The 144,179-nt window shown below is 36.0% G+C and overlaps 1 protein-coding gene across 2 annotated transcripts; it reads left to right on the forward strand.

The window, feature by feature from the left end:
* The first annotated feature begins 10,848 nt into the window (after nucleotides 1-10,848).
* Nucleotides 10,849-103,691, forward strand: CDH9 (cadherin 9). 2 transcript variants are annotated; one of them, XM_088525030.1, is made up of 12 exons: nucleotides 10,849-10,866; nucleotides 37,671-37,983; nucleotides 58,354-58,648; nucleotides 80,246-80,365; nucleotides 81,944-82,111; nucleotides 85,921-86,108; nucleotides 87,912-88,162; nucleotides 89,542-89,678; nucleotides 91,050-91,171; nucleotides 99,685-99,802; nucleotides 99,898-100,149; nucleotides 102,705-103,691. In XM_088525030.1, exons 2-12 carry the CDS (start codon nucleotides 37,759-37,761, stop codon nucleotides 103,190-103,192), a joined length of 2,364 nt encoding a protein of 787 aa, XP_088381156.1. In that variant the 5' UTR covers nucleotides 10,849-10,866; nucleotides 37,671-37,758; the 3' UTR covers nucleotides 103,193-103,691. The 2 variants fall into 2 exon arrangements, with proteins under 2 accessions (XP_088381156.1, XP_010217537.2); XM_010219235.2 differs by having other exon boundaries at nucleotides 10,850-10,866; nucleotides 87,909-88,162.
* The last annotated feature ends 40,488 nt before the right edge of the window (nucleotides 103,692-144,179 follow it).

Consider the following 144,179-nt stretch of genomic DNA (forward strand, 5'->3'; position numbering starts at 1 on the left):
AAAATGTTGCTTACTTCTTCACTATTCTAACACGTCATTTTGGTTAATATTTCTTATTCTTCTACTTTATGCCAGAATTTTTAGAAAGGTGCTTTTTAATTTTAATTTGCCCTACTGCTAGAGCTGATGTAACTATAACTTCAAGTTCAGTTCTTTATTTGTTCCAAAGCATTTCTATGTCTTTTACAAGTGATGTGCATGACAATTAAGATCAGAAATAATACCACTTAGTTTGTTCTGCTCATCTGTTCAGAGAATGATTTCTTTGGACATGGCTTGTTTTAATTCCAGTATCTGGCTTCAAGAGTTTCAGTCTTGAGAGTTGGGAACAGTTCTGAGTATTCTTGTAACTTAATCATAAATAATAAAATCAAAGAGAAGGGTAGGAAGGGTGAGAAATGGGAAGCTGGTAGGGTTTGGAGATATTTCTGTGGATTCTGTGATTTGCAACTGGCCACAATGTGCAGGCAGATGAAGCTATCTTATTACATAGCTTTAGCTTCCTGGATAATGTATGTCAAAGTAAGTCATTCAGCGATCATATGCAATGGTTAGAGCTGAGAAAGTCTCGGCGTCTCTTGACAAGATGGAAGATATCACAACATTGTAAAGATATGCTGCCTTCCCACAGATGGTGGGCAAATGATCTCTGGCCGTTTGAGAAAAAATAATACTTATGTAGGTGCAGGTGGTCCACTGGATCCTATTGGAAAAAAAAAAAAAGACAAAAATCTGCACCAATAGATGCTGCTCAACTGACAGGCAGCACAGTGCTGAAGTGCTGACTGAGGTAGAAGAGAACAGAAGGTGCTCATCCATCTCTCTGGCCAGGGGAATGCAGCCATGATTAAACTTCTAACAAGCTTCAGTAAAGAGGTCTCAAATCAACACGATGCCCTACAGGCCATACAGTGCTAGAGTTGGAAGGTAGAGAGTACAATCCTTTCCTACCTTCTCCAACCTACTACATAGTTGTGAGCAATCATTTCAGTCTAGTTTCATATATATTATTCCTTTGTATCCCTTTCACTCACGTTAATAGATCTCTGGTTATTATTTCAACCATATATGTGCTAATGCAAAACACCTTCTTACAGGATGCTTTTAAAGAATTTAGCATAACATGACCTTGAGTTCTACAGAAGCCCTCTTCTCATTATAAAAAATAGAAATAAATTATACTAATAAAGACAGACTGTCACAACATAGTGTTGAAGACTCATTCAAACACAAGAGCTTGGATAAGGCTGGCAAACTCCAAACCACTGTGTTCTCCTTCTGCTGAAGCAACCCTATTATTTTGCTGTTTGGAGGAATGCAACAGCAAAGTGCTTCACTCCTCCATCTGGACCACATCCTGAGAGGATACCTATTCACTCCAGCACAGTATTTTGAAGCTCTGGCTGTTCAGTGCCTCTTAGAATCATGCATTTTTTGGAAGTGTGTATTGCTTTTCACTAAAATATGAATAATTGGGGGATTTTGAATAAGTTTTAATTTTGAATACCTTTTGGATGTTGTGCTAGTCAACGAAGTAACCAGATCATCAGACCTCAAATTTGGATGTATTTACCTAGTATATTTTCCTCTCATCTGTCTCTTCAGTCCCTTCATACTCATCCTCTCCTCCTGCTTACGAGAGCAATGTTATTAGAGCTCACTGCAACAGAAATTCTGTTCAGTAGTTTAGGTTTTTTTTCAGATCAAAACTAAAAGCAGACATAATAACGATAATAAAAATATTCAGTGGATTAAATATTCTGAATAAAAGAGCAACTCTCCAGAAAATCAAAATGCCCTGATTTTTGCAGATGTATTGAGGCAAGAGCTTTCCCCAAACACTCAATTGTTTATTAAAGAAGCCTCCAAAAGGCACTGGAAAGAGTTTAGACAGAAAATACCAGCTCTCACTCACTGGTCATATATGCCCAGTCCAAGCTATGGAAACTAGTTTCACCCAGCAGCCAAGCTGAGGACTATCAGGCCTTGCACTCTCCAACACTGTAGATGACTCTGAATCAATTTGTGCAATCCTGCAGTTCTCCAGTTTGCCGTACAAACTACCTGAAAACCAAAAAAAGATTTTGTTATCTTCCTAATAATCCTTTGGTACAATCCTGACCAATTAAAATGCTTCCACAAAACCTACTGGTATTGCCAAACTATTTTCTTTTCTATTCCAAAATGTTTTTAATTACAAAACTCTTAATCATCCCTATACTTTCTGTGAAGACACAGCTACTGGAATCTATCTATGGATGTGTTAAACCTATTTGATTTGACCAGGTGAATCTGGTCCATAGCATTTCAAATTATTTCAGTATGCTAACTTTTTGATGATCTATATATATACCTTTGTGTAAGTTAGCAGCATGGAAAAGTCAAGCTCTGAGAAAACATTGAGAAGTCATTATATTTTTGAACAACAACAAAAAATTCTAATTTTTTTTTGCTTTCTTTTTCAGTTCCACTTCCGTTTTTTCTTTTCCAATCATGGTGGCTATAAATGTACATTACCAACAAGTAGGGGAAGAAAAGAATCTAGAATAATTGGCATCATGAATCATAGGCATTTCGTTACTCCAGGAGCTGGATCTTTGAGAAAAGAACTCATCTTGCCTATCATCAGCTCTTGAAAGTTAAGGAAACGGTTGAGCTTGTCAGCAGGGTTCCCTCTGTAGTCAGCTAAGAGAGACAAAGAAATTCCAGATGGGGTTGCTTAGCAACTCCAATTTTCCTCAAATATCTTAGACATCTATCTTAAAATGGGATGAGTCTTCCTCTGGAGACCTTTTCCTACTTGCACTGATTACAGATGGAATAGCTTAAAGTGGCTGCCTAACTTCTGAATCACTAAAATAAGGGAAATGAATTCCATCTTGAGATCCAATTACATTGCAATTACAGATTTTGGGGAGGATCCAAGGACAGCATTGGAAAGGAACTTAAGTAATACCACACAGGAGGTAAAGAAGTTCCTCTAACCTGACCTAAATGGAAATGGTGTTGTCAAACTGGAGGAGCACAGCAATTTCATGTGCTGCAAAGATTATGCATTTATGCATTGCTGTAACATCTATAAGCAGAAAGCAACATAGGAGTGGCCCAGAGATGTTCTACATAGCCTAAAATCCTTGTTCACGCTTCTTTTTTTGTGTGTGTGTATGTTTATTCCAACAGAAAAATAATGCAAAAGAATTCATTCAGTATTGCAATCATTTTTTACCTTTGTCATCTCAAGGGACAAAGCAAAGTCTAGTGGAGCTAGGAAAAGCACTAGGAAGGGAATTTAATGCTGGATAAGGAAACTCAAATCAGTAGCACAATGGAGCAGTTAGTATTTTCCATGTTGGCATTTCCATGTCTCTAGGTCGAACCAGCAGCGAGGTTGTCAGTATTCCCAGTAAGAACCCACACTAGCACACGTATACAACATATAGTCACATAAGCTAACAACACATAGGCTGACCACACAGATCAACATGGACAGAGACACTCAGCACTCATGCAGAGACAGCACCAGGAGCTTTGTCCTGTTCCCCTCTCTGGCTGATCAGGAGGAATGTCCTAGCATAAATACATATATGCATTAGTGGGACATACGTATTTCTATATAGCATAGATTCCTCCAGCAGCTGAGATTGGACACTCAGTCCACCCAGCAGCTAGCCTGCTTCCTCATGTACTGGCACCAAGGCACATGAGCCTCTGAGCCTTCATAACACAGCATGGCCAGGCAAACACCTTGTCTAGCAACCTGCTTACATGGGTTGAGCCCGTTCTATCCTCGTATCTCTCTGGTGTCCCACACCTGTTCCTCCCCAAATCACTTAGATCCTTCCATTTCTTGAAGGAATGTTGGTTCCTCTCCCTAAACACCTTATAATGAGTCTTGTGTCACTGTCCGGTGCTTACAGAGATAAGTCCTTGATAGGTTGATCACATAACTTAGGTTCTCTGCCAGGCTCTTGCTATGTGCCTTTGTGTATACGGACATGAGTTTTGTGCCACAAACCCTAGCACAAAGGTGATTATTTGTTTTATTCTTAACAAGTTCCTTGTTCAATGCTGAGGAAGAACGACAACCTTTCCACAATTTTTTAGTGACTCTTCATGACTGTTGGATGTCACATACCGTAAGGAAAGGTTGTAAGGATCAAGCTTAGGAGACAAGCTTAGCAGATCAACCTAATAAATATTTGAACATACATACAGATTTCATGTAGACTTTATATAAAGAACCAAAGCTGGAAATATCATGTGAAAAGCTAAAGACTTCCATGTGCTTTCTAGCTGTAGCTTAGTAAGTCAGAAATATCACAATACGTTATATCTTTTTCGAATAAATAAATAAATAAATAAATAAATAAATAAATAAATAAATAAATAGACCTTAGAGAAAATTAGTAATTTTCCTGAAATTCTAAAATTCCAGTGAAATTCATGTATAGTACAATTTCTATTTTCTCTATATTAGCATTTTTTTCTGGGCCAAGTTTACAAATTAATTTTGAACACTTAAATATAACTCTACTGTTAAATTCCTCATGCAAATATCATAGTCTGCATCTACACTTGCGTAGGGTTCACTCCCTCTGCAGCAAGCTGACTGCATTCACACTGCTTAACACTTAGCTTGTGTCTCCAACGAGCCCCATGCGCTGCCCCTGTTGCTTTGAAGCAGTTTGTGTGTTTGAGAGTGTGCGGGCACAAGCCAGGGAGTGGGTGGGTGAATGGTGGGATGCCACTGTGTCTGAACAGAAGCGAGGCTGTGGCCACGAAAGTGGTGTTTTTTTATAAAATCTCACTGAGATCACACTATGCCTACCCATGGGAGTGGGACGGCTTTGAGAGGGATTTAAATGTTTTGTTTATATACTTTCTTATTTGTTCTGGAGGGCACTAAAATGCCATGGTAAATATGGTCTTCTCTTCTGTAACTGGTGTATGTAGAGGTCCATCCTGTGCTCAAGTAAGTCTGTTCAGGAAGGTTGAATATTTTTATTAATATTTAAGTCCCAATTTTTAATGTAAGGATCATGTTGTTTTGAGTAGAGAATGGATTCAGGATACCCAAATCTAACTATTATATTAACTTTGTTTCATGTACCACATAATGTTTAACTCAATTATTCTATCCCTGCAGTGGAAGCAAATTATCTCAGGACCATTGTATGGAGTACATTAGAACAAGGAATATTGCAATTATTGGATAATTACTTTACAGAGTTCAAAGAATGGCCCGTTCAATTTGATTTTTCAAGTCAAAAAAGAGTTTATCCCCAAATTACAAAATATTCTGCAGATTTCAGTGAAAGAACAGGAGAGGAGAGGAGAGGAGAGGAGAGGAGAGGAGAGGAGAGGAGAGGAGAGGAGAGGAGAGGAGAGGAGAGGAGAGGAGAGGAGAGGAGAGGAGAGGAGAGGAGAGGAGAGGAGAGGAGAGGAGAGGAGAGGAGAGGAGAGGAGAGGAGAGGAGAGGAGAGAAGAGAAGAGAAGAGAAGAGAAGAGAAGAGAAGAGAAGAGAAGAGAAGAGAAGAGAAGAGAAGAGAAGAGAAGAGAAGAGAAGAGAAGAGAAGAGAAGAGAAGAGAAGAGAAGAGAAGAAGAAGAAAAAAGCTTTTTTGGATCAGGTCAATGAAATTACTGAATGTGAATCTCTTCAAAAAGGAAGAGATTGCAGGAAGGGTATGCTCACAAGTTTCCTTTGGAAAGAAATCATAGAAGAAATAAATGGAAGCAAACAATACTTGGCAGTAGTTTTGGTAATCCAATCTTTGCCAAGGAAAATTCATGTTAAATATCTTCTTAAACAACTCTACTTATATACATAGAAATCAGTTATGTAAGTTATATATAACAGAGAAATGAAATGCTCAGTAAGTCAGTTCATCAAACAGTCATGATTTGAAACTGTGCCACACTCTCATGCACATGATTTTATCTTCATTTGCTTGTCACATCTTAATATCTGCCACTTAACATTTTAGATTTTGCTCAAATATAGTACACTTTATGCATGTGCAGTAAAGTTTGTTTCAAAAATCTTTTTGATAAGTGATCACACTAAAAACTGGACCATTTTAATTTTAGTATATATAATCACATTGATGATTATGGATTTTCAAAATTTTCTCCTGCTCTGAACTGATTAAACACTTAGAAAATGTAAAAGCCCATGCCTGGGTTTGCTGCAAAATTTTTTAAAAACTCAGTTCCATCTTAGCAAAACTTGACCTACTGTAATCTTATTTTAAAATCTTACAGCAGTGTATTTGGAGGCGGAGGAAAGCGAGATAGAAATGATTAAATCCATCGGTTAATGGATGACATAAAATTATAACTTAAAAATAATTTGAGATATTTTGTAAATTATTTTCTATATATTTAACATGTTAATTTATTTTATTTTTTAATCCTGACTTGCTGAGCTAAACAACCTTTCTCATAGGAACGAACAGAGAATAAGATGTGTGTGTGTGTGTATGTTCATATGCATATGCATGCATGTGCCTGAGTGTATGTAAATAGCTCGACTCATTTTGTGCCAACTGTCTAAAAAATTTGCCACTGGGTTTTTGCCAAGCTGGGAAAATTTTGAATTTGGGAATTTAATTTGCTTAAAAGTACAGTGAAAAGAATATAGAGAGTAATCTGTAGAATTGTTGCATATATTCTTAACCAAAGATTTTACTACTATCCTTCTCAAAGCACAAGCATGATTATATCTGGGGAGATGTTGGCCTAATCCTTTGGGCTCTGTGACACAATGTATGTATTTTAATTTTTGTTTTGCTTTAACAGCTCGAACAGCTCAAAGTTCAACATTGGGTAATTGTTCTTACCATAGTTTGGCTTTGTTACATGCACTTACCCTTCCTATAATATATCTTCCCTCTTTTCTTGCTTTTTCTGAAAGCAGAACCCGGGCACAGAATTTTAATTCTTAGACGCAGTCACTCTTCCTTGAATAATCGTATTGAAGGAAGAGGTTTAAAAGGGAGAAGGAGCAGAAGATCTCTTTCTGTCTTTTGCTCTATTGTATATATATATATATACACATACATATATATATATCAAAAGAGTCCAGTCAAATTCAAGTGCTTGTCAGGTCTGATTTAACAAAGTTCTGTCCATTTTTCAAAGTCACGCACTTCATCATATCCTTTAACAAATGCATCATTTAGTCTTTCACTGAAAGAGTGAAGAAACCTTGAGAAAAACTAGGAAATAATCTAATAGTTTTCTTTTGAACTTATTAACTACCTGAAAATAAAGATGTGTTTGGCTGCAATTTTTCAACTTGTGGTAATTGATCAAATTTCTTTGTGTCTCCGAATTTTGAAGTCTCCAGTGAAAATGAACAGACCTCAAGCTGCACAACTGCTAGCTTTGTTCTTGTAAATCTCAGGAAGCTTTTCTTATTTATGTGCTTCCTGATTTTTCCATTCTGTTAAATCCTGTTCTTTTTTGGCATCACAGAGTGTCTCCTATCTGAGAAAGATTAAATACTTATTTGGCATTTCTAGTAATGGGCAAAAACTGTAAAGGTAGCATTGTGAAGGAAACTTTTTACTGCCAAGCCCCTGACCAATTTCTCGTTACAGACCCTAGGAGATCTGTAGGAACACAGATTCGTGAGGATTCAGCTCTCCCTCAGTTTATCCAGGGAAATATGGAGATATATTAGAGGAGTTATCAAAGTCTCACTGGCAGATTTCTAGACATCATCTGCTGATTATATATATATATGTGGAAGCATCTAGGGATAAAAATAGATGATTACTTTCCTCTTCCGAAGTTTTATCTGTGCTTCATTTTATCTAAACAATTTAAAGGTATACATGTCAGGAATAGAGAAAATGGTGGGAAACAGTGATTGAACTCAGAATGAGTTAACATGGCAACCAGCCCAAATTCATGCACTGCTGAGTGATCTTAGCCTCTGTGAAATAAGGAACTGCTCAGAATTTCAACAAAGATTAGGTTTATAATCAGTACTTCCCAAGGACTCTAACAGGCTGCTTTTTAGGTGCTTTCCATTAGGAAAGAAAAGAAAAGATGATGAAGAGGATTAGAAAGGAAGAGGCTTGAGTCCAGAAAGATTTCAGAAAACATAAAACTAAAATAGAGCCTGTCTTTCAGTCAAAACAATCCTACCTTATGCTTTTGATGCACTTTCTGCTTTTTCTTATCTCTTTTCTTATCTCTTTCCATTGCCTGCTCTTTTATAGAAGGAGCTGTTTTTTCCCTCCCCTTTTGTAAGCTCTGATTTCACCCATCCTTTCCTTTTTTACCATCACATCTTCACTTTTTTTCTTCCTTTTTTTTTTTTTTTTTTCTCTTTTGGCCTCCTATTGATGTATCCTCCTGATAGTGTTTTACCCTGATCATGCAATAATGCTTGCATTAGAAGTGTCTCTAGTTTGTGAATGTTAGCATTCAAAATAGCATATTATTTCTTGCCCCTCGTCCCCCATGGTAGTTATCGGGCTTTATTTACAACAGCATGAAAAATATGAGAGCAAGAGAGCAGGCATTATGCTGTCTAATGCAAATAATGTTGTTTGTTTTACTACCAACTTACAGATGACATCAACAGAAAAGCAGCCTTTCCCATTCATCTGAGTGTTCAGTATCTGGTACTGAACTGATCTATGCTTGTCTTTACAGCTGAGGTCACATCCTCAAATGCACCCGAGAACCTCTTTTTGAAGTTCAATGAATGATTGTGTAAAGATGCCTTGCACATCTCTCCAATTTGGGGAATTCCTCTCTATCTGAAAGATCTCTGAATATTGATTAGAGCAGCCACAGTGTTCCAAAAGAACAGCCAAAAAAGCTAATACAGTGAAAAAGTAGAGCCACTTCTCATGCTTTAATATTAGGAAAGAATTTTACAGGATCTCCAAGATTCAAAGTTTCTCTGAGACCATAGAGCATCAGAAATATGTATCTTTCTACCCGTAGATTTTCTTTTTACAATGCCATGTTATTATGGAAAGAAATATTCTACTAAATACTTTTTTTTTCCAGTACCTCTACTGCCAAAGTGGACTGAGTGTGAAATGAAAATGCTGATTAAAACTTCACTTTACACATTTTAGCTGTGATAAAGATATTGATTTTTTTTTTTTGGATCTGAATTTTGCTTTTGACTTTCAAAGTATTAGCGCAAATTCTACATGCAATCACACATATGCAAGTATTGGTTCAATGCACATGCAGAGGTGTGGTGATCTTCAGAGAAGGCTTGCACCATTCAAAGCCCAATTTATCTCCCACTAAAATCGATGGAAAGACTCTTCTGTAGGCATTGCATCAATCCGTTAATCATTTCGAGTGTGATGTAGAAGTGAAATGGAACAGTGTTCTGAGAATAGGGACCTGCTAATTTCATAAATGGCAGTATTAAAGTCATAATAAAAGTATAAAAAAGTTTTTAAATTGTTTATTAACCACTAATTTGCATAATTGAAGTTTCTTAATTATCTATTGATCTAAACATTGTTTGTCATTGTTATAGTAAAATTTCTCCAAAACAATAAATGGATTCTTCCTCTCACTCCAATGCTAAACCCACAGCCCAGATGATATTTCATTAATTAGAAATTGGCATAACTATCAATTTTCTGAAAAGAAAATGCTAGTACCAAGTTATTTATATTGCAAGTCAAGCACACTACTCCTTTCAATGTTTCATATTGTACTGTTGCTGCCCACAACAGACATCTGATGGAGGGTGACTTCGAGGTGAGCTGGGAGAGAAAGTCAAGTATGAATTCCCATGGGGCCCATAAGATATATTTAACCTAATCAGTGGCTGAAATAGCAATGCCCAGAGATCCACAAAAAAGCACAAATATCAGAATCTAGAGGTTGGACTATGACACTTTGGTCACTTTAATAGCCAACATCTGATGGTTCAGTTGAAGATGATACTCTTTCAAACAAACCACAATATTCTGCAATATTGCACATCTGAGGACAAAGCAGGGTGTACTGATTTCTTCCTGATCACCTGTACCCAAATAGGCTCTACTAGGAAGCTGTACTTTCATTATTGTTGCCTGGAAAAAAAAAAAAAAACACATATATTTCTGTGGGTGACCTGCACACAGCTTCTCCTAAGCTGTAACAGCTGAAACTTCCTTTGCAGCTTGGTATTATGTCCACTTCGAGTTACATTGACAAGCCTATCATTATCAATACATGTAAGTGAGGCTATTGTTGTAAATGTGTTTTGTATAAGGGGAAATCATCCACTATTTGCCTTCTTTCAACTTAAAACCATTTGTCAGTGTAGCAGTATGGAATAATTTCTCAGACTTCAGTGAATATGTGCACACAAATGGCACTGAATTGCTAGCACAGATAATTAGGGTAGATCTTTATCTCCAGATAATTCACAGGTTATGGGCATGCCTTCACCCATATTATTACAACCCCAAACAGACCAGCTGGGCTGGCAGGATGGGTCTCTGCGTTTAAGTTTCAGTTAATAAGAGGGTCCTTAGCAGAGCCCTCCCCTCCATGCCCTCCCACCACATTCACTTGCAAATCGCTGCATGGCTGGTGAAGCCTGCGCCCCCCAGACCTCCCCACGCCGAGCGCTGCGCCGCTATCGCAGCAACATCTCTCTCCGCGAGGGATGCTTCTGATTAATCGGGGGCACTGAATGGAAACCAATCAGATAGAGAGTCTCTTTTGGCTTCAGCTCCCTGCCTGCCTGAGTTAAAAGTGTTGCTGGGAGGGAGGCAGTCCTAGTTCACTGCAAGTACGTGCAGCGGTGGAGATACTGTGACAGGCAGGGAGCGAACGCAGGTAGTACAGCAGCACCGGGCAGAGAGAGTCTCACGCTGGCAAACGGGGTGAGTAGATGAACTTTCTTTAGCATTGGAAATTATGTCTACAGAAAAGTAGGCTCCCTCTTTAAACAATGTCTAGGACATTAAAAATCACTGATAGATGCATTCTGGTGGAGGGAGTAGGAAATGGAGATGGAGATGGAGGTCAACTGAACAGTTTGGGGAAGATTTGTTTTCATTTTTAACTCAGTAGATAAAGAAATAAAAACAATTGTACTGTATTACTGAAACCTTAACTTCTGCCGCTGTATACATGACAACTGCTTGTGTGTATTAGGAAGCTATCAGTGTGTATGCTAACTGACAATGCAATTAGATACTATACTACTTTTATTCATCAAAATAACATCCCAATAGCATCAAAAATATCCCAATAGCATCAAAAATATAGCGTAACTTTTGTGCAGAGTGCTGTTCTCCTAAAGAGATACAAGCTGTCATCCTTTTCTGTCTTTCATCTCATTTTTTATTGAAAAGGTCTAGGCAAAACAAACACAGTTAAACCAGATGAAAAAGAAGAAGGTTTTAACTATTAATAAGAATGAAGTACTGATGCTTTGTTTTGTTTTTCTTTATTAGGGAGAGTGATATTTCTATCTTTTAGATTTGTTCTGGGGGTAAGAATGACAGCTCAGGGTTCAGGAACACGGAGAACGGAGGGAGATGCTCCACAGGATATTCACAGCACTAAGCAAAAGTCAGCAGGCTTAAAGTACAAGGCTGTTTTCCAGAAGTACTAAAAAAGAGCCTGTCTAACCTGCTATTTATAAACAGAGACTATCACAGGAAGCCAGGCAGAAAGCATGAAAGGCCAGCCTGACCACTTGATTTTGAAGGAGCCAGCAGAATGCTCTTGCCCAATGGATGGCATTTTGCATTTTTCACACATGCACAAAACACGCAATCACATCCATTCAATTTCACTGAGCTCATAAGCTTCAAACAGAAAATGGTGCATACAAACTGTACCGGAATCGAGATTCCATGCATTTGTATGGCAGCATACAGGCTGTAGCCATTGCCTTCTCACAGACAGGTTTAAGCAGTGAGTTGGAATAACAGAATGGTACTTTGGTTAGGGTAACTTCCTTTTGCAGTAGACAAGTTTACAAGCAAAGTATCAGTCTTGCTCTCATCAGTGTCCTTGGCAAAACTCATATATTTCTCAAATCACAGCAGGATTATTTCCCGTACTGCATACTATACTCCTAGTTTCTCATAATATGGACAAATATGGATAAAACAGCAAGAACAACATTTGCAAAAGCTTTCTTGATGGGATCAAATGCTTTGCTTAATAACATTGGTGCAAATGATAGTATTCGATAAAGGCAGATTTTAAAAATCACAGTTTTGAAGACATTTTCATGTTTAAAATGTTATTTTGCATTGCAAAAAGTGAAAATGGCTTAATTATTTAGATGTTTTGTGTTACATTTTTCCTATTATTATTAGGAACTCTGTAGAAGAAGAATGCTAATGTAAAAAAAGGACACACTGTTATCCATTTTAATTTGACAAAGAAAAAAGTCCTGTCATTTGATTGCACTAATAGTATGAATTCAATAGAAAATTAAATACGTTGACAGCTAATGCAAATCTCTACTAGCAAATATTTAAAAATTTTAGACCATCGTATTATATTATCAGTCATGAAAGAAGTTTCTCGTTTTGTTTCTTGGAGTTAGATAAATAAGATTATTTCTAAATAAGGACTTTTCTTTACCAATATTACATGCCAAAGTTCTACCTAAAATCAAGTCAAGTCTTTTTAGTCCGGATAAGTTGACTTCAACAAGCAAAGTTTTTTCCTAGTCGGGTACACCAGCTCGTCACAGGGACCGGCACTCTTCTCATCTGACTGCGTCTCCCCAAGGATGCTGCACTCAACACCAGTTGTGTGAGGTTGGTAGAGACACTCCCTGATAATGGGATCAACCAATGAGGAGAATTTTATTCCTCAAATTTTCGGGCAAAACCGAAAGTAATTACTGATAGCAGCTTGTTTAAATATTGCTACACTAAGTTATTATCTACAATTTTACGGTAAGAACCATATAACTTACTACTGATATTAGCTCGTACCCTGGCATCATGAAATGGTTTCTGAAGGCCCACAATGGCTTATGGGGAATCTACTGGCAGCAGCCTTTAGATGTAGAATATAAGAGGGTGCATGATTTTCTGAGGAGCCCTTTGTCCAGAAGACAAAACAAGCATGCTGCTGTCTCCTGATGACTCACCAAAACTTGCTGAGAACAGGGCATATGAAGAGACAACCTCTTGCTTCAGAATTTTCATTTGTTACAGGGTAACACAGGAAAAAAAATATTGTGGCTATTTGCAGAGATATACAGACACAGAACTGCCCTCCTTTTCCTACTTCTGCCCCTCCGTCTTTCTGGAGACAGAGAAAGACCATGCTGGAAATCAAAACTCAGTAATGATCACTGTTTTAAAATTTCCCCAATTCCTGCACAAGGCTTGTGCTTGTAAAAAATCTGTGCTATACAGACCTGGGTATAGGGCAGCATCAACTATATGATTTTACAAACACTTCTTTTGTAAACTCAGTGCTATTTAACTCTGTAGAATGCAACTGGAGCAACAGCCGAGAGAAAAATGCCTCTCCTACTCATATCAAAGCCTTCTGAATTTCTAAGGCTTGCAGCAGGTGTTACATGCAAATGTTATCTGCAGAAGCACAAATATTTGAACATGAATAGGGATGGCTGAGGGGAAGCTGACTGCATTCTGCATGTGAGTGAGTTGCTGAAAAGTCATTCTGTCTCACTAATTCCCAAATTTCCCTAAAAGAGGATAGGAAAGAAGGCAAAGGAGAGTGCTTCTCAACTATGAACAAAAAGAATTGTGCTAAAAGCTATCAAGTGTCATGTTAAAAACTTTCTCCTTTGGCCTTTTAATCAAATGGCAAATTGCTGAATAGCATAAGGCAAGGGATGGAGCTGACTTTTAGCTACTGACCAGGACAAAAACCCAATGGCATCAGGGCCTACTTGCCTAGCATAACCAGACAAGAGAAACATGTTTTGATCTGATCATACTCTGTGCTGTAAAGTGGAAAATTCTGGTGAAGTTAGGGTTTGGTTACCTGACAGAAAATGTTGCTAACTTCAGGGAAAAAAAGAAAAAGACTGAGTGTATTCCATAGCTGATAAGAAGGCTCAAAAATGGTTAAGTTCGAGAAGGAAATAATTTTTGAATGCATAGTATATAATATAGCCATAGAAAAGTTAGCAAGTTAAATATGTCATTTTCAATCTTATTTCAATAATCTCAGGAAGAGTGCTAAAAGAGATGTGCGGCACAGTCATCAACCTGTATGCAAAGATTATTGAATAGACAGTGAACAGAACAGTGAAATGCTCAAAGTTACACAGTAGCATAGTGTCAGAGACATGTGTAAACCTGGACCTCCACTTTACCAGTTTTGTAATTTCTCCACATGACTCCTCCAATGTTTGTAAAAATAAATAGCTTGAGTTCTTAGATACCATAAATATATGCAAATATTGCTCCACGAATATATTTCTGTAACCTCAAAATGGGAATGTTTTAAGTGATGGACAGTGCATTTACCATTTAAAAGTAAATTTCTATATTTAAATTTCACACCTTTTAGTAGTAAGTATAGTAGCAGCACGAAGACGACATTGCATTAGAGTCAAGTTTTGCCTGTCCCACACGTGTACACTTTTGATATGAGAATCTCCTGATACAAAAATGCAAATGTCAGAGAGGTTTATGTAAGTACAATTTTTCTAGAGACTAAATGTTATCCAGGTTTTTTTGACCTCACAAACCCTAGTCAAGGGAAATAACCACTAGCTTCATTGGAAATTCTGCCTGAAAGAACATTAGTGTTGGGCCATGCATGTCATTGCCCAGAGATCCTCATTCCAATTTTCCACGCTACATTGAAAGCATTTTCCCATTGCATATAAGTATGCTGAGAAAGAGTTCTTAAATTGTTGTCCAAAATAGAGAAAAAAAAAAACTTTTTTTTTCTTTTTTCTTTTTCTTTTTTCTTCTGATAAATGATACCCAAGAAATATCCAATGGAATCAAAGAAATTTGGGGTAAACTTCTATGTTCAGGGATGGAAACAGCAGGTCTTCTCCTCATTATTAAACAAACTACACAACAAAACTCACAAGGAGTTAATGTCAACTTGCATACATGTTACTGGTCCATTGAAGGTAATTAATAATTTATACCAGCCTATATAACAACAAATACATACATCATTAGGTTTGTCCATTGCTTTTGGAAACTGATGATCAATTACATTGATAATCAGTGGTGCAGAACTGACGTTTATATCCTTGCATATCTTAAAAAAGAACTTAATAAAATATCAGGGCATGTAAGGTAGTTCAATAAAGGAATGGTGGAAATTATGCTAATTTAAGATCTTCAGCTCAACGTCTGGAAATAAGGAAAAAGTTAATTTCATAACTTCTAATTTGAAAGAAAAAAAATAGGCATAATAAGAATTAAATATTTTAAACCCAGAAGGTACATATCGTTTGTCATATGTATAATCTTTACATCATTTGATCGCAAGGTATCAGTAAACTACTCATATCAGAATATGACAAATCAAAATAACCTGACTTCACAGATAGATTTTATTTCATTTTTCACACATTCATTTTTCACAGTCAAGTATAATCTGGGCAAATTATAAAATGAATGATAAAGCAAGTCGTAGGCCAAAATGGGTGTGCTGAAATTTAAATAAAATGGGTGTGCAGTGTTATTTTCTATATAGGTGGATTTGTTTACCTACTTATGTTGCTCTTTAACAAAATACTTTCATATGATTTGCATTATTATTATTATAATTCTTATTAATAAATTATTCTAACTGTAAAGTGGGAAACTATGTGGGAAACTATGGCAAACAAACAAGTCCTTCCTTCTGTTCCGATTTTTGACTTATAGGTGCCTAAGTAAGAAATCTCATGAAAATGTTTTGCCTTTATAGGAAAAAAATCTGAAAAACAAAGTTATTTCAAGAGGAAGTTCTTGTAACTGTTTAACTTATTTGTCAAGAGAGTTGTTTGTGCTTGTACCGGATGCTGGAGACCTTATTCAGAATGAATAACATTTTGTAATAAGACTAGTCCCACTGAAGCCAGTGAAATTACTTTTGTGCATTTTCCTATTCAGAATAAAAATGAGTGCTGAATCTGTGTTTTTATAATGATTCTCTCTGACAAAAATATATATTTTCCTCAGAGTAAAAATAAAAATATTACATTACAGAAAGTATTTTTCTCATTTCTTGCAAGATTTGCAATAATCCTCACATTTGCTTCCCTAATGTGAAAGAAAATTTCACCTCTAATGAGAATTTAGACATGATGAAAAATGGAATCACATTTAAAATTAATGTAGACTTCGCATTTTTTTGCTGTCATCTGCAGCCCATGGGTTTTCTGCAACTGAGCCACACCCATCCCCAAATGGTTTAAAATTTCTGTGATACATGCATACTTTACTAAGACACACTTTTGAACTACATTTGTAGGTGCTGTGTGGGTAAGACATGAAGTGGAACTCCTTGTGTTCTGAACAAAATAAATGGTTCTCTTCATTTTCCTTCATGACGACAGAACTTTTCTATAATAATGAAGATATTTCTATTTGATTATTATTATTATTCTTACAATGACTGAGAACCCACATACCACGTGAAGTAAAGGCATGGTAATGTTTTAATAGCATGGGTTACATTTCAACATAATTTGAGCTTCTGATGCTGCCTGCTCTTTTTTTGATAAACCTCCTGATAAATCCTTACTTATCTTGATGACAAACTATCCCTTCAGCAAATACCGCAACTGGCAAAACAGGAAGATATTAATCATGTATTTTAATGTACTTCTAGCTACTCTTTAAGACAATCAAAGAAAATAAGCTCTCAAAAAAGCTGCTACAGCTACAGTCAGAGCTACAAGTGACCAAGAATCTACTGGATAAAAACGTTTAAGTTTTTCTTCAGAACAAGGGAAAAAAAGGAACTATGGAAGGCAAAAAAGGGAGCAAGTTTGGAAATGGCTAGACTGCATCATGGATAGATGCATTTAGAGAAAAATGTAACAAAAAGTAAAATTAAAATGGCTCTTTCATATTGCCTGATGTAAATCTGAAGACACTGATGCTAATAGATAGGGGTTTAGAAGTGTATTCAATATTGTGCATTATGTTAGCACTGATGAAATGGAGAGATTTAGCACTTCTGCAAATAGTGTTGGCTCTGGTTATTATTTATTTTCAATTTACATTTATATTCATCCCATTCACATTTCCATGTTGGAGCAAATGTTCCTAAGAAATGCCTACAATAGCCATAAAGAATAAGTTTCACAAATATACAAAAGTTTGCTTTGTTGTTTATTTCTTCTGTTCCAAGGATGTTCAGATTTTGGCACATAAAATTATCTCCAAAGTAAAAGCTTACATTCTGAACATTTTTAAGTATTTTTAAGGATTAAGTTCACTCAAGATTTGCTTAGATCCTGTAGTGTGCTGCTATGCACAGATACAGGATCACTGTAACCACTGATTACTCATAAGATGAAGCTAATAATAGCAGGTAATATCATATCAATGATGATTCAAACAAAACATGCATCTGAAATAATTTCAAAGCTTGCGAAGAGGGCTAAAACTAGACTTCCCTAACCAGATCAGGTTTAAGGTTCAAAGTCTTAAGATATAATAATTCTCTCTACTTCTATTAGAAAAGAATGCCACTATTTTTGGCTGATAGGAAATCATATATTATGATATTTTTCTGAAAAGTTCAGGCAGCTTGAAACAGTGGCCAAGCCCCAATGATATTCCCAGAAACTTTACTTGGACCTATAAATGTGGGTCTCAAAGAACACAAATCTTGGCAGAAACATATATTCCTGTAATCAGACATAAATGTTAAAGAACATGCCTATGTCCACATGAAAAATTGTATTGACACAAAGAAATAACAGTTCTCTGGAGAAAGGACAAAGGAAGCTTCTTTTGGCTTTCCCTTCAAAGATTTGGGAGGGGATCCAAGAAGCTGAAGCAGGACAAAAGTCTGTGTAGTCCAGCCCAAGATTCTGGATTTCTCAGTTTGAGTTCTTTTTAAATACAGTGCTATAAGCTTCTACCCTATGGATAGAAAAATACAAAAGACTGTTAAAAGTTAGAGTTCGCTTTTATGCTCATCAATAGCACCAATAGCATTGACATGTTCAGGATGAAAGATGGTATCTGAAAATATGATTTTTTAAGGAACACAAACAGGGTGACATTGCTGTAGAACGGAAAATAAGAGTCATAAATTCTCTCCTTCCTTCACCTCAAGTTGATTAGCGCAAATTAAATTTCATGCTAGTCAGCCTGTGAGTTTACTAGACAATAAAAATATCCTGAAAGTTCATTGTCTTTGATGAAAGCATGTATATGTGTCCATATGTATACAGACACACGTATATGTATATATACACATATGTGTTTATGTGCATAGCATCAATGTCATGAAAACCATGCTACGCAAACTTATGGCATTGTAAGGACTCCTGTGGTATATGTTCTATCCAATAACATGCAAGTTAAGATGTTAAATTCCATTGTATCTGAAGAGAAATAGGACGACACAGATGTAGGCTCTTGCCGTTCCAGTTAGGCTGCACTTGTTGATTCTTAGGTTGATTCTTAGGCTGAATGAAATATGAAGGATTTAGGAATGCCACAGAGCATCCAATATTTCTTATCCTATTGATAAATAATTATTGATGTTAAGCTTTAAAGAAAAAGATCCTCATAGGATGTAGTCCGACTTCCATTTACAAGCAATTATTTTCTCAAATGCACAACTATAGATTATCCAGACACAAAATGAAGAACAACGAATTGTCCTGTAAATACAGTGATGTTTATGTTTGGAGGCAACACAGACCATATAGTATATCTGTGTACCTGAGAATCAATAAATCTTAATGCTTTGCTCGTCATATTCATTATTGCTAAGACTAGATGTTAAAACTTTCCGTTCATTTCACTCATAATTTAAGAAGAAGAAATTGTTGATGTTCATTTCTATTGTCTATTGTATACAGCTATCTTAAATTACATGTGAAAGAAATTCAAACATAATCAATGTAAAGTTACACTGAATTTAAACACAAGAACATACTTTTCATTTCATACTTTATATAAGTTCATGGGCATATGTAAGTGTCATTAAAAAGATGGTTTAACTTACTAGTCAGAGTTAATTGATGCATAACGTGCAACAATTAGCAGAATACCTCAAGATCAGTAAAATCTTAATTACAGATTAATATGACACTAAGTACAAAAGTTGCTATCTGCCAGAATGACAGCAGTTTCACAATATTTCCCACATTCATCTCTTATACCACCTGTGCGTCCCTAGGCCTGGGCCTGACTGCCTGCTGCAGGACATGGACTTGCTGTGACTTGAGCTGAGTTTTGTGGGGGTCATAGGGATTTGCCAATTTGAGGAGGGAAATGGGTTTTGGAAGGGGGAGAGGTGTCTGAATAGTGCCCCATTCCAAGAATAGTAAAGAAAGACAAAGAGGTCTCAGCTGCCTTGGCACCCATGATGGTGAGTTGATGTCTCCAAGTCCTTTTCCTTTGCTTTAGAGACCAAATTATGTTAGCAAGCAGAGGAAAACATCATTTCCCTCATTACAAATGCCTCTGACACCTTGTTCAAAAGGATCACCATTACACTTGTCTTAATATTGATAGTGACACAATGAATGTGTCAGAGGATCTTAACAATCACCAGACATTACGAGTGCAGGCCAGGGGTTGGTGCAGCCCAAGATCGAGTGTGATTTAAGTTCATGCAACCATGTCACTGGGTACAAGGCTTCCATAGTTTGTCACCCACATGAGCACTCGTATTAGGGCAGTCAGTGATCCAGGCACCTATAAATAACATACTCTTGAAACACCTCTAGGTGTGCTGACAGTGGTTGCCTGATGAAAAATAGTATTTCTTCATTTCAGCAATATGGAATGTACTACCAATTCTGTAAGTGAAAGATAATTAACTTATCATTTGTAATTAAAGACACCGAAACCAGTTCTTATAGAACATCACAACGCTACCTAGTTCACAAGAAATACACTTGTTTAAGGCAGTGGTTTTACCCTGTGAGTCTGCTGACCTCTAAGGAGACCATTTCAAAGAGTCCCATAAAATGAACTTTCTTTAATATCTGTCTATAACTAGTTTGTTTAAATTTGTCATCGAGAAATCCACTTTCCTGATGGAAAATGCTTACAGTGTCTGTAAACCACAGTAATTAAAATGGAAACAACTTAGAACAAAATTTGCTGACTGCCTTTTCTACTGACTTAAGGTTTACAGAAAAGGCATATGGGCTAAGCAGACTTGCTTTCATACACTGGAAATACTACAGGTAAACAAAGGGAGAGGTTGCAAACCTGAGTGGAGATTTTTTTATTCTGAGTAGCTTTACGCTTTCATAACACCAATAAATTTGAAGACCATGGAGGTAGAGATGAAGGAACCAATACAGTTTTATGCTTTAAAGCATAAAACTTTCTGGTTTTAGCTAATACAATCACTTATGAAGCTATTAACAGGTTAACTTGTGTGGCTGTAGATCTGTACTGCTCAAGTTCAAGCTTTGTTTTTGACTTAACTTGAGATAAGATTAAGCAAAGTATATTAGTTGAAGCACTGTTAAATTGCTGATACAACAAGCAGATATAAACAGAGACACAACATACTGCGCAGGAAAAAAAGATACTCTTCTAACTTAAATGAATTGAATTATCATTGAGTGAGAATAAAATACTGAAATTAAATCGTGAAGGAGAAATACTAGATTGAGAAAATTATACAAATAATATTACTGCATTGTATGTAATATCTTTGTAATGATACAGTTTCATCTCACTATGACTGAACTGAAAGGAGGTCAATGTTGCATTAGACCAAGTAAATTGGTATTCATATGGTGCCTCTTAAAAATTACCAATTACCAGTCAGTAATTACAACAAAGCACTTCAAAGTGTCCTGAGAAAGCAGTAAAGTATAAGCTTCAGGTAAACAGCAAAAATGCCCACAGTCCTAGTGCAAAGCTCAGCACTGTGTAGGTGCAGACATTCACATTGACAGTAGCAAACTTTAGATCCCATCTTTATTCATGGAAGAAGCCCTGTTCTACCCATTCAACATGGGGGGCAGATGACACAAGAGCTGTAAAGAGACCCAAAGGGCAGAATTCACCTTGCAGCTGAAAGGCAGATTTTCAAGAACGAATGAAGTGCCTGACTGATACCAGAACAAGTGGGCTGGCCTACCCCATCTGGAAAAAGGGAGGGATTAGTCATCTGTTTTGAAATCAGGATTATGTTAAGTGATAAGAATTTTATCTTTACAGCCCCTTGGTGATCTTCCTTTTTCTTACGGGTAATTAAGTACACTTAATCTAAGAAGATAATATATATAATATAAACATATAGCTGTTATGGGAAAAAGACTGACTTGGCTATTTTTCTAATGCATTTTCTCCTGGATGAAAGTCATCAGGATTTCACCAAGCAAAGTGGAAAAACTCCCTACTCCTTGGAAGGTGAAAGTCGAAAGAAACAATGCTGCAAAATGTCATCAAATACTGATTTCTGATGCATCAGAGAGTAAAGTTAGAGGAAAAAATAGACATGTTAAAGATGCTTCTTTAAGCACAGATGGGGAGAAAAATCAGGTAAATTGTGGTAGGTTCAACCTTCAAATGAGGCTGAAAATATAATCTTAGTATAGTTTAAAATGAGAACACTACAAATCCTTTATTAAATAAAATGGTTATATTTGAGTACCAATGAAACAAAATAACAGAAAGCTGTGCAATTCGTATATTGTTAATTGAATATATTACATATGTTCCTAGTACACAATGCTAGGAAATGCTTGGCTTAAAAAATGAAAATCCAATGTTGCGTTAGAAACCAACAGAATTACTTAAAGAGAATTTTGTTGAAAGACAGATCCAGTGAGTGGCTAATGTCAGAAAAGGTGTTGAAAAACAACTAAATAAAACAAAGACCTAACTGTAAGCCCCTGAAGACAGCAGAATCTTTTTTCTTGACCTATAAAGTTTGAAAAAATGTTCTAAATATTCCTGAAAAGATTCAACAAAAAACATGAACAGAAAAAATTATAAGTAGAGCAAATATGGTGTATAGAAAAAAAAAGGTAAAAAACCCCACAATGATAAACTCCTTGATTATTAAAAAAATCTTATGTAAATGATGGAAAGATAAAAGGATATTTGGAAATAAACAGTACATTATCACACTTGGGCTTTGAATGCTTGCCAAAGTAAAGATGCTACTGAAATAAACATATCAGAAAAATCTGGAATACACTTGACTTTCAGAAGACAAAGGCAAAATCATAACAGCAGGAAATTAACAGTAATTGTGATTTTCAACTAGAAGTAATGACATAAATTCTTATTAAGAACATTTTTAGTGTAGGTGCAAATATAGCCTCTCCTAAAAACAAACTGTAATTAAGAATGAATATTAATTCACTGTATAACAGGTCTTATATGATCAAAAAAAATGATGATTTGGAAATACTAGAAATGTTTTTGAATAAATTATTCAAAAGCATATAAAACTTTAAGTTATTAGAAAATAGTAGTTATTGTTCGATTAAATAAGAACGAAAGCCTCCTATCCCTTGTTCTGCTAAGATCTCCCATACCGCCTCCCTCTTTTCTCCTCCACCCCAAAAGTCTAATAACTTCAACCAAATTCTAAACTCAAATCACACTAAAAAGATCACACTCTTCAGATGATTTTGAAGCTGTGAATCATTCAATGTGAGAAATGACCAGAAGCTTTTGATAATGGATTAATAAAAGAAAGCCTGATGGCATATAAAGAACATAGGCGTAAAACGGGAACATACTTTCAAATGCCAATAGAAAGAACAGAAAGTAGAAATATGGCTGGAATAAGCACTTTCATTTTTAATTACATTTAATATGCTTACATGCAGAAGAGGAAAGTTTTACCTACAGCGTATTTTCCAGGCATTGAATATGCATATGCACTGCATAACACTCACAAGTTGGTGTTAACAAGTACATTTTCTTATTTATCCTTCAAGATAAAAAGGAAGAGCTAAAAGGTCAGGAAATAGGTTTAACCTCAAGCTCATCATTTCTTTTATGATGACTTAATGGTAAATGATAACACAATTTTTAATTCAATGAAATCAACTTCTGTGAAGAAATATGAGCTTTGATGACAACACACAACACAAGCATGGGAGCTGTTCAGTCTGGAAGTAAAGATAAGGTATTTCAGTTGGTATTAGATAAAAGGAACTTTCAAAAATTAAAGAATACATTAAAATGCTTTTATTAACTATTCTTATTAATCATTGAAGTATACCATGTCGCAATAGTAATGATAGTGCAAGCTGTTTACAAACTATGAAGCAATACATTGAAAGCTCATAAAACATTTGTACTAAAACTGAAGGTGGGAAATCTTAAAATTTTAAAATGTTTTGCTGAACACAAACAGCTGTGGACAATCATCTGATCTATTTTTCTCCTTGCTTCGTGTCCACATGTTACCACTGTACGGGAAGCCACAAGGTGTTTCCACAAGGCACAGAATCAACTGAATTGATGGTAAATTCATGGTAAAGAGAAAGCAAAAACTTCTGGAGAGGAAGAATTTCAGAGGGAAGAAGAAACTGAGTAGATGTTTTGTTCAAATAAGCTGTTTTTAAGGACTAAGAGGGGAAACTAGGTTTGGCTTTAGACATCACTCTGGTAAACACTGTTCATTGTTAAGGATGTTATTCCCAGACATGTGTTGATGTAAAACTCCACAAAATGTAGCAGACGCTCTTAAAACACATGAAGAAAGTACTAAAATTGCATATTTCTCTAGCGAGAAAAAGCTAGGAACAGAAAAGTTAAGTGGGTCTCAAAATACATGAAATAAATGGTAAATTCAGAGTAACAAATCATGTTATAGATTGCTGAGCATTTATAAAACTAGCTGAATTTCTGGACCTGCTGATTCTCAGCAGACCTGGAAAAAAAAAAAAAAACAGATCCATGTGTCTTAAACTCAGTAGCTCAAAATAAAGTGATAAAAAATAAAACAGACACTAAAACGGCAGCTGAACTTCACCTAGGAAAACATATGCTATCAACGGGATGCTCATATTTAATTTTAAATAAACATTTCTCCACTGAACACCACTTATGTGGTGTTTCTTGTAGCTTCTAATACTCAAGTGTTTATATCTTCTCTGTTGTCCTCTTCCCTCCCCTTCAATGTACATTTTTTTTCACTTTTCTTATCTGGTCAATATTCACTTCACTGAAAGAAACCTTATGTTTTAGATTACATACTTTATGTATGTACATACTTTATGTCCCATGATAGTTAAGAATAAGAAAGAAAAATAAAATAACAATTATTAAAATTATTTTCCATAACAGCCATAACAAATTTATATTTATTTATATTTGGATCTGCACATTTAAAGTTTTAACCTGACTCTGGTTTTCCCTTCTACCAACTCTGACATTTGTGCTGCTAGCAAACTGATTTACAGTCATAAGCAAACCAGCAAAAGACGTGGTTTGTAAAGGAACAGGCAAATTGAGACAATACTTAAGTTCAAAAAGATTATAAAGAGATTAAAGAGCTCCTTGTTGCAGCCCATCAATGCTCTCCTCTGTTGTGAAAAGCACCAGAAGTCCCACTTGACATCTCCACTCTAGAGATGCCTGGAGTGGAGGTGAGGAGGCCTGTGCTCCTTGGAATAAAGCCTTCCCAGAGCTGGGTGTCTCATCAGTTATTAAGAGTGATGGTTTATGTTTCCACCTCGCTTGCTAAAGAGACAAAGAATCAAAGTTTTTGATGTATATACTGGTATGTATATATAGGTCTATATTTATATGTTTTATATAGACCTATATATATATTTATATGTTTTATATAGACCTATATATATACTTCCTTTCCACAAGGTGGGAAATGAGTACAGACCGTTTGTTCAAAATTGCTGAACAAGAATCTAGTGGAATCAAAAACAAGAGAATTTACTCTGACTTATTTTGTGGCAAGTTTCTTTTGTGGAGAAAAACACTCTTGTTTAAGCATATTTCACTTTAGTACAACTGCTCCATACAGCTCCACATAAGATTATTAGCACGTGTTAGCTCTTCCTGAGATATAACATACGCATAAAGAACCAAAAGTCTTAGTGCAAACTTCATATTTAAGTACAATTAAGAAAAAAGAATAAATGCAGTTTCACTGACTCATAAAGTTGAAAGACATAGCATAATGTTATGGCTCCCTCTTTTGGATAGTACATATCTAGTATTTCATAGTAAGAGAATATAGCAAGTATATCCTCAACACCAAAAAACACGCAAGCCTCTGTTTTTCCCCCAAGATCCTGTATATCAGTAATAAATGAAGTCAATAAAACATTTTTATAAGTTTATTGCAAAATGTAGTTATATTACAGTTATGGAATCTGTACATTCTACAGAAACAGATATACATTTGCCAACTAGGGCTAGAACTGCAATATTTCTGAGGTATATTAAACATCAGTCGACAAAGTACCTATTAAAACTGGAATGTAAAATTCTGTTGTGGAGAGCTCTTTATTTTAGCAGTAATGTTAATAAAAATGGAAGGAGCGCAATGCACAGAGGACTAATGGGAAAGCACTTTAGCTAACTTATAGCCTTCTAGACAAGAGTCAAGAAAGGAACAAATTTTGCTCCTATGTTATTATTACTTCATCAGGGACTGCGAGTGAAAAAAATAAAGTAAAACAGCACTTTTAACACTAGCATAACTGTGACCTTATAGCTCACTCACTTATATGAATTGTTTTCAAGAAGTTTTGGAACAAACCCTTGAAGAATTAAAAGGCCTGAAGCTATTAAATCAGTCTTGTAAAATAATAATAACAAAAAATTATAGAATAGGAAAGTGAGGAATCAAACTGTTAAGACTAGTAAACAGTGTTAACTTAAAAGGGATATATTTATATTAACTTGGATTTTGCTTTTCCAAGCATGGGAGGCATATCACCGTAACAGAGGAATATCTAGACATAATTCCACATTGTAAAGTGAGTTCAATTTTTTCCATGTCTCCATGTATGCTGCTCTGACACAACCATAAATAGAATTTTTGGCAAAAAAGCATTCATGAAAAATTCAGCAGTATTATTCAATGAGCTCAACTGTGTCAGCTAGAAGGCAGACTTTATTTCACTCAGCTTCCTTTCTATTTCTTTCTTATTACCCCTATACAACATGGATATTTGGGGAGAAGTATGTAGCTGAACCGTTCCACAGATTTTGTTTAGCGCTTTCTAAAACTAAAAATACTTGATTTTCAACATTCATAAAAATGAATGCTATAGGGCTCTTGGCCTATAGAGTTAAACAATTATCTGGATTTATATCAGCTAGTCTCAAATGCTTAGCTCATGATGTCCATCATAATTACAGCATTGCAGCATCTTTTCTCTTCACAGAATTCAGAATTAAACAGATAAAAGACCTGTGACCAACAGGACAATTGCATTTGAGTTTACTGGACAATCGTTGTTCACTCTATCTATTAATAAGTGTTGCTGTAAAATGTTTATTATAAAATCCAGACTGTAGTAACCAGTTTTAGATGAAGGTGCAGATTTAGACAAAGAATTGTCTGCAGATAGATAGTTCATACAATGTCACTGCTGAGTTAGAAGAAAAGGACAATTTTGCATGCTTTACTGAAAGTGGTAATGAAAATATTTCATTAACTGCTACTGTGCACCTGCAGCCATACCACTATAAAGCGACATCAAATTTTGATGATGTATTAATGAGTTCAGTATCACAGAGGTGAAAAGAGAGGATATACACTTGTAGGAAGCCTTCACAACAAAATATTAATTCCTGTATAAAATAAGAGGAAGAAAACGACTGGCATGTACATCCCTGAGGATCACCTATGTGCTTATTTCCCGTTTTGCATGGTTGTGCATGTCTGTTCCCTATCTAGCCAGACCTCTTAGCAGGATGGGATACAAATACAGCCAGGGTTCCTCCTTTGCCTGCTCTCTAATCTCTGCAGAAGGTGGGCAGAGAGGGAGAGACTCAGAGAACATGTGAGCATTGGAGTGTATGTGGAAAGGAAGTCTGGGAGTTTGGCTGTGCCCTGCCAGCTGACACAAAGCATCCAGACTAGGATAGATAACATAACCCAACACTTGTCAAATGCTTCTCATAAAATATCCAATGTTTGGGGGCATAATTCTCTCTCTTTTTTTTTTTTCACTCTGACACAAGGCATATATCATTTGGTCCTATCTTTTGCTTCTTACTAAATTTCACTGAAAGAGCAGTGAAGGATCATGCCAGAACACTGTTTTAAAGACACTATGTGCATTTCAAATTAATCCAAATAAATCACATGCAAGTCTACATCTTCTGGGAATTCATGCAGAGATACACACGGTTTAATTCTCAACTCTAGCCCAGGTTCTGGCAAATGAAACACATTCCTTGTCAGTTAAAAGCTAGTTGATATTCTAAGGGAAATGAACTAATCATATCTGTCTGCTTGCTAGAAATAAAGGAAGCAAATAGTAAAACAGCTGGTATTACTAATAACAACTTCTGTGTGATCAGAGCACAATTAAATGATTAAATGTATATGTAGATGACATATTTCCCCAACTTTAGACTCGGTCCCATATGGGCTTGAGACACTGCTTTCTATTTCAGTTTTCTAAAGTTTCCTATCACTGTAACAACAATAAACCACATTAAAAAACTGCACTAATGGTGCAAACTAAAGAAAGACCGATTCAGAAAACGCTCACTACAGAAAATCTTGAATTCTGAAAAAAAAAAAAAAAAAAAAAACTATTTTGGAATTAAAAAAATCTTTAGAAACAATTTCCTAACAAAAATACCAACAAACTCAACAGAAAAAAATACATATTTAACTTAAACTTTTAGAGGATTCCTTTCCCAAAAGGGCTTTAAAATTCCAACCAGTCAAAATTTCAATATGAATTTGACCGTGGAAGCCGAACTTTGATCTATTGGTCAAGGATCTTGGTGGACTATCAGTCCAATTTCTCTGTCGCATTAAGAGTCAGGCAACACAGAGTCTGACTGTCCACATCTTACAGATTCTTAGCTCTGGGGTGAGAGCACATACGCTCAGGAAACAAATGGCAGAATGGAACATCACTAGTGTAACAGAATAGGCACCCAAGCTCCACTGCCATGCATCTGTGGGATGCCCTTTCTATCATTTAAGCAAAATCACAGAATCACAGAATCACAGAATCACAGAATGGTTGAGGTTGGAAGGGACCTCTAGAGATCACCTAGTCCAACCCCCCTGCTCCAGCAGGGACACCTAGAGCACGTGGCACAGGGTGGCGTCCAGGCGGGTTTGGAAGATCTCCAGAGAAGGAGACTCCACAGCCTCTCTGGGCAGCCTGTGCCAGGGCTCTGTCACCCTCAGAGGAAAGAAGGTATTCTTCACATGGAGGTGGAACTTCCTGTGTTTCCATTTGTACTCATTATCCCTTGTCCTGTTACTGGCCACCACCGAGGAGAGTTTGGCCCCATCCTCCCTACGTTCTCCCCTCAGGTACTTGTACATATTGATCAGATCTCCTCTCAGTCTTCTCTAGGCATAGCTAAGAAAACATTTTGATTTTAGCAAACTACTATGAATAAAAACTGAAAAAACCTGTTTTGGGGAAGTTCCCTGAAAAAAAAAAAAAGAAAAAAAACTTTACTATTTAATTAATCATTTTCTGCAACTTCTCATTTTAATTTGCTTGATATTTGAGAGTTGCAAGGTACCAAATGTAACGCCAACTTTTACTGAGAGTTTCTGTATTATGAGGGACAAATAGCAAGGACAAACTCTAGTGCTGACACTAAGGATATTATTACCAGCTCTTATAAAGAATACAGTTGGTGGACACATGAAATACTGGGAAAAACTGAGCACAATTTTTGGAAGGAGAAGTTCTGCCTCACAGATCTGCTGGAGTCCTCTGAAAGTGTTATTAAGCACAGCTGTGACCTGTTTAACATGGTCTAGCTGTGCTTCTAGAGGTTTTGACAAGGTTGCTCACTAAAAGCTTATAAGCAGCCATGAGTGGAAGGGAAGGTCTTGCATATATCAGCAATAGATTAAATGCCAGAAATCAGAAATATGAAGTGAATAATGAGTTTTCCCATTGAAATAAGATCTACTGTGGTGTTCCAAAGGGATCTGTGCTAGGACCAGGACCATAAAATGTACTCATAAATAAACAGAAAACAGATTTCAATATCAGGGTGATAAAGTTTGCAAGTGTCATTCAGCATAATAAAATAAATGGGCCTTTGTGAAGCCTTGCAGAATCATCTTATGGCTATGACTATACTACCATACTTCATCTGTCATAACTGCCTGTTCCAGGCTTGTAATGCATTTATCCATAATATTTAATTATCCCAAACAACATTTTAGTCTGTACCAGCCAGCATTCTCCCAGAAAATTACCGAAACTATTTAAGGGTGACTTCTTAATTCTAGGATGACTTCTCATCGGTAGATAAATGACAAAACAGTCCAGCTTTAGAAGGGTTGGGGAAGAGGAGAGAAGAAGAGAGTTCAGCTAAACGGATGCGAGCCATGCCATTCCAATCAGCCGCTATGTATCAGCCTCTACCTGATTTAACAACATGACTATAGTGCTTTACTAGTAGAGCACAAGTCACTGTATCTCATAAGATATAGTGACTGGATACCAAAATGACAGATAAAGTTATGTAAAGCAATACACATGATAAACACCAGACTAGCAAATAGCAAAGTTGGATTATTACCATTGAGCAAAAACATTTTAATGTAACAATAGATAATTCCATGAAACCATTAGCCCAGAGACCTTTAGCAATTAAACGAGCAAAGAATGCTATGAATCATTAGAAAACTAAATAGAAAATGCGAGTAAGCTGTTGCCTATAAATCCATGAAACTCCTGCAGTTTGCATATCGCACCAAATACTGATCTCCCATCTCACGAGGGATACTGTAAAACTAGAAGAGATTCAGGGAAGGCTAATGGTAGTACAGGTCTGTATATCCATGAAAAGCAAAAAGAGTAAAGAGGGGCTGACTATTCTTTGACTTCCAAAGATAAGACTAGGTGTCACAAGGTGACTAGGTGTCAGGTATAATGTTCAGGAAGAAATAAAAGGAGGTGATTCTTGTCAAAACAGGTTGCCAAGCTGTGAGTCTTATTTTTGTTTCTCATGTGTTGGCTCCTAGAAGTTTATGTGTTTTCGAGACAGAAGTGGAGAAAGTCAAGAAAAGAAAATCTACTGGGGGTGACTAATATATAATGTTTCTGGAGAGACACTAGGAAGACACACAGAGGAAAAATCATTATATGCTTTTCTATGCATATAAGCTTTCAAAGGTATCTGCTTGTAAGTATTGTCATGGGCAGAGCATTTGCTTGTTTTTCATTCTTCCTTCATTAATTCAGTCAAATGAAATAAAAAAAAAACAAGTGATTTATTTTATTTTATTTTATTTTATTTTATTTTATTATTTTTTTCAGGGTAGAGATTCAGACATAGAGAAGGAAAACATCATCTTCATACTTTATGTTTCTCAGGCTTATATTATTCCTGCAAGGCAAAGAATTGTCCCTGTAGGTAGGTAGTATAGCGTGTTTGTTATGGAAATACAGGCTGAAACCTCAGCTCAGCTCCTTCATAAGAAAAAAGTAACAACAGGTTGAAATTACCCGTGCTGAATCTGCTAACTAACCTTTAATTGCTCAGCAGCTGAGTTTTTCCGTTTCAGGAAAGTAAATACATATATTCACTTGCAAGCAGTAATTATATCTGGATTTTACTATCTTTCTTGAGAGGGAGATAATTTATAATGACTCAGGAGTACTTAAGCAAAAAAATATATGTATTAGCTAGAAGGACTGTCTTTATTTCATACTGAGTTGCTCTTAAGCCATTATACAAAGTGCAGATTGAGAAAGCACAGGACTGAGGTGTGTAACTGGACTGGGCCACTGCAGAATTAAACACCAAGAAAAAGACTTTGGACAAAAGCATACAGTCTCAGTTATCAGTACAATTCATAGGCAAGCATATTGGCATTAGCAACATTGCCATAAGTGCATTTCATCTGCTTCCTGCAGAGAGATTAAGTAGGACTGATGGCTCTGGAAAACAGTGTTCTGCACCTCCAGATACTGCTTTGTTTTGCATTTGGCAGATAGAAGGTTATGATGCTTATAAAACACAGAAACGCCTTAAATAATGTAGGGTATTAATATCAAAGTGTGGACACCCAGTTTATGAATGACAGGACTTGTCGTGTCAAATAAATGAGACAATTCTAAAGGGGAAGCCAAGAGGAGAAATCTTGTTTTGATGACAGTATTTTCTCTCTTGGTTCTGAAGACTACTCTGTAAAAAACATAAATGTGTTGCATTTATAAATAAGGTACCATAAAAACATATAGTGCAGCTTTATTACATGATAGGAGTGAAATGTGCTCCCCACAGATAAAAATCAATACTAAAGATCACAGAAAGGTATTCAAAAGGCCTTGCATTAAGGGTGTACAAGTGCTGTATTTCTCACCTCCCCTCATGTTGATGAAAAGCAGGTCTTGTAAAAGGGATCATTAATGGGGAAGAAGTTTTTTTTCTTTTTTTCTTTTTTATGTGAAAAGCATAAAAACAAGTTTCTCTTCTGTAATCCAGTGAGCTGTTGCCTCAAGAAGAGATATTTTAAAAGTCTCTTTTTAGCCTAATTGAATGTCATTGCTGACAAGTAAGCGTCCTTATACTGGATGGGCCAGAATTGTTTCAAGTTTCGTTCTCTAACTGATGGAGAGACCCGTCCCAACATGGGTTGGAATGGGTTCCAACCTATGGGAAATAGGCTAGAAACTGTTTCATGTGCACTGCAGAAGAGATCTGCTCCAGGGAAGGGTAGATGGTATTTTCACCGTCAGAGACAGGTGATTTGAATCATAGCCGTGTCTCCACACTAGTTTTTGCCAGTGGGGATTGTCTAGACACAAATCAACACATTCACTTGCCAGATCCACCTACCCGTGGGACTGGCATTACCTGCTATGGGTGCTATAGGGAGGGTAGCTAAAGCCACAGCTGAATTTGGACCAGCATCTCCAGCGAATGTGTCCAAGAGGCTGGCAGAGCTCTAGAATAAGTGCTAACTCCCACTATTCACGATAAGATAAATGATTCACATAATGCTCTTACAGACCATAGCTTATTTGCCAAAGGAAGGACCTTAGTTTAACAGACATTCAGTGTAAATTGCTATTAGTCCATGTTCCCTAAAACACTGCTTTTATTCCTGTGATACACACAGCTAAGGAAAACTCCACTGGTGTTCCAGGAACAAAGAATAATGTTCATCTGTTTCCCAGCAAAGTTTTCAGCTGAATTTATCACTGCTGTACCTCCTGCACAACAAAGCAGCAATGGGCAAAAAGCAGCTCTGGACACCTGATCCCAAAGGTTTGCAATGGAAGCTTCAGAGTAGGGAACATTTTTGTCCTTAATCTGCCCACGGCTCCTGCTTCTGAATGGAATCTGAGCGCTTCTACAGATCTTCATCAGAGAGGAGTTGTTCATTAGTTGACAATCTGTCCCTTAATTGTTCATGGTCTCTCATAAGCTGCTTCAACTTTCCTAAGCTGCTTTATTTATTTTGTAGAAATAAATGAAAATGCCCTGCTTGATTCTGCCAGGTTCAATACTGGATGTCATAGTCAACATCCACATTGGCTGTTTTCTTTCGCCTTTTCATATTTTCATTGTTACCTTCAATCCTGCCTCTACCCTTGAAGAAGAGAGGGAGAGTATGATTAGAGAGGTGGAAATGAAAGGAGCTTGCATTCTGGATTTAGCTATCAGCGAAACGTGCACAGCTTATATTCGTGATTGCAGTGTGACTCTACTCGGGGAATATCTGAGTGCCGCAGTCAGAAGTGTGTAGACACATACCAGGACTATCTTTAATTAGGTAGGGGAACAATAAAGGCGCAGGGCAGTGGCACAGGTCTCAGTTAAACCATGGTGTTATTGATGGCCATGTGCACCTTATAGCGCAGCCTGCATGGTACAGTTTGATTGCACTTAGCATTCAGGCTAGGTAGATTAAAGCTACATTCAGATTTTTTTTTTGTGGAAGAAAACACAGAACAAGTAGAGCGGTCCCCTCACATGCATACAGACTACACAAGGTTTACACTTACTATGCCCTGCCTAAACACAGATTTTATTTTTACAAAGTGTTTGAATTATTTTAAACATCAATAACAGCTTTTTTATGTAAAGATTGGTGAGAGTACTGTAGCTGCACTTAACTTGGTACTATTTTTAGACATAAATGAACACTGCAGACTGTTTCTTTTAGAACAGAATTTTACTTCACTATTAACAAATGAAACTACTACACGGTACATTATCAAGTTGCTGAAGGTTAGCCTTCCTTCATGTCATGCTTGTGAGTGCCTGTGCTACGCTAATTAAAAGCATTGCCATGGCAATTGCTATAGAAACATTTAAATTGGCATCATTGCTAACAAATCCCTAGTATTGATCCCAGCAGGTCTCATTCCACACCACACCTGAAGAATCTAAATAGAATATTTTACATTTGAAAAGACTTTAAAAGATGCATTCTTTTTTTCAATTGCTAATATGCTAAGGAGAATCCTGTCTTTCATGCAGAGATAATTCATTTACCTGGAGCTTTTGTAGGACTGTGATATCGGAGTCCTTACTGCACAGAGAGGCTGCAGTGATTCTAGGCTGCCTCCACGGATCTCTCAAACCTGAAGAAGTAAAAACATTTATTTCCGCCACTCAGATCCTCTCATTTCCAGTATGAGGAAAGAATATAGGTTCTTTACAACCCAGGATGTTAAAATGTTTAAGGTACCAATAGCTCTTCTTAAAGGAAATTTTTAATGCAACTAGGAAGAAAGCCATTTTCCACTGTTTAACAAGAACAATAAATTGATCACTGTCGTGAATAAATGGTTGAAAATAGAAGAGAAGTAAAAAAGGTTTCATATGTAATTTTAAGCAGTTGCTATTCTTCTTCATTCAGAATGAAAATCATTAAAATCCTCATCTCCAGTTTCACACCCAGTATCTTTACTCCTGTTAGAAGAAATCAAATTAGATATTTTCCATAATGTTCAGAAGGGCCAGACTGATCCAGCCTGATATATCTCTCTTCACAGACAGTATATCCAACTACTGTAAAAATCAAAAGCAGGCGGGAATTGGGCATATACTTATATATATGTTCTTTTCATTCTAAAGAGAGGCTTGCCCTTTACATGAAGGATATTGTCCCTTTCATGTCTTCCTTTAACTAGCAGTAGAGGGCAGCACCACACAGACAACCACACAACCTCAGCTAAAGTTCTGCATTGGCAAGAACAAAATGTGGGAACCAAGACTCCTACCGGGAAACAAACAAACAAACAAACAAAACCAAAAAAACAGCCCTCTATTAAAAGATTAGGGTCTGCACAGAAATTATGTCTTAGAGCTGGCTAAGAGCAGCTGTGTATAATCTTTGAAAGGCTGCTCTTATTTTTCCAGACTACACTGGCATCCTGTGGTTGAGTACTAAGATACCCTGTCTAAATTTATCAGGCTGAGTCCTGGTCAAGAGAGCTTGATAGCTAGAGGGCTACCAGACAAGACCGATTTGTCAATGACTTTTCTGAAGTATTTCCTTGAGCACAAAGAAAAGAGTAGTAAAAACTGCTCATATATTTGTCTGAGTACGGTAAAAAGGTTTTGGACAGAAAAGAATGGGAAGAGTTTGGGTTAACTAAAAGCACTTAATTTTGAAAAAGAGTATAAGGGAAGCATTCAGCTGTCCATGTGACCTTATTTCAAAATTGAGTATGCAACCACACATCATCACTTGACCAAATGCAAATACACTGGATTTCCCCATCTTTCTCATCCAGTACTGTCTCAAGAAAAGGAAAAAAAAAATAGACCAGATTAAATTTTTGAGTGTTAGATTCTTCTAAGCTTTTAAATAATGACAAGTGGAAGATAAAATTAAAATCAGCACTTGGGAATACCTTACATTTCATGGCTTATAAGGCTTTGGTGGGGTTTGTAAAATATATACATCATAGGGTTTTTAATAGTTTCATAGATACAGTGTATTGAAATTTGCCAAATACATGTACCCTTTTTAGTTTTTTGTAATACAGAAGTGCTGATACATTCCAATAAATTAGAGAAATAAGCCCTTGATGATTAATGCAACAATAAAACAGTCATGATCTGTTCAGAAGGAAATTTTAAGCTGGAAGGTAGAAGCTTTGTGAGGTCCCTAACTTTCCTGTAGTATTTGCAGCAGAGGACAAACAACTGAGCTAGGTTTAATGTTTGTGACTGAGAGTAAAGAACATATTTGCCTGTTAAAACAATGGGAAGGATTTGAGGATCCAATCTAGATCATGTTCATGTTGTATGTTCTACATTGACAAATATTTTTCATTCATTAATTCATTCATACAAATAACTTAATGAATTAAAATAATTAATTAATTATAATATTTCAATTTCTATTTTTAGAATTTCTTTTTATAGAAGTGATTGGAGTAATTAATCATTAGACATATATGGCATTCAGGAAAAAAAGATTGACTGAAGATTTCTTTCATTAAACCTCTCTTTATCTGAATCCAGTGAGCTTGAACCACAAGGCAAATATTATCATATATGCAGTGTGCTTTCTGGTTAACAACATCAAAATTCACTGGTGTTAAATTAGTCACAGGAGGTTTTCTCTTCAGTTCTCTGAACACAACAGGAACATATCAAGCATCACAAGGGAAAAAAAAAAACAGAACTTTGAGTATACCTGCAGAATTCAAAGAAAACACATCTGCTAACAAATGCCAAGAGCTACTTACATGCATGATTCGATGCAAATAGAGTTAATTTAGCTTGTGCTTTGATTTTTCAATTAAAATAAAGAAATAAAAGAAGAGTTTTCCTGCATTATATCCATGATCTTCTGCATAAATTTGACACCTATTAAATTGTTTTCTTTTTGGTTTTGAACATGATGTTAGAAAGTGATAAATATTCCAAGCCTTCACTTCTTGCTCAGATAAAACTCTTTTTGAAGTTGCTAAAACATCAAGACTTTGATCGTCTTCAGCATGGCTAGTTAAGATCTGGAGACCATACGGTATATGATCATTTTAAGGAGATCTCTACAAAAGGGCAAGATTCTACCCATTTAATCATTAAGGTCTTCAAAAAAGGCCAATAATCCACTGACTATTTTTCATTCCCACAGATTTGGTTCTGAAGTGAAAAATAATTTTTACAAAAAAAAACCTATTTGCAATAATTTAAACTTTTTTATACAGAAAAAAAGACATTGGAGAAAAAAATAGTTGCTGATAAAGTCAGGTTTGGGGAGAAAGGAAGATTAAAACCAGGTGTTTTCTAAAATTTCAGAATTTCAATGTCTTCTTAAAGCATGTGAGCTTCATGACACCATTGCTGTTTATGGACTGGGATTCCCAAGCTAAACTATACATTCCCTGATGCAGCATTACACTAGTTTTCTGTAATATGCCATGACAGCTCAGTAAATGATGCTCTATAACAAAAGCAGGCTTACCAGAAAGAGGTTATGAAATAGACTGGGATATCAGGCATCTCTGTTTCACTTGTGAATTAAGAGTATGGGGGTTTAAAACAAAAAGAAAAATCTTTTAGCTAAACATTATTCTCACATTTCTACATATAACATTCATTTCAGTCTCCTACTACCACAAATAAAAGTCTCTGTGATTAAATGTCCTTTTCATTCAGGCAGGAAAAAAGGAAAAATACATGCCAGTGAAGAATTTTGTCCCAAATGCAACATCAGAAGGACTGCTGTGAATAGAAACTTACCCAACAAGTACTTTCTATTCTTGAACAAGGAAGACACCAATTCTCCACTTTAAATTTCATCTTTTGTCATCTGTGCTATGTGCAGAAACAAAACTGGATCAGAGGGTACAGCTGTGGGCTACTGAGGGGGGAGCAGGAGTCTTATAAATCATGAAGTAACAAAAAATTCAACTTTACAGAAACTTCTTTACAGGTACCAAAAGCAAATGATATCAGCTTGAGCAATGGAAGAAATTAGATTGGAAGGTTTCCTACTATTTGAACAGTTGCATTGTCTCAAGTTGCTGGAGCTAGCTGAGAACTACCTCTGATATTTAGTGAGTCTCTGAAACCGGTACCTTAATAGTTGCAGACCTATAAATTTTCCAGATCAAGAAATATTTTACTCAAATTATGGTTTAAATTGATGTCTATATACAATGGAAGAGAAGGAGAAATTCAGAAAAAAAGGAGAGGGGGGATCAGAGAGACAATAAAATACTTGACTCTTAGCAGTCTTTAATTGCTGCCTGTGATTATTTGAGGAAAATGAGCAATGAAACGTGCAATCCGTTCTGGTGGTATATCTCTCTCTGGCTACTTTTCATGAGTCATTGTTATGATCACTACACTATTGATATATCTGCTACAGGCTTAGGAAAGCAACATTATGACTATTTACTCAAATAATGTTTTCCGTCCTTTAGGTCCTATTTGCAAGAGGAATACAACATTGAAACACTTTCTTCTGGTGACTTATTAGAGAATTGGAGCCTGAAAGCATCTCTGTAAACGATGAGGACTTACTCCTTGATGGTTTTGCTTTGGGGCTGTATGCTTCATGCAATTCCTATGATGCTATCCCAAAAAAGGACTAACAAGTATTTGCACAGTGAAAGGACAACAGGATTGTCAGAGAATGATGGAAAAACACTGCACCGAACCAAGCGTGGCTGGATGTGGAATCAATTTTTCTTGCTGGAGGAATACACAGGTCCAGACACTCAATATGTGGGCAAGGTAAGCCTTGTTTTTAAAAGATTCTTTAGAGATTATGTATCTGACAGCCTTGGTATTTTGCCCTCTTCTCTATAGTTGTTTTGTCCACTTGAGGCTTCATGATTATTCAAAGTTGTAGGAGAAATGAAGTAGTTCAATGAATAGAGAACTGTTCAGAATAAAATTACCAATTTCTAGAATTGTATAGAGGGAATAGAGAAGTTATGCCTTCATTCATATACCTTGTGGCACTATACCAGGATGTACAACTCCTCAATTCAAATACAAAATTCTATTCATTATTAGTAAGATTGTTGTCTATACGCAATGCTAAACATGAATAAAATGCCCATGCTTTTCAAGGACAAAAGTTTTTTCATTATCATTTCTTCCATAAACCAACTCAGACTGTTAAATAGAATGTAATGGCTTAAAAGATTTTTCATTCTTTACTTTTCACTATCAAAGTGAAAGTGCCTCTAAATTCCATCTCTCTGTATTCAAACCTTTTCTTTTGCCACACCATCGACCTGATCTGCCTTGAATTCTGGCATATCTAAGCATACTTGCTGGTTACTTAGAATAATGCCTAGAATTTCCAGAGATTCAAGTAAATATTTATCTTAAGTGACTAAATTAATAGGCGTTAATTCCTGCTTCTGTCATTTATCCACAGTGCTGTCACTAGCAAGGATTGTAATGTAGCTCTCTCATTTTCTGGTGCCTAAATATCAAGTGGATTGAGGTATTTGTGATTGAAAAGCCAAAACTATTTTGAACATTTATTAATACCTCTGATTATGATAAGCATGATCATCTGGAAACCAAGCATTATTAAAAAAGAAATGCCAGTGAAGCCAAGCATGGTAATTATGAACTCGATTCTGACCCCCATTTGTAACAGCACTACACCCTTACAATTCTGTCTCAGTGCAATTAATTCTGGTTCTGGCAATAGTGGAAATAAGATGAGATCCAATAATGCTATTGTTGTGTTTGTTTTACAGTGTATAAAACATGGAGGTTTGTTGTGAACAAACGAATCTTTAATAAAAATTGAAATAACTTCATAAAGAGATTTCTAAACAAAATTTGGTTGAAGATATTTTGGAATAATGAATAAACTTTCACATAAAATACATAATAAAGTGTGATTTTTTTTAGGTTCGGATTCTACCTACAGCCACAGAAATATTTAACTCTTTGTAAAAACAGAAAGTTATCCCAGTGGAAACGTATGAAACATAACAGCTGATTCCTATACAAAGGGAAGTCAACTAAGAAGTTCTTTTCCAAAAAAGAAAACACTTTTTTGACGAATATTATTTCTGTGAAAGGCTTAAATCTTAGGTTTCGTATTCTACTGCTCAAAGTGATGGTAATTAGCAAACTGGCATGTGTGAAGAGAGAACACTTTTATTCCAACCCATGGGGATGAGCTGGTAGCGAGCAATCTTATCCATTTCCTCTTTAATATGGATAGGCACATGCAGCTGGATTACTGGGACAGAATAATAAACACTGTTCTAGAAATAAAACAAAATTAATTAAGAAACTTTATCAGGACATATACTTCTGAGGGAGAATATAAGAATAGTGATAAGATATTATTTTTTTTCCTCAATAAATTCATTTTTCAAAAACATTTATTCTGTTTGGTCATTGTTTGTGTTTGTGAGGGCACATTTTTTGTTTCCCTGTCTATAAGAGGGTCTGCTGTAGATATAGCTGGACAGCTTGGAGTAAGGCAATGGTAATAGTGATAGATGACACAAAATGGAAGGCATTTAAAATTACCGTGTAACTTAAAGAAGATACTCATTTCATACAGTGAATGCTGAGTATGTGATCATCAACACTTTTATACACCAGAAGGTTGTGAATAGGACTGTAAAACTCAGTTCATCTGCTCTAAAATCACTAAAAGTAAAGAAAGTGGAATACACTGCAATATGACATTTAGACTTATGTGTATGAGGAAAGTATCTTACTAAAAGAAAAGGAACTGCTGACATTATTTTGTGAAGTATCAAGGGGTTAAAGAGAAGAAGCATTCCTTGGTTTCTGAGACCCCCTTCCCTAGAGAGGGGTCAAAGATCCAACTTCTCAGCTGCTACTAACTCTAAGGAGAGAAAAGGGCTTGAGCTGAACCCCCACGCAGAGCCCAAGAAATGTGGCCTAGAACATTGACCTACGAGAAGAAAGGCTATCTACATTTACTTAGAAAAAGAAAAAGGAAAAAAAAAAGCAAAAAAAGAAACAAAACCTAAAGAAGAAGGAACATGCAATTAAGAGAATATTAAAGTGTTCATGGGCATGATGTTCATTAATTAAAGAAAAAGGCAATAAAAAGCAAAGGAATCACTAACCAGATAGCCCTTTAGGGATAATTAGCTTTATTTTCCAAAGCTGTTAATTATTTTATGTGCCTTTATTTCTAAGTAACTTACCTGACGGCCAGTGAACAGGCATCAATTTTGGAAGATGTTAAACATGCCTTCTCTTTAACTGCAATCTTTGCGAAATATCCTTAAGTGGGAACAAACTGACCTAATGAAAACTGTCAGCCATTTTGGAAAACGTACTAATTTATGGTTCACATAGGTGATTTTGAGAGAGAGAGACTTTTTCTCCTTGTATTAGCAATCATACAAGTACGTTTTTTCACAGGAAAGGCAGTCTCTCCCTATAGCAGTCAGGGCACTTTGCAAAGCAAAGGCATCCTGATTGGCAGGTAATGTGTGAAGTTACATACAATGTATGTTAGAACAATCATAAATTATATGATATAAAACAGCCCCAACATCTGTTGTAGCCTGAAAGTTTTAGAAATGCTACGGTGCACTCAGGCTCTAGGAAACATAACTTTTATTTTCATATTAAAAGAGGAAATAAAAATTGAGATAAAGTGACACTGTGCAAATTTAGCCCTTGTGAGCATCTTCCTGTTTAATATCTTTCATAAAAACAAATGAATTGGGCTTTGCATGCCATAAGCACCATTTAAATTGGATGCAAACTGAAGAAAAATCCCTTTTCTGCCTGCAGTTAACCAGTGAGTTTGATTCATGACATTTGCCCATGCATTTTGTTAAAAAGTAGAAAGTGAAAACAAACATATGCAGAGGATATTTTTTCCCTTTTTTTTTTTTTCTTTCCCATTTTTTCCCCCAGCATCTGTGCAAATGCAACCACTTATTCCAGGTTGCAGAATAGTTTGCTACATAGTCTTCACCAGTATTAAGATATCTACAAGTGAGGTTTCTTACTGTAGCAGTCTTCCTTACAAAAAGAAGAGAGAAGACTGAAAGAACCTCACATAACAATGCAAGCAGCTTCATTGGATTACTAGAATCCACATTATTGGATTACCCACAAGAATCACTGCTATTTAAGGCAGATATTCACTCAGTAGTCTCTTCATACTGAATGTTCTTTCTTGCTGAATGGGATTGGATAATATCACTCTATAATATAAAAACAGAAAGTATCCTAGTATGTGGAAATAATCTCTCACTTTACTTTTTGCAAATTGCCATTGGAACTCCGCAAAAGGTCGGAGTGGGCTCCCTTTCCATACGTGGAGCAGTCAAGAAGTCAGAAAACAGAGTCAGTGAAGTCCTTGCACTAACCCTGGTTCACTCCTGTCTCAGCCACCTGGTTCAGGAGTTAGTGGTGCTCTGCTTCAGCCCTAAGAAGTCGGGGAATAAGAAGCCCACTTCATGGTCAGGAAGGCTGTCGCACTGATTCGGCTCTTAACATCTACAGTGTTGAAATCTGAAGTAGCCTATGTTTCCATGTACTGGGAAGCATAATGCTTCCCTCCACCTTTATTTTATTATTATTTAATGATCAAATGCTGCTTTTTGTAAATAATGAATTTCACTATCATTTTGTTTTAAGAGTATGACAGAGAACTTATATTTTCACTTGAGCCTTTAATCAATTTATGCAATCAATCCAAAGACAGGTTTCACAATGTTTGCTCTTTTCCTTCAGTAGAATCAGTTGTGTAGCTCTGAAGGCTGAGAGAAAATCCAGGTGCACTATTCTGTCAATGTTTCAGGTGTACCCTTCAGTTCCACCTATAGACACATCTGTTTCATTTAAAAGACTGCTGTGGTCAATACATCATCTAAATGTATCTCTGCTAAAAACAACCTCTTTCTTCTTCATCTTTTGACATAGCACTATGTATAGTTACAAAAAATAACAGAATCAGTAAGCCATATCTTGCAGAAATATAATCATTTCTAAGCATAGTTCTACTTAGGGAAGACTTATCATGAACATTCTTAACATGTTCATCTAGGATATACTATACCTGAATGCTGCCTTTTGAAATACAAGCTTTGAAGAACATTGAATAATACTTTTTCCTTAAAAATTCTACTCTTAAAATACAAGTCAGAATTTTAAGATTATATCAAAGAAGAAAAATCAGTGTCTTCTTTTGCCTTCACCTCCATCTCTCCGATCCACATTTTTTCATGATTGAAAACTGTAGAAATAATGATGTAATAATTATCCAAGTAAGAAGTAAAAACCGCATCAGAACAGAAAAGATCAAGAAAGGAGGAGTCTGACCTCTATCAAAAACAAAAATGAACAAAAGAAAAACAAACAAACAAACAAACAAAAAAAAACAACAAAAAACTTTTTGGCTCCAAAATCAACAAAACTATATGATATCAGGACTACCTTTTACTTAATTCTTCAGTTAGCACATTTTTTTCAGTGAAGTTTTGAGCTGGTTTTAAGCAGCCACCCCTCTAGCAAGCTGCATCCCCAAAAGAAAAGTAACCTATAATCAAAACCAAAGTTGTCAATAAAATTTGATTGCTATTTTTGCAAAGAATACTGGAGAGGGCAGGGACAAAAACAAAAAAGGGAAAAACAATGCTACCTTTTCAGAATACAAATATGACTTTTTTCTATAGGAGAAACTTATTTCTCAAGTCTGACAAATTAAATATATCTTATAAGTTTCAGAAATACTTGAAGCCATCTAATCACGTCATACATAATCCATGCATAAACAGGAGTTTAGATGTGAGATGTCTTTAAAATTACTTTGCCCTGATACACCAAAACTGGAATTTTGCAATCAATTTTAGGCATCACACTTCACAAAATAAAGAAACAATTGTGAAAACAACCAGAATAATCAGGGACTGTAAATAAACAAGCTTTATATACAATATACACATACATACACACACACACTCACACACACAAACAAGATTTGTCACTCTATGGTACAGATATGGAAGATGTCATGAAATATCTTCTCCATTTCCTCAACTACACAAAAGACAGATGAAAAAAAATAAAATAATCTTATCTTCCAATAACATTCAGGGCAAGAATTCGGGTTCTTATTGTTTGTAATTTACTTTCAACATCAGGAAAAACTTTCTGATAGTAAATATAGCAAATACAATGAAGTCCTGGAAAAGATCACCCAAAGAGACGGAGATTTCTTAGCACTGGAGGTTTCAGAACAGCATAAACAAAGATGTGCCAGAACCGCTGATCTTGCCTCAAGGCTGGAGAAAGGCACAGATTATCTCTTTAAGTCCCTTTCTGTTCTGTACTCAAGGATGATGTGTTTTTTCCATGTTCACTGTTAAATCAGCTGAAGTGCATGTGAAAAAAAAACACGAAAGGAGGAAATCCCCAAATCTTCTACAAGCTGAGGCAGCCTGGCCAGGATATCAAGACCTTCAAGTTAAATAAAAAGAAAGGGGAAGAAACCTGCTGGTTATTTGCTTGTGTCCCCTATTAAACAGGGGCCCGATGGAAAATAGAGCATTTGCAAGAGAACTTCTGAGAATTTCACAAGACTATTAGTGCCATCTTCACACATAGCATACACATGGACATATGACAAAAGACAGCTGCTTTTAAAGACAATATGATAAAGGCAAAACAATAATAATTTGCACATTTTTTCCCCTTTTCCTCCCTCCCTCTATGATCCCTCCTTCAGATGTGGAATTTCTCCCTTAAAATTATATTCACTTGAGCCCAACACAGCATCAAGGCCTGGGATGTGGTGCCTCTTTTGTTCTTCAGCACAGTGGTTGCTCTTTACCCATCAGAGGTGCTTTAACATTTCAAATTTCCATTTAAAGTTTCCAAATATCACTTTTATTTTAACACACCTTGTCTTTTTGGAGATTAAAAGCGTCCTGGTCTTCCATACTCTAGAAGACCTAGACAGGTCTTCCTCCAAAGTTTGATTGACAAGGGCTCTGCCACAACAAGATATTGTTATTTGCAGACTAGCCACAGCTTCTTGTAAAACTTTTTAAGTTGGTCTTTCTCAGCCTTGCAGCTCTAAGCCACTGGGAACAGAAGGTTAGACTAGTGGCAATCTGCAGGCCTATCATTATCTGTTATCAGGCAATCATTTACTGTGCAAGAAAAAGTGGGAGAGTGAGGAAAATGTATTTTGCAAGATAGTCTCCATGATGCAGCATATTTATTGCATTGATTACATTATGGGAGCGATTCTAAAAATGGGGAAACATTTTGACTATATTGTGGTTTACTAGTATCTGTCAGTCTGATGATAAAAAGAGTGTAAAATCCATCAGAGCAAATCAATATGTGACTACTTAGAAAGGGCAATTTGACTGCATCAGATGGTGGTATTGTGCAACATCTTGTCTGTCAGAGAAAGGCTTATGAATAGTCACCTTGAAAAGAAAAAGAGGAGCTGTCAACAAGCAACTGTCAAGAACAGCAAGTCTTTTCTTCCGGTATGTGTCTGATACATCAAATCCTGTCCATTGCAGGAATCGTCACACATTGCAGCCTTTCAGAAACTGAAAAACATGTTAGTCTAGCCAGCATAATCAGTCAATTTAGCACTATACTGGGTATCAATCAGAAGAAGGATCTGTGGTTCCTTAGAAGTTGTAGAAATGCAACACTGTGAGCAAATCCTTGCTGTGTGTATTAAAATAGTGGTGTAAACACACTGGGCCAACCTCTACTCTCTTATACCTATTTACATTATAGTAATGCTCTAGTCTAGTCTAGTGAGGAAATGCCTAACAGGCTGATAATAATAAATGAGTTCTAGCTTTAACTGAAGGGAGAGAGTTGTTCTCCACTTTCATGGTATGACGTTCTGGAGAAATTACATCACTTTCTCTGTGTTTAAGTTGTGGAACTCTTAACAACATCACATAAATTCCCTTTGGACTCATTTTTCAGACAGGAGAATAAAGTTTTAGCTCCAGCCCTACCACAGGAATATTCTACAAAGGTGGAAAATAATCTGAAATATAATTTGGTTAAAATTTTCCCCTATCTGTGCCTTTCTTTGTCTTTCTAACTGCAAAATGTAATTACCAACACTTATCCTAAAGTAGCTTTTCCTCCAAACATATATTTTTGAGGAATTTCCGTACCAAATTGTAGAAAAACTCAGGAATGTCACATAAAAGGCCATGAATCAAATCTTGTTTCGATGCCTTGAATTAAATAAGATACAAAACCACACTCTGAAAAGGAGAAGAAATAAAATGTAATATTTAGTAGCTACCTATCTAGGGAACAGTGCTTGAATGCTTGACTGTGGAATAAATGATTGCTTTAACTTTTTTAATGCATGAAAATGACAAGCACTTAAGTGGCTACATATAGTGACAAATCTGCGACCACCACTGTGCATAGCCAATTTTGCTTCTAGAAGGGTATCTACTGCTACATATTTCTGGTTAAGGCCAGAAACTAACTTAGTTTCCATAAATATTGAGAATTAATTTGGTCCTTACCATAAAAAAAGTTGTGGTTTACAACTTTTATGTCACTTATGGAGAATTTATACTACTTTATCAAGCTGTTAAAAATATAAATTGAAGTATGTGCTGAAGCAAGCTTTAAAAATGATTCTTTTCTGATAGTTCAGTCTAATAGGGATTCTGGAAGTAAGCATATTTTTCTTTTTAATAAGCATTTGTGATGAATAACATTGTCACAATCCAAGAAGAAACATAGCATTAGATGTTAAAATATAACTGGGTTAGGTAAATGCCTGATAGGCCTGAATTAACAAATGAAAAACAAAGAGAAAAAAGGTAAATAAACATTTTTATCACTGCAACATTCAAATTTAAAATTAGTGAGACTAAAAATCTTTCAAATCAAATACATATATATGTATATGCTTTAGTAAAGTATTACCTATGTTCTGTGTAACACAGGCAATCAAAAGAAATAGATGTGTATATTTATCTTTAATTTTAGGGTTCCTAATTGCTAAAAATAGATGCTAATTAGATATACACAAAAGGTATGGACAATAAATTAGATGAAAAGAGGAGCGTGGCATGCAACAAGAATTTATGTATATATTTTAGGTGAAGAAATTGGAAGGATGTTTTAAAACAACATTATATATATATATATGTATTTCACTCTCACTGCACATTTTATAGAACACAGAAGTACATTCACCTCTATAAAGGCTAGTAATTGTGAAGTGGAAGAGGTCAGAGTCTGATTCCCACCCATTTCACATGAAAGATTTAGAATCATTTGCAGAAGGGCATGAAGTGAAAGGTGAAGTGTGAATCCACCCCAGAAGGAATTATTTAGTCCTGCACTAATATTGTTAATTGAGAAAAATATCAATAATCTATTCTGCTTTCATTCCTTTAGAGATGATACTCCTAATTCTCCTTGCACTTCAGGTGTCTAAAGCTGGATTAACTTCTAAGCATGAAAAAGAGGAAAAAAAAAAGTCTGAAAGAATTTTATGCCTCTTAAAGCTATGGGAATACATCATTTTTTTTTTTTACATTGCTTTCTCTTCAGGGTAAAAACATTTATTTTAATCTCTTTGATAAGGATAGGAGAGGAAGGGAGAAATAAAACCATGTAATGATAATTATTAATAATAATTTTCACTTCAGTAAACACATTTCATCAGAATATCTCAGAGCATTTTATGTTAAATGAACTTGCAGTACTTCTGGTGAAATAGGCAAGGCCATAATATCTATTTTTCTGAAGAGCAAACGGCAGCCGAGATGCCGAAGCGGTGATTTGAGGTTACAGAGCCAGCCAGTGACAACAATCGGACACAGCACCAAAACGCCCCTGAATGGGGAAAGATTCAGGGTAATGACAGGTTTTATGTTCTGGAAGAGGAGGCCGAGTCAGAGACGACAGCACAAATCGAAGGTGGAAAACACTTTAAAAAAGGAGCACTGCTGATTCTTTATCCTAAATAATAAAATCTCAAGTTCTATTTTAAAATCCAAATGGTCAACAGTACTTTGCAGAGCAATCAGTTGTACTCTGTGTGCTGTGTGATTCTCCAAACTACTGACTAGCTACCAGGAGGAACTGCCTTTTCCAAGGATGTAGGTAGCCAGTACTGAAGACCTCAGTTTCCAAAAAGTCTTTTTGTTTGTTTGTTTGTTTTTAATAAGTTTAATACAAAATTAACATTGATATAGTAAGATTTTTATTCAGACCCGAATACTAAATACTTTGACTAACCATTTTCTTAAACTAATATTAGTTTAATACACTCTCTGTGCAGATCTTGCACAGAGAGTGTATTATTTTTCGATAATATTTGTTCTGGGTTACTAAGTAGCAGTTTATTACTGCTACTTCATTGACAACACAGTTTTTGATACAAGTCAGTCTTCAAGTACTGAGCAGGCTTTTTCTTAGACATTGTGAAAATTATTTGGTAAGGTCCAGCTGGATACAGTTCTACAAAAGTCACTTTGTCCTGAAAAAACTTGCCATTATTGAAAGCAAAAATAAAAACATTGAAAAGATATAACTGCATAAAAGACAGCAAGACAGTTTGCTAATACTGAATAATGTAATAAATACAATAAACTTTCTTGGGGATCTTGGCTTTAAAGATCAAACCGTATTAAGCACCCAGGAAACTATGAAAAATACACCTTTTTAAGTCATTTGAAACTTTTTAGATACAGAAATACCCGTGAATCAGTAAACTTGGAACCCTCAAGGCTTAGACTTTCAGTATTGAAATACACTTTTTGTACAACTAATTATATTTTAAGAATCATAAGTAACTTTAAATATCTTAAATATTTCTGGAAGGGACAAATTGTTGGACAGCTTAGGAAAAATGCACTGTTTTGTATCGACTTCCTTTGAATGAGCAGAGCCACTTTTTTTTTTTTTTTTTTTTTTTTTTTCCTGTGTGTGTGATGCTGTCAACCTGGATTCATGTTTACAGATTTTAAGAGCAAGAAAGGCCCTTTGATCACATTGCCTTGATCTTGACATCCTACTCTATTACTCTTGCACTATGCTGTGTATGAAAGACAGTCTTGATCTAGAGACATCCCCTTATGTGTGTGTGTAGGTGTATTTGTATATACATCGACACCTATAAAACTGCCACAGAATCACAGACTGGTTGAGGTTGGAGGAGATTTTTATAGTTGATCTAGTCAAGTAGAGGCATTTAGAGCAAGGTGCCCAGGACTCTGTCCAGAAGGCTTTTGCATATTTCCAAGGCTGGAGGCTCCACAACCCCTCTGTGCAACCTGTGCTCTATTAAAATCAGTGCTGTGACTAAAAATAGGAATAAAAATCTGTTACTGTGTTATTGATATATTCTTCAGATCAATGTGGATAATCACAACTGGAAATAGTCTAGTTTAATCACTGCAGCACTTGTGCAAAGTTAAGACAACAGTGACTAAACAAATTCAAGGACTTTGGGTTCATATAAGAAGAAAAAAGCAACAAGAAAAAGAACCAGATACCTCAAAGAGCCATAATCCAAGACTGTAGAGCTGGAGCTGCAAAGAAGAATAAACTGCAAAGAGTGGCCAGATTTGCATAGTCTCCCCCCAAAAAACAGCATCTCCTACTGTCACTGTCAAAGAAAGAGTACCTAGCTAGAAGGATCATTGTCTCTGACCTAGTAGGCTCTTGCTTATGTATTTGTTAGTGCAGAGTTCTGTTCAGTGTAGGGGATATTCCATCTATTCAATAGGCTTATACCTGTCCCAGGGTCAGAGCTTTTATTCTTGCATCACACTGTGCATTTTTATTGGCACTACCAACCAGTCTGGGTGCCTCTAAAATATCAAGTGACATCACACACAGCAAAACTTCACTCAGAAATTTCTGCTCAGAGAAAATCTAAGAGAAAAATATCCTATCTTATTGTGAAGTTTTTAAAATAGTGATGGAGTTAACACCTGTTCCAGTGATTGATCAAAGTGACACTACTTGATGTTGAGTTGTGATGTGTTTATTTCTGACCTATGGACATAATTCATGACCAAAGTCATTTCTTGTAACCCTGTTATCTCATGCTCTGGAACAGCCAAATGACAGATCACAGCACATCACGAAAAAGAAAATTTAGTTTGCCTTATCTCTTTGGGCTCAAAATGTGCAAACCTGACGTCGATTCAGAGAATGGAGAAAGGAGGACAGACTTTGTGTGCTCTGAGATCCATCATTTTTTGTGCAGAAATAAGAGGTACAATCACTTTTTCAGATCTGTCTGATGCTTAAGTGTATAGGACAAAGGAGAAGTAAAGGTAAAAAGTAGATACGTTAAACAGATTCTTCAGAAAAACTCTGATTTCCAGAACTTCATCCCCAAGTTTTGGGTAGAACTGTGGGCCAAGAGAATTAATTTTTGCATATTAAAGTTATTTCAGCAGGACCAAAAGGCTACTAAGGATTTTGCTCAATGTTTCCTAAGTGAAAAACAGATCTATCCCAGCTCTCCATGCTAAGTTGGAATCAGCACTGCAGCTGGTGTGAGCAGTGTGTTTCATAATAACATTCCCTAGAGAATTTGTAACAATAGACAGCTGAACACAAGAACCAGATGCTGGAAAACAGAAGATAAGAAAAGTAAATGTCATTTGCCTTGTTTAATATACAGTCACTTAGGTTACCATCACACACAGAGTTGGGCTGTTTTAATTAAGAAGTTTGTGCTGATGTCACAAATTCAAGTCAGGTAAATACATTGCCATTTAGCACATACATAAAAAACTTTTGATTAAACACACATGAATAGAAAATTAAGGCAAAGCAGATACTGCTACTGCAATCCACACTGAAGAGCTACTGCAGTTATTAAGATGCCTTCAGACTTTTTAATTAGTTAAAATGTTAATGAAGGGGAATATTAGCTGAGCTGCTGGTGGTGCTGCATCCCAGCTGCTGTAAATCTCACAAGGAAATCTGAAATCATACAGTGGGGGCATTGGTTAATAACCTACCTGTCACTAACATTCAACATATTTTCTCTGAGATTTCAGGGTTGGCTGTGATGTTACGAGATCTTATTTCTGCTGCAGTTCTTCTTGCATTTTCTAGATCAATTAATTTCTTTTTGTTTATGCAGCACATTCCTCCTCCTCCTCAACAATTGTCTTCTTTCTCATCTCTACACGCATACCTTCTTGGCTTGGAATAAAGGCAGAGTGACAATTACAGTCTGGTTTCCTGGGATCAAATCAATTTGCGTTTTAAGACATGCTGTGTGAGCTCTCTGAGCCACTGCTGAAGAATAAATGACATAGTGCAGTCACCAAATAGAAATAAAATTTGATACAACTAAGCCCATGGTGCTGTAAAAGTAGCATACATGTGTTTTGCTGGTTTTCTGCCTGTTTCTCTCCTCACGCAGGATCTATGGCTAGACAACTGTGATTAAAAGATGTTTGAGAAACCCTAAAAGGGCAGAGACCTCCTCCAATCCCATCATTTCTGAAAAGTTTCACTGTGAGCCTTTGGACATGCCCAATTAGTTTATGTTTCTATTGTTTAGTATTTATGCTCATTACTTTCCCACTTCAAAGAGTAGACACATACTTGAAAGAATCATAAAAAACCCAGCAGGTAAAGATACTTTGCCACTTGATCATTTATGCAATATATAGACCAGACTGTATATAGACTATATAAGTTTCCCAGAGTCATTAGGTCTGTAGATATTATAACCAAAGCTCAACATTTTCTGGCAATCAAGGTATCACTATAATGTTATGTTATGTTAATTTTATGTAACAGTTTTCGATCTGAATTTATACATGGCGTGAGTCTTTTGCCTTAAGCCATAGAAAGAACTATGTTATAAAAGGTAAAATCAAGGAAAAGAATTTGCAGTAGGCAAGACTGGCATATAGAAAGAACCTTAATTGTACTAGGCTGAATATACAGTGCTTTGAGGAGAAAAAAAAAAAAAAAAGATACTTTCCATCTGAGGCATAAATTGTACATGAAGTATAAAAAGAACAGAGATGTGTTCAGACAGCTGTGTTATGGTTCAGCAAAACCTTAAGTAGAAATATATTTGGTATGAAAAGACAGTACTAATTTCACTTCTGAATTAGTTTTCAGTTTCAAAAGGAAAAAAAAAAATAAAAAATTGTCTTTTATAGCTTCCAAGTTTCCCCTGCTGACTAGCTTGTGATAGCCTCAAACCAGAATAACCAGCACCATTTATACTTTACATTTTTATTGCTATGCCTCCAGCAACTGAAAGAAAACAAAGACAGCAGGCAAACCCCAATGTTCTCCTTTACAAAGGCCTTTGAATAACACACATAGGAACAAAACCTGATCCAGCCAAAATTAACAAAGAGCATGCATCAAGCCAGTGTTCAGAACTTCTAAAATATATATCAGCACATAAAACACGTAAAATCTCATAAAGCACATAAAACCTTTAGTATTTTCAGCATTGTATATAGATGTAAACACAATCTAACTTTGTTGGTCAAGGTGAAAAGCAGTAACGGAGAATATAACAGCATGTTCCCTAGAAGGTTTTTCACAAACTATAATATGTAACAAGGAATCAAGCCCTTTTGACTATGATAGTTCATTTTCAGAATGTATAAAAGCACGTTGGCAATTCTACAGAATGAATTAAAAAATACATATATAAAACCGTAAAGACAGTAACACTTTCTAATGCAGTTAACAATATTTTTTGCACAGAGGACCTCTTTCTTCTACTGATACACACTGGTGAATAATAAGTAAGGACAAACACCCAAGTTTAGCACTGCACAACAAGCAAGGTTACATTACCAAGACTAAACACAGGGAGAAACGTAGGACTCCAAAATAAGACATTTTTTCTTTGGGACACATTACTGCTTCTTCATGTCTCCATTTTGCATATTCCTCCCACTCCTGTCAGTTCTGGTTTCAGGAAAACTAATATAAACAGCCAAAGAAAATTCAACTCTCTCTCAGATGTTACCAGAATTTTAAGGAGTTCAGGAATTTAGGACTAGGATTGGGCCTGCCCATGGATTCACTTGCCCTCCAGATCTACTGTCAGTTACCTGCCTACCTATCTGATCAGCTTATGAAACACTTAAGATTTCTAACTAAAAACTCATTATTGTCACTGGGTGTTACTTCCAGTGACATCTGCATTCTGGGTGGAATTGAATAAGGACACTCTTAAAGAGGTTTGCCTGTGTTTCGGCAGCAACTCAACTGCAAAGGCATTCAAAACAGTGTGGCCTTCTACAGAAACATGTAATTTTAGCAGTTTAGTGAAGCTAAAAAGAGTTAATTCAATCTCACTAATCCTCCAGCACAGCCTCACTTGAAAAGTAAGAAGAGCTCATTGTTCACACTTTCTTGAAGGCGTTTACAAGCAAACAGGGTTTATGAGAGAAGAGTGGGATATCAGGAATCTTCTGCATGGGTGGAGGCAACGAGGTAGGAAATCTGCAGTAACAGTCATTTTTCTGCCAAATGATAAAGAGGCAGACTATGAGCCTTCTCAGCTGTAAACAATAGTACAGCACCTGCCTCCTCATAAGTGTGGATCTACCCCTCCCTTTATGCATCTTTATCCTTTTCTCTGCATCCATCTCCACAACAAGATCATACCTCTTTTCTGATTTCAGGCAAATAAATGTATGTTTCCACTGTATTTATTCACAACAATGTCACAAGTTGTAAGCAGCTCTTCTTGCTCTTTTCTTTCTTTTTTGTCTACAGCAATAGTTGTACAGAAATAAATTACAGATAAAATGAAATCTAAATGTAATCTGGCAATTTTTTGTTTGTAAATGGGGAAAATTCATTCATATCACTGTATAATTTGTGTTAGCTGTGTACATTGATTCTCCCCTTTTCCATTGATTACGTGTCTGCCTAACTTCAAAAGAGTTATTCTCTGTTACAAAGAGCTGAGAATCAGATCAACAGTACAATTAATTTTGAATGTGGTCTTTTAAGCAACTATTTTCTATGACAACACTTTTTTTCCTTTCTTATGTTTATCTCCTTTTCATACCAATATCTTAGCTTGATCATTTATGAGATACTGATTTTCCTCCAAACAAGGTTTTCCTCTAAACTGGTTTTCTACGCAGTATCAATACAAATGATGTCAGACAAAATACTTCCTGAAGTACAGGCAGGTATATGTTACAAATACCATTTCTTAATAAAAATTGCTAGATGAGTGTCACGTACGTGGCAAAGAAGTAAGGTACTTAATTTAGAGGAAACAGAAATATGCTACAAAACTATTATTCTGAGATAACCTGTTGTTTTTTCTACTAGTTTACTTACTGGAATTTACACTAGCCTTGATCCATGTGAATTTTATATCAAGATTTTTTTTTCTTCTGATAGCACCCAGATCTTCATTTCCCTAGCACATCAAAATTCAGCTTCACCCAACTGGATAGACAGACTCATTTCAAATGCATGCTTTTTCTCTATAAATAGAGAGGAAAAAATAGATTGGAAGAATATTTATAAATATGTCCGTATTTGTAAAATACACATTGTTACAGAAACAGCTAATTGTCACTCCCATTTAACATTACCAGTGTTTTGTTCCTGATGATCCTCAGGAGAAATGGTGTTGAGAATGTATTTAGCCAGTTACACAAGAGACTACAGAAAAGAAAACATGTGCAAAAGAATAAGAAAACAAGAAACTCAGCAATGCATTGCCTAAGCTATGTCCTCATTCCAACATGTTTCAGTTGACTTGGAGCTGAATGCTGAATTCGTGGAGATGTTTATTACTGAGGTGATCACTATACACTGATTAATCTGAGCAATCTAATATTACCTGTTGGGTTTTTTTTTTCTTTTATTGAAGTATTTTACAGTTCTCAGACCTGTTAGGTCTTCACAAAAACTATAGCTTGAACAACCTATGATATTAGAAATTGAAAGCAATTGAGGCAATTGAAAGCTTCTTTTTCCATCCATACAGAAACTTTACTTGCCAGTCCTCTACTCCAATTAGTGAAAAGTGATCATGTCGAGTAAAAAAAAAAAAAAAAAAACATTTCAATGGGAATCAGTTTATGTTGAAATGGTGGACCTTCCCAAATCTATAGACTCTGGAAAATTTTTAGGTAAGCTGCTAGCTTACTTCAGATGAAAAATATGAACACTAGTTCCTCCAGGATGGATAACTGAGCTCCATCTTCAAACAAGTATTTTGTATGTCAGACTATTTACTATAACCAGAAATAAATTAAGAAAATTAGCCTGTCCTGTTGCTTGGCATTAGTTAATAAAAGGCATGATAATTTGTAAACATATTATAACTGAGCGTCTTTACATGTGATATCCTGTAGGCTTTCTGCAGAGCAATTAAAATTCTAAATGTTGAAGACTTATGTTATATATTCAAAAATGTAGACTTTTTACAGTAGTTTACTAGTCATAAGGAAAAATAATATAGATTGGTCAAAATTAAATTACAGAAACTTTCATAATCTTATAAATCCCCAAATTTGTTTTGTGCAAAGATCCACAATATTATGTGCAACTACCTGATTCAGAATTTAAAAATATATTTTGTACTTACAGAACTCTAATATCATGAAAGAATAGTGCGATGCATTTTACATAGCTAGTATTTTATTTCTATAAGATATTGTCCTTCCTTTTTTAATGAAAATATCCACATTTGGGGCATTTTGGCAAACTATCATGTTTAAAATTTATATCACAGATTGATGAAGATTCCTAAAATGTTTATTGAAAAACAAGGAAAAGCTAAACAAAACATGTAGTAGAAATTAGAAACTGTTACATGTCGAATGAAATTTATCACTATACTTCAAGGAAACCTGCTAACAGAAAATCAGCAAGAGGCAATTTACTATGGTTGCAAACTCTGTTCGTCATTTGGTAGAAACATGAGTTAAGCAGGACACTCAGTATATCCACCAGTCTGAGATACCCGGCCTCTTGGTGGACATCTTTAAAAGACAGATCAAAGAATTTAACCTACTTTTCAGAGATCGATATATAGTTGATCATGAGGATAAGCAAACGGCTATGGACAGATGTGTCTTTGCAGAGCCATTTGTTAGTGCAGGACAGAGAGCTCCCAGTACTTGCTCATTACTGTCCATTTGCACAGGGTTATTGACCTAGGCCTTGTTCATATGAGCACTGTTTACACTAAGATTATTTGTATTCATGACCTAGATCTCTGGTATCCAGCTGCATCTGTCTTCATCCATTGCCTCTGATCTCTTTTCAGAAGACTCCTTCTCCAAGTCAAAAAAGTATTTGTAAGAATAAACATTTTCAATAGTAAAATTTGTAATATTTGTAAAATGTTGGCTTTAAGCTCATTTCATATTCCCTGAAAGATGTTTTCACTAGCAGAGCTGACTGAAAAAAACTTTTAACAGATGTGTGAATACATTATTATCACACTTTCAAATAAAATTATATTAAAATAATTTTGATGTACTCTTTCCAGTGAAATACCTATTGTTTATTTTTCTGATGCAATTCTGCTATTTTTTTCTGATAAAACTCCGCACATGCAATATAGTCTTATTTCAATGTAGAATTTTGTTTTCTATTCCAAATCAGGAAAAACAAAATAAAATCTAATTCAATCCTCTTGCTCGTTTAATTTTCCAGTTTAGAACTATGTCATATTCTGTCGCAGTAATTTTTGTTTATTTCTAAAGTGGGAAACTTTTGCAGTGTTTGGCCAGATTACATTCTTTCATTGTGCAGCAGTTCCTGACAATTGAAGACTAAGGCTGCTGACAGTTAAGTCTCTTGCTATGCAATCTACCGGTATGGAGATAATACTTGTGGGTCAGGGGCTAGTTTAATCCATCTAACAATAAGTGAGTTATATAAATATTTCTATCAATCAATAACAATGTATGTTGGAGTGTACACCTGTGCAGGGGGAAAAAAAAAAAAAAAAAAAAAGCCCTGGGGAGACTGACAAAAATTACTTTCAAAAATACCATGGATATAGCTTTGTAAGTACACAAAAACATAATGTGTAACCCTTCTGTTCATCAGAACTTACTTGTCTGGCTAATGATAGCATTAGAGAAACAATTTAGCAAATTACTGATACGTTATTGATGAGCACACTTTGTGAGAATTAAGAAAAACTTCCTTATAATCAGAATGGAAGTTAGTTTCAGGGAGGCCCCAACCTCACCAAAACTTGCTCCGCCACCTCCTGCTCCCACCCACTTCATTGCCCATCCTACCTTCATATGGCATGATTTACTCTCTCAGGATTCATGAGACTCTTCACTCAGCTCCCAGGCCCCGCTTCTTTCCCTGAGATCTCCCCAAAGAGCTGAGGGTGCTCAGACATGTATTAGGGTTGGACACTACACTTGGACAATCAGCAAACTAAAAATGAGATTCAGGTGCTGGACATCAGTCCAGAGATCTGATTCTTGCTCGGGCATAGTTAAGAAAAGCTTGTAACTCAAGAAGAATATCAAAAATACATTTATGCCGCAAGGTAAGGAATATCTTGAATGTGCAGTATTTCTTAGGAAAAGAAGGTTGGCCTGCATGACAAGAGAAGCACTCAACTGACCAAAAGAAATACATTATACTTTGTACTCGATATGGAAATAAATCTGCCCTATTATTTTTTCCTGAATATAAGAATATTTATCATAATGAATTATTTTAATAATCTGTTAGTATAGATATTGTATCATATTGCATTGGGTACTTAATGTTCCACAATGAGTGTCCGAAAATACTCGCATAGGGTTTATATTTATTTTCCATATATTATCTGTAGAGTTGTCAAATTTTCAGGGGTCTTTATGGAGTGCTGTGTACTCATTGTATATAATTCTTTCACCTGTTGTATGTAATCCTAGAGAATTTTTGTAGATAAAAAAATCTGCCTTACTTTTAGTAGACCACAATAGGAATCAGCCTGCCGCAGTATAAAATTGCAGAAAGAAAATCAAAATAAAGGAATTTAAGAAAATTCACCACAGTCATACAGGTAGAGTAATAAAAACATGAAATGCCTCAGCTAGGAAACATGGAGTTAAATACAGGCATGAGTATACAAAGAAGAAAAAAAGTGGCATTATTCCAGGTGAATGATAGGATATGATACTGTTGCTTTGGACAAAAGAAGAAAAAAGAAATGGAATAGGATTTTTTTTCTACCCAAATTTGAAAAAAACACCCAGGTCATTAAGCTATGGCCATATATAACTGAAAATATATCAAAAGAAATTTATGAAGAGAAATTATATGCCCCTTTAAACGGAATTATGAGGACAGAATTCAAGAAGATAACATTTTGTAGGAAGTTCTGGTGCCTGGGTCAGCTTTTTTGACTTGCTTTGGCTTTTTGTTTTGAGCTATTTTTTTGTAGCTGTTATATATGGATAGTGAATCAGTGCCTGTAAGTTCACAGGGATATAGTCTGGAACTCTTGTGAAGAGAGGTAGTAGGAAAAGAACTGCTAAACTCCACTCAATGCTTTGAAAATTTACCTCCTAGTGTTCTTGAAAATTACTTCTCCTGTGTGGAGAGGACTAGAAGGAAGGAAGTAATTAACTGAGGTATGATGGTCCTTAAAAATTAAAGAGAGAGAGAGAGAGAGAGAGAGAATAGTTTCTTAAATCAGAACTTTTACAGATGATTTTGGGACATTCAAATAGCTTTGGTCTTTAAACTCTTTTTCTTCATTGCTGTTTCAAGGCAACCACTTGCCTTACCAGTAACCAGGGCACAGGAAGACAAATTTGAGAGTTTTAGACCTCTGCTGTCTTCAGTAGGGACATTTCTGTTGCTTTCTGGACAGACTATTGAAAGAAATATAGTTGTTTTTTTAATCAGATGGTCATTTTAAATACTTCTGCATTATCTTCTATATCCCTTTATGTCCTTACAAACTTGTTTAGAGATATACTTTTGTGTATGACTGGGTCTCAAATTTGTAATTTTTCCAACAGTGAAACAGAAGATAACCACTGCTGACCCCAATTACAGTCAAGATCGTACAGACTTATTCAAATGTGCTGAATGATTTGGTCTGTAATAACAATACATATATTTATAGAATTCTTCTTTTCTACCTCCCTGAAGCTACACACTGACCAAGATAAAGGAGACGGAAATTTAAAATACATATTAACAGGAGATGGGGCTGGCAGTCTGTTCATTATAGATGAAAATACAGGAGATATTCATGCTGCAAGGAAATTGGACAGAGAAGAAAAGTCACTGTATGTGCTACGTGCCAAGGCTATAGACAGAAAGACTGGAAGACAAGTGGAACCAGAATCTGAATTTATCATTAAAATCCATGATATCAATGACAATGAACCAAAATTCACGAAGGACATGTACACCGCCAGCATCCCGGAGATGTCTGGAGTTGGTAGGTACAAACTTATCTTTAAATAAAATGCAAACAGGTTTGAATGGATTTGGAATGTATAAGTGACCTGGTATTTGAGGCATTTAAAACAAGCATCTGTTAATATCCATGCAACATTTGCTGTTGCCTGCAACATATTATAAATGTTTGGTTCCTGCATTTTTCTATTTGCTACATCTTCATCCACTTTTTAATCCTTTTTCCACAATATAACTTACTCCTTGCTATTTTAAGTCCACTGTAATGAGCAAGTAAAGTAGCATAGAAGGTGTCTTATCAGTTACTATGTAGTTTTGCCACAGCTGAGAATAACACATGCATAAAATGTGCTTGTAAAGTCTAATTCAATGAACCTCTCTGTATCTTCACATGCGAACAGCTTCAAATATGTAAGTAAATCAATTCATTTATCATAATGATGCAAAATATGTACCTAAGTATGGAAGAACTCTTTCTTTTTTTCTCTCTTTGGTCTCAAAATCAGTTTATCTATCTATCTATCTATCTATCTATCTATCTATCTATCTATCTATCTATCTATCTACCTATCTATCTATCTTTATTTATTTATTTATAATATAGTCTCTCCTCTTTCTTCTTCCTTTTTAATTTTTTTTAAGATACAAATATTTGAATCCCTCCCCCAATGCAATAACGTTTTTTTGGGAATTGGAAAAATGGCTGTAGCTTTTCATAGCTGGAGCGTAAAGGAAGAATGTGGAATTTCATTAGAAGTTGGATAAAAAATATAGCCTTGAAAGAAAATCCTTCTCTGTATTTTGTTTAAATGACATAAAGTGATAGACAATCACAGAATCACAGAATCACAGAATGGTTAAGGTTCTTCCTCACATGGAGATGGAACTTCCTGTGTTTCAACTTGTACCCACTACCCCTTGTCCTGTCACTGGCCACCATTGAAAAGAGTCTGGTCCCATCCTTCCTGCATTCTCTCCTCAGGTATTTGTACATATTGACCAGATCCCCTCTCAATCTTCTGTTTTCTAGGCTAAACCATGCTTACTAGCATGCATTCAACAGAAGCTATCATGATTATGGATGTGCTTTACATTTTTAGAGCAGAAGTAGTTTCTCTGATAAGATGACTAAGGATAAACTACATAGGATATGGGCAACAGCTCACAGATAAATCATCACAAGTTATGTACTTATCATGAGTTATTTAAATGTTTTAAAATCAGCTCCAGATGATGGTGTTCATGAAAGAGACAATAAAATATCGGTATAGATTTGTGACCAATATGTATCATTGCAAGATAATTGCCAGAAATTAATCAGTGTCACTGAAAGCAGTAGTGGAAGCATAAGAGCAAGACCAGCTCTACTTTATAATCATGAAAAGGTAATTCCCATACTACTGTATGTTATGCAAAGAGTACAAGAGTGATTCTCTTATAAATGGAGAATAGAGAAATCCCTTTCAATTCAGAATTTACTCTGCTGATGATAACCTACGAAGGCAAAGTATTTGTAGTGCACCTGCTGCTTAATTTTAAATACACTTGCAAGGAAAGAACATCATAGGAATAGATAAGATAAAAAAGTGTAGCGTCCAACTTTGACCTTATCATTCAATGCAACCTCATTAGAGTCAGTGTAGAAGCATGAAAAAAGGAGAGTAGTATCAGACCCAGTGCCCTAGCACTGCCTGTGAAATTTTAAGTCTATGAAAAGTCTACATTTGATGAGGATGATGATAATATAAATACCATTATGTACACTGAATTTAAGCTGAGAAAATGTCCATAAAAAACTCAGTAAAGGGAAGCTTGTCTATGAAGATAGTGTTAAAGTACTTTAACAGAAAATATATATATATTTAAAAGAAAAGAAAGTAAAAAATGGGATTTGATTACTTTTTGTTTTGTTTTCTTTTCTTTTCTTTTCTTTTTTTTTTTTTTTTTTAAACAACATTTACATTTGGGGTATAAAAACTACACCAAAACACAGAATCACAGAATGCTTAGCGTTGGAAGGGACCTCTAGAGATCATCTAGTCCACCTCTGTTCAAGCAGGGACACTCAGAGCACGTGACACAGGATGGCATCCAGGCAGGTTTGGAAGATCTCCAGAGAAGGAGACTCCACAGCCTCTCTGGGCAGCCTGTTCCAGGGCTCTGTCACCCTCACAGGAAAGAAGTTCTTCCTCATATGGAGGTGGAACTTCCTGTGTTTCAACTTACACCTGTCACCCCTTGTCCTGTCATCAGCCATGACTGAGAAGAGCCTGGCCCCATCCTCCCTACAATCACTCCTCAGGTACTTGAACATGTTAATCAAATCTCCTCTCAGCCTTCTTTTCTCCAGACTAAACAGGCCCAACATGCTTTGTTTTTCCTCATATGACAAATGCTCCAGTCTCTTAATCATCTTTGTGGCTCTCTGCTGGACCCTCTCTAGAAGCTCAATGTCTTTCTTGTACTGGGGAGCCCAGAACTGCACACTCCAGATGCAGCCTCACCAGAGCTGACTAGAGGGCTCGAACTGCTGGCAGCACTCCTTCTGATGCTAAACATCAGCTTTTATCATTGAAATTTGGCTGGATATGAGTAGTTTTGTAATTTCTCAAGATTGCAGAGAATAAGACCCCACCTGCAGCTCAGTGTATTCAAGAACTAGAATTTTTATGAACTCTGCATTCAGTCAAAAAAATGCTAATTCAAAAGTTGGGACATGGGCATCTATTTCATTAGCCAAAATTCAAAATAGCTTGACTACTTACTTTGTAGTCAAGAAACATATAGATGAGAACTACAGTAAGATTTTCACCCTTGGAGGTCCCTTTTCCCATTCCTCCAGAAGAGGAAGCAAATACTGTGACTGCAAAAAAATGACTTGGGAGTGAAAGGGTGGGAAGGATGTCCTAAGTGGAATGCAACTTACAAGTGAGCACATGGTGCATGTTCAGATCTTATCATAAAATACACAATACAACACATAAAACACAGCATGAAGAATGCAGGCCAAAGAAACAGGGCGGTGTGTACAAAAATAAGAAGGGAAAAAAAAATAAAAGGGAAAAAACTCCTCTAAACCTAAATACAGCATGGCAATGAACTGTGTCAATAGTTCCTGGTGCAAACTTTCCACAATGCCAAGGATATCCACTACAGAATGTCAAATGAGCTATGGAAATGGTATTTAAGTAGTAATAAAGCCTTTTATTCAATATGAATTTGTCAATGAATACCTACATGCTTTTGTTTTGTCTGTATAGGTAGACCATGTCATTTTTTCTTGAAACAATAGTATTTATTGCCAAGCATCACAGATTTACAGTAGTATCAGCCTTATGCAAGGCTGAGGTTCACTACACCTCACCCAATTTCTTCAGTGTTTTTGGCTCATGTTGCTGTTCGTGGATTAGACAGATGTCAAGCTGAAGTCTAAAAACTATGTTTGGATACAGAAAAAAACTTATGTTGAAGCCTTTGTCTGTGATCACAGAAGTGCATTGCAGAAAAGAAGAAGACTTCAGAATAAGGGATTAAGTGCCTCTTAACTCTAAAAGCCCCTTTATAAAAAATGGAACAGAATAGGAATGGGAAAACAACAACAACAACAACAAAGCTTGGCTAAAGGTGATCATCTTTCCTAAGACTACGTACAAAAGAAAAGCTAATGTAGTTCTGCATTACCTGCTATAAACACATGGAAACTTGAAGACTATGTGATATAACTATGCATACACAGTCTTCCATGTCTAATCAAGTAATATCCTCACTCGAAAAAATGTGTGCAAGTACGTTATACATATTTTAAGAAACAGGTATGCTCATGATGAGCAGGTCTAAAATTTGGGGTAAAATCCAGATTTTTTTCCAACCTCTTTTATGTTTCTCCTGTTTTTGTACCTAAAGATGTAAAGATATATTCATATATACATATGTCCACTTTTTTTTGTTTTGTTTTGTTTCCAAATTTAACAAATATGAAAGAATGTATTTATGAAAGTTTGATAAAATGATATTAAAACTGAGACATCAAAAAGGAATCATTGCTAGCAATGTTTCTAGCAGCTCATGTATCTGCTATTCAAATACCAACTCATAGTACATTTTCTACCTGTGTTACTGCCTGTTTCTTGGAATAACTAGATTTAGAACACATAAAGGAGAAAGATAAGTCAACATCTTTGATGAAATACGTGATTTTCCATGATATGACCAGTTAAACATAAGCAAATCTTGCTCACGTTTAACTGGTTTAGTAGCAAGGACAGTGAGAATATAACATGGATTTTTAGCACAATTCAATCCCAATTCAAGCATGCATGGTTATTTGTGCATTAGTTTTTACTAATCCTCTGTTGCTGTATTTATATTGCAGCCATCAAGCCATGCCTAAATTAGCTTGGCTATGCCTGAATGTGATCCAACTATACCCCCAATAGCATTATGGGTATAACTAAAATGCTGCATAGTGAAGTTAGTTCTAGAAGTAATCAAAGCCATTGAACTGAGTTGACTGCAATATCATTTCAGATAAATTTTATGGAAATGATCATGTAAAATGCTCACAGTCATATTAACTTAAAAATTAAATGAGAAAGTTACTTTAAGAGATTCTAAAACTCAATAACATGGAATTTCTCATTAAAATCAGCTACTATACTGAAGGATGGAAGGATAATAACTCCTGTAACTTTATTTTTAAGGACCGCTAAGACTAACTGAAAGAATTACAGACTGTTGAGATTTATTTCAGAACTATGTAAATTGCTTCAATAAAATCTGAAGAGATCTATAAAACAGTTCCAAAAATTAGGAAAGTATGTGAGATAATCCCATAAGGGCTAATCAAAACAAAAAACAGAAAGTAAAGCAATGGAAAGCACTCAAGATTTTAAACTTATGGAATGCCAAAACTATAAGATAAGCTCACAATGAAGAGCAGGTAGATGTAAAGCATAACTTATTCTGATATGGATATATTTTAGAAATGCTTTGGGAGAAAAGTTCAGAGATGGTAAATCAAGTTATGAATCTTAGGAATCTTGAACTTCCTCTCCATGCAGAAGGAATAGAACAGCCCTAATCATGCTGAAAATAAACTCATTTCAATTTTGAGACTTCCTGCAGGGACTGTCTATAAAGGGTCAAAGGCACATTACATAAGCTGTGAACTCTTTAATTTTTCCTAATGAAAGACGCTTACTAAAAAAAAAAAAAAAAAAAAAAAAAAAAAACCTCTCACAAAGAAAATGTCTTTTCTTAGGATATTAAGAAAAAAAAAACATATTAAGACATTTTTAAAAAGGGAAGCTGCCAATAAGATGCCCTGTGGAGTTCAATTCCTTTTGATTCCTAGGTCAATATTATTACATCCTGCCTTACCTGTCCTGCTAATTTTAGTGGATAATGTTTACCATTGTTCTCATTAAGCATCTTTAGTATGGAGCTGATAATATTTCCTAACACATTTTTAATCTTTAAATTGATCTTTTCAAGGGAAAGGATAATGCTTAATTTAAGGCATTCATTTCTTCCTACTCTACTCCACTTATCTGCTTTGGATTTTATAGATCTAACCAAAGGCGGCTCCTACTACCAAATTTCTACATGATAAGATTCATGCAATGTATAAATATAGAGGGCCACAATTTAAATAGGTACATTTAAAATTACTAACTCACCCATTAGTATTTTTTACTGCAAATATGGCCAGCTTAGAAGATTTCTTCTCAGTGGGTTAGATAGATAGACGGGTATTATATATTAAATATAAATATGGCTGTTTTAAAGTAGGCATAAAGGATTATAGCCTGCCAGCACATCCTTTGTATTTAACAGCTACTCTAAATAATGCGTATTATAAACATATGTATATACATATATATATATGCACATTCACATACACATACACATACACATGCATGCATAATATATACTCACAAAGAGAAAGAAAGGAAAAGAAAGATACTGTAAAACATACAGGCAAAGATGCATTACTATTCTCATGTTTTTCATCACACTGCTGTGTGTTAATATAGCAATACATATTGCAACATGAGTTACACAAAGGCCATGATTATATTAGAAGATACATTATCATTGTTTACTACTCCTACAGTCTCTCTTCAGCATCATTAAGAATCGCAGCTACCACTGACTTTCAATAAGAATGTGTTGTGATATTTACTTTACCATAGTTACATCACTCTTTTTTCAGGACCAAATAATCATAATTATGCATCCCTCTAGAACAGTTTGTTATTTCATATGAGATGCACTTACAAGAACAAGTGGGGCTTCCAGAGCAGGGAAAAAAAAAAAAACTTAGCCAGATACAGTAACCATCACATTTTCATTTCACAATTCGCTTATGCCAGTAAGTATTAATCTACAGATGTATATAAAAGAGAGAACAGAGGCAGCTCTCATCTTTCATAATTCAGCAGGGAATAATTATATTTTCTCCACTGCGTATTATCTCTGGTTTCAAAAGCTTACAGAGAAAGGATATGGCTGACTCGCTTAGCTTCGTCACAAGCCTGCAAATACTACTTTGCTGACCTGCAAAATTTTGGAATGGTAATTGTTAACTCTGTTCCAAAATAAATATTGAGGAGTTAGCTTGAAGAGAAGGAAGTATTTCAAAGATTTTTTTCCCACATGTTCATTTTTGCATTCTGCATCTAAAATATGGCATTAGAATTGATTGCAGTCAAGCACAGTAGTCTTCCTATATCTACTTATATAATTCTATCTACCTATCTATCTACCTACAATCTACCTATAATCTTCCTATATTTCAGCTTGCATTTACCACTATATTCAAAGAATTTCAAGAACTTTATAGTTGACAACATCTGCCAGAGCAGGGTTCTCTTCTCTATATGGATTATTTTAACATTTTTTAAACTTTATTATTTACTAAACGAGACTTCTTAAGAAAGAAATTTCACTTTTTTCAGTAAAATAAAGATGATATAAAAATTGTTTTAAAGAAACTATCAAAGTGAAAAGGATGAATAACTTTTTTTTGGGAACACTTAACAAAACATAGATTTAGTGTTCCAAGAAACTTGCATGTTTTCTTAAAATATACTTACACTACATTTTTTGTTAGAAAACTACATAGGATTCTCTATAAATATTTTAAACTTGGCATGAAGAAGAATATTTTCAGAAAAGTATGACGGGCGTGCTTTATTTTCAGACTATGAATTTACAGTTATAAAAAAGAATCACTGAAACTCAACAGAATTTTACGTAGTTTATGAAATTTCTATTCCATAAATTACTCATTTATATAGTGCTGTTATGAAATGGATAGGAATTTTCTGGTAAAATACTTCTCTTCTGTAAGAAACAAACTTGCTAGAGCGTGGATACTATAAAAAGATTACTTTAAATTTGTACAGCTCTGTTGGATTACAGTTGGATGTGACAGAACTGTTAGGATATTCCTGAACGGATTTTATCTCAGAATTAACGTATATAAATTTTGTAGCAATTAAATGTCCCTTCACAACTATTGCTTTTTTTCTTCAGTTATATCTATCTACATATAGAGTGTAACTGGATACACAAAATAATATATAATGTAGAACTGGGGCTGTTAAGGAACCAGAATGAAATTATCCTCAAGAAAATCCTATCAGTTTACAACATTTCCAAATAACTACCTGATTTAAAAAAAAAGGCAAAAAAAAAAAAACAAGGCAAAAACAACAGAAAAAAAGACTCACATGAGAAGCAATAACATTCATTTAGAATCCAAACCAGCAGCATACTGCTTGTATGCTTGTATATTAACAGTTAATGCTTATATATTAGCAGTTTAATTTTGGGAAGATTATCCTTGCACATTTCTACTCAACATTCTAATATATATACAATTAAAAGTGTACATTGAATTTCTGTATTATCCTTTCTTCTTGAGAGCTTTAGCATTTTTTCTTTACATTAATCATTTTATCCACGAGTATTTTAAATTGTTGCTGAAAAAGAAACTGATTAAAATTTTCTTAAAAAATATTATAAGCAATCACTTCAAAACTAATATATGTGAATATACATAAATAAAAGTAAGGATGAAACTTTAATGAAGAAAGTGTGACAACAAGTTCGAAAAATTTCTCAGCAGCCCCCAAACTATGGTGCCTTTAAAGTTTACTCAGAGTGTATTAATGCAACACTCAAAAGAACTGAGAGCTATGACATTCAGAAAAACAAAGGACAAAGATCTGTGCTAATAAGATTCAGATCAGTATTTCTGAGGAATTCGGATAATACACAAACTTAAGAGTTACAGAATACTTTAACATTGCAGATAAGCAGATCTTTAATCTACAGCCAAAAGGAGCAGCTATACTTTTACTATCTCTCCGTTTCAAGCTGTGTGATCTTACGCTTTACTTATTGCCAGTTTAACCCCACAATAAGCCTGTTTAGGAACTAGATCAGCAGGAAAATAAGTTATTTGATTGCCATATCCTTTTTCTGATAGCTTTGTTTCTTGGATCAGACGAGAGGAGGTTAGAGAAGCACGGGAGCTGGTACGGGGAAAGCGATGGGAGGACGCAGAGCAGAGCAGGAAAGGCTTGGAATGACTGTTTCATTTGGTGATAGATAGCGATAGCTAAAAATAGCCAGATGCATTCATTTTTCTGCAGCAAGAAAATCCTTAGATATTCTAAACAGGACTCCTTTTTTTTTTTTTTTTCCTCTTTTTTGGGGGGGACATGAAACTCGGCTTATCATGAAAACACAAGCCTGGGACAGCATGATGGGGAAACTAGAGGCACCTACTGACCCAGGGCCAGCAACCACTCACTCCTGGCTATAGAAAAGATGCCATTCAGGCAGAAATGTAGTCAACAAGCAAGTGTAGCTATTGCTTACACAGGCAGTAAAATGTCAATACTCCTCACGTTTCCATTCTGAGGGAGCCAAGTCACTGTTGGCGGGCTCTGATAAGAGCTCATGATGGCACCTGAGCTCCCAAACACCCACCCACTTACCCTTCAGAGGATGTGAGGCTCGACTATTCCTCTGAGGGAGAGGCAAGAGCTAAGACTGTGGCAAGTCACATGCAGTGAACAGTAAGCAGGATAGGGACGGATGGCAAAGCACCACACAAAGGACTGTAAATTGGCTGCCTAAACTCTGGAGATATTGTCTCAAGGTCACCATGAACTTGCTTAACCATCGCTTGCACTGATTTCCCACCCCTTGGTGGGAAATTACTAGTCCAATCCTACTTGGTAGACACGGTAAGGTGCACTTAGCCCCTGCACTCTGGACACCACAGTGCTCGGTATGGCACAGTCCTCTTGCTGATTTACAAGCATGAGCTATGTTAAATGAATTTTCCCTTTACATTTCCACCAAATGATTGCAAAATACTGTTTGCAATGAAGTACTGTTTGCATGGCTACTTTATTGCACCCATTTTATTTCTCATTATCTGTGCACATAAAAAAAAAAAAAAGAAAAAAAGGATCTGGAGCTCTCTAGATCAGGGCTTGAAATTAGTGTTAAAAGTGCCTGTATCACGCTTACACTGGAAATCATTTGATTTATCCATTTCCCTTCCTTTTAATTCAGTAGTTTTTCAACTATAACACTCTACTCTCTGTACAAAAGTATAAAGGGGCTGGGTTCTTCACATCAGCACTTTCTCTCATTCTGCAGCAATGGGAGATGTTCTGCATTGCTAGAGATCACAGAATCATAGAATCCTTAAGGTTGGAAGGAACCTGTAGAGATCATCTAGTCCAATCACCCTGCACATGCAGGGTCACCTAGAACACATGGCACAGGATTGCATCTAAGCAGGGTTTAAAGATCTGCAGAGAAAGAGACTCCACAACCTCTCCTGGAAACCTATTCCAGTGCTCTGTCACCCTCACAGTCAAGAAATTTTTCCTTAAGTTCCTGTGGAACTTTTGGTGTTTCAGTTTGTGGCCATTACCTCTAGTTCTGACAGTGGCCACCACTAAAAAGAAGCTGGCCCCATCTTCCTCACTGCCTCCCTTGAGGTACTTATATACACTGATCAGATCCCCTCTCAGCCTTCTCTTCTCCAGGCTGAACAGGTCCAGCTCCCTCAGCCTGTCCTCATAGGGCAGATGTTCCAGGCCCCTGATCATCCTTGTGGCCCTGTGCTGGACTCTCTCCAGTAGATCCACATCCTTTTTGTACTGAGAGGCCCAGAACTGGACACAATACTCCAGATGTGGCCTCACCAGGGCTGAGTAGAGGGGCAGGATCACCTCCCTTGACCTGCTGGAGATGCTGCTCCTTATGCACCCCAGGATCCCACTGGCCTTCTTGGCCATGAGGACACACTGGTCAACTTGTCATCCACCATGATGCCCGGGTCATTCTCTGCAGAGCTGCTCTCCAGAAGGTCAGTCCTCAGCTTGTGGTTATTCCTCCCCAGGCGCAGGACCTTGCACCCACCCTTACTGAATTTCATGAGGTTTCTCACCTCCCAGATGTCCAGTCTGTCCAGGTCCCTCTGGATGGCAGCGCAGCCCTCTGGGGCATCAGCTATTCCTCCCAGTTTTGTATCATTAGGAAACTTGCTGAGGGAGCACTCTGTGCCTTCATCCAGGTCATTGATGAATAAATTGAACAGGACTGGACCACAATGCTGGACTTCAGCTGGGATCTTGAATCAAGTCTCTTCAGGGGGACTGAAGGTTGCTTTGATGGCTTCACATCTAGAAAGTGAAAATCTCAATGACATTCTGAAAATGTTAAGGGACAGCTGTGTTGCTTCAGTCAATATTTCCCTCTTTGATACAAACATGTTACAATATGCTGATAACATTATGCAGTTGAGTGTAAAATGTCATGCTTGTTCTTTAAAATCATGCTAACATATGACTCTATTTTGTAAGTAAGTGGGACACAAAGGCAATTTTCTTCAACAGATTTCTCTATGATTGCTTACTATTTCTACAATGTATTAACAAGACACATTAAACTGTAATTTGGTGTAAGATAAAATACAACAAGTTATTCTAATGCAATTAAAATAAAGGTAACGAAGTGTTGCACACAGCACAGTGTACACATAGATGCTTTGAACATAACTTTCAATGTCCCAAAAAGATTTCTATCTTAACAAACAGATTAATCTGAGGCAAGAAACAAAAGACCAGGCTCCAAGATCCTTATTCATTTTTGGTACCTCATTTAATGAGCAATCTCCCTCCACATCAGCCTTCAATTTAACAGAACTAGGGAGAAATGAAGACTTTATCTTGTGTAAATCAGAATGATATGGACAGTTTTGCTGCAGTGTAACACCACCTAAACTAGCAAAATTAAGAAAGGAACATTTATTTCCCCCAGAACTCTGCTATTCTCTCTAAAAGAGGCCAGAAAATGGCTCCTTAAATAAATGGAAGGAATTTGAGTGTCTGCCTGTAATGGATGCATTATTGTTGAATCAGTTGCTTCTTCACTTAAAATAGTGGTCATACATGCCCGCATACTTATATATAGGCTTACACATATTGCAGAAATCAAATATGGAATTTTTTTCAATAAACCAAAAAAAAAAAAGACATGAAAATTGTTAATAAGAAGTTTCTGGCTACATAGAAGATAAACTATAGAAATGACAGTTACTTCATGAGCATTTTTCCTCATTCAATTAAGGATGACTCAGCTTGAATTAAATATTACATCATAATTTTTTGCTCCTTGCCAAACATACAGTCACTTTGGAAATTTCTTGTGCCATAGACTGCTTCCACAGAGTCAAGAAAATGAAGGTAAGAAAAGTCATAGAATCGCAGAATCATAGAATCATTATTGTTGGAAAAGACCTTCAAGATCTTCGAGTCCAACCATAAGCCCTTCTTATCATAGACTATCATGCTTATTTGAAAATCGCTATATATTGTTCCTACTGAGTCCTATGATTTATTAAGTACGTAGACCAATAGACTTAAACCATTTCTCACTGCAGTCACCACATTTTTTTAATATCTAGCAAAACACGTGTCTAAGTTTTTCACAAAGACAGCAAGTCTGAAGTTCACGTTCACTTTACTATCTGCCCTCTAATTAGGTGCCTCAGAAGAGTTTCCAGAATAGCTTTTCCCAGAAACCTCATATATATGTGGCACAGAGAAATTAAGATCAAGCATGATTAAGCTCTCTGCAATATCACTTTTAATCCTTCTGAAACAGTTGTTCCTGTCTTCACATTTAATATAATATAGCTCACTTTGGTAACTCTTCTAAAATATTTAACTTGCTGTCCACTGAGTTATGTAGGGATGTGTGTGAATAACCTACTTTATAAAGCAGTAGTATTGTCAATAAGCCACAAATTTTCATCAAAGCTTCCTGTCAGAAAGTCAACCCAATAACAGTTACTTCACTATGCCCCAAGGCAAATGATAAATAGCCTGTGATAAATAGAACTATGTACACAGTATATTGGAGGCATAAACAAAAAATCGAAAGGTTTATTTCTCCATAAAGTCAAAATATGTGACAGTTGTGCAAAACACCTAAATAATAACCATCTCTTTAGTGCACTGAGATTGCAAGAAAGAGAACAGGAAAAAGTCTTATATTTCATAGCCTGGAAGACTAAGACTTAATGAATTCATGGGTAATATTTTAAAAGATACCTTGGCTATCAGGAACTTCACTTGAGGAAGCTGAAAAGCTGTTTAGGACCGTGTGTCCAATTAATTTGCACTGAGATATCCCAGTGTCTAAATCAATTTTGGAAATGGACTTAGGCATGTCCAAGAATATTACCTCCACTAGTGATTTTGAATCAATAAATGTAATATTTTCCAGCTAGAAGATTTCAAATCTGTGAGACTTGAGCTTGGCCATATTAGACTGTCCTCATGATGTGCATCATTCACTGTGACCAAAACACTATATTTCTGCAATCGATATACAGATCAATTTGCTAGCATACTGGCAACTCAGCAATATTTAGCAGAAGACTGTGCATGTGAACCATTTGGCAGACTGCACTTGAGACACTTGAATACTTTTGAAGATGAATGAAATGTCTAGGGAAAAAAAAGAGGAATGTTTCTAGAAAAAGAATGAAGTTTCTTCTTAAAGTTATAGGGTTTTTGTCTAAATATATGTCTCTGTACAAACTTAAATTTATACTTATATACATACGTGAATTCTAGAACTGCTTTGCTGTTGTCTAAAAATAGTACTCTAAGTAGTGCAATTTCAAAAAAGCCCATGACTAAGATAATCCTGGAATTTGTTTCATTGTCTCTGCTTTAGACTCTATTTCTCTTTCAAATTACAGCTTGGTTATCATTTCCTCAGACGACATCCACAGTATCTAACCATGACAGAAGTAAGAGGCTTTCATGAATCACATATTAAATTAATGTAAATTTGAGTTTACCAATAATATCATACTTCACTGCATTTTCATAGAAAATTACTTCTTTTTGCAGTTTTATTAATGTGAAAAGAGACAGACTTTATCATCACCCAAACAAGAATTCCCATGGATAACAAAAACACCCCCCAGTTCAAACAAATAGGATACTAGTGTGCTGTCCTAATAATAATGCACTACGTTCTCCTGGCCATAATAGAGATTCACAGGCAGTTTCTGATGATGACTTCATGTTTGTAGAAAAGCTAAGGACCCTGTTACATTTGCTATTCATTTGTGCTAAAAAAGAATTTTGAAGATACAAATGACAGTGAGGTTCCAGCCCCAGGCACAGATAGAAATCCACAGTGAAGAGACCCCCCCAAAACCAGTAAAGAAATACAAAAGCCAAGCTTAAATTAAGAGAGCAGATGAAAGCTAGGCAAGGAAAGTCCCCTCCAAGAATATAAGCCTCTCAGTTCTGTGAAATAGAGCATGCTGTCCTCTGAAGTGCATACACAGTCATGTATTTCATAAACCCCAAGTTTAGTCCTGAAAAATGGCATTTATTGAAAACTGTTCTTTTAAGCTTGCTTTTTTCTTTAAAATGAAAAACTGAAAAGTTGAGCAAAACTACCATGCAAAGAGAACTGAATAAATGGCGTTCTTAAAGCTGAGCTAAATAAACAGGTCTTTACAGCAGTGAAGAAATAACAAACCTGTGATCGCTTCCATCTTATATATCTTATAAATACATCCAAAAACTCTAATGGAATTCCTGTTTATAAGATGAGTATTTTAGTTAACAAATAGTCGTAGTGTAGCCTTCGGGAAATACTGCTTGGGGTCTACTTGATCCCCAAGCCTCTACTTTAAAGAGCAAGCAATCCTTCAGGGATTCATGTAGTGGAGTTTCTGTGCCTTATGCACCATGGATCACAGATGCTTCTTGGTAAAGCTGGCTTGCTTTCAGGTGCACTGTAAAAGGATTAATGTGGTCAGAATAAAAATAACCAAGGTAATTATATGCCATATTGTGGCATTACTTGTTGCTGTTTCAATCTATTGGTTTCATTAGCAGCTAATTCAAGCTGGAACAGCCTTACCATATGCACAGCAGCTCCAGGCCCAGAAATGTGCAACTGGCAAGTCTTCTCATTATTTTGAATTATTTTGAATAGAAATCTTAAAGATAAATTTTGATTTTTTTCAATTGGTTTTCATTTCTTTTGATATATTGACTGAAAATATTTGTTCTGTCTAAAATCAGTGTGTTTTCTAGCTACAATTATGGACAGTATAATGGACAAAGTGGAAAAGACTTCTAAGCTACTGTTCATTTATTTTGGATGGCAGATCACTTACAGATCACTATATTTCTTTAGTCACCTTGCTAGTCAACATTAACATTTTAAATAGTCACACTTGTTTTTGTTTGTTTTCTATTTTTGTTTTCACTATCTTATCAATGCAATCTGATGGCACCAGAATTGTAGTTCCAGAAGTTGAGTGACTTTATGGTGAGAGCAGGGGAAAAAAAAACCTTCCCTAAAGAATAGGCATACTCAGATTTGTTCAGCCACCAATATCTCAAACTACTACTCATTCTTTTTACTATTTTGCAGCTCTCATTGTGTCCATAATGCTTTTCAAATTCTCACCTAGGGCATCTAAGTCACTTCACAGATAGAATTACTACCAAAGGAGAACTGAAGTTATCGTATGAAGGTATTGAGGACAGCAAGGATAAGAGGTTTTAGCCATTCTTTCCCAGTTCAGTCTCAGATGTTATCTTACAATAGTGTATGCACTGTATTCAGTGGCAAAGGCCTCTACCATACACAGCATTTCAGGGAGATTATAGACAGAGTAGCCTCCTCACATTGCATCAATCAGGACTCACACCAGAGTAAGTACATGCTAAAGAGTGTCTCAGTACAATCTAAAACATGACTTAACTTTGTCAAATAAAAGGCAACTTTGGAGCAAAAAAACAAAACAAACTTTGAAACACAACACACACAAAAAATGGTGTGTATTATTTCTGCATTATATTCATAAAATAAAGAGGAATGTTTCCAGAGTAAAGCTGTGAAAATCCAGCATCTTGTGTTCGAGGAATGGGAGGATAAGTTTCATTTGGTTTTACTAGTAGAGTAGTAGAGAGTGAAAGAGAGGAAAAGACCATTCTGAAAGAGGAAACAGGACCCACCAACAGGTGCTAGCAAATCAGCTGACATCCCAGTTAACCATTGTGTGAGACTATATGCACAAAAATGAGACAGCATATTTTCAACTTAGATGAAGTTTTACATTGCAGCTATACACGAAATTATTCAAAATAATTAAATGGGTAAAATTAAATTATGAAGCATATGATCTCCTATTTTATGACATCTTTTTATTCTTTTGTTTTCTTATTTATACATTTCTATTCAACGTATATGACTGAGCTACATTTTAAGTTCTGTCTTGGTTTTCCAAGCTCCAAGCTCCTTTCTGCTCCTTATTTGTTACAACTTGATTTGATTTGATTTTCTTAGTCATGCCTATTTATTCTTCTATCTTGGGATTATTTATCGGTTTACCTGTTGATGCTTGCTCTTTTTTGCTTTTCTTTTTCCTTTGCTCTTACAAACCTTTTATGTTACCAACTTTTCAGCCTTTTTTATATCAAAGAAAAAGCAGTCTTGCTAAATCTCCTGTAAATTGGGGTCATGTACAAAAGAGCAAAGTTCACTTTGCAGTTGCCTAGTCCTCTACCTTTTTATGTAAGACTTATCTTCCAGTCAAACTGAAAGGATCATAAGAGTTATATCTCGACCTTGTTTAGTCCTGTCCTTTGGATAGGAAACAGTCTGATGTGGTGTAGTCTAAATGATGTGGTAATGAGATCCTAGTGGTGAATTATAGGTGTTACTACACTCTTTAAGCCTGGATAATTGCATATGACTGCTCTTAGTTCAAAGTTTCTCTAGTTCATTATGTAGCCACAGACTGCTTCTACCTTCTACCTTTCCTCTAAAAAACAAACAAACCAAAAAAATCCCACCTTCTTTTCTTAAAAAGAAAACTAGTTTTAAATGCCTTAATACTCCTCTAACTGGTTTCATATTTCATTTGGGTCTTCAGCAAGGGTACCTCTATATTATGTCCATATGAAAATAACTCTGGAGTCATGTTAATTAAGAAAACCATCCCTCACTTATCTTCTTTATGCTTCTATCAGAAGAAAATTCCAAAATTTGCCTCTAGAGGTTTTCCAGAGCTCTCCTGATTCTTTTCAGCTTGTAAAAGTAACCCACTTCTAAAATCTTCTCTCCATGAATAAACTTGATGAATAGCAGATTGTCATTGTGCTTGAAAACAGGAAGCAAGCACGAGAGCTTGTCCTTTAGGGAGACAAAGGCCTTCCTGCCTCTCCACTTACTCCAGCTGGTCTTCTATTTCTGAAAATGAAACAGCCTTTCAGCTTTGAGTGGAGCTCTCTCTTAAACAGAGCTGGGCAAAAAAAATCTATGGAAAAATAAGAACTTTTCAATAACTGTCAATTTTGACAGAAGTTTAGAAAAAATAGAAATAGAGCTTTCTGGTAATGTCAAAAAGATCCTGTTTCAGGATTTTCAAAATGATTTTTTTTTAATTTCCAAATGAGATTTTTGAAGACTTTATTTTATAAGGCCAAAGTCTGTCTTTTTTTTTTCCTAAAAATTAAATCATTTAATTGATTTGAAATCATACTTGTATTGAAAAAATGTCAAAATCAAATTCAAGAAGGATTTTGAAGTTATAAAATTCTGGAAATAAAATTTCCACCATTCTCAACAATATTTGAAGTGCTGCTCTCACTTTTGGATCCTGTGTTCACAGTAGAATCCTTAAAAATACCAGACTAAGAACATAACATATTCATGAGCTACCCCCAAGATGGAGATTACTGTTCAAACAAGACCTAACAGGGGGAAAAAAAAAAAAAAATGTTTTCTGCAAAATCTATTCCTGACTGTCAGGAGCTCTTTCCATTTGTATCAAGTGAAGGAACCAAACAAGAATAAAGGATGCATGCTGAAGAGTAACACTTTACATGAAAAAGTGTGCCCGTACCAACACTAATCTGGACATATTTAGTCTAGATTTTTCTTCTCTCAGATTATCCTCTATCCTACTGCGATTTTTTCCGCCTTTATTGCAGGACTCCACCTCCAACAGATGTCTCATCAGGCTGCATAAGCTTCCAAACTTAAGCTACCATCTAAGGTTGTCTTGTGATCAAAAAAAAAACCCAAAAACAAAACAAACAAAAACAACAACAACAACAACAAAAAAACACAGAAAATCAGTACTGAAGCTACAGTGCTCATGAGGCTTGGCAAATTCAAGACATTGAAGAAACTGCTATTTCTTGGTCACTGCAGCACTCTTGGACGTAGAAATCTTGAGATACAAAGCCCATAAAGTAAAATAGAAGATGCCTGAAAAAATAGTAAGAATTCATCCAAACGAAACAAAAAGAAAAGAAAATAAGCTATGCCTCTCAAACTTTCACAGTTAGTGCCTACCCTGAGATGGAATAGGCACGCTGGCTAGGTTTGAGTTCACTTAGGAACACGAGTTCACTTTGTTTTGGCAATAAATGATGTATTTATTATTCCCTTGACTGCTATTGCGGTCTACATCACATTTTCTCTGGCATCTGTTGCACCAGTTTCCTAGCCAACTTATTTACATGGCTATGAAGAATGACACTCTGAGAAATGTTTCTGTTTGGGAGATTTAGTTATAAGGATATCTTTCTGGACAGTCCTGACATGGAGGGGACATGGAGGGGACAGAAATGGATATGAATAAGACTCTCCCTAAAATGTGACCCTTAGATGAAGGCTGTATTTGTATCATATTTCTTGCCCTTACCTACTTTCTTCTGACATGTTAGAGGACAGAAAAGATTCTTCTTTCTATTTAACAACAAGTTAGGGGCTCATTACTATACTTCATTCATCATTGGCAGGTGACTGCAAAACCTGTCTGGGGAAGAGAAATGAGTCATTGTTCCAGCTCACCTTTACCAGGTATCTGGGTCTCTGTTAACTGTGGTGCAAAAGCAGCTTAATTGGAACAGAAGTTAGACCCTAACTCAAAGCTTGACAAGCTGGATCAGCAGTGTGTTAGTTTTAACACAAGGCGAAAATCAGAAGGGAGTTTTCACACATGCCTCTACCATACTTTCAAGTTTTCACTCAGATGATCCTCCCCATGACTTTAGTGGAAGTGGTAGAAGTGTCTCAGGAGACGCATGACTCAATTTCTATCCTAGCAGTCTGATTCATCATATAAATCAACTTGGCAAACGTGAGCAAAGAGCTCCTGGTGAGGCAATATAGCCAAAAATTATATTAAAATGCACATTGCATGGATGTTTTTTTTTTTAGAGGGCAGCTGAGGGTAGGAGAGAGTTGGAGTAGTCCATAAGAGATTATACTTAAAAAGACCCAAAATCTGTTTTTACTGCATTACCAGTAGCTTCATAGAGTTCTGAACTGTTTCATTTTAGTGCCCATTGAATTGAATTCCTGACCTCAAATGCAGAGTTTATTTTCTCCAAATAAAAAAGAAAGAAAAAGAAGCTGTACAAGCATTGCCTATTGCCCACAAGAATCCTTCTTTATGATGCAGCAGACCCTGCAAGCAGAGAGTGAACTGCATGCTGACACTACTTTTTTACTGAGTATGCACTACGGCTATTCGTTTTTTTCCAAATTGTACTATTAGTTTACTAGGAAGCAGCAGCTGCTACACTACCATATTTTCATCACTCTACAGAACTGAACAAACAGAAGAAAGCACTGATATTTTGCAAACCGTAATGGGATCTCATTCTATATCAGATCCACTTAAATCATCTGGTAGTGACCTCCAAAGTTTCTGTAGGGTTACAGCTTCTGTTCTGCACTCTCCACAACAATAATTATATGTCACTTGTGCCTCAGGAAACAAAGATATACATTCCAAAGAGACAAAGACAGAAATTGCTCAAAGATAGCTCTGAAAAGCCTTTCTTCATACATACATATATATATATATATATTTCTCTCTAAACAGGCTTCAAGACTTGTTTTAGAAAATCTGCGAGGCAGGAGAAGAAAGTCAATGCGCATTCAGTTTTTATGTCCCTCCTCAAACTAGTGTGTCGGTCCCAAGGCAGTGCCAAAACTGGGGCAGAGAAATAAGTTTTCCTGTTGAAGATTTTTTTTTAATTTTGTTTTCCTCTAATTCTTCCTTATCTTTCAGATGCTACAGTAGCACACAGTATAAGAACATGATGCTAATTCCATTGCTAATTTGTACATTTTAAACAAGACAGCATAAGATATTGATTCCTCTTTCACTGTTGGTACTGAGGGCGCACTGGCTTTACTTTATTTGCCCGTTTTGAAGCAGATAGGATTCACAGAGTTTTACAGCCCTTCTAGGAGAATATTTTTCATTTTACAGTCAGACCAATAGTTCCACCGGAGCCTGTTAGGGATAAAGTTGTCCTTAAATTTTTATTTCAGGATTATCTTTACAGCTCACCTTAATGCAGAGATGACCACTAACTGTTTAACCAGGCAAAAAGTAATCTTGAGCGCTAGTGGCAAAAGTCCTTCTCAGAGTCTGATGAATTGTGACAAAGCATTTCTGTAATTTTGTTCTGCTGATTTGTTGCGGGGAGAGAAGTGTTCCTCATCTGCTGTTATACTAGTCAGATAACCTGAAATAGTGGGCATTATTACTGCTGGTATGAGTATAGGTATGAGTATTGCATATAAACCAGTACGATGTACTATGAAAATACCTGCATCTAAAAGGACCTAATAAAAACATCTGCTCTCATAATTCTTTTATTTTGGTTGCTCTGGATTTCTACTTTCCCTGTGTCTTCACATGATACATGAGACATTGCAATTCCATTAGGCACAGATGAATTTCATCTCCTAAATTTATAATCTAGACTGGGGGATGGCTTCAAGATATCTAGGTGAACTTCAGTCTGGGAGATTGAAAGTGAAGAAAAAAAGAAAGAGGAAGTGATTTCCCTAAAGTGGACAGTGTTCACCAGGGAAGTAAGATACTCAAAGAAAAATAATCTTCAAAAACAGGCAAAGAGCTTCTCTTCAGACATATCCCTATGGCAAGGAGTTAAGGACTTTTACACTTCTAACTGCCGGGCTGCCTGCAGTTATCCAGACATTTGCCAGTTCACGACTGTGTTAGCAAAATGTATCTTGACATTTTAAAAATTGCTTAGAAATAAAAACTTGCGGGAGTAGCTTTGTCCTTTTATCGGCCTCATAAGTAGGGCTTCACAGAAGCTTGCATTTGCTTCTAATCCACATCCAAAGCATTGTCTCCCATTGCTGTTAATCCTGTATATCCTATATTCTCCTCATTGTGATCTAGGACCTTACTGGGGCATTTTTATGCAAAAAATGTAGTTGTTGTTGAACTGCAGTTATTTTGCCAAATAGCAGTATAGTTTTGGTAAAAAAAAAAAAAAAAGAAAAGAAAAGAAAAGAAAAGAAAAGAAAAGAAAAGAAAAGAAAAGAAAAGAAAAGAAAAGAAAAGAAAAGAAAAGAAAAGAAAAGAAAAGAAAAGAAAAGAAAAAAAAAGAAGAAAAAAGAAAAAAGGCCTTTACATTTCTTACTCCAAAGATGACCTATTTTTTGAAATATTTTTAAAATTATTTAGGATGAGGCAAAATGCTTTATTCAGACTGATATTAGATATTTGGAGATTCTCAATCTAGCAGAAAATGAGTATGGGAAAAATTGCTTCAATTTATTGATTAAGCTAGGTTTAAAAACCTTAATAATTCCTTTTGCACATAAGGTACGTACAACTTCTGTGAACAGTTTCAACTGATGTCATGCTTTTACCAGGAAGCAATCTTCAAATTTGTTTGATCACAGGAAGAAAACTAAAACTGCACTGGTTTTCAAACACATGTGCCAATCCTTATGTACTTTGTCTTCAGTTTAACTGAAGCACAGAGATTAAGGGATAATGATTTCAGCTTTAGTCATGAGGAAGATGTAAATTTATTTTACTGTTTGCTTGGGAATGAACTATTTTGTTTGCAGAGAATAACACTTGATTCCTCCTGCTGTTCAGTTTTGTACTGGAATACAAACCTAAATGGTTGATAAGAAGTATCTGTCCTAAAATCCGCTGATTCCTTCTCTGGTATCCATTTAGGTACATCTGTTATTCAAGTGACAGCCACAGATGCTGATGATGCCAACTATGGAAACAGTGCCAAAATTGTGTACAGCATCCTGCAAGGACAGCCATATTTCTCAGTGGATCCAGAAACAGGTTAGCAACTCACTTTTTGCAATGACAGATATAGGATGTAGGGATCAAGACATTTTTAACTCTATTCCAATATTGCAGCCGGTTTATGACATAAAATGACATGTTCTTGAAATACTTGCATTTTTTAAACAAAAGTTACTGCAGAAGAACTGCTGCCCTTGGTTTACTGTAAGAAGTTCACTATAAGTTCACTATAAGAGTCTACAATTGAGTAAGTGTATAGAATATTGTAAAGGATGAAAGTAACTAAAGGTTTATTCTGTACCATTTTCTGGGTGTTTCATCTGTTCATTTAAAAGAAAAAGAGGGGGAGATGAGCAAGTTCAGATCAGAAGGAGGAAAAATCTTCAAAGGTAACAATTACATTTTTATAAATGTATGCAATATATTCTTGATCACTGGCAAGTTTTTTTTTTTTTTTTTTTTTAACTTATACTCTGGTCCTAACTCTTTATAGAACTGAAGCAAGATTTAATCAGTGGAAGCCCTTGAAATAGTTGCACAGGAAAATGGAAAAAAAAAGACAAATAAACGAAAAAAAAAAAAGCAAACTTTGGCTATCTGTATTTGAAATTTTAGTTCAACCTCCTCCTCCTCCCCACCAAATGTTAGCAGACACCTAATCCTAAATACAAGTAGGATTTAGTAGGCATAAGCTTGTTTTGTCTAGCAGTTCTCCTTCTGTACATGAACAAAATCATTTGGGTTTGAGAATTTAAAATTTAAGACCAACGGTACCAAGGGTCCATGAAGTTCCCAGTCCTGTGGACATGCTTGGAAGACGATATCATATCTAATTTCTTTTCAAAACAATTTATTTGTGAAACCCAGCAAGGTGGTGCCAAAGGGGTAATAAGAATATAAGAATTACACTGTTACAGTATTATTAGGGAACTAATCTGGGATTAAACTGTTAGGCAGCACTTTAATTTGACAAATCCACTACCTTTTAAAATAGTCTCTATTCTTCCTGTGTATAAATTTTTAAGACACTTAAGTTATGCTTATACAACTCTTGTTTGTGAATGATACACCCAAAGGTGATTTTCCAACATTAATTTTAAATGTTTATCTAGTTGTTTTATTACCTATAGCCCTAGATAATCATCAGGACTCCCATTTGACATTAAAATCTATGACCCTGCTAGTTGAGTCTGAAGTAATGAATCCAAGACAGAGTTCATCCTTGTGCTATAATGCCAAAATCTCACCAGGGCTAGAGGTTGCACATGTTATTAAAATAATAGCTGGAAAAAATAGGTGAAAAGTATCATGAATGCAACAGCTATACATATTTTTGTCATCGAAAGAATAATTATATTGATTTAGCACATCCCAAACAGTGAACAATGTCTTTGTTATATTTTTTTTCTCTTTTCTTCAAGTTATATTAAATCAGTAATAGATTGAAAGCCTTAAAAATACACCTTAAAGCGTATTTGCTTGCTATGCACAGTATATCTTACATAAACCCATTTAATTAAAGTGTGGGGGTTATTTTTCTCCTTATCCTTCCCCTGTCTCTCTTACTCTTTTTTTTTTTTTTTTTTTTCTTCTCCTTTTTCTCTTTTCTCCAAGGCATAATCAAAACTGCTTTACCGGACATGAGCAGGGAAAACAGGGAACAGTATCAAGTGGTCATCCAAGCCAAAGATATGGGAGGCCAGATGGGAGGACTATCAGGGACCACCACTGTGAACATCACCCTGACCGATGTCAACGACAATCCTCCTCGCTTCCCCCAGAGTATGGAACATCTAACAGTACTATTGGGGTTCAAAAAATTTCTCTAAGATCACCTTTTTTTCACTGTCACCATCTGCATCTGGGATCTTTCTTCTTACTTTTTTTTTTTTTTTAATATATATAAGCCCATTGTTATGTCTGTTAATGCTGCAGCAATGTTAAGGTAAACAGGAATTTCTGCCTCCTTTCTTTAAAGGTAAATTATTTATTGGAAAAATAAGCCTCTCTTAACAATAATGTGAGCAGTAAAAATAACCTAGGCTAATTACAGGGATTTGAAAGGCCTTATAGAAATTTCATAACTAAATCTAGGGTTCAGTCTTTGAAGACATAGTCCTATATATTCAGACAAGCAAAGCATTCACTAAATTTTGTAGCCTACCAGCTTGCACAGAGTCGGTTGGTATGATCTGCTGGAAATCTGACCATTTGGCTTCAGCACTTGTAATTTACGTTCAGCTCTTGATGTTGAAGGCTTTTGATAATCTAGACCACATTAGACATGGTTAAGGTTTTTAAAAATATCTCCATAGACTAAAAACTGGCAAACAACAGAAATCTGCCCAATAGAGAAATCTTCACAACATACTACAGATCCTTTCATCCTTGACCATTGGTTTAAACCCAGTCTCAAGTTGTTATAATCAGTGTCTGATAACTGTTTGATAGTCTGTAGATGGAAGAAATTTGCGGTTGCGGTTTAACACCTGCTGAAAAAGGTCCACATTATAAATTTTGAACTGCTTGTGGGCACTGATTGGGGACAGGATGGTTTCTCTTAAGAGATTCACCAAGGACAGAACAAGAGAGACTGATTTAGAAAATGCACTCCTGGACTTACAGAAACTTGAAAAGCACTTCAGTAGCATGGCAATAAGTACAATCAGGATAGCATAAACAAGTCAACCTAGAAAAGATTTTCAAAAATGTTAGAAAACCCTGAAAGCATAGAAGAGAGGTTTCTTTAAGTTGCCTATACTGGTTTTATCTACTTTCATGATAAGAATATGCTTCTTTTATAAAGGAGGGAGGAAGACTGAGGGTCTTATAAAGAAAGTACCATTATTTGAATTCGTGCTCAGAGTTTAATTGCTGAAAGTCACATACGGCAAATTCACATGACAAATTCAAGCCACATATTCTTAGCCAGGTATCCTGTTTGACTTCAGGAGCCATCATATTTTGGCGAATAGGAATCCTTGAACCTAAATTAGAATTCAGCGTACTGCATTCTACCAGGCTTGGCTGCTGAGTTAAAAATAAAAGCAACAAAAAAGAGAGAGAGAAAAAAAATAAAAGAATGAACAATGAGTAGAACTGCAAAATAACTTTGGCTTCTTGGACTCCTTAGCCTTTGTTCCTTCGGGTGCTCTTTCAAGTTTAGCTGAAGCCTGATATGAAAAGTAGTGAAGTCTATGGAAGCTCTGAAGAGACCTTTGGCCTAGGTCCTTAATTGTAGAGAAATTCACAATGTTTGATGCCTCACAAAACACTCTGTAGCTCGCTACTTTAGATTTCACTGAAACACATAGCATGGGCTATAGATGACCTACTTTCGGATCAATTCAGGGATGCAATTTTCATTTTGCTGATGATCCTTCCCTGTCATTTTCTTTTTCCTCAGTAGGGTGGTTTTCTACACTTCCTGGTGAATCAAACATAAGGAAACATCTGGAGGGTTTGATTTCTTCTCAGGTAGCTATGAACTGGAGCATGTCTTCAAAGTACTAACTAGCTCTGGGAGCCTGCTCCTTCCAAAAGCAATAACCTTCCCCAGTCTGTCATGTGAGGCAACATTAAGTGAAAGTATGGCCCAGATCAGAACGTGAATTGCAAGTGGAGGCAAAAGGAGTTAATGTCAAGGTACTGAAGAGCCAAAGATTGGTACCGAGAGGGGACAGAAAGGAAAGTACTAGACCACAGCGCAGAGCATCAGTTGTTCAGGCTAAAGGAAGGATTATCTGATTTTCTACTTTATTTTATATCCTGGAAGGCACACTGACCTTACACAATCAAAAGCCCTGAGTATTTTAATGGAGTAGGGGAAAAGCCTCTTCAGAACTACAACATAATGAAAACCTTAAGCTTTTGGAATTCAGTTGTACCCTAAACCAAACTAGCTCTCTCACATGCCTAAAATGTGCAGCACTCACACAATCTGCTGGAGTGCTTTCAGATGCAAAAGGCGTTTACAGCCATTATTTCTTCTGGAAGTAGTCAAAAGTGACATGATTAATTTTGTTCTTATCGTATTACTGGCTCCCCTGCCACACCCCCAAATTTGAACAAGCCTTCAAACTTACAGTTTTCTGACAGGAATCCTAATTTTCACCCCATTTTCAGCTTACTTCAAGGGAATAGCATGCATTTTAGTCTGTGCCGACTGCAGTCAAACAGACTACTACTGAGCTTTCCTTTGGAGCCTTGAATATGTATCAGCAAATATAATCTAGCATCAAGCATTAGATTCCATTTTGTTACATATCTATATAAATATAGGGTATTTCCAGTGACACTCTTTTGTACTTAGAGAATACAACTGGGGATAAAGACTCAGTCAGCACTCAAATGTCTACTGTACTCCTTGTACTTAAAAGGAACCTTTGGGACCATTTAAGTGCCTTAAAAGAAAGCAAAGGACATGTAAATAGAGGAAATGGGCTATTTCCAAAAAAGATACTTGACTGTATTATAGTGTAAGTCAATGCAATTTATACAGGTCCCTCCCAGATTGCTGTACATCTTGTCAGGTACCAATTTTGTCCAGTCCAAACCTCTAGAGTATTTTCCAATAATACCATTTCACTCAGTAAATTGATATTTGTCAACATTAGTAAATAAATGAAAATAAACATCAGGTTCTGAAATGTAAAATGTTCACAATATCAAAAAATTCTTACATTCTCTTTCTAATAAACAGCTGAAAATATTAATTTGAAAACATGCTGAGTCTTACCAGTGATATAAACTCTTCATTGTCTAGTTCTAAATGGCCAATAAAACAATGTGATTAATTCTTTTTCTGCAACACCCCATCTTTACAATTACATTTCATTTCAAATCTTGTCAGAAAATACATATAAATTCACTTTTCATACACATATTCAATATTAAAATGTCTAAGTAATCAGAATTCTTTCTGGCAAAACCTGATTATAAAAACATTAAATGAAATCAACCATTAAAAGAAGACAAAGATATGTGCAGAGTAAATTAAAGAAAATCTGAATGTATCTGCATTTCAATTAGTTATAGTGGTTAACATGAACATGTATCCAAATGCTCCTTATCATGACTTTTTAGCATATATTATCAATAGCAGCTGAATGAATTACTTTCAGATAAAGCACCTCTTGAATACGTATCTCAAAAGAGAAAAACGTTCCTATTCTATTTTAGCCTCTTTCCAAAATCCACACTGGTGAATCCAACTCTGGTGTCTTAGGAAAGCAGAGCAAAATGCTCCACTACTTTTATGTGGGAATTTTTCTAGAAGACTGAGAAGAAAAAAAAAAAAAAAAGACATGATTAAATAATCAGTACTTTGTATTCCTTATAGATGAAGAATAAGAAAAAAAAATGCATTAAAAGTGCAGCACTAAATGGCTCTGCAGAATGTCTTGAATTTTTTTTGTCAGTTTGTCAATCAGCTCTGAAACATGCTTCAAAGTTTACTATGATGACTAATGGATTCTTCCTTAAAATGTTTCAAACTGCAACTTACTTAAAAAATCCAGATGAAAGTGAAGATGTTTATTATTCAGAACAAAGTTCCTCAAAATAATAAATGCTTGATTTCAATCTCCCAGGCACCTACCTGTTCAGCTCTCCTGAATCTGCACCACCTGGGACTCCTCTTGGCAGAATTAAAGCCAATGACCCCGATGTGGGCGAGAATGCAGAGACCGAGTACAGCATCTCCAGTGGGGATGGGTCAGACATGTTTGACATCATCACTGACAAGGACACACAAGAAGGGATTATAACTGTCAAAAAGGTTTTTTTTTTTTTTTTTTTTCTTTCTCCTTTCTCCTTTATATATACTTAGCTCTGCAGGTGTTAAGGATATTTTACCTTGTTCTAGGGGAAGGGAGGGTAGATCTAGCAAGAGGTCAAGTTGCCATAGCATTAGTTTTGTTCTTCTCTTTCTTCAGCATCTTTCTGTTACTTTCAGGTCTTGAGGGAAATTTCCTGGCATGTCATTTCACATAAAGCAATATTTCTGTGGCTACTGTCTGTTTGGTGTATAAACTCTCACATGCAGTGGTTTTGAATTAGGCTGTGGAAACCTGCCGGAGTTCAATTCGTAGTGGGGTTATCAGTTGACTGCTGCAGCCAGGCTCACAAGGGTCCGAGGCTTTCCTGACAGTTTAATTTTGATGAACTTATACCTCTGAGGCTAACCTGTTCCTCTCTAATTTGCCTGGAAAACTGCAGGAGTCTCTTACCCAAAATGCTGAGTTCAGACCTTCAATACCTGAAAGCTCTATTGGTTTAATCTTGGTGAAACTTAAGTTGCTGCATATCATGTCAATGGAAGCCCAAGGTGCAAAGCAATAGGCGGAAATTTAATTCAAAATACTTTATCTGATTATTTATTGATTGCTTTTGAGAGTTCAGACTTCTAAACTTACAAAAAAGTGGAGATAGCACTACCAGGCTACAGTTACTGTTATTTTACATTAGACATTAGAACAGATCCTATACGGAAGGCTCCCATGATAATGTCAGCTATGAACACTATGCTCAGTTTTATTCATATGGTGTTTGTTGTGAAAAGTTTGCATTTATAGGGAACACAGATTTATATGCAACCATTTTCGGAGAGGTGCATGAATATTTGTGTGTGCGTGCATGCATATTGGTATATATATGAACGTATAGGTACATATGGAATGAACATGAATAGTTCAGAGATAATTCTGAATAGTTCATAAACAGAATTGCCCCAAAACTGGAAGGTCTGGTTAACACAGAACTTGTGTAGATACCCCAAAACATTTACCTGAATTACATGCTTCATTTCTTATTTCTAAAGAGCTAGAAGTCTAGGTGCTCAGAAACACTGACAGATGGTGTTAGTGAAAGCAGAAAAAAAATGTATGTTGGGACACAAGCTTCAAAATGAAAAGGGCAGTTTTGTTAATGTTTGTCCTGGTAGTGGAATGTCGGTGTCAGTCATTCATCCAGAAGCACAGGCTCTGCAGTTTCTGTAGAACTCTACTTTAAATCTGGCATTTCGCAATTTTTGAGTGTTAAATTTATGTAACATCTTGACATTAGATTTAATAACATCTTGAATAAGTTTTAATATGTGGATAAGTGTGGACACTGAGGTTATAATGTAAATATCGCATATATTGGATGTCAGAGTTCAAAGTTTTTCTTCTCACTCTGGAATTTAGAGGCCAGAGGTAAGTCTGGTTTGCTCCTGATACAGAACAGGCAGGGGTAGATGGTAATGGAGGGAGGAAAGTGCATACAGGATAGACAGTCTTTAGGAATCGGCATAACTGGTTTATTGTCATAGAGGTGAAAAAAATAAGATTGAGTAGTTCCTACATCTAGAGTCTTCCTACTTTTCTATAGCTTGATTCCTCTTGTAAGAGAAAATCTGTTTTTCTGGGAATCTGAAGAAGTAGTAGGCAGATAAAAGTATAAAACCCTCAGTTTTATTTGACTTTAATTGTACCTTAATAAAGCCTAGACTTCTAAATCAGCATTATAAAACTGACTCACTTTTCTTGTAAAATGACATCGTTTTCTTTATTATTATTACTATTATTTGCTTCCCCAGCAGCTGGATTTTGAGAACAAGATGTTATACACCTTAAGAGTGGAAGCAACCAACACGCATCCTGATCCCCGTTTTCTCCAGCTGGGGCCATTTAAAGACACAGCTCTGGTCAAAATTTCCGTGGAAGACATAGATGAGCCTCCAGTGTTCAGCAAAACCTCTTATTTAATAGAGGTAGATGAAGATGTCAAGGAAGGAAATATTATTGGGCAGGTTGTAGCCCAAGATCCAGATATAACCAAGAATGCAATAAAGTAAGCCCTCACACAAAATAAAATGATTTAGATTTAGATTGAATTTCACACATAAAATGTGATAGGTACACAATGTAGGAGTGAGTAATTACTCGGGTAATTAACCCCACAAGTAGCTAAACCCCACAAAGGTCACTGAAATACGTGAAGCAGAGAAATATCTATTGTGATATGACAAACACAGGTAATACAATACAGGAGATGTTTCTGAAAGGGAGCATAGAGTCACAAGGTAAAAGGAAAGCAAGGGGGTCAGCATGTAACATGCATCATGTTCTAGCGCCTTCACCAAACCTTTCACAGGATTACGCTTTTAAGCCATGCTTCCAAAGTCAAACTTATGTAAGATACTCAAATAGTACATTTCCACCTCCCCGCTGGTTGATAGCAGTCAGCCTTCTGTATCTCACCTTTGGCAGAGCCAGTGAGGAAAACAGCCCCCTAGACATTACACTGCCTACACTGCTCCATAGCTTAACTATTTAATGATCACCATTTGTACAGTATGTTAAATAAGAAATGACTGTGAGAAAGTCATAACAATTAGAGGTAAATGCTCCGTACTGTGAAATTGCTGTAATTGTTAGCCATCTGCTATTATTATCTGCAGTGACAAATACAACACTGAAATTCATATATTCACCATGCAGCTGACTAGAAAGCCTGATTTCTACATTTCTGAACAAAAAGGGTATGACCTGAAGCACAATTTGGAGAAGGAGCTATGAGAGGAGAAAAAGAAATATAATATTTTTAAGTAAACTATGAAAAAACACATTAATTTAACCTGTTTATAGAAGGCAATCATTAGCCTCTAGATCAAAGAACACCCATAAAAATGACTTTTCTCTTCATAGGAAAGAACTAGGCAAGTGAAAGCATGAAAATTAGATTTTAAGGACTTCCATCTCGAACAACTACATAATCCAAAAATTTCCCTATGATTTTGGTGGTCCCTGTAATATACCAAAAATTTTCAAGTGATATTTAGTAATATCTGCAATGTTTGTCCTTTGATGGCTGAGCTCTGTAGAAAGCAATTAACTTGTGAAAATACTATCTAAGGATGTTCACTTTCAGTTAAGCCACTGCTATTCTGAAATTCAGGTTATAAGCTAAAATAAGATTTTGAATCTCTGAGAAACCTCTAATAAACTGCCTACATAAATGGTTTTCCCTTCATCCCCCTCACTGTTTTTAAAACTTGTTTCTCAGAATCTGCAACATGCTGCGCTCCTTAAGCAACTGCAGGGAAGCTCAGGTACTTGTTAGGAAAACATCCTCTGTTAATGATGGGAAAATGAGAAATTTTTAATAGGTGGCTATGAGCTAAACTGTAACAATACATATTGACATTCAGATGTACTGTATTTTGACAGATATTCTGTGGATCGGCATACTGACCTTGACAGAATATTTAACATCCATTCAGGAAATGGATCCTTATTTATCTCCAAGCCACTTGACCGGGAAGAAACTCCCTGGCACAATATCACTGTCATAGCAACTGAAATAAGTAAGTCAGAGACTATTTAGCAAGAAGAACATTAGAAGTAAAATAAATTAAATAAACAAAACTTTTCAGTATTTATGATTTATCTTGTTTCATTAAGTTTGTCCTTATCCAATTATTGTCAATGGACAGAGTATCTTTAAGTTCAGCTTATCCCTATCTTTGCCCACTGGAGAAAAAGAGGATTTGAAGTTCTCAGGCTGAACAAAACTGCGTAGAGGAGTTGTTAGACAAGTTCTCTGAGAATTCCCAGAAATTATTTAGGTGGCAAGAGATATATCAGATTTGTCCTAAATTCAGTCCCTAGTTTAGGGGAAATCCTTTGGAAAAAAGGAGGTCATGGCTGGACAGAAAAAACATTGTCACAGTGACCCCTTCAAGCCAGGGGAAAAGTTATATTTATCTTCAATCCATTGTAACCCATCCCAGGCAACATCTTCAGCTGATGCCAGGATCAGAGAAAACTACTCCTCCAGGCCTGAAGAAAATCTGGCCCTGCACCTTTCCTCTCCCCCCCCCCCCCCTTTTTTTTTCTGTTTTGTTGGATGCTTTTGCTGGACACATCTGGATGCCTCTTGAATGTCTTTTCCTTTCCAGCAACCAACAACAGGCATCAGAGGGGGGACAGAGAGAAAGATAACTGTCTGCAGGGAAGAGCTTTTTTCCTTCTTATCCCTTTCCTCATGCTTCTTTATGAACTCCAGGCATCTAGAAGCTTAACAGGAGGGAGAGGTATTTGGAGAGATATATACCCATTTTCAAGAAGACTAATACCTTTTCTTTATACATATTTTTTTCATAATTTGCCAAATACAGTCTCCATTTTCAATATTTCTGCTGTTAGATTCATCTCCAGCTATAGCTTGACCTAGGGGATCAAGACTGTGAATATCAACTGATAATAACAGCTACACATACCTTTTTTTTTTTTTTTTTTTTTTGCTTTGACATTCAAAGGAGCAACAAGGGACAACTTTTATTAATTTTTTAACTAATGGACACAATTTAACTGCTTTTCTGCTTTGAACCAATAAATGCTACTCTTGACAGCTCTACCTCGGAAAACAGCTCTCTGAAATGATTCATTTATTCCACTGATGTGTGGAATACAAGTGAGACATCAATAATAACTGTGGCCTGTTTTTAATGAAAATCAATTTAAATAGACATTGTATTATTTCAAAATAAATTCACTTGTTTCAAATATAAGTATGGCTCTTAGACCTATCATAATGATCAAGATAAATGAACATTTCTGATGTGTGTTGGAAAAAAAGCACATTTGATAATTTCAGGTCTTTTCTAAAGTTTTACTCTTTACAGTGAACTATGATTTCTTTTCTTTTTCTTTTTCTTTTTTTTCTTTTTTTCCAGATAATCCCAAACAAAGTAGCCAGATACCTGTCTTCATCCGGATTTTAGACATAAATGATCATGCACCAGAATTTGCCAAATACTATGAAACATTTGTTTGTGAAAATGCAAAAGCAGGACAGGTAAATACATATTTACATCATGATGTAAATTTGTAAAAATTTGTAAAAACTGTGCTTAATACTGTTAACACTTAAGTAAGTGTATCATAATCTGAACGGATGAACACAAACCCCTCTCTTTAGTTCCTGCCTTCTACTGAACTTACCGATTGTTTCAAGGAAATAAAGGGATGTAAAATTTGACACTAATATAATATAAAATCTTAATTTAAGGTAGTTTTATTTTTCACCACTTATATCAGAAAATATATTTTAGAACTTGCATAACACCACAAAATATTTACAGGCAATACAAATAATACAGATATAGTAATAGATAATGACAGAAGATAGGTAGTATAGATAATCCTGTTTCTTTCTGGGATTTTCTTCCAAGGCTTAGCTGATGTAGTCCCATCCTCAAGCATTTAAAAAAAAAAGCTTAAATAAAAGAGAAACATAACAAAAAAAGTCTTTACAAGAATAAAAGAGTTGTTTCAATGTTAGATTAAAATTCAGTCTGCGTTGGAGTTGAATTTAGGCAAACTATCTTGGCAATCCTGTACTGAAAATAACATCGATGTCACCAGAAGTGGAAGGAGGATCTCTGGTCCTATGAAACTGTAGAAAGAGGAAGTATGTGTAATTTACCAGTTGAAATTTTAATGATATTTTATCACTTATTTAAAAGGTACATATATATTTGTGCATGCACATATATATATACATATATAAAAGGAAGAAAACAGGATATGGTGAAATGCTGAAATTTATATCCACCCTACCCACTTTTCCTTCAATGCAACCAATTCTGGAAGTTAGGCAAGTGGTTTACAAAGGCACAAGATACTTTGAGTGAAATCAGTTGGTAAAAGGTTCCTAGCCATGTTTTTTTTTTTTTTTTTTTTCATGAGTCATTATTTTTCAGGCATATGACATACAGAGGAATATGTATATCAAAATGTAGTGATAAATTAACAGTCAAGAAAATTATAACATCAGAAAAATGAGCAGGGTGCTTCTTTCAGAACAACTGCAGTTTATGATCAAAACATGGCATTTTAACAAGTGGTATAAATTATCATATAAGCATGTAGTTCAAGGCTTAGAGAATGAGCAAAGCTATTCCACAAACTTGTACCCTCATGTTCTCATTTGTGATTTATAACCTGCTTTTCTAGCTTGAGTACATTCAGAAAACTTGAGCCATTTATACTGAATAACTGGCATGCAATCTAACTGCTCTCTGTGCCACAAAATCTCTTTGCATGACAAGAAATTGAAAACAAATAAATCTGGAAACTTTAGTGTAATGATTGATATCAGAAGTGTTATACTTTTATTGCGTAATATGAAGAAAGGCTCCAAAGATTCCAAAAGAAAGTTTCTAATGCAATTAATCATGTGCAAGATTCTGAATTAGAAAATATTATTTCTCTTCTATATTTGAACCAAGTTTAGCCCACGTGTATGACTTGTCAGTTTTCTTAACCCAAATTCTAGGTAGTCCAGCACAGTTGATGAAATCTCCAGGAACATATAGCATTTCATTGACCTTTCTGGTAAATTTTATACATTTGTAAATACAGTGATGACAGAGGTCTATTAGTTATACTAATGTTATTCAGACCTCCCATCTGTCTAGCATATCAATGTAATTCCAGGAATCCTTTTACCTAATTGAAAAAATGATCTATAATAATACTAGAAAGACAGTATGCATCTAGTGTAACTCCCCCAGCTCTCATTCCTATTCCTGTGGCAGTCACACATAACTTGTGGTGCAGAAGAATGGGAGATCCAGATTTTCTTCTATTTTTTTTTTAACAGTTGTATTCTTCAAAATCTGAAATCGCATTTGGGCATTGATACATAGTTGACTTAGCATCATAGAAACAAAGGACCTTCACTAGACTACTTTTATTTTGATGTCCCAAAGATTAGCAAAGAATAAAGAGATGCAAACTTGAACACTTTGGGCAGAGACACTATATTCCAGATAGCCTGTGCTCTTTAGTGCTCATGTTTATCAGTCTTCCTAGAACAGCATAAAGATATTAAACCATGTTGTGCTCCTTTACTGCTATTCCTCCTCATTTTAGAGACCAGCTAAAGCAGCTGGCTTATTAGTATCATAATTGCTTCCTGACACATCACAGTAGTGCTTCTACCTCTGGTGCCCACAGCAGGAGGGCCAGATTGAGAAGATAAATATATTTAGTTAATTTTTGAAAGATTTTTTTTTTAATCGGCCCAGCTATTAATCACACTGCTCTCTAAATCTCAGTCGCATCAGGAAGCAGCCAGAATGATCAAATATTGCTCTCCACTGCCAAGTTACATTATTCATTCTCAATATCAGCAGATATTAGAGGCTCCATTTGTGATTTTTAAGATAGCCCTCAGAGGGTCAGGGGAGAGAAAATCCTATAGAGTGTCCCCCCTTCTCCTGCCACTCCTTTGTCTCCAAGCAACAATATAATTTGGAAGAAATATTATTACTAGAGATACATGAGAATCTACATTAGATTGATTGCCACGTGAGCCTTATCCACCTGGCTAATCCCATGCTAAAGAGGATATGATCTAGCCTTCCCTTAGGACAATTTAAAAATCTCTAACCCTTCAGTGGACAGTGAAAGTCCCAGGAACTCCCCAGATACTCCTTGGTAAAAGTTCTCTCACGCCCTAGTCCTGGGAATTATTTGGGATTTTTTTTTAGAAAATCAGTCCTCTCCAAGAGAACCATGAAAAGTGACTTGAATAGGAGACTGAATCAAGTGGGAAAAAAAAGTAACAATTCAGCTAATTTCAACATCCATCAACTACAATATTTTTTAAGAAACGTGGTTTTTGTTGTCTCTTTTCCTTGATGTTATATTCTTTCCTGCCATTTAGGGGCTCCCAAACATCAGAACAGAGGAAGAGTTTGTTTTGTCATTCAGAAAGCTGACAGATTTTTCTTTTGACTACTCTGGATAGACTCCCACTTTAAGATGAGGCAGAAAGAGATAACATTTTTCATGTAGCCATTTAGTTTTCAGTATCAAACTGCTTATACTTATTCTAGGTAGATACTTATTGGCTTTATTTAGTGACCCATGTTAATACTCTGTCTCTCCTTTAAAATAGGAAAGAGATCAAAAGCCACTTATTCAACTTCTGCTTTAAAATTGCTAGAATTTGTACGAAACAAAGCCAACACTTGAAAAACTTTTTTTTTTTCATTAGCAAGCACGAAATTTGGTTAAATGGCAAATATTTTAGAACATTTCATAAGACAGAAAGCACTGAAATCAAAAGCCCATTTGCGCTTGCACACGTGGCAGTAGCATGATCGCTGCTGCTTACTGCAGCTAGCACCATAAAGTAACACAGGTCTGAGTATCTTGAACATGCCTGAAGATTTTTGAACTCTCAGCCTCCAAAACCGCAAGATAAAGTATCCACCTACAACTGGATTGACTTCAAAAATGCCTTGGTAGCAGAGATCTTAAAGCATATTACTACTTTATAAAGAAATGTAGCCACTTCCAAATCTTCTGCAAAACTTTCATCTCATAAGCTTACCACTGTGCTATGTTATTATGATATTCCAGACTACTTAATGATTGGCCTTGCCTGTGCATGTAGGCAGGAAAAGGAGTGAGGGAAAGACAGAAGAGGAGAAAGATGCTCTCCCACCTTTCTCCCCATTGCCACTGTGAAAAACGATGTTCTCATGATTGTTAGTAGCACAGGCTCTCCAAAAGTATTTTTTCCATAGTTCATCACAGATAAAGCAGGTGTGGCACCTCACTCAAAACAATACTTGCAGAACAAAACAAGCTTAATAAATTGCAAGAAACGACAAAGACATGGCTCCACGATCTCAGACTTGTTCTGTTCCCTCCTAAACAACTTCTAAAAAAGGGAACAAACAAAACCAAACAACAAAATGCCACAGACATCCCTTTTGCAAATGACTAGTAATATATTTTAAGTCTTATCTCAGAAGCTGGCAAAGCTAGAGAAAATGACAGTTGAAAAATTGCCCTGTGTTACACAATATCCAGGTTTAACTAAGGACATAATATAACAAGAATCAAATCCCAAACACTTCAAATGAATTCAAGGCCTCCTCCTTTGCAGGTGCATAATCCCATACTTGAAGAAGGACAAAACTCAGCAGCTGTTACTGCTAAGCATTTCTAGCTTAACAATGTCAATCTCCAATGGTCTTACTTCTCTGATATAAGAAGTACAAATTTCATCCTGTATGACAACTGCATTGTCTTAAAGCTTCGGAAACACACTGTCTAAAACAGCACAGAATCCTTAAAGTTCTATGAAAATGGCATTATTTTTCACTCTCTTATTCAAAGAGAATTATAAAGGAAGGAAATTAGGAAAAAAAAAGTGTTTTTAAAATATAAATACCAATGACTAATTATGCTGCCTGATATCTTTAAAAGAAGCAGTGTAAAACTGCATTGACGATATTCTAATTGTATAAAATTCTGTTTTATTGGAAGAAATTTTTAACCTGAAAACATATTGTGTCTGTCCTCCCATAGTCCCCATCTTTTCCACTCTTTTTAACAAGCCTTTTAAGAATGCATATAAAGCATGTTACTGCATCAGTAAAATATGTACCCTGGAGGCAAGATGCAGCTGTCAACTGTACACTAGACATACCAAAATAGTGCAGGCTGAAAACCTCACCTAAAGAGAGGCTAGCTAATGCTGATCTCTGCTGCTGGCTTAGCTTTATTTTAAAGGTCCCTGTGCTTCCTTTTAGGGGCAAATGCAAGGCTGAGCCCTTGACCCAGGATTCCTGAATCTGTGCAGCTTGCCTTTTCCAGGGGCATGGTCTCAAGAAGAGCAGGACATGCTGTGACATGCTCAGGGACCTTTATTATTTCAAAATGCTCAACTAGCTCAAAAGAGTACAGGGAAGTAACAGATATATGCAGGGAATCTGTTCTCAGGCCTCCTGCAAGGCAGCTTTGTAGCCAGAAATGAGTAAACACCATGCTTTTGACTTTCCAGGTTCCTTTTTTCCGGAGCTGAATATAAATATGAATATAAATATCTATACAAGAGCCAGAGAATTACCTAAAATCACGTTTGATTGCAGCACAAGTCATGGCCTTAAGAACACAGCAGTCTGGAGAAAAAGACAAAATAGTATTAATGTCAAAATAAACGGATGCCAGTGGGAAATAGTCACAAACCCTTTAAAAGAATCCCTGTCCCCGCCATGAAAGACATCTTCCAACTTCAGGGGAAATAATTCCTCATTCGTGACTCCCCCTATATTTCCAGGCTATAAAACTTCTTCAGCCTGAGTATTAAAAAATAATTTATATCAAATGTTTAATATTGAATTTTCATTATCCTCACAGATAAGTGACCCCTAAGAATTTGAGTTTACCTGATAAAATCAATTAAAGAGTATGATGGTCTTTCTTCAAACACATATGCAGAACATATGCACACACACACACTCAGAGCAATAGAAGAATGACAGAAATGCTGCATTTTCCAAATTGAGCTCAGTCATGTGGGAAGTTATGGCAGGAAAAAAAAAACAGAAGTTAAAAAATATATGTTTTTTTTCATTTAAGTCTAATATGCTTGAATCATATTAGACTAAAAGTATTTTCTTGAAATAACTCTTCCCTCATAAATCATAAAATGTCAGAGATCTTTTTCTGAAGCTGAGGTGAAGAGTGATCATAACTGCTTCAAAAGGGAAGAAGAATGCGTTTCCGATTTAAAATTACAAAATGTACACAAAGCAATACTAGATTTACCTTTAAAACCACTATATGCAAAAATAGCCAAATCTCTTTAATTTCTGGCATGATTATCATTAACACTGTCTCTTTTATTTATGGCTGAATAGCTGAAAACTTAATTAGATAACATTTCTAATTTCCTTTCACTTATTCATCATTTGAAAATTTCACCTATAATCTTCCTTTCTCATTGTTCTTTTATTCTTCCATCTTTCCTGGTGGAAGAACAGCTGGTTGTCAATTTATGAAGCCAACAGCTAGAGCAGGTAATAACTTATGTCACCTCCTTACACTCAACAACAAGTTTTCAATGTAATTAGGTTCCTCTGTGTCCACTCTGTGTGATTTGCACATGAAGGGAATCAAATCCAGATCCTACAAACAACCCACTGATAGATCTCAAAAATCCTTGTGATACTCAGCTGCGATTTCTGTCAGCTATTTTATCAGGATATTTTTTCCTTGAATTTTTCACCAAATAATTGCACAAGTATTATTTTATACACATTTTAACTTTTTCTCTGTTATATCTGATGCTTTTACTCTCTCTCGCCATGTTCTCAAACTTCTAAAAATATTAGAAAAAAATCTCATGTTAATTTGGTGTTTTACTTCTATTATAAGGATGCTTTAATGTAGTAATTTTACATTTTTATATTAAACAGCACAAGATGAAATTGAAGTATCATCTTGGGCTCTTGGGCTTAGTCTATGCACAGTCACTAGCAAAGGGGTATTGTGACAGCTGAAAATGTTGGTATAATTGGAGCATGACTGACATACTGAGGAAGTTGCTTTGCCACAAACAAAGGCAAAGGCAAACAAGGCTAGCCTTGGAAACTTTGTAAATGAATTAAAAAACTTCTTCAAGTGCCTCGATCATCACATGCTTTAAAAAAGAAGAGATCTTAATAAAGTAGTTCTAATTCTAATCACACTTAGAAAAACAACATAATCCTGTTTTCAGCACAGTCTCTTCCTAACGTTCAAGGCTAATATTTTCAAATACCATATCAAGTCCCTCACTGATGACAGGTTTTCCAGGAATATATCTCATAAAAAGAGAGGTGTGAGAGCAGAGGGGTTAGAAGAGCTCTTGCTCTTGTGGATGTTTCAGTGGGCTCTCCTAAAAAGTGAATGAACCAAATGGAGACATTCTGTTGTTCTTTACTCGTTTTGCAGGATAGTACTAGCAGCAGCAGCTTTCTGGCTTGTGAATGTTATAGTAACATTTAAGTTATAAGACATTTAAGTTATACAACATTTAGTTATAAGAACATTTTGGCATTTGTGGCAGCCCTATAATTATGTTTGCCTGATATAGTTTTCCATCCTGAGAGATGCCAAAAACCTAAAAATTTAACTGCATCCTCAATCTCCGCTCAAACTTATGTTCAGAGAAGTACACAAGAAAAAGCCATTCCTAACTTGATTGCTGTAAAGCTTAAAAATCAAATCAGTGTTGTCAATTGCTATTTTTCTTGGAGAACTCACACTACATGTGCCCTGGAAATATCAGAAAAGCGAGCAGGAAAGTAAGCCTTTGATAACAAATGGCTTTGATGTCAGTGGAATTTTAGGATACTGATTTACTGGAAGCACTTAGAAACTTCAAGGCAGCTGTTGGTTTTCCTGACAGCTTCCAGGGAAACAAGTATGTCTTTCCCTTTTCTACAATCAGCTGTTGAAGAAACTGCTCTTTTGGGCCATATTGAGTTTCCTAGAGGGAAGCTTACTCCTATTCTCATACAAGTGAACTTTGTCATCTTCTGGTGAAACTCAGATATGCTCCCAATGAGCCAAGGTACAGCGGAGGTCACTCTCCAGTGAGATATCTCTTAGGGAATGCAAAGGACCTAACAGCCTGTCTCTGCTCCCCGAAATCATACTACTAATAGTTATCACATTAATCACATGCTAGAAGTATATGATTTTAACTTGCGAGTCATTTCACAAACTACAGCTATTCCAGGCTATTTCCTTCCTCATTTCTGCAACTTTCTTTTTCCCTTCAGCCTTTATAGTGGCTCAGAATAATCAAAAAAAAAAAATCAAATCCTTAGTGTATGTGTGTATGTATGAACACTGGTAGATATTTGCACATATTTTTACAAACAGGGAAGACTGCCCAATTCAGAATTATTGCTAAGTCCTCTCTTTTAAATCCACACTACTCTGAATCTATGCTGGTGCTTTTATTATCCTTTTTTCTCAGCTGGACTTGACAGCCTTTTTAGAGCAGCTATAAAACTCCACAGCCAGACATATCGCTCGAGGAGCATGTAAAGCCTCTCCCTTTATTACCTCTGGACAGACCAGCATCCTGCCAGTGCAATACTCCAATTTATTTCCAGGAGCAGATGAGGTGAATTGGGAGTTACACCCACTTAACACCTGGTTTACACCCAACTCTGCATCTTTGTAAGGCCACAGAGAGTTTACAGCTTATTCAGAAGGGCTGTTGTGCCTGCACCGCTGTGAGACACAGGCTACAAATCAAAGCAGTTGTCTGTCTTTCAGTGAGGACTGGGTCTGTTTTTTGTCTGCGGTTATATATTTAAACAACAAAATAGCCCCCCCCACCTTTTTTGACAGTAATCTATCCTATGTTTATGGGAAGAACATTTCTTCTAGGACATCAGTTTTTGTCTTCAGATAGAACTTCAATGTATTTTTACTGTACTCAAAAAGCAGAGGTCTTGTTTCCACCAAACAAGGCTCCTAAATTCACAAAATATGTCTTCCTTATAGCTGATACAGACAGTGAGTGCAGTTGACAAGGATGAACCTGCTCGAGGGCACAAATTTTTCTTTGAATTGGTGCCAGAATTTGCCATTCATCCAAACTTCTCCATTGTGGACAACAAAGGTAAGTACTGATCAATAAATACTCTCCTCCTCTATGCCCCATGCCACATACAGCTTCTTCCCCAAGCGCTCGTTTATTCTGCTCTTCCATCTTAGATAATACAGCAGGGATAATGACGAGAAGAAACGGATACAGCCGCAGCAAGATGAGCACTTATCTCTTGCCTATCATAATATTTGACAACGACTACCCGATCCAGAGCAGCACAGGCACGCTGACCATTCGCGTGTGCGCCTGCGACAGCCGGGGCAACATGCAGTCCTGCAACGCTGAGGCCCTGCTCCTTCCCGCAGGCCTCAGCACAGGGGCGCTCATTGCCATCCTCCTCTGCATCCTCATCCTGCTGGGTAAGCGCCTTTGATGGGGTATTTATCATCAACCGGGTGAAGCACTGGTCACTTCTAGGCTTCTGATGTTCTTCAACCTTTTATCCATGTGACATTGCAGAGAAATATTTCCTATCTAGTATATATGTGTATGTATATATATTCTTAAGCCTGACTGTTTTCTAAAGTGGGAGAGGAAGTGGCAAAGTGGGAAAGGAAGTTACATATAGACTGTTTCTTGTTATTACTAATCACAAAAATGTGAGAAATTGTGTTCATATTTAAATGAAATAAAATTGAAAATCTAGGACCAGTTTTAGATACCATGCTCATATGAGTAATATCATACATTACAGATAGAACTTCATTTAAATCTAGGTCCTTTAAATCATACTCCTGCTGCATGCTACATTTATCAGTGATTAAAAGATGATCAATTATGCTAACTATTTAATCATGAATCATTTGTAATTTTATTCTCAGGAAATATTTAGCTGAAAAGAGTAGCAGAGAAACATTCAAATGCTTATTAGTGGTAGTGAGCTCAGCTGATTGCATAAAGCGTGAGCACAAACGAGTTGGATATTTGGGGAGCAGAAGAAGTACAAAGGTGAGGGGATAAATGAAAGACGTAGAATAAATGCTAGTAGATAACCTTGGATTAAGGACATAAAAATTGCAACCTGCATTACTAGAAAAGTGACTTTTCATTCTCTGCTTTCCTGTCAAATTTTGTGGTTGATCTCTTCCTCTTCCCACATTTCCTAGCAAAAAGCTCACCAAGCGGACAGTGAAAAGCATACATGCCAGTTAATACATTTTTAAAGAGAGCACTTATTTGGGTTTTTTTTTTAGACTAGTAACAAGATCAACTGGATTCACACTGCCTATAGCAAATATTCAAAGGACTACAGAGGGAATAAGAAGAGGGACAATAAATGGAAACCACATCTATTCTGTGGAGCATAGGGAAGGGTGGGAACTTGATCAGGTTTTCCAGATGGCTGAGGTTTGAGCACCTCCTAGGCGTGCTTTTGGTCCCTCAGGACAATTATTGGCATAGTCTCAGGAGCAGCACTCGCGGCATGGCATGGGCTGTCATGTCCTGCATCTGGCTCTCTATCTTGCCATCACAGCAGTGTCCGTAACTTCAAAGGCCCCTTTTATAGAATCATAGAATCATAAAGATTTTGTAGAATCATTAAGAATCATGACCTTTAAGATCATCAAGACCAACTGTAAAACCTTAAACACCATACTTGCTAAACCATGTCCCTAAGTGTCTCATCTACATGTTTCTTGAACACTGGGTTGGTGGTTGCATCACTTCCATGGGCAGCACATTCTGCATCTGTCTGTGGAAGACACTTTTCTGTAATGACCTTTTACTGATCTACCCTAACAGTTAGTCTCCATTCTTTCATAGGAAGGTCTTAAATACACTTGAGTGGGTTATTGCTCATCTAGCATTAGAAAAACTCTAAAGGAATGGCTCCCGTGCACATACAAAGTCACAAACAAAACAGAACAGCCTTTACATTCACAACACTGTATGCAGAAGATCTCAGTTTGTCTCTGCCCTCAGTTTGTCTCTGCCTTCATCTCTGCCATCTCTTCCTTTTATTCACCAGCACTCAAGTTATTTAGGGTAAAAAAACTACTCCTAAGACTGAGCACAAGTGCTCAGCACTGTTACACATGTAGGTATGGCTTGGCATCCACTGTTATGCTTCATGTCCAGATGATTCTCATGGCTTCCAGTATTCACTCCGGCTACTGGAGTTAGGCTGACGTTCTTAAACACATTTTAGCATTGAATTGTTACTAAATCAATAGTATTTAGGTCCTGGAACGTATTTACAAATCTTAACAGCAGTTTTTCATGTCCTTCTAAAGAGGCTGATTTCAGCTTCAATCCCTGCCTCTGCAAAAGGAAGAGCTATTCATCTAAGTTTCTTAAACTAGGGGGGATCATGTTTTTAAAGAGAAACAGCAGCGAAGATTGGATTTCAGTTCCTGCAGTCATCAAAGCAAAGAGAGTTTTGTCAATAATACGGAGAGCTGAAGGCCTTCAGGTTCTTATTTTCAGAAAGACTTGTGAATCCCATTTTTCAAAAGTGAATTAGGCACTTAGGAATACCTAAAACCTAGCTTTCAAAAGCATGAATTACTTTTGCAAAGGAAATACAACCACTTTCGATAAAATTACCCTTGCAGACTGCTAGGAAGGCAGCACTGCACAAAACTAAATTGAGGTCAATCATTAGTAGTAGAATTTATTTTCTCTGCTTTTCAACTTCATCTTAATAGTAAAATGTGTATCTACATCAAATACATAATATTTTAATTATTACTAGATGTCAGAACAGATATTAACTGTTACGTTATAAATATATTAATATAGTAATATTTTCTTCTTTTCAGTTTAACTTAGGGCTAGCTTTTGTCATTACTGTCCTGTTAAGCAGCCTATCCTAACTATAAAATTTTCATGAACCACAGATAATGCAAAATATTTTATCCTGTATTTCACTGCTAACTACCCATCTCTATATTCATCTTTTGTTTTGTTTCAGTGTTAGTTGTATTGTTCGCAGCCCTCAAGAGACAGCGGAAGAAAGAACCCTTGATTATCTCAAAGGATGATGTTCGGGATAACATAGTGACCTACAATGATGAGGGAGGTGGGGAAGAAGATACCCAGGCTTTTGACATTGGCACATTAAGAAATCCAGAGGCAAGGGAGGAAAGTAAGATGAGAAGAGATGTCATCCCAGACACCATATTTCAGATAAGAAGGACGGTACCTATCTGGGAAAACATTGACGTCCAGGATTTTATTCATCGAAGGCTAAAGGAAAATGATTTAGACCCAAGCGCACCTCCTTATGATTCACTAGCAACATATGCCTATGAAGGAAATGATTCCATAGCAAATTCACTCAGCTCCTTGGAGTCACTTACCACAGATGGTAACCAAGATTATGATTACCTCAGTGACTGGGGACCTCGGTTTAAAAAACTAGCAGATATGTATGGTGGAGAGGAAAGTGACCGAGACTGAGAAAATAATCTGTGACCTGGTCAGTGTTAGTGGAATTAATGTCTATGTTACTAGATAAAGTGGCCTACTCTCTTACTTGGGAAAAAAATACAAAAAATAGGTGTTGTCTTAGTAAGGGTTTGCTTAATCAATAAGTCAACGTGAATGAATATGAATGATTTAGATTTTTGAAAATCTATAATTCACCCTCTCTGCCTGAAAACCTCTGAAAAAAAAAAAGGTTTTCATTTACAATAAAAATAGAATAAAAGGCTTTTTGTGCCTTCAATAATGAGATGGAAACTTAATTTTTTTAGTCGCTTTGCATTACCTTTCCTACTAGCTGGAACATGGTGCACCTGCATTGTAACATAACCTCAAAAGTATACTTAAAAAAGATTGATATTACTGCCATATTTATTGAGTTAAAGAATGTCTGTGTGTGGATTCATCATGATATTTTTATATATGTATATTTATATTTTTGTATTTTTATTAAATAAATTAGTATTTATAAAAACAGTACTTATGTACTTTGTTAAATCACAAGGAACTGTCCAACCTTTTTGAACATCAGAAAAATATTTGTTGTGCAACTCTTTATATTCAAATATGTCTCCTTAGATTGAATTTGTGGTAGAAATGTATATGCTAGAATGATATGGATAGAGTTCTCTGTGGTGAGAATTAAGTGTAGAAAAAAGAGATAATTTTGAGAAAGTGATTATAAATCAATGCAGTGTTACTTGCAATTTGTATTAATATATGGCCTAACAATATAGCTTGATTGTGAAGCTCCCCTATATGTACTTTCTTTTATGAGCAGTTGACCAATGAGAGGCTTTAACTGTTTTAACTGATATATTCCTGGAGATTTAAGGAATAACTTTTTTTTTTTTTCTTGTGGATACAAAGTAATATTATAATTTGCCTTTTAAAAGTTCGAATAAGTAATCAAACAACAACAATCAAAAGAATCCTCTTGTATACTCGTTTCTTTTTTGTTTTTTGATACCATTAGGCAAATCAGTTCTTTGTTACTAATAGCTTCTTTTTAAATCAAAGTGAGCTTAGCAACAAAAAACAAAGTCCAACTAATATTTTATTAAATATTTCAATGTCTTTTTCCTCCAAAGAAAATATTCAGATATATATGCAATGCATTTAACCTGCAACAGAACTGAGAGTTACAAGGTTTAGCTACATTTATTGAAAATAACAACACTGCCCATTTCCCTCCACAAATATAAGAAAAATAATCAAAGAAATCAACATTTTAGGATCAACAATACTATTCATAGCATTCTTTCTTTGATACTGACTTTACTGAAAATGCATGTAGATAGATAAACAAAACAATCTCATTTAAAAGTTCTCTCGAGATCACTTGGTTAATATTCAGATGGTTTTAAAAAAGAAACTTGAAACACACCCTCAGGGTACTGCTACATGTCAGAATTCTTAAAAAAAATGTATGATAATTTTTCATTCATTATGATAATTTTTAATACTTCAAAATAGCATTTTTACATAAATATGTACCTTCTATAGTTTGCATCGATGACATCATGCTTGTCATTTTACAGTCACCCATAAATTTGACAAAAGAAAGAATACCACCTAAAAGAAGACGAAGTCTAGGAGACAAGACTTCAAAACTCTTCTAGTGTTTAGATTCCTGCTTAGTTTACTGATTCTATATTAAGCAACATTTACCTAAAAGACAATCTAATGGGGCTACAGTTGTACTCTTCTCTTGCTAAAGAGTTAATAAAGAGGCCTTATTACAAGGTTACTTCCCTTACACATAAGAACACATTCCTGCCTAATATTTTCATCTCATATTATTTTTCTTTTTTTTTTTTCAAAGATCTCTCTTTACCATTATTTAGCTTATCTCTTCCCAGCTCCAAGAATACATCTCAGGATTTCCAATACTGAAATTCCTGGGGAGGTTTCCAAGCAGATGCCTGAGTAGTTCACTGTGTGCTACATTTCAAGTCTACAGCAGTACGTTGCATGCAAGAAACATTCCCAGCACAAACAAAGCAAAGTAACAAGAATTTTAAAAAGGCAGCCATGTACATGGACATGATGTTGCAACATCATTGTAAATGTGTAATTTAAGTTTGATGTCATTGATGTCAAAATGATGTCATTTTTATTTCCTTTTTGTGTCTTTCAAAGGTGAGAATGAAAGCAGCAGCAGATATATATCATTTTAACAGTGTGATTGGCAAAGTATAAGTACACAGGAATTCATTAGTCTTTCAATGCAGTCTACATAACTGCAAGACACCGCTTTAAGATGATGGGAGTAAAGTGCATGTGATAAAGCAACTATATTCCTGAAAAACTTTGCAGACTTGAAAAAGTTGTACATCCAAAATTTACCTTCAGTGACAAACAAAACAGATTGGACTAAAAGGAGAGCTCTTAGCAATTTTGTAAGCTGTCATGAGAAATCTGGATATCACATAGCATTACAGCATGCCAGGAGAGAAGGAAATGAAAATGCATCTGTCCTCAAGCAAAACCAGCAACAAGCAAGGTATATACTGGTGGAGCTGAGTAAGGTTTTAGGATGCCATGAATTGGTGCAGGACACATCAAAGGCTATCAGTCTGACTTGAGAGAGGCTGTTGGTGAAGGCAGGTTGAAAGAAACTATGTGAGGCATTCTTATTCTCTGAATACATATGAATTAAATTTAGATTTTATTTTTCCCTAAAGAAATTCACCCATTTATTTATTGTTATTTAAACTTTTTTCTCCAGAGAGGATTGAGAGAAAGGATAAAAGAATTACTGTATCAATTATCAGAGAGAGTGCTCCAGTTGGGATATATCCTCAGGATCATGTGTTACACTGTGGTAATTAGAGAATATCAGAAACTCAAAAAAAGAAAAAAAAACTTCAAAAAAGTCCCATTTCCTCCTTATCTTCCTTTAGTTTTCCCATCTGATGAGTCAATTCCAATAAAGCAAAGAGAGAGGGAATTTTATCTTGTGTTTTCATCATGGGAATATGATACCTGTTATTTCAGTGGTGAATCCAAGACCTCTGTTCCCTTTACAACAATATGGTTAAACATTTATCTACAAAAACCTACTACGCAAAATTACTAAAAATTTCAATTGGCCTTCCCGATTGCATTTCCTACAACAGATTCAATGAGCGACAGCCATGTACAACACAATGATCTTCTGAGTATCTTCGGCAGTGAGATATTTCCAGTATCATAACCCAGACTGTGAACCAGAGTATTAGCCACACAGGATTCGCCACTATCATTTCCACAGCGATAGTTCTATCCCTCAAGGGTATCCCTGACATCTTTAACTGTGATGCACTGTACTGATGGTCAGGACAGTGGCCACTCTACCTCTGAGTCTGCCTGCCTAAAATGCCAGTGGGCTATTCCTGTAAAACTCATGTCATACTGGCAGCCTCAGGCTGAACATGGATATTGCAGGCAGTCTTAAGTTTTCTACGACTCTGAACAGGCAAAAGGCCAGAAATAACTATTTGCATGGCAAAAGCAGAAACAGAAATCTACCTTACAAAGGTTGTAGAAGAACTGCAGATAGCTTCAGCCTAGATGCACTATTTCTTTGCTTATTTAAACAATATTTGTGAAACAAACCATTAGTTTCATTATTCCCCCAATAAACATGAATCTTGAGGGAGAAGGAAAGGAGATTGGATAATAAGGAGTATGTCTGCAGACAACTCATTTCAAAATCAGTTAGTGGTAAACTGTCTTCTTTTCACTGTATTTTAAGAATGGCTATAAGATTTCTTTAAATCCACATTATTGTCATCAGACCTAGATGTCTCTATTTGGACTCCTAAAGCTGAGAAGTCCTTCAGAGTGTGATGGTACTTGTTGATTGATCCACATATGGAGGAGTCAGGCAAGGTCCAGCATGGAATCTACTAATCTAGCACAGTTGAGAGAGCTCAAGCAACGGACCTGTGTGAGCACCAACACAGGAACAGTTCTCTGAACTCTCATATCGACTGGTGCCAGTGAAGATAGGTACAAGGGACAAAATCTCCAACAAGAAAGACTCAGCTTCAGTCGCATAATGTGAATAACATCATTGGTCCCACCTCAGGATTGACAAGGTGGCTAAGTCATAGCAAAAAAAGAGCAGGTTGGAGGCGAGGAAAGAGAGGTCGCTTCTTCAGAGGTTCCTCTCTCACGTGGTGGAAATGATGCTGGGAAGTGCCAGAGTATTTTAGGTGTATGCACATCTACACCCTCTGTAAAATCATCTTCCCTTAGCTACGTTCCAAGTCTGTGGGATTTCTCCAAATGTCTCACTGGGAAGTTCAAAGCCCTGAAGTCTCAGAGCAGGCTCAAGAAGGAGGAAAAAGGTCATTTTTCATGGCTACCAGGGATCTATTTCTGGGGAAGTTTCTTCCATTCAGATATGTTTTGGTTCACTCCAAAGGACTGAAAGCAGCTAGAAACTCTTATGAAACACAAGGCCAATTCTGGGTCTCTTGCAGTCACACTGCTTGTGGCTGCTAAGGTCCAAAATAAAATATATTAAATTCTCATGCAAACAGAAGCTTAAATCAACTTTGATCCTCTCCAGGACTGAAAAGAAATACAAATGAAAAAGGAAAGTTTCCAAATGGTAGAACACACTAAGTTAAAAAAAAAAAAAAGTACAGCAATTCTAAGTTAAAAGCAGAAAAGGAAAAAAAAAAGAACACATGGTAAAGGTCTTGTTTTGTAATGCTTAAGTGTTTTCTACTTCTTTGCATTTTAACTGTATTTTATAACAGACACTCTTCCACAGAAGGTTGCCTCTTTCAATGGAGTGTTGAAACTTTCTCCTCATTATGCCAGGTTAAGCAACCTAAGTGTAACTAGCACCAGATATAAACATGCCTGAAACTTTTAATTAGTACATGAAATGGCTGTTTTCAGAGTAGACTATTTGAACAACAACAACAACCAAAAAAAAAAAAAAGGCAAAAAAGCATCTCTTACATCTTTTATGCATTGATGACAACTAACATTAACACCTTCTGCTCTGCCTAAAGAATTTCAATAAATTTAAACTACAAATTCTCATGAAACATAAAGTGAAATTTGCTCTTCAATTCTAACTTGTGCTAAGCAGACAAAATAGATGAGGGTGGTTTGGGTCATTGCATACTGGACCATTTTGTTATTATTGTACTACAAATCAATTTGCAAATGAACTAAAGCAGTCCCACAGAAAAAATAATCTGGATGGGGAAATCATTTTCTTCTGTTAGTAAATTTGGAAAAGTAACAATAATAGTTATTTCTATATGATTAGCTACAATATATGAAAGATAAATTCCATAAGCATTTATTCCAGATAACATAGCACAGATGTTACTTGCATGCATATTATTAGGTGTGTATTTATTTGTTTGGATGTATATATACATGTGTGTATATATATGTAGATAGATATAGATAATAAAGTTATTTTATCCATACAAGGTTAAAAATAGGCAATAAAATTATTTAATATATAAAAGGTTAACATACGAGAACAGTAAGTACCACTTTTATTCAAATAACGGCATTCCCCTAACAGAAAAAAGGCATGTCAGGATACAAGAGACATTCAACTGTGCACACTGAAGAACATAAGGGAATGTGGTCTTATCATAGGCTGCTCTTAGAAGGTATAATTTACAGTTCCAAATTTCAGTTCATGAATCATAATTCAAAGCAGGAGAGATCTGATCTGAACTCTACTTAAAAGTCACCTCCAAACTCAGTTTTATATCTTCATCAAAATCTCACACCAAAAAATGGGAAAAGGAGGGCTCTGAACACTAGTGCAGTTCTCTAATGTTACATGGTTTGGAGGGACCCAAGTGCCTCTGTGCATTCAACCCATCAGCTGCCATTGAGCATCATGTAACAGAGGAGACTCGGGAACATTTCTTTCACCCCCCCACTCTCCTCCGCCATCCCCACTGAAAGCAAACCACTTTGCAACACCCTTCTCCCACTCCAGCAAAATTCATTACAATACTTCTTTAACAAATTTCAGATCACCAGTAAAAGCCCAAGAAGTGAGAGCGTCTTGTCAGAACTTTAATGGGTTTTTCCTCCTGCTGGTGTATGCCATTTTAGCAGCAAATACATTTTCATAGCAGCCCCATGACTTACAAGATGAGCACATTCCTAATTTTGTTCGTTTTACCATGGAATTTGACACAGCTCCTGTCATAACATATATTAATATACCCTCATCAAGCTTGGAATGCACTCCATAATTTTAAAAAGCATTTGCTTTTAGAGTCAGTGTGCCAAGCATTTCTCCCATCACTTCTCACAGGGGAATGACAAGCTGTACAAAGTGAGCCTGCACAAACACAGATTTTGATTTTCTGGTGGGAGTAAAATGATAATAACACTGTTCACTACTTATAGTTCTGTCCTTCAATTTACCTTTTGAGCTACTGGCAGACATTTAGACCACATTAGAATCAGTTTATTATCCATTAGAGTACTGCAAGAATATCTTCGGAGCAGCAAAGGATCAAAAAAAATCCTATTTCTATAATACAATCCAGGACCCTGACATCCTTCCATTCACTCTGAAAAAAATTCAGAGCAGCAGCAGGAAGCGAAAGGACCCCCCTTCTTCTCCCCCTGACACTGCATCATGTAAGCATGTAGCTGATGCTTACAACTGGGAGAAAGGGTGAAAGGAAGAGTTTCACAATTTCACAAGAAAAATAAAAAAAAATGTAGAGGGGAAGGAAATTTGGATTTTTGTCATTTGTGAACTGCTCTTGCAGCTGTCAGGAAGCAGGCTGCTAGTTGCTAGGAGCAACGATAATAACGCTTCTTATATAATGCTTTTCACTCCTTGGTTTTAAAGCTTTCTGCAAAGAAGGTGGGCATCATTATTATCCTTTTACAGGTAGGAAAGGCGCTTAGGTGGCCAGGGCGGCCCAGCAGGATGGTGCTGGGGTCAAGCACAGAACCCAGCTCGTCTCTTCACTTCCTGCATTGTCTCAAGGAGAGCATTAATGTCCAGGAGCCGTTGAGACACAGACCCTCACTGCTTCAAGCCACCATGACGTTCTGATCTTCACCAAGCTCTAGCTGCCCCCAAAACTTTGGCTGTCTTACCATGCTCCTCCAGGGACACTGCAGAAGGAGGGCATTGCTCCAAACAGAAGGCATCCTCTCCAAGAGAGCCCCAGCCAGACATTGATGCACCCTGGGGAGAAAAAGGAGAGAGAACTTCTAATGCCAGGGAGAAGGAAAGGAGCCACCATGAAAGGTGGAGTGAGCATCCTCGGATGCTGCAGCAATATACCCAGCTGCCCCAAAGCAGCAGCTTTAACCCCAAATCTAACCTTCAAATTTACAAGAGATGGCAGTGGGACTGAAGGGGCAGATAGCAGAAGGAGATCAGGTTATGGCCCCCAACACCAGCTGGTCTATACTCCTTCAAAACCAAACCAAACCAAACCAAACAAAACAAAAAAGCTGTTATCATTACCAAGGGCTTGTTCCCATGTCTCTACATTTGATTTCCCAGTGAGGCTTTATCTTCTGATTGCGGGAAGGAGTTGCTTTTTTGCCAGCAGTGCCAGACTGGCAATATAAGGACAGATCTTCAGAAATAAGCCTGACCAGCCCTCAGCAGAGATGCACGGAGGAAATGGGGCAAAAAAGGGCTCTTGAGCTCTGTCTTCCATGCCACTGAAGGGCTCTGCTTCAACTAGTGCTCAAATTTAGATAGTGAGAGGACACTGAGCAGCACAAAAACCTTACCATAATGATCTTTTTTTTACCCAACAATTTTATGAAAAGCCTTTAAAAATAAAATGAAGGTAGGTTTTGCATCGCATTGTGAATATTAACTGATGCCTGTAAAAATGATGCAGTCTGACCTAATTCAATTTATAAAAGCGTTTGAGTAATTTAAAGGAAATATCCTTCAATGTTTTAAACCAGATAATTGCATATAAATTAGAAACTGGATCCTAACAATCCTATAAAGAAGATTAAAATAGATTTTAATATGATTTAGAAAAGTGCCACAGTTAGTCATTTATATAATCTGCAGAAAGCTTATTTCTATAGATTTTAAATAACCTTACAATAACTGTGATTCTATATTATATTACACTAAATAGTAAGATTAAAAATTACATTTTGGCCTACTGAATAAAGACTTCCCTGTAAAAGAAGAGGTATATACTTATAAAAGAAGACAAGTCTGCAGAGAGAGATAGTATCTTTTATCTAGACATATTAGCTGACTTACTTAATAAAACCATGAAAGCTTTTTGGGATTACACTTACCTTCAGGAGGTCTGACAAAGATCAGAAAAAAACCCAATGCCACTGTAGAACACAAAAATAAGTCCAGGGATGAAAATATTTTTTAAATTGTTTGTTATCAGAAGTTCTCACTTCTTATAAACTGCAAATGTTTAGTATTTTTGTAAAGCAATATTTTGCAAGGTAGATGTTGCTGACAAGCCCTATAGCTACATTTATGGACATGTGGCAGTTGGGACTTTTCTCTTTTTAATTCACTTTTGTCACATGCATAGGGATGATGCAAATCTGTTTGTGAGAGAACATTCTTCTAATCTCACTTTTCAGCCAGCGGGCCAGCACAGTGCCTGAGTTTTGTAGGACAGGACTGTCAGCATACTCAGAGATGCAAAACAGCAGAATTCAAAAGCAGATAGTTCAAAATGAATAGATCAACCAGTCTTCAACAAAGTGAATCTAGTACATTTTTCATATGTGCAATGCATATTCTAAACACATTTTCTTAAGTGGCGATTCATCTTATGGTTCGTGCAATATATGCAGTTAAGGTACCACGTATAATTCTAGTGAAGTCAATGAGGTTTTACAGCCAAAGTAGGAAACCTTGACCTTGCAGGATGCAGCCCCAGGCAACAAATGCCAAAAGCAAGAACTTCTCTGGGTCTCTCAGCAAAAGCAGTTTTGCAGGTAAAGCAGTTGAAAGGAAAAGATATTACCTCTGGAAGTGATTAAAGATGCATCTGTCTCAGTTACACGTTTTTCTTTAATACTTGACCCTGAATCTTCATATTTTGAAAGTTAGTTAATTTGTTAAAGGTAGAATCTAAATGTAAGCCATTCTTTCCCAGCAGTGCCTGAATGTGGAGTACTGTTACAGGCAAGCACCCCCCAAGGATTTATTCCCTAATGATTTTATGGATTCCTTTGATTTCAGTTAGTGACAGCATTATTCTGAGGTGAACCAGAATACTATTGATATGAATAGATACACATATGAAAATGGAAGTTCATTGGTACCAGTTTACTGTTTTCCATGTGTGAGAAGAAAGCAGTAAAGTTATCAGCACATGACACTTAGCTGTTCCAGATTTAATATTGTGTGGCCTCAGCAGAAGATGTTTAGAACTTGGGCAGAGTATTCAGCTTCCATGTACACAACAGCACCATATCCGTTCTTAACAGAGCATAGTGAAAATGAATGACATTATGATAGAACTATACAAAGTTCCTTTGACAAAGATTCATGCTGCTTAAAAATAAAAGGAAATTATTGTTACATAATATTTGTGCATGTAGATGCATGGTCCTGAGCTGCTGCCTTTGAATTTTGTAGTATTAATCTTATTTTGCAGTAAACTGCAGAAACAACCACGGGTGGAGCTCTGTTCTCATGCATACTGCTGCTGCTTACAATCTGCTACTAATATTCTTTTGTTAAAGCAACCACACCTGCATAATGTAAATAAATAAACAGACTGAAAAAAAATAATGCTTTTTCCTTGTTCCTCCTGACACAAAAAGAGATTCCTCCAGAAATTCAGCCCCCTAAAGTTTGTGTTGATATTAGGGCTTTTTTTTTTTTTTTTTTTTTTTTCCATAAAGATACTTTGTAGGACAACAATTACATTATCTTAATTTTTTCCATTTCTCCATGTTCCTTTATGATAGACCAATCCATTCTTATTTCAAGAACATAGAAGACCTGTTTTATGGCTGTTTTTCTTACTAAAGGATATGAATGCTCCTTCCTCTGTGAAATAGTAATACCACTAAACTCTAACACACCACACCTCAGTAAATGAGAATCTGATTCATTACTCATCCTACTGTGTTCTTGACCATCATTTTAATAGGCAGTACATAGATCTATCCTTCATGAAGCTTTTAATCTCTTAAACTTGAAGATAACTTGAATAGCTGTTATTTAATTATTGTACTTGTTTCAAGCCTGCTGCCTGATTTTCCTAAAGACCTATGTGACCAGGTTGTACAGTTTTCAAATTCCTTTTTTTTTTCCTAAATTATCTAAATATTCTGCTGCATGATTAGTTTTTGAAAAGTTAGTTTAAAAAAAAATCTGGAGGTTAAATGGTGTTGGCAACTCACTGAAGTTTGGAAGGATATCATTTCATTCACATCTGATTAGTGTAATGCTGTTTCAGTTTCCCAAAATACTACATATGCTCATTAGAGGCTATAAACCATCCTTGTGGTAACTAATTGGTTAAAGATGAAAATGCCTTTTTTTTTTTTTTACTAAATTTCATTTGCAGGAAGAACAGGACACAAGGAACATTTAAATATTGCTGCTTTACTAATTGTATGGATCACAGATCTGAATGCAGTGTGGCAAACACCACATATACCATGAGATACAGATATCAAAATGATATAATTAAAAAAAAATCTAATTCCCAAATCTAACTTTAAAACTAGCTTATTCATATTTTTTAAAATGTGTTCCTTCTTGTAAGATGTGAGCTTATATATATTCTTATCAATGAAAAATACAGTCTTATCCCAGTAAACAGCATTACAAAACTGGGAGTTACAAATCTATTAAAGGTCAGTGACTTCAAGATCATGTATGCTCAGGTTCCTGGTGAAGATATTGTTTTCATTCTTACCACTGCCTCAAACACAGCATGGACCCAGAAAGTCAAGCTGTGCTCCTTCTCTGCTCATGCATCACTAGCAGATCTGCAATTAGAACTGATGGAGGAAAAAGGGAAAGCAAAGGAAGAAGAATATGTTATAGTATTTATATATTAAAAAAAAGTTGAAACTTCTTGTGATGTAGCATGGATTAAAAAAATAAGTCAATCATACATGAAACACAAAATGTAAAAATCATAATGTAAAAAAGAATCAGGAAGTGTCCTTTAAAACCAAGCAGCTTTGTACATCATAGAAATGCACTGTAAAAAAAATTGCAAAGACCAAGGGAAAAATCTCTGAATATTTGGTATGGCCTGCAAGATATTCCTTAAAGTAATGTTAAGTTTTTCCATTTAAAATTAGGAATAGGGAAGTACAGAGTGACTATGAGGAAGTTCAATATACAAGTACTGGAGAATTATCTCCCCAGGACAAATGTAGAAACACGTTTACTTGTACAATTTAAATTAACTAGGCAAAGAACAAACAATAATCTAGTAGAGAACCATTCTGCTAAGGCATAAGGGATGGAAGGAGAATGAACTAAGAACATCTTTTACAGCAGTGGCATCTGCAATATTAAATAACTATATGTACATTCCTTCTTTTTAATGACATAGTGCTGACAGGCAGAAGCTGGTCCTGCAGAGCTTCTCCACTGACAAACCTTTGCATATCTGTAAGATACCCCTATCAAATTGTCTCTATGTGGCAAAGTCCTATTTTTTGGAAGAGAGCTTTCATTTGCTAACCTTACTACATAAGCATAAACCCTCTGGGGCATGGTAATGCCAAATTTACAATCCTGCTGTGCTTTTTATGCGTTTGTTTTCAAAAAGAAATGCTTATGCTAATACAGCAAAATGCTTGAATCAGCCCAGTATGTGTCATTTATATGTTCTCCTGCATCCCAAGGAACATCAAAAAAAAAAAAAAAAAAAAAGGAGTTTCATTGGTCTTAATTTCAGCATTATACGGAAGAAACCACAAGAAAATATTAAGTAATTTGATTATCTTTGAAAATTGTTATACATTATGTTCAATGTATCAGTTGTTAACAGCATGCATTTCTCATGCAACTTCTTAGGGTGTAATCAAAGAAAACATATCACCAATATGTCTGATATGGAAATTTAAGGCTTTGTAACATACACTTGCATATTCTACATTCATATACAAATATTAGCATTCCTGTGTGGATCTTCTCTTTTTCCCTTTTTTTGTATAATACAGTTCTGAAGTATAATTGACATACTGCCATGACAATATTGGGCTACATACAGAAAAAAAGAATATGGGGAAAAGAAATGAGAGGAGCAAACAAACAAACAAACAAACAAACATAGTACATTGTTATTCTTTGTAGCAAACTATTAGAAGGGAATGGGATTCTCTGACCAGTTTCTACTGTTTTTATCCCACTTCTCTTGCCACCAAGACTTTTTGCTTTTACTAAAATGCCACCCTGGACAGAATTGCTAACCCTCACAGCAAGAGGGAATGAACTACTGCACATGGGACTCTCCATATGCCCTTGAACCACTGCCTGCATTCTGGATGGGGAACAGAGCAGAACTTAAAACGTACACTCAGGAATATGGAGTGGTCCTTCACTATCACAAATCCCCCACTGAAAGCCTACGAAAAATATGTGCAAATCATCATCTCAGTTTAAAGCCATTAGAAAAGTCTGTGAAGCTGTTCTCATCCTCAGTTCTGTTGTTGATAAATATACTACAGCCTGACTATTTTAGGCCAAATCTTCAAGTCTGCAGCCTATTTCATGCTTCAAATAAGAAATTTACTAGTTGAGCATACTGAATACATTAATTTTCAGATTTTACTCTACCCAAAATATAAGTTCAATGAAATCAAGGCAAACAAAATGTTTGACTATCATCACAAACACAAATTTTTACACATCATAATCACAAATTTTACATAAACCAATATTTTTATTTTCAATTTCTTTTCTATGGATTTTTTTTTTCTCATTTCCATGTATAAAAAATGTAAAACTCCTTCTGGAATAAGAATTTTTGTGTTCAATTATGATGTCATATCTACATAGCAAGTTGGAAACTTGTTGAACAGAAAAGATTGTAAAATTTTTAAAAATATGTTTCCTTAAAGGATTCTCTTAATCCAAGCAAAGAACAAATATGTTCATGGAAATAATTCTTTCAGTTTATCATAAGCTGTTCCTATTTTAAGTAAATTCTTAAGTATAATGAGAAAGCTTTTATTACTACATGTCATGTTAATTTGATGCTAAAGTTTTTCAGACAAAAAAAAATGGTAGCAGTTCAACAGCAACACATACTTCTAAGCTTAAGCCTTAGCAATATATCAGTTTTAACACCACACAGCTGCGAAGAACACTCTAGGCCTGTTGCCTATCATTGGATATCATTGAATTACAGCATGCTTTTCGCAGACTGGTTTATTACCCTAGAGAGAAACAAGTGCTGAGCTGTGCACCATGTACTTGCAAACCTGCCATTTGCAAATATATCAGTGGAACCACCACGTAGAAAAAAGCAGACAAGGTCTTCTCATTCATCACCTATGAACTGGACTGAGGCATTTAGGTTATTTCAGTAAGGTGCTGTGTTTTAACCTGTTATCAATGCCCAGAACTCCACCTTCCCTCCTCTTCTACATTACTTCTGTATGTAAAATACGACACTGTACCCCGTCCTACTCTTCATCTGGGGGAATATTTAGATGAGGAGGAAGCCTCAGAAGCCCACAGCAAATCCTGGATGTCGAGCAGGACAGAATCCACTTGCCATGCCAGGAGCTGCCAATGTCACAGCTGGGGATGGCAGTGACAGGTGAGGGCACGTGACAAAGCAAGTGCTCGAGTGCCACACAGTGCAGAAAGGCAGAACAGATCAGCAGGAGAATCACAGAATCACAGAATGGTTAAGGTCGGAAGGGACCTCTAGAGATCATCTAGTCCAACCCCCCTGCTCCAGCAGGGACACCTAGAGCACGTGGCACAGGGTGGTATCCAGGTGGGTTTGGCAGATCTCCTGAGAAGGAGACTCCACAACCTCTCTGGGCAGTCTCATGACTTCTAGGTATCCCTAGATCTTAACCTCAACAAGTAAAGCCATACTCCTAGAAGAGAACTCAAAACCATTTTTTACTTCCAATTATTATTCACCTGATTATTTTCAAAAATAACAAATTTATTTGGGCATCACATTTTCCATAGTCAAAATGGTTTAATAACAATCTCAGAAAGCAATTTTTATTTCAGTTTTGGAGATATGAAGTAACAAGAGTCTTATTTTCGTAATTTTAAAGAATAACTACATCCACGTTTCCAAAGAAAGATGATATTTTGAAACTTTCATTATGAATCAAATCTTCTATATCATATCTCTATGTTAAAATATGCTCAGCCTTGTCATTAGACTTTCATCTAATTAATTAGTTATGCTCACTGAATAGCTAATAATTTATAAACAATGTCAAAGGATATTGAAATGCAAATATATTTATGTCAAACATAGACATGCTCCGAATCCTTACTAAACTTTAGTTGCAATTTTGTTAAAAACTATGACTAATTCTATTAGATAACTTGTTAAGCCTTATGTAAGAAAAATGAGTTAGTATTATGTTTTTTCCTTTGGTGAAGCCTGATTTTAGAATTCCCAATTCTTTCCTGATTCTATGGATCTTTCTACACTCATGTATGCAAAAGAGCAGTGTCCTTCATATATTCATATGGATATCCTTCCTGTTATTATTCAGTAGAGGTTTAGATTAACATTAGAAAGATTGCATTTTAGATTTCTCCTGTAAATGATCTCCCTGTAAATAAGAAAAGGCCAGTATATGTTAGGATAGGATACAATTTCATTAGTCTTTGAATTAGTTTTACTGGTTCAAGAATATTTCCTCCTATCTCCCTCATGGTTTTGTCCCAGAGCCTGTGGTCATTCATTCTACCACTGAAAATGCTAACTCTGTACTATTGTAAATGTTACTGCCAGATACAACTTTTAAAGAGTATTAGTACTATTTAACTATATCCTATCACAGCAAATCAATGCATCTAGAAAGTATAGTGCTTAGAGTAAGTTCAGCTGTGTTAAAATTATTTTCCTTTAAAATTATTAAAAAATAAGTCACCTTTTATGCGGCTACTTTGCATCTTCTTGAAATCACATCTTAATAATAATTTCAATGCCAACAATTAAATTCTTTATCTGTTATTTTTCCTCTCAAAACATGTAGCAGAAACCATTTAGAATTTACTATGACATCCCAGTATTGGTATCTTACTTAGGGTAGACAATAAATAAGAGGAAGACTGGGTACCTGAACACAGAAGATGGAAGCTCACGAGTCTAACCTTGTTGTGCTATGGACAGAAAGGTTATCAACACAAAGAGAAGGCCAAAATTTGAAAGATAAAAATGGGCTAGTTTGTTAGGAAAGTAACTAGGATTGCTATGGAGATAGTTCAGGAAGATGGGATTATCAACAATGCCAAGTACTAAAATGAGGTTGAGGACTCCTCAGTAGGAGAGCGCAAGAGGACCCTAAATACATTAGGCTCAGTAGTTTATATGGAAGCCATAGCAGAACCCAAAATGAATTGGGACAAATAAATTGCTTCAGGGTAAGAAAACACTTTTGAGGGATATGATGAGCAGTGACTAATTTATTTTATTTTATTTTATTTTTTACCCAGTAGGGGCATGAGCTCAACATTAGATTCATAGCACTGGACCATACAAGGCTATACACCCAGAGTATTGTGGCATCAAAGTGGGAAAGGATAAGAGTCGACTTCCACAGCACTTGGTTTTGCTTCTTGACCTTCCTTGTCTTATGACATACTGTATATTCATTCAGGTCAAGGTATTAGTGGGGTGAAAAAAAGTCTTGTTAAGTTTTTTGCTTGTTTCTAAAGGGGAAAGGGGTAAGAAGGAACAGAAAGAGAAAGAGAGAGAGAGAAAGAGAAGGGGAAAAAGTAAACGAACGTAAGCTCTTTGTATGTGTCTGGAAGGCATAGGTGTAAAGAAAAGGCAGGGAGAGAAATCAATCACAGTAAGACAGACAATTTCATTTCTTTATCTTTTTCAAAGACTTGTCAACTAAATTTTGTACTTCACAGGATATACCTGTGGGAGATTCTGCTAAAATAACCCACAGTGCTTTGTGCGGGCAGTCATTTCCTGCCAATATCAAAAAACTAGACAAAAGCCAAATACATCAATTGTATTAAATGTGTAAATACAATTTGTGCGTTTATGAGGTAAGATATATAGGGGGTGTAATTGCCACCCGAGTGAATAATTACAGTGAAGCTGTACAATCTTTACATACAGTTCATTATTTACTTTTAAGAGACTAGGAAACTATAGAATTGATATGTCAAAAAAGTGCCTTAGGTTCCATGCTCAAGTCCTTTTGTGCTCTGAACATGGGAGTAGAACAGAGGAAATACAGGATTATTGGTAAAGCACCATGAAAATACTCTGACACTGTGAAACTTTAAATTAATTTTTGCACTTGAAGGACATACTCTGTATTTATGGGGATCAGTCATGATATAAAATTTGGTTTCATTATTTTTAGTATTATTCTTGGCAAGAAGAAAAGTTACAGTAAGAAAATCTGCTCCATTTCTGACATTATGAATAAGACTATCTTATTGCTTCTTCTGTTAAGCAGTGTATTAAAAAGGGCTAACTAATATACACTGCAAAACAGGATCTATTTTTCTGGGCTACTTAGTCAAGTGACAGCAATTTTACTTGTCTTTTTGATTTAACTATGACCAAGATCACTGGCAACTGCATAACTAGTTAAAGACATATTCACGTTTCACTCTAATTTTAGGGGTTTAAAATGAATTAAGATATTGTGCTTTAACGGTTAAGTGGGAAAAATAAAAGAGAAAAACAAGTGCTAGCATAGTTTTTAATGCTATTTTCATACTTATGTTAAGATACAATCTACTGTTATAGACAGCAAAGTCAGTAGGTGCAGATTTCACACAATTTTAAATCTGAAGATTTTTAGAAACATGTCAAAGCTGGGGAAAATTCTGTCATAGTCAAAAAGTAGTTCTGATTGTCTCTGTGAATATTAAGCTCTCTCACTGCTTAAATCCATTAATTTTACAGAAATGTAGTGCTGACATTTTACTAAATTAATCATTCTACTAAACGGCATTCACCAATAATATGTTTCTAAGAAAGCACTGTTCTTTTTTACTGTACACACACCTTAAAATTAGCAAATGCAGAGATTTCTCATTTTTAAGAAAAGACATTCTAAAGTGATTCTGAAGTGATTTCAAAACAAAATGAATATGCAAGCATCTGTACTTGCCTTATACACTGCATGCTAAAAGTGCATGCTTTTAGGAGAACTGTTTTCATTTTAGTAGCAGCAGCTGTACAAAGACAATAGAGATTACTATTGTTTAATTGGAAATATTTTATTCTACCATAACCTTCCTTATTCCAAAGATGAATCTACTGATGTGAAAAACAAAGCAATTACAGATTGCTCTAAAACATAAATGATATTCTGTACCCGTATGGTGACAGACAGTTCTATAAACCAATAAATACAGTGTAGGCAGTAATATCTGAAATCTCATTTCATAAATAACAGAATAGAGGCAATAATCTATATGTGGATTGTGCTTCTGGTATCTGCACCTACATCTTTTTCATTCTATGAGCAACATGGATCTTGGAGGAAAGCAACACAGGGTGGTGGGGAGGGTTAAGAATTCAATTTCTACATTATTTGATTACCTCTGACTCTTTAAACTATGAAACAAACAAACAAAATGCCTATTTTCCAGATGGCAAACTGCAGAATAGAAAAAGTAAACAGGTACCTAAATCATTTGTTGTAGCACTGGAGAGATCTGAAGTCAAGCGTCATCATCAGCTCCTAACTCTAGGCTATTCCTCCAAACTGAGTTTTACCACAGTTTCTGCATTCTGTTCTCTTAAGCTTGACCAAGTGTCAGTTAGACTGAGGCTTCAACATCCTATTCCCATGAATTAATAAATTCAAAAGTGGGAATGGAAAACTGTTCATCAATCTGCATACAATCATATAGCTAGCCAAATGCTTTGCAACAGTGGATTCTAATCAATGAATACTGATCTCTGCAAATATTTATATTATTTGTAAGCATTCATGAAGGATGACATTCATCATTTTGCAGCACGAGGCATCTGATTAATAGTAAATCTCACAACTAGCAGCTTAGATAAACGCTTTTCTGCCAACAGGTTGTCATTACCTATTTACTTCGTCTTTTCACCAGTTCTCATGTGCTTTGTTTCCAAATATACATTTCAATTTCTTCCGTTGGTAAACAAGAGTCAGAAAAGAGAGCACTGAAGGGAGTAGAGGAGGAACATCATACAGTGACAGCCCAGACTGACTCAAGCCCCACTTCGCCCACATGCTACTCCACACCATGGGTTACAAAGTGGTTTCCAGGTCCTTATGCCCTGGACGCTGAACATGGACTTTGCCTACAGTTTTCCAAAACAAAAACAGCAAACACATTAGTGTTTGTTTATGCTCACATGGGCATTCTGAATAAGTGCTCAACTAAAGGTTCACGACTGTGACTAATCTGGGAGCCACTCAAAATACAAGTGTCAGGCACAGTTTTTGCCATGTTTGATTATCTCTAATGGGCAGGTTATAATGATATCATAGAATGCATACATCACATACACATACATATTTTATGTTTAAAAATGAATCAAGCGAATTATGCATAAGATCACTTTCTTTATTCCCATGATATGTAACTGAAACACAAATCACACTGGAAAAATCAGCAGATTACAAAAATTACTAATTAGTGTGGAAAGAAAAATCAAGCTCGTAGAGAGCTAGGAAATGCCACAAATTAATATGCTTGCAGAACATATATTTTATCCACTAGTGTCCATGCATTACAATACAGTCTTTAATTGCTGTTTACCTATGTTCTTCCTAGAGATGCTTCCCCTCACCCACAGCATGGATGGTTACACACAGAGAAACTTGCTTTGCATTTGCTGTATCATCATTACTTAGTATTTGATGGATAAATTATTTACTGCACACTCCTTGGAGAAAGCTCTGAAAAGAGTTACCAATTTTCTCCCTGTAGCTCACTTCACTGTATGGGATAGGTCTGGCATACTCATCAGATACCTTAATTCAAAAATTCTTCCAGTGGAGTAACCAATCTTTTCAGGTACATTAGGCAAATGATATACAGTACATATTACACACTCTTCTATCTATAGCATACTAATTGCATTCTACATGGTGTGTAGAAACCATCTTGCCAGGAGGCTTTGCATAAACACTGGAAAATATAGGAACAAAGACAAATCATTGCAGTACACTGCTGTGAATGTGTGCACTGTGTGAGATAGTTATTAAATATCCTTTTTTTCCAAGTCATTCAGTGGGTACAAAATCATAAGCCTTGGGGAAAAATAAATAAACAAATAAATAAAGGAAAAAAGAACTTAGTAGATATTAAGTGTTGCGGTCCAGTTTGTGAGGCACACAAATTGGAACAGAGTTAAAGTCTATGATGAAAAAAATAAATTCCATAATCTAAGGATAACTTTGTGAATTACCTGAAAAAGCAGCATATGAATAAAATAAAGAAGTCATCTGAGAGCAAGGACAGGAATCCAAGCTTATCTTTCTTCAAAGTGCTCTAACAACCCGGCTACAGAACAATATCAATTTGGGAGCTCTCTATCTCAGCAGATTTGGTTTGGTATTTTTGATCTGTAGTGATACAGTTTCAAGGAGACAAATGAAGCATTCCTGTTCAACTCACCATCATCTCCTCTGCTCTCCCCCTTCCTACCTCTGCAAGAGTTTTGTGGTAAAGGTAGGGGATAAAAGATGAGGTTTGGTTCACTACAGGCAATCATCACAGGCAGAGGCATGAACTGGCAGAAGAGATGCCTTTTAAGACATGTGGGATCTCTGTTCTTTAAAACAGGAGTTTAAACAGCACCTCAGTTAAGGAAGGTGAGATTTCCTGAGTGTGCATCTACCTAGGACAGGGCACTCATACACCATAGATTGCACAGGTGATTGCACAGCATGAATAAATCTTCTGTACACACATGGAACAGCTAAGAGATGCAAGTGAGCCAAGCCCAGCACACCCAGTGCATACCAGCTCCGAGCCAGCGCACACAGACACAGACATACAGCTAATAAGCATTGTGTCTGTAGAACATTTGGAATGGCTGCTCTAATGGACTATCCATTTACCAAGAATCACTCATTTCTGTTCTTCTGAAAAAGAAGGTTCTGAGCAGAAAAAAAAAAAAAAGACAAATCCAAAGCAAAATAAAGCTCACAATGTCTCAGTCAAGCCCAGATGCAACTCTGAACATCAGGCTCACATGCTGCAGTATTTGATGGAAAGGTGCCTAAGTCCCTTACTAAACCTAGTCCCATGATAATTAAATAGAAAGGCTTCAAATACCTGCGAAGAACAACTCTGCCAGCTATTAAAAAGTTCCCTGCTCTTTGTAAGGGCTACTAGCTGAAGATTATCATTGCTCAAAAAACACAATATAGATTTTCATGTTTTTCTACAAGGATATACCAATGTAACAGCTATCCTAATGCCTATTTTCAGCTAAGTATGAAAAAAAAAAACAAACCAAAGCTGAAAATCTGAATGGTAGTTTTAGATAAGGCAAAATACTCTTTTTCTGCAAATCAAAAAAAAAAGTCAGTTGATACGTCTTATTCTCCGATCAGTGGATATGAAGTCAAAAGGACAGAAGAGTGTGCAGCACACTCATGTACAAACAGTGGAGAGATCCAACAAACAAATAAAAATGAGATGCTTATCTAAAAATGACTGAAATAGTAACTGCAACCTCCTGTCCCTATAGTCACAGGAGGGTCTTGCATTTGTACCATTACATCAGAAAAGCATTGTTGCTTAAGGGAAAAAGTTAGAGAATGTTTAGCATACTATGGAAAAGCTGGTATGAACGGAAGTGATGGTTTTGCTCATATTTCATACCTCATTTAGTAGGATTGCCAAGCTATACGTTCCATCATATTTCAGCGTATTTTTCAGCATTACCCAATTCATTTATGTTATTGAGTATCTGGACTGTTATTTTTTTCTCAAAAAACAGAGAAAATTTGATAACAAAATATTCCCCTGCAATTGTTCTGAGAATTTTTGTTCTGAGGCTTTTGCCTGTTTTTGTTTTGATTTTTTTTGTAACTGATTAGCATCAACCAGTGTCAGCACCGGCTAGCATTCTATAAACCCTTAAATGTCATTCAATTTATTATGCTAACAGAGTTCAGGCATTCTCCATTATTTTTCACTCTCCCTATACAGATACAGGATATTATTTACAGGAATTTGGCCTGATAAAGCATTTCATGAGTGAAAGCCAAGGTCTCCTTACCCTTCCTAACCATTAGGCCACCTTTCAGGAACAGCAGTTTGTTATTCTGGCTCTTTCTAGTGGGAACACTGCTAATCTGCTGTCCCTCCATAGAGGGAGCTGGGAGAGGAAACAGACATTCAGGTTGTATTCTTGCTGCAACAAAGCTATGAACCTTTCATTTGCTGAATGCCAAGATGAAATGCTTTGAGCAGCTATTCAGCACTTATCCAAAAACTGTTATAATGATGTTTAAGTCCCTCTTGCATGATGGTGTTACTATGGCAACTAACCATCCTGATCTGGTGAAGCCAAAATTGCTTTCTGATTTCAAATACCTCAATGGTTTCTGTTTTGCTCTTGTTCCTTGCTTTTGCAAAGTGAGCAAATTGGTTGAATATTTTGGGTGAAATACTATGGAAAAGGGCATGTATTTTTCAGAAAAAAATCAGACAAACTGTAGAACAGCTTGACATGAGGGGTTTTTTTTTTTTGGAAAAGTAGCGAGGACATTCAGTAGGGAAGAGCATTAGACTAAGTCCAAAGAAAATGAGCATGTCTCATCTGTCAACTTCAAAAGTAAGAGGGGTCAAGCTGAAGTCACCACACCTTCCCAAATATACTGCTTTTCTTCCTTTGTTCTGCTTACTTTAGAGAAACTACATCCTTTTTGTGCCAATAATCAGGCATCCTATGTTTTGTTTTTGATGAAACTGACAGAAGAGAATGGACTTGCTCAGCCAGAGGCAGAGCAATTTATTGTTCATTGCACACCTCGACTCTCCTACTGCAAGACCATTGCTTAGAAACTCCAAACTTTACAGTGACTTTTGAAGATAGCACCAAGTATTCCTTTAGCTCTCCTTGGTTTGGTCTATAAGAAGAAATATTCACTTTGAGTAGGAGCCTATGTTTCTTGTGAAAGAAACACGCTTCATGGCTTCAGTGGGAATCTCAGGTGTAGTAGGAATTCAAAATAAGACCTATAAAAATTATGTGCAGCACTTGTGTGTTTCTTAGGATAGATAAATATATAATTCCAGCTGAACGTACATATTTTCAAAGACTGTTTAATAGGATTATAATGTATTTGAATTCAAAGCATCTCATAATTGCTATATACTTTGTAAAATATGCTGAAAACCTTGGAGGAGAAAATACCATAATTCTACTTAAGATAGCATTAAAGATAAAGAGGTCTGATAAATGGCCAATCATCATTCAGCATTGCATAGCTCATAGGTAATATAGGATGCAGCCATATATATAAGGTACTTAAATATCTTTAGGAAGCATAGCTACTCCCCTGCAAACTCTGGTAACATTAAAACTCGAAATATTGTTCTTAAAGACATATTAATTTTAATATACAGCAATTTCAAACTGAGACAGTGTGAAAGTCCAAGTCCTGTGTGTTCTGTGTTTACACATGATTTCAAGTGAATAAAAACTTGACCAAGCAGTCATTTTGGTCAAACAACTATTGGCTACAAAAAAAGCAGAAAGCTTTTAGGCTGTTCCTCACTATTTACTCAAGACCATCAGAGAAGCCTGACTCAAAAGCAGGCATCAGGGCCCCACTAGGAGATCCACCACCATCAAAATGCAGCACATTTAATGGCTGCTATGTGGCTGCATGTGGATGCAGAAGGCAATGAGAGAGGAGGTGCATTCTCAGAGCCCGCTATGTGGCTTGCAGGAAGACTCCAACCTGTAAGGGTTGTGAAAGAGTATGCAAGCACAGGAGGTCTAGACAGGCAACATGGAAAGACCAAAAAAAAACAAAAGAAGTGATAAGCTTTTTTTTTTTTTTTTTTTCAGAATAGAGAGTAGAAAATGGCACCGATTGCAAATGCTGGAGAAAGAATGGATTTTGTTGGGTCAGAACTGAGTTTGTCTCTGGAGAGGGAAACGATCTGAGGGTTAAATCACTTTGACTTATCTGAGCATGAACCATCAACAGATATGGAAAATTCAAGGAGAACAGCAAAATTAAAGCAGAAGTGAGTAACAGCAAGAAACTGATTGTGATCTTTTAGGGACTCATTCTCCCTAGGCAATGAGTTTTAAGGTATTGTCAGTTTCCACTTTTTGCAAACTAAACCAGCAGTGCGATATTTCTGTTGCAAAAACACAAAAACTTTCTTTGAGGTTATTGTTTGATATTGATGGTACATTACTATCTGTCTTTTTCTAATGTTTTGTTAGCTTAAAATGTTCAACTTGACATCACCTCTTAAAACACTAAAACCCCCACGCCCCACACACAAAAGCAAACAAAAAAGCAAGGAATCCAGACAAAGACATAAGCTTAACAAACAGCTCCCTGAATGTGCTGAAAGGTGTTTTAATTACTCAGAAGTGGAGGGTATTTTAATCTCAAGTTTGGAAGTACACTTGTGATAGTAAAACCAAAGGTATACTTTGAACTGTCACGCGCCACCGTGTAAACCTTTTGCAACATACTTTATGCAACATTTATAAACGGCCTTCAGAAGAGGCCTAAATTTCCTGTACCATTCTAATCTAAAGGCAAAGGGTGTTCTGCTGTTGCTTTTAATGTCACACTATATCAGACGTAAGTTATAGGTACATATCAACATCTTGCATTGTATAATCCCACCATGCTTCACTGAAATGTTAAGCTTTCAGCACTATCGCCCACAATATGATAATTAGAGCCATTCAAGCACTAAAATTGGCACATTTCTCTTCCGCAGAATATCATGGGTTATTCAGACTTTTCACACCCCACCTCCTTCTACCATTTTCTAAGTAGCACTAAGATAGATATAAAAGCGAAGATAGCAAATAGTATGCACCAGATAAGACTGAAATGCAGACCTTTATATTCATTGCTGCTTCTACCTGTAGCACCAAACCCCAGCATTCGTTCTCTCCTCCCTCCCTTCTCCTTTCCCCCACATATGATAACGTAAGATATTCTTCTTTGAGCTTTCCAAACATATTTCAAGTTCTTTTGAAGACTGTGTATATATAGTTTTTATAAACCCTGTTATTTTTTTTATAGTTTTAAAGGCTTCCTAAAGTATAAAAAAATGCTTTTAAAATTTAATATTCACAGGGCCCATCCTCTCATGTCTATCTTCAAGAATACTGTGAAAACCATACTGAGTGCCCTTGTTCTTTGTGTTACTCGCCTGAAATTTAATGGCTTCCTGCACAAACAGTCATAGAAATTCAGTTAGCAAGGAACACTTTCAATTTTTTTCCTGCTAGAAACTATATCAGCCATCACTCTGATTTTAGGGAGCATCAATAACCGTGTGTCACTTCTAACAGCAATTATAAGGTTTCACAGGGTATTTTTCTTCTCTTAAAAAAGTATAAAGCTTTTATGAAGTTGTTAATGGATGGCTGTAATTGGGAAAATTCTGGGAAGTACTAAAATCTTAGAGAATATTTCACATAGAGTGATTGCAGTGGACCTGCTCTTAGTTAAACTACCTTTTTGAGTTTGAGTTGTATGCTTAAGTGCTTTTTGTTAGACAAACCCATATATTCAGATTTGCATCCCACTGAAAATGGCAGGTTTTACGTGTAGAGTACTGGTGGCAGCGTTTTGGTGTGGTATGCAAGACCAACTGGGGTTAGAGAAGTAGTAGATTAAAAATTATATGTATATATATGTATTTTCAACTTTAAGCACACTAACCAATTAAAAATTTGTCATAATACCTCAAATTATATGACACACAAGTGATAAGAATAAAACTAGCACAGTGATGGTATTCACTGTGATGGCTTCATAGCTAGTGGAAAGACATAATAGAAAACTGCAAGGAGCACATTACAGGTGAACTTCTTTGCAGCAATGTCATCTTCTGAAACATGCTTCTTGTATATTGAATTAGATGCAGTGGGTCACATTCAGGAAGAATGTAATTCAATAGAGTTATATATGACAGATAAACTGAATCAGTAGAGACTTTCATGAATATTTGCTATATCTTTATATTTCATTATTCTGTGGGGAAGACCTGTTATGATAATTAACCAAAAGGTTAAAAAAAACCCCTTCCTAATAATGAAATTAAAAGCCATAAACCAGTATTAGAGTATGAAGTGTCTATTTCTTATTTCTTTCAAGGATACTCTGTTAGAAACATTTAGTTATTTACCAGAAGCAGATAGAAAGCCTACAGAGACTCAAAGTGAAAGCAACATATTACTGAACGGAATCTCATCTGTGACATAACTAAAGTGTTGCAGAGTTTAAGTGACTTGAAAAGAGACACTTGTACACAAGGAGAAAGTCATCATGTCTTGTAAACAAATAAAAAGCTCAGCTAAAAATATATATATATAAAAAAAAAACATAAAAAGCATAAATGGCAGAGCAAGTGACTGGGGTGCTGTAGAGTTCCACAAGTATTGTCAGCAAATAATTATTCCTCTGACCACACGTCAGCGAATGGTTCTTCCTCTGTTTGCACTGGAAATCATCTACAATCACATTAAATACTAACAGTACCAGTCAACCATAGGTTATCATTCCGTATTTCCATTATACAGCACATAGCATTAAATCTTCCGCTTTAAAAAAGTAGTTACCCCTCCCACTCCAAAGCAAAACCTGTGAATGGTTTCAAGACTTGTATCGATTTACAAAATCTCATTGTTTTTGTTATCAAGCACAGAGGTCCCTCCTTGCTTTCTAGGAGGGGATGGGTCTGAGACAGCTTATGACTTCACTTCTCTGTTTAGCAGGCAGTACCCACTGGTCTTTACCAGCACCTTTTTCCTACCCTGGTCCTCAGAGGGACTTTGAGGGGCTACACATGAGCAAATTTCCAGCCTTTATTGTCAACAGCCAGAGGAGACACATCTGCTTTGTGCTACCCATAGTCTTGGTAGTATCTTGGTAGTAGACTGTCCAGGCCAATTTAACACACAATAGACCTTGTAAATCACCACTTCACCACAGTCCAGCACTTTCTGTGTTGCTCGTTTCACTTTCTACCACTAAAAAAGGAAAACACAAAGCAATTCCCACATTCCACATTTCTGTAATAAACTCCATATTAAACTATCAAACTTATAGAAAGGCTTGATGCGGAAACCATATGGGAACACCAGGTAACAGTCATTTCTTATTTCCATAAGATTTGTGTGAAATGTTTTATATCATAATGATTACCTTCGCTTTGCTCTTCTGAATTGCTGTCTTTCTTTGCAATCTGAGCCCCAATTCCTTCACCTCTGTACATGGAGATTCACAACATATCTATTGCTTCATTATCTATGAATCATATTGACACCAGCAATAAGGAAAGTGGAGGTGGTAGGATTTTGCTTGTCAAACCTGGCAGCATCAGAATTTCAAGTATGAGCCCTCTCTAAGAAAAGAGCTCTTTTCTTTTGTGCTAAAAGAAGCCAACAGCATTTGTCACTGGAGTAACACACAGATAGAAGCTTCCGCTTAGTTGCTGAACATTCAAAGGTATCTATTTCCCTCTCCAGCGCTGGAGTGACTCCCACTAAAAATCAATGAGGCTTAAACGTAGCATAAGGATTTCATTCCAAAACCTGTCCCATTTCTTAGCAGGCCCACTGAAAAGGGGTTTTCCTTTGTGCAAGAAACAAACATTTCCTCCAACAATGCTTAGTAAAGCACTTACATCAACCTTGACCAAATATTCGTATTATAGTGTGTGTGTGTGTGTGTGTGTGTAAAAATAATGGTCGGCTAACACGAACTTTAAACAAAGTCCTTTTGTGTTTGCTCAAACAAACCTTTTTTTTTTTTTTTACTTTAAAAATAGGCAGCAGTTCCAGCAATAATTACTGCTTTTTATTGAAATGTCAATTAAACAGTGCTAAGATGATCAGAATGTAAAGCAAATCTTGAAAAAAATAGTTTTACTAGACTGGAAAAGATAGCACAAGGATCTACTTAGCACTGAAAAGAACACTTCAGTGTCATAACAAGAATTCCTTTTCCTTAATATTGGAATTCCATATTCAGCTTGTTTCCCTTATTAAGCTACCTTTTAGATGTCCAATGATCTAAACTAATGAAGAAAAAAATACATTTTTTTATTAATTTAAAAAGCTTTCTTAATACTGGTTGAGTTCTGTTGTTATCTATAGCTAAAATTCTGCCCTGATTTATATTTTCTCATGGACATTTGCATGAGAATTTAATATACTCCAAACTCTTTCCAACTTCTTTCTACCTAAGCAGAGGTGGAATATAATAAAGGAGCAGACAAACAGGGAGAGGTGGAAGTGAGGAGACAGGAGAGTGTGAAAGGATAAAGAGGAACAAATGAAAATGAATTCTGAAGCTGCAGTGTTATAAAATAAAAAGAATTCCAGTTTGTAAGAAAGAGTGAAACAAGAAATACTAATGGCAAGCTGGCAAGCATATGATTTCCTTCACTCATATATTCCTTAAAGGCAATATTTGCATACTTTGAGAATCCTGCAGAATACTCTTCTGATCTATTTTCAAAGTCCATGCAAATACTGTGCAAGCCTGGCAGAAACTGTTAGTAAGGCTTCAGCTGACTCCATTGTTGGTTTAAAAAATTTAAGGCTTGTTCAAAATCTATTTATTCTAGAGTTCCTAGTAAAAAAAAATCCAATAAGGCCTTTACGCTATCAAGTTATTTTTCCCTAAAATAAGGCAAGCTAAATTGTGTCTCAGAAATAATTAGGGACTTTACTCAGTTCACATAATTATCAGTCTGTTGATCAAACTGTATATCAATACAATTTTGTTTCATTTTATTCAAATAGTAGAAGTATCACCAAACACTAGATGGAAGTGAAGTAGTGGAAAATACTGTGTGTTTTTCAAAAATTGAAGGGAGGCTTCTGGAAATAAATATTATAAAAAATAAGTATCTCAAGAAATGAAGAATCTGGGCAAAAGAAGGTCTGTGGGGTATATAGATGTAGAATGCAAGAAGCACGGGGTCTGAAGAGGGAAATGATGGGGGGACATCACAAGGTGCAGTGAACCAGCCAGTCAGCTGCTGAAGCTTATTTGCACATAGGCATCTTCACCCTAGTTCTTCCTCACTCTGCCTTGTCTCTCCACAGAGACAAGGAAGGATGTTGCCATGCCAGGAAGGCTTGCCATGGCTTGTGCAAGCATGCAATCATCCACTGAGCATTTGCCAATATGCATGTCAGTTGTTTGGCAACAGCCAATTGCCAAATGTAATAGCTACTTTCTATCTCTGATTGCCCCCCATTAGCAGAGCTAATGGGGGATGTGTGGGAGAGAAGGGAGCTTGGGCTTCTAAGCAGATCCAAATATGATTATGATTAGACAAGAGTTCAAAACTGACACATGTACCATGAGCAAATAACCTTATTGCTTTAGGAAGCCAGGCTTAAAATCCCTAAGAAAACATGAAAACAGTTATCAACACAAAATAACTTAATTTGTATAGTGCAGTTGAAATGATCTTTCTCTAAACTGAAAAAGTAAAAATGTAGATAATCAACATCTGTATCAAGCTGACATATGCAGATTATAAACAAGTGAAATGTTAGAGTTTAAATATCAGTATCATGTAAATCTCAAATCTGTACATAGCTTCTTTAACTTGAAGGAGGTAAAAATAAAGAACAAAATCCGTGAGAAGTTAATTGAGTATATGCCCAGTTACTTTAGGGGAGGCAGGGCATATTTAAGGTTGCATGGCAGTCATCTTTACCAATCTTTCTCTACCTTGCTTAAGGTTATCACATGCCTGTGAAGCTGAATGTTCTTCAAAGAGCATCATTATAAGGTTTATATGGTAGTGCTCACCAGAATTTCAGTGAGATTTGGCAGACAGGAAAATGAGGCCATGGGATGTGAATCTACGTAAGGCTGTTCAGCAAAGCAGAAAGGTCTGAGACTCTCTAACACCAGTTCTAAGTGTTAGATATAGCTTGATATAGGCTGATATAGACTATTTTAACCAAAAGTCCTGCATTTTAACAAAACATTTTACATCAAGACAAAAAAAAATGTACAAAGTTGGAGGAAGGAATAACACAACATTAAATAGATATCTAAGAGTTTCTAGACTATGAACAGCTGGCTTCTTTCCACATGTTATTATTCCCTTTCAAATCTGGGGAGCTGTTTTGCCTCCAGCTCTGTCTCTTCAGATGGTTCTCCAGTAATATTTGTAGCAATTGGCCTCTCTCTACACAGCAAAACAAAAAGCACTTTAAGCCTCCTGCCCTCCTCACTATCCCCACTGCCCCTCTCCCTGCCCCACCAAAAGAGGATACAGTCCAAAACAGGCAAAACCAGAAGGAAAGTATAATATAAAAAGAGCTTTCACGTTCCAGTCATATCATGCTTCCTTCCTTGTACCACTATTACATTTCCTCCTGCAGGCAGTAGACCATCTGTTCCATATTTACTATCCCATACTATCTACAAAGCCAATTTTGCAGGGGGAAGATTGAACCTTTAGTTTCACTTTGATGTCCTTTTAGGCTCAGATGTCCAAGTGGACCTTTCACTGCCATAAGAAGAGGAGAAATCACACTGCATCAATTGCTTTAATGAAACAGAAAAAAAAATTCCTTGTTGAGGCAAAACACAATGGGAGAACTGAAAAAGCAAATTTCCTCATGAAAGAAAGCACTATCAAAATTCAGCAAGCAAATGCCCAAGCTTTCCTCAAAGTCTTTTTCTTGAAGTAGAAAACGGCACTGCCCTGCAAATGTATCTGTGGCATAAACTAATGTCACTATTCATTAAAGCTGCCCTGAAAAATTATTCTCTAGGAAAATTAGAATGAAAGGATTTGTATTTTTTTTCACTTTTCCTGAATTATTGCTAAGCACTGCTGCTTATGGAAGAGAAATCCTAAGCCATTTAATTCAGAGCTATCAAAATATATTGATTCAGCAGTGCCTGAATGTGATCATAACAGAACCTGAAGAGAATATAGGTGGAAGCACTAGCAGAAAAGCCAGTACATATTCAACTCATAAGTTTTGATCACCTCAAAATATTGAGCTACAGCACCTACTAGCTGAATCTGCATTGCATGAAAGACTGAGGTCAAAATTTATGTACATTTGCCCTCAGAAATACAAGAAAGGCGATTCAGTTTGTATGCATAGCAGGAAAACTCTTAGCATGCCCTGCATTTAGCATGCATGTTACCTGTCATCTAAAGAGCCCTCCAGTCTGCACTGCCACATAGTCCTATCCATCGCCTTCACATGATGACATGATCAAGTGAGGAAAACACGGCGGGGGCTGTTCAGGAAGGACTGTTTCCCAGTTTCATTTGCTTCAAGGGCAGGTAGGATTTCCATTTCTTTGCGGAAGCAACCAATAGCTGGAGTGGATCTTGGGAGCACAGCGGGGCTGTCCAGCCCCAGGACAAGACAAGTATAGCTGTTTTATAAACATATGCTTACTTATGTGCTATTACAGCATGCTTTTTAAATGTCTACCCACCGAAATATACTTAACCATGCTTGCTGGGATAGTGATTCATCACTTGAAATATATTATACAGGGCAGAACACATCAAGGAGAAAGGTGTACTACCTTATGATCACTTTTCCAAGCAATGTTACATAGCTGAAAGAGAGCTCACAATGTAACTCACCTACAGTTAATGACTGCACTGTGAAAATAATTCTACATTTAATCACATTTTATAGGTTAGGTGTTCTCTGGAGGTACATTCACGCACATAAACAGAGTGCAGGAATTGTACAGCATTTCTGAAGGGAAAGGAGAAACGATGCCATGAATCTGCACTGCTGACAGATGCAGGTTTTTATAGAGAATTTTAAGAAAATAGTGAACCTTTCACCTTTAGCCTATGGGTCACAGTTGTTGACATTGACACAGGGAAAGATATTCAGCTTTCATTTTAGTTTCATTTAGTTTTAGAAGTGAATCTTCAAGGACATTATTACACTTCAAATCAATACTGCTCTGCTATATATGCTCTGCTTCATATGACACAGCTTGAACTGGAGTAAAATAAGAAAACACCTTTTAACAAGATTGTGAAGAAACTCCAGTTGTGCTTAGCAGTACCTTTTGAGGTGAATGCTTTTGTGGTTGCTCACTGATGAGGGGTTGTACAGTCCTTCAGATCACTATGCCAGGTGTGAAGTTGAACTGATGCAGTGAGGAGCAGCAAAGCTCGTGATCTGGAGCTTGCTCCCCTCCAAGCGCCACAGGGTGCATGACCCAGGAGCAAGTCCGTTCGTGAGATCAGAGTGCAGCAGAGCAAGAGCGACCACTAATTACATAAGTCAGTGGCCACAAACTCAGGGCAAGTGTCAGCAGTGCATAAACAGTGATTTCAGTCACAGAATGGCTGCATATTTATCTGAATTAAAAGGTGGAATGGGACAAAAAGTCTGCGTTGAATGAAAAGCACCTGGCCAGAACTATTTGTTCTTATAAATTATATGGATGAAGGAATAGGACCGTCTGGAAAACAAAATTAATTCCAAAAGTATTTTTTTTTCTTTCCTTTTTGCAAAACAAAGAAAAATAAAACACTTTCAGAAGGTTTGTGTTTTTTTTTTTTTTTTTTTTTTTTTTTTTTTTGAGGGGCAGGGGAAGGCAGGGGAAGGCGGGAAGGGAGGGCACTGTAAATGAAAGGAGGTAGAGGAGAAAAGGAAAAAGAGAAAGATAAATGAAACCATTTGATTTCATCCCAGAAATCCTGAAATTCATTAGGGAAGTGGCAAAATCTGATTAAAAACCTGACTTTGGCAGAACTGTTTTCCTCCATTCCAGTGCATGCCTTTCCCCCATACAACAAGATTACTGCAAGAGAATGAGAATCTATCACCATCCTTTCTGACAATATCTTCATCAAAAGTGACATTGCCACAGATGGTGATATTTCTGTTTATGATCATACTTCACCAGAAAGCTGATAATGTTAGAGTTAAAAGGCAAATGTTTGGCATTGAGTCAAAAATTAACTCAAACAGAAGTTTTAGGGCATTTGAAATGTGCTAAAGTTAATTTAAAAAAGAAGAGAAAAATGATGCCTGTAAGACAAGGAATTTCCTTATCATAACACTTTCTTATTCTACGATTTTACTTTGTCTCACACCACCATTATTTCTGCTATTCTTGTACTACCTTTTAAAGTATGTCAAACTCATAAGGAAAACTTATTCATTAGAGATACATAGACAGTTATCTCCTCCCTATCTCCCCTACATCTCCCACCCAGAGGACTAGATGACCTCTAGAGGTCTCTTCCAGTCTTAAGCATTCTATGATTCTATGAAGTGCGTTGTGAAACTGTTACCACTATTTTGTGTATAATGCATATACGCAGCATGTTTGACAGCAGCTAAGGGTTGTATTTGGACCTCACTACCATGTCACCAATTCTCATACTGAAAGTCTGAAAATATTTGGTGTTCTTCCTAAATAATTCAGTTTGTGTTAGCACTTTGTTTCTATGAAAATCTCATTTAAAATAAAAATAAATACTTGGTCTTTATGGTTGCAGAGAAAAGCTTCAAAATATGGTTAGACTCTATTAGAAAGCTTCCTAGTAGCAAGTAGAAAAAGCTAATATTTAATCAAAAGCAAATGTTAAACACTTTGTTTTAAATCCACTTTGTGACTTTTATTATGCCCTAGTCACTTGAAAGTAAGCAGATGTGTAGACTACTCTTTAAATTTAGTGCAACAGAAATAGTAATTAAAAAGATGAATTTGGATATTTTGACTTGCAAGCTTTTATTTACTAGATGTTATTTTCATAGAGAATTTTCCATTGGTAGAATTGTTTTCTCCTGAGCATGCAGAAGTAAGCAATATCAAAAAGGTCTAGACTATTCTTACAGAAGAAACTAGGAGCCAGGAAATGAGAGATCTTGGAAAATATCAGATATTGCTATTCAGACATTTTGATTTAGGTGGGAAAAAACTTCATTTTATTACTTTATTTATTTGCATTTAAAACAGAGGCATTTTTGCTATTCTACTGATTCACATGCCATTACTGACAGGGCAAGTATCAATACTATGGTTGTCCTCCGGTTCCAGAAATCTCCCTTTGCAAGAGATGGAGCAAAAGGTGCCACATACATTAGTCAGAAAAGTGGCACTGATTTCTAACAGAATGCAAAATGTATCCTGTGGGCCAGGACACAGCAGTATAGCAGTATACCATCCACTACCTCCCTTTTACAGGGAGGCCTTACTATTATAAAATTGGAAGCTTGTAGAAATCAAGGGGAATTGAACTATTTAACATCTTGCAGAATCATGTTACAATGAGTTTTTACAGAGGGACTTATTCAGTCCAGAAGGGCCAGGGCCTTTAAACAGAGGTTTGCAGAGCTTCATTGCTGGGTCAGCTTTCTCTACTTCTCATCTTAATCAAGACATAATGCCCAATGCCATTTTGAATGATAAGTCCCTCAGTAACATCTCTGCTAATGGGGATTTATTGTGAAATCAGCATAATGAATTGGACCATTTTGAAGAAGTCAGTTGTAAGCACATAGACCAATAATTACTGTTTCCAGCTTCTGGCTCAAGAAAGTTTACATAGTTATTGCACTGACATTCAAGCTTTCATGACTGAATTAAACATTTACAATAAGGCTGTTCTGTATAAGGCAAAAAAAAAAAGTTTCTTATAAAATCTATTTACTTGTAATATGAAAAAGACCACAAAACAATTTGTTATGCACTACATTAGATTTTTTTATCACTGATTAAATTCTACCCTCCCATCAGGAAATCTTCTACAGTAACAAGCTGCAGAAAGTATAGTAACAGCTTAAGAAGTCTAATAAAAATATAATTGAGAAAAGTAAAAAGTGTTAGTGTACTAGTTTCTTTAACAAGTTGCTTGTCAAATTATTACATGATCTATTTGGGGTTTTCATAAGAAACAGGATCATTAAACACATATCTTGACAATATCTCTATGCCAGCACAACTCTAGGCCAAAGCTTATCTGTAATTTTTTTTTTATTATATCAAAATAATCAGAAAAAATGGCTAGGTCGCAAATAGAGTTCAACTGGTGATGAATCCAAAGTTTTAGTGTCAGGTTACTCATTATAATCATAGAAATTGTGAGAAGTGTTGGTTAAGACCTCGTATTGAAACGAGAACAAATGTGGCCTTTGGACAAAGCTGCTGAAATAATAGTACATAAATGATCTTTACAAAAGGCAGAATTGCAGGAGCAGCATCACCATTCTTGGAGTAACACAGAAGAAAACAGATTTGTATGTTTTTCAGTGCAGTTATCAAAGTGACCCAACCATTACAGCTTTTGAGAACAGCACGGGAGGAGGCAATGGCCATTCCAGAAACTGACATCAAAGCAAGAGGAGATGAACTAAACATTTGCACAACTGATCCACCTCTCTACTTTCTCACCCCCTTCCTGCTATGTCAAAACTATAAACAAGGAGTTTCTTCAAGGGGATTTTAAAGCTTTTGCAGGGGTGGAAGCTGACAAGAGAACAGAGAAGGTTTTCACCCACCTCTGACAGCAACAAGCTGCTTACAAAAACTCCCCAGAAAGCTTGTAACACCTGCTATTAACATACATCTCTGTGCAGCCCAAAGCTCAGTTATCTTAGAATTAAAATTCAGAAGTATTTGACTCATGGGACAGTTATTCACATTCAAACTAATCAATAAAATGCATTACTTAGTTCTCCTATTACTATATCCCTTATTATTCTCATAGAAGCAGGTTAAGAATACCTCAGTACAACAATATCAAGGTTCATTGAAGAAACTTCATGTGGGAATACATGAAATCTGAATGCAAGTGGTATTTGGAACACGAAAGTTTTGTAGCATGTTAAAGCAAATAGAAATAAACAAACAAGTCCAAAAGAGTCAAAGATGAGTATCCAGTAAGTTACACAGTAGGAAATCTAGAAGACCTTTTAGGAAAAAGCCTGAAGAAATAAATTTTATTAAGTAGAACAGGCAAGCTAGAGATTCAATTTTCAAAGTCACAGCCTGTAACACAGTCAAATTACCCCTTCCACAAATTAATTTGGCATTTTGAAATATAGCTTACCAGTTTATGCTGACTATTGGTGTCTTGATAGAGACAGAAGGATGAAATATTTTCTCATGTAATGGGATCCTGAACACAGTTCTGCTATATAGATAATATGCATCACTTAAGTTTGCTAACATCTCAAAGAGAGATATTTTGTATTAATTTACATAAATTGTATTATTCAGAATATGCAGTAAGTTATGCATTTGCATTCTATAAATCTGATGACCTGTCTACTTTAACATACGTAATTCTATATTGTGCAAAATTCTATTTTGCTTAAAATAGCTCTGTATACCAAAATGTTGACTGATAGATTTATGTGACAGTAGCTCTGACAAGAATCCAAAAACAGCACACAAATATAGAGCACTGTTCTGCTTCAGAGCAAATAGATCTGGAACCAGATGCAAGTACAAAACAAATGTTCCCAAGGACTGACCTAAAGAAATTTTTACCCACCCCCCCAATTCAAATTTGCACTGCCTCCCACTGCAGCATTCAAGCTTCACAAATATATATATGTGAGATGCATGGACTCAGTATGAGCCAAAAAGGATAAGTGCAGGGCAAATGAAAGCAAGTGAGCTGTCAATAAAGTCAAGGTGCCCCTTCTATGAAGCAGGATCTTTCTCTGTCTCAGTCCAATATATTCAGAAAAAATATAATCCAAGGGAAAAATTGGCAATGAAAATGTCTTGTTATATTAGGAGGGCATTAACCAAAGTATGTTAGATAACTCTGCAAACAATAATACTTCCAATATAAAACAAACTATACTGATAGAACCAGCTCTGACAAAGTGCGTTAAATTTTTATAGTCAGTTCCTTCAGGAATCACTCAGAGTTTAAAGTTGCTTCTTCTAATATAAAGGGACTTCTGGTAGTGTCATGAGGTTAATGGCTTTACTAGCAAGTAACTTCGTGTTACTGAAATATCTCTGTAAATCCCACAGGGTCATATGGTACTGCTTTATTTGAGGTTCATATAGCCTGGGGTTAATCTTTGATGATATTCCATTTTTTTCCTGCATATTCAAACACCTATCTGTGACTATTGCTAACTTTTCCACAGAGAGAATAACTATGTTTCATCTCTGAGTTATTTTTAAAAGCATGAAAAAAATAACAAGAAAAATATTGGAAACCTTGTTGGTTTTCCATACCCTCCTGAATATTCATTGCCCTAGTATCTCAGTACCTCACATATTTGTCTTTACAACACCGCTGTGAAGCAGTGATATTATTCCCATTTTGCAGCTGGGCAACTAGGGCACTGAAAAATCTCTACGTGACTTCGACATATGACTAGGGCAGAGTAGGAAAGATCTCAAGTCTCTTTATAGCCACTAGTAGGCATTCCGCTGGACCTCCGGCAAGCTTACTGCCTTACTCAATAACATGAGAAGCAACAAGTCATTGGAAGCTTAAAGTGAACTCCATGCCAAATCATACATGAAATATCTCTACCATCACTACGCTTTAAAACAAAAGCTTGATACGTGGAGGCTTCATCCACAGCACCACAGCTCTTACAAAGGATGTTTTAAACATATTATACAAGCCAAAGAACAAACTTGATTGTGCATCCAATTTCTATAATATATCCATTTTCCTTTCTTTAATATAAAAGAGAAAGAAGTCTGCTTTTCCCTTTTTTAGGGATAGCAAGGGCAGACACTACTGTGTCTAAATACCAGTCACCAGCACCCACAAATGCCACAGGCCTTACTGCCTTGCTAAAGGACATGAGGGAAAGACAGCCACCATATCAGTGGCTGTCTTTCATGCAGAGTTTGTAATCTTCAGCAGTTTCTTACTATTGTTATATATTATTATTGTTTAAAAATATATTTTTTTATACTGCAACACTGCCTGCAATCAGCAAATATCTTTCCACCTACGCATGGTCTGGCAACAATCTCTGTCTCTGATAAATGATTACTTGACTGCCATTTGCAAAGCACAGACATGACTGTTGCAGCACTTGGTTTTCAAGAATGGGAACAGCACAGAAAACTGTAAGTAGTTCAAAATGAAGCACCTCACTTATCTTGCTGTGCAATCCAGCACGATGATTTTAGCATGCCGTCTGTGAGGCTACAAATGCTAATCTGTCTTTTCACTGGCTGCCAAATAAAAAACTAGATTTTTACAACTAATTTGAAGATAATATTTTAACTATTGAATCTTGCACAAGCAATCCCTCTATAATAAAACACATATGCAAAGAAAATACATTCTTCAGTTTAGCTCTTCAGCAAGTCAATGGGCCTAATTCCTGTTAGGTCAGTAAGAGAACAAATTAACGTACCTGTGAAGCAAAAAAAAAAAAAAAAAAAAAAAAAGTTATTCCAGAATTTCTAAAATTTTCCAATGAAACAAATCTTTCCCCAAATACAATTCTAACATAATTTAGAAAAGAAAGATCTTATAAAGAGAACATCTTTGAATATAAAATTCAATTTTCATCAAGATTTAATTTTTCAATCCTATATATAGATAGGATACTGATATATCTTTCTGTCTAGCATAACTGATCAGCAGCAGAACAGGTAACATCTAGCAAAAAGCCTGACAGCCAGCACCAAGGCATCTAAGGATATCTCCATTCTGATTTTAGTCTGTTGTATTCTAGGGAGATACATCCTGAACTACAGGACTGAGCAAGGCAGTTTGAAAAAAAACACAAAAATATAAATAAATAAAGCATTTTAGGAAGGAGCCTCCTTCCTTCTGAAGGGGTACCTCCTGAACTCCTGGAGAAATGCAGCTTTTCCATAGCTCACCATCCCACCCAAATTGGCCTGAGCAGAGTAGCAAAGGTCACAACTTCTGACCCTCTCAGGTACTGCTCAACCTGAAAGGAGATTAGACAAACACCTAAAAAAGGTAAGCACTTATGCATAACATTGGACACCAGGACACTTCCTTGTTCTCATGCTCCCAACCAACATAGGGCAGTGTCAAAACATGCTCTTTTGGGAGGACTTTTAAGAGTCTTCTTCACACTGCAACAAGTGTGCTGCACACAGCACCTGCTATGTGTTTGCACTAAATTACTTATCACATGAAACAGCGGATTGAGGTTTAAAGTGTGAGAACATTGAGTGGAAACAGCTTGCTCACAGCTATGCTGATTTCTGCTTGAATTTCCTTTGATTATTTTTGCTTAATACAAAGTTAGTGAGTACATTGCTCTCTGTGGCAGCACCCTGAGGATTTGCTCTTTTATTCTTACTGTATGAGTCCAATTTGTTGTTTGAAATAGTTAAAAGACCAAACTTTCCCATTTGTGCCAAATTAGGAGCAAGATACCTCTCCTTTTACCCATCATTGAGAAACATTTTATTTGACCCTAAATCTAAAAAAACCCTAAAATCCAAAAACAGATCCTTCATTATATGACACCTGTATAATTGTTCTGTTGTTGCTATGGGAAACTCAGCTTTTTATACTTCAGGAATAAATAGGGCTCAAGCAATTAACGTTGCTTATCATAAGACCTGCATAAATAATGTTTGTTAAGCAATTTGAGAAATTATGTCATAATAATCATTTGTATGAGGTTGGGGTTGCCAGATTTTTTATTATTTGTTGAAGTGTAGCAAGCTATTCTGTATCATACAACAGACAGTTGTGACACTTTTTGCTTCAAAAGTTTAGAATAGGGAGATCAAAAGGAGGGAATGACAAAATAGCACCTACGGAGAGGGTGACAGACACAGTATGCCATTTTGATATTAAGTAGGGGGAACATGTGCTAACTTGTTTATTTCTTTAAAAACACCTCCTTTATCTTAACTACAAAATCAATAGCTTTATTGCCATAGAGACATAGATTAGCTCAATGTATGCTGTTGTGATTTGTCCCTCCTCCTAGGAACGCTGAACGTTCTCCTATATATTCATAAAGACCTGATTGGAAGATCTTTGAACTTTTTAATTCGTGAACACTCTTTTTTTCAGCAGTCTTTAATAGTGTTTGATCAACATCCATGACATCTCCGAAGATGATTCTTTACCTTTGGATTATAGGAACTGAAACCATGGAAGCAGCTTCCTGATGACTATTCAACTATTCTTCATCTGCAAATGGAAGAGATAAGAGATCGCTCTCTCATCAACTGACTGATTTTTACTAAAGTTATACTACATCTACAGCAACAGGACACTTAAAACTAGACACTAGAAACATAACTAAGCCTGCAGTAGTATTAATGCCATTATTACCATTGTTAATGCAAAGGCATTGAAGGACTTAATTCGATAGAACTGTCAATCAAGATCTCTCCAACATTAAATTCATGTGGAAAAAAAAATCTAACAAGAATGCTCCCCCCCCCCCCCTTTTTTTTTTCATGAAGAGAAGGTGAATCTAGGCTATTTTCTTTCACTAGTACTTCTGAAAGTAGCACAGACGTTTATCATCAGCCCTGACACCATCTCAGAGGAAATCTTTGGAGTTGAAATATATCTGTAGTCTTGTTTCTGAACATCTGAGACTGCTTTTTATAAAAAGCAAAAGTGGACCTGCTTAAAATCTTAAGTATTTCCAAAGATGAGAACAACAGCTTATTTACTTCTCAACTAATTACTTTTGCTGTAACTGTTCTAAGTGGACTCAAAATGCAAAGAAATGTAACATTATAGTACAATATAGGTGAGGAAATTTAGTGGAAAAAAAAAAGTCAACTAACACCTGAAAAATCTGTGGAGAAATATGAAGGCTCAGACATGCTTATGCAATCAAAATTCTAGATGCCAAGATCCCCACCATTTAAAAAATAAAAAGATCAGATGTGTAAGAGGAATTGTGTAAGAAGAATTTTGAAAACTTAATTTTCAATATATGAATGGAGCAGCAACAAAAGAAAATAATACTAAGAGACCAGAATGTAGTCCAGTTTATCTTTATCCTTCCTCTTGATCGTCAGAGAAGAAGACCAGTCCCACTCATTTTGACTTAAGCAGATGGGTTGGCTGGGCAAATTGTTCGCCATCACATATCAGGCTGTATCAAAAGAAAAACAATGTTCAAAGTTACATTTTTGCTCTAGATATCACTGAACCTTAATTCTGAAAGTTACACTGTTTGCTTCTGCAGTTAAAATTATACAAAGAGAAAAAGAAGTACAAAAAGAAAAATGACTTAGGCATTGTAATTATTATCTAAATTTTTACAATTAATATTCATTTGTATTTAAATAATTGTTATTTTATCAATTACCAATAGTTTACAAAGCTTCCTTGACATAAAGAAAAAGAAGAAAAAAAAACAAAACTAAAAATAGGTTGGTTTAAGTCAGAAAGTAAAGACAGAGCTGATAGCTGAGCATCAAGACAAGTTAGAAAAGTTAAAAACAACAAAAAAAGTGTTTTCAGTCTCAGTTTAATGGGTGTATGTGGGTATATGTTTACAGTGAAAAATGCAGAATAACTTCTCAGTTGAATCTTGAGTTTATGTTTTTTGTTAATTATTATTGTTATGTGTGAGTTATGGGTTTTACATTTCAGTGGGAATTTAGTATTTGTTCTTTTGACTTTGCTAAATGAGTA

This window comes from Tinamus guttatus, unplaced genomic scaffold, assembly GCF_059628265.1.
Source record: "Tinamus guttatus ecotype Peru unplaced genomic scaffold, ASM5962826v1 Tinamus_guttatus_pri_ptg000222l, whole genome shotgun sequence".
Taxonomy (NCBI): Eukaryota; Metazoa; Chordata; class Aves; order Tinamiformes; family Tinamidae; genus Tinamus; species Tinamus guttatus.

Bases quoted from the DNA above. Each gene is read 5' to 3' on its own strand.
- CDH9 (XM_010219235.2), top strand. From the start codon at position 37,759: ATGAGGACTTACTCCTTGATGGTTTTGCTTTGGGGCTGTATGCTTCAT. The intron at 80,366-81,943 runs GTTAGCAACTCA...CTTTTCTCCAAG, and splicing joins CTCAGTGGATCCAGAAACAG to GCATAATCAAAACTGCTTTA. The intron at 89,679-91,049 runs GTAAGTCAGAGA...CTTTTTTTCCAG, and splicing joins TGTCATAGCAACTGAAATAA to ATAATCCCAAACAAAGTAGC.